The sequence below is a fragment of the Euleptes europaea genome, chromosome 6, assembly GCF_029931775.1.
Source record: "Euleptes europaea isolate rEulEur1 chromosome 6, rEulEur1.hap1, whole genome shotgun sequence".
Lineage (NCBI taxonomy): Eukaryota > Metazoa > Chordata > Lepidosauria > Squamata > Sphaerodactylidae > Euleptes > Euleptes europaea.
In genome coordinates this window covers 34338450-34482628 of record NC_079317.1, presented here as the reverse complement: position 1 = coordinate 34482628, position 144179 = coordinate 34338450, and the positions used below count along the sequence as shown (strand labels likewise).

The following is a 144179-nucleotide window of genomic DNA, read 5'->3' as shown; positions in this document are numbered from 1 at the left end:
GGCGGACACCTTTGTTTATGCCTGTCAAAAAATGAAACGCAGCCCTTGCTCAATAAATAAATCCTCCACTCGCACATAATGCAACCCATGGCCAAACGGGGGAGGGGGGGTCGATATTTACCATGAAGGCTGAAAGTTGCAAGAACAGGCCAGATTCCCTAGCTTGCTTTTCCTTCCAAATCCACCATTCTGTCTTGTTACCAAACCCTGCAGTTGTTTGGAGAACAGAAATGTCGCAATGTTACAGGCAAGTCTCTCAATCTGCAGAAAAGAATCTCTTTATTTTACCCGCAAATTTAAGGCTCACAAGGAAGAAGGATTCTAGCAAAGGCCATGGAGACTGGAAACTGTTCTCTGCCCAGTTGCAGAAGAGTGGGCTAATGGGTGAGTGCAACAGATGGGATCTCTGAACCTGAGGGTTGCCAGGACCCTCTTTGCCACCAGCGGGAGGTTTTTGGGGCAGAGCCTGAGGAGTAGGGTTGCCAACCTCCAGGTTCTAGCTGGCAATCTCCTGCGATTACAACTGATCTTTAGCCAATAGAGATCAGTTCCCATGGAGAAAATGGCAGCTTTGGCAATTGGACTCTATGGCATTGAAGTCCCTCCCCTCCCAAAATCCTGCCCTCCTCAGGCTCCGCCCCAAAAACCTCCAGCCGGTTGCAAAGAAGGACCTGGCAACCCTACTGAGGAGGGCGGGGTTTGGTGAGGGGAAGGACTCCAATGCCATAGAGTCCAATTGCCAAAGTGGCCATCTTCTCCAGGTGAACTGATCTCTATCGACTGGAGATCAGTTGTAATAGTAGGAGATCTCCAGCTAGTACCTGGAGGTTTGTAAACAAAAACTGCAGTAAGGAAGAGAAATACCATATAGTAATGCAATGTTGCTATATTAAGCATAGGTAATTCACCAAGCATATGTGGTAAGTATATAGTCCATACAAAAACAAATACAAACAGTGGTTTTGTATGGACTATATACTTACTACATGTGCTTGGTGAATTACCTATGCTTAATATAGCAATATAGCAACATTGCATTACTCTATGGTATTTCTCTTCCTTACTGCGGTTTTTTGTTTACAAACCCCTGTTACAGCAGGCTAACTTTTCTATTTTTAGTACCTGGAGGTTGGCAACCCTACCAAACCTCTATATTCTCAGAACCTCCATGTTCAGTTCCTTACCACAGAACGTTCCAAGTGAAGCACTGCCCCCCCACCCCCGTGCAAAAGGACTCAGGGCTGCACTGCTGGACCTCCAGAAAGGAGGACAGGGCCATAGACAGTGTCTGCCTTACACAGCAGTCCAAAGGGCCAGTGCAGCGACCCCTGGGCTCTTTGCACAGAGCTGGCTGGATCACTGCAGCATCCAGGGTGTTCTGCACGAGAAAGGAATGTGAAATTCGAGGCGCAGCTAGATGGCACCAGATCCTGCTGCAGTGTGCCAGCTCTAGTCTTTCCTTGCCCTGCAGCAGCTGAAGTGCGGTGACTCTGTTTTCCAACACAGAATTACCAACGGCAAGGGACTGCGTTCAATCCAAACTGAAGCAAGCGCACGCCACCAAAGATAATTTTGGCACTTGGCTTGGCATGAATGGAGTAGTGAGAGAGGTCTTTGTTCCCCGCCCTCTAGAGCCAGCAATCAATATGGAAGATTTACAGACAGGGGTCGGTTTTAGTAATAGTGCTAGGAGTTGGACAGAGAATGAGAGAGAGAGAGAGAGAGAGAGAGAGAGAGAGAGAGAGAGAGAGAGAGAGAGAGAGAGAGAGAGAGAGAGAATCCTGTTTCTAATGCAGGCTCATCTTTTCTTAGTGCTATCTCTGCAAAGCCAAGGCAAGGTTAAGCCAAACATGAAGAGATTTAAGGGGCTTGCAGTTTTATCCTACATTAAACTTTTGGCCTCCCCCCCCCCTTCCAACACCCGATTAGGATTTTGCAATCTAAACTTGTCTATAAGGCCCCGGCATGCCTCTGGGGGAAGACGCAGCTGCTTCTGCAGGGCAGGCTATTTTTTCCGCTCTGCCCTTCCTTCCACCCCTCTGATGCTTTCCAAGGTTTGAGATCGTTCTGTCAGGGGCCAAAGGAAAGGGGAGATAACTCAACCAAGGACGGCCTCCAGGAATTCACCAGATCAAAGCCTTTGACAGCTCAACTTAAAAGAGAAGGCAGACAGACAGACAGAAGGGGATGAACAAGGAGTCCATTGGAGGGGCCCAGCTCAGATTTTGAAGCACTGTGGTGCAGTGGCTGGAGTGCTGAACTTTGATTAGGGAAGCAAAGTTCAAATCCCTGTGCAGCCACAAAGCTGCTAATTTAGATCCTATGGAGGATTTCCACTGACAGTGGGGAAAGGATTTTTTGTTGACTCTTCCCTTCCATGGCATTTTAAGGAGCATTTTGGACTGCTGTGGGAGGGAAAGGCACAAAAGTTGGGTTCTGCTGGCAGAAATCCCTTCCATCGGTGGAAATCACAACCACTGTCTCTTTCCCTTATTGTGAGGACACGTGAACACAGGAAGCTGCCTTATACTGAACCAGACCCTTGGTCCCTCAAAGTCAGTATTGTCTACTCAGACCGGCAGCGGCTCTCCAGGGTCTCAGGCAGAGGTCTTTCACATCGCCTACTTGCCTAGTCCCTTTAACTGGAGATGCCAGGGATTGAACCTGGGACCTTTTGCATGCCAAGCAGATGCTCTACCACTGAGCTATAGCCCCTCCTCTAAATCAGCACCATGAAGTGACTCGGTAGCCTTATACATGGTCTCATTTTGCCACCAGCATTTGTAAAGAGTAGGCCTTGAAGAATAAACATTACATGAATTACAACTAAGGATTCTGTTAGCTTTTCTTTCCCCAGTTGAAAACACCAGAATTGCTTTGCTGTCTGCGCAAACAGATACAGCCACCCTCCACTAAGCAATTTTTGACAGGTAGGCTGTTTGCATTGCCTTGAATAACAGAAAACGTCTCCATGATCCTACATCTGACAGTTAGCACTTTCGGACTCAAAATCAGCATCCTTTCCCACAAGCATCCCAGAAGCAGAAGGTGACGGCGAGGGCTCTTATTCTACTTTGTATCCTCAGCATCCACAATAAGGAGCGTGATGGGCATCCGGTGGTTCCATTTTTACCAACCAGGGCTAATCATGCCTTACAGACTTCTTTTTGGATGCACCAGATCCTTTTTATAAAACCCTCTATTCTATATTTGTGGCGTTGACATCTTGTGTTTCCTAACATCTTGAGTCTCCCTCCCCCCTTTCTCTGACAATTTCCACCTCTTTCCATTGGCATTCAGCGTTGGGGAAATGACTGCACTCACTATGGCTCCCGCCTCTCTCCCTGGCAACCTGCACCTCCCAAACTGCGCTTCCTGTAACCTTCCCTCTCTGATGAGCTTGACACAGATAGCGAGTGTTATGCAGCAACAGCTGCAGACAGTTTCCCATCAGTCTATTTCGAGCGCATTGTTATGTGCGTGTGTGCCAGGCTGTATGTGTGTATGTGTGTGTGTGTGTGTGTGTGTGTGTATATACACACACAAACACACACACACACATATTTAACTTCACATGCATAATCCAAGGGGACGGGGAAATCCGAGCAATGAAGGCTTTTATTGTGGCAGGCCAGAATGTACTGGAATGCCGACATTGTCAGGCAAGGGGCCCTGGGCAATGGAAGGGACTGCTGACCTCACTGTCTCACACTTGTGTTTTGCCTGCTGCGGCAGCCAAAGAATGCGCTGCAGTAACCCTTTCAGGCCCGGGTGCAGGCTGTTTCAGCTTCCCTTGCGTTCTCTCTTTCTCCATCTCTGCCTCTCTCTGAACAGGCATCAGGAATTTTCAAACCATCTTCACTAGTCTGCCGCTCACGTAGCATGAGCCTAGTCATGTTTACTCTAGAGTAGTTCTCACTGTATTTGTCGGGCTTACTCTCAGGTAAGCATTCATAGGATTGCATCCCTAGAGTCATAAAGATTTGCCTTCCCTTCGTAGGAAATTTTCCTTTGTAGGTAAAATGGAGGGGAGGAAAACGACGTCAGCCACTTTGGATCCCCATAGGGGAGAAAGGCAGGGTACAAACGAAGTAAATAAATAAACTACAGACCCGTGAGTAACCGCTGTCAAGTTCTTGTCCTCAGCTCCCCCAAAATTTGGGATTTGGGCTAAAGGACTCAAGAGGCAGAATTGTCAGGCAGGCTTAATTTCCATAACCTCTCTCTTCAGAAAAGAAGACGGTCAAAGGGCTGAGGGGGCATATTATCAAGCAGTCTTAAACCCCACCACCTATCTCTACAGGGAGGGGAAAACAAGGTATTTGGGAGGCCCTAAATAAAACTGAGCCAATAACAGCCCCTGCTCTGAATGCCAAGACTGCAAACACTCCACACAGGTGCATAGTGTTTTACTCCTAAGTAATCAGTAACCGTGCACATCTTCCAACCTGCAATTAAGGGAGGAATTTCCAGGTAGGAGAGAACATTTGCCGGCAGGTGTGATTCTGGAATCTCCCCTTTTAGTAATTAAAGCAATGGTTGATTATCCTCTCTGCAATCCCACAGTTTTGAATCCTCCCCCCCTCCAGCCTTATGGCCTGAAACAGCGCTTGAGAAAACAACTCAGGGACCATGATTAAATCAACAAAAAGGATTCAGAGTCTGATTATAAGAAAATTACTTTTCCCTGGATGCAGTATTGCAGATATGTTATTTTATACTCTCTGTGACTTCACAGCTCTGCGATTCTAAGGACATCAGCTCTCCCACACACTTAATGGTTTCTTCTCTGCATGCCTGTATGTGCTAACTGCTGCATGGATAAATGGGAGACAGGAGGCAATAATCTGGCACTAGCAACTCAACTACATTTTACATTCTAGCACAGATAATTACCACGTTGTTTTATGGTGAACAGCCTGTCTCCAAAGCTACGTGATTGCGATTACACATAATCGCAGACTCCATGTGGTACAATATCTAGGGCATTAGCAGGTCTCACCGAATGACATCACTGAACCCCCCTCCTATGGCACCATCAGGCTCGACCCAATAAATCTCAAAGTTTGGAATGATCAACACCTGGCAATCTCCCCCACCTGTATATCCTTATGCTCCCTTGCCACAAAATGTCGGCCAGTGGGTCTCTCCAGGACCCAGACACTTTGACAGGAGGAGGAGGAGGTCGTGGTGGTTTTTATATGCCAACTTTCTCTACCACTCAAGGCAGAATCAAACTGGCTTACCATCACCTTCCCTTCCCCTCCCCACAACAGACACCCTGTGAGGTAGGTGGGGCTGAAAGAGCTCTTAATAGAACTGTGATTAGCCCAAGGTGACCCAGCAGGCTTCATGTGTAGGAGTGGGGAAACCAACCATCTTAGGAAATAGCCACTCAGGGAGTCCCTTTGCCAGAGATGTCCACCAGCAATGAGGAGGAAGAACCCGTCTGCAGTGCTGATCACTGTTGGAGCAAGAGTCCATGTACCAGGAGGGTCCCCGGCTGAGGCCCGGCCTGGTCCTATCTTGATTTTGGCCCCATAATGTGCTGACCAGGGTGCTGACTTTGCATATTCACTGCCCTGTGCTCTAGAGCTGTACTTCCTGTCTGCTGAGCCCTTCAGTCCATCCCTGGTAGGGACCCAGCCTGCCCTTCTGCTTCCTGCAATGAATCTTTTGTAGGTTGCAGATGTGAACAATGGACTCCTCTTTGATTTTTTTTTTTTTTTTTTTTTTTGCTGCTTCTAGCAAGAAAAAAAAGGCCACATTCATTTAAATTGCCCTAACTTGTCCTCGGCCATATCATGATGCAGCCGAATCTGGGTGCCTATATATTGTGATTCTGCCATGCCAATTGTGTGATCCCTAAATGCGTAAAATCACCACTGTGACTAATTGAGGAAGGGGGGAGAATCAGGAGCCAAGGGGTGAAGGAAACAACAGGAAGGGCACACAAAAAACCCGAACAGTGTGGAAATGAACACAAGTCCTTCACCTTCAATAATTGGACCTTGTGCGGCAGCATCTGAATGAATAGCAGAAGTGGCAGAAAGGGAAAGAGAGCATATCGCAGTCTTTCAGATCAAGGAATGATATGCATGCTTGGCACTCAACATCATGGCTCCTTCTGGGTTCATTCCGTGGTCATACCAGAGCCTCTCGTCACACTTCTGGCTTCCAGTCAGACTGGATTCCCTCCTGCTTGGTTTTGGCTGGCCTGTCTGGTTTCTGAAAGCCCCAGACCTATTACCTACCCCTTAAAGCCTTAAAAGCAATAACCTGAACATTCTGGCACAAATGTATTAACAAATGCTGTAAGCCAGCAAGGAGGGGAGAAATCACAACCTTTTCTTTCCACTGCAGATTAAACGTCTGCCATTGTATGTACTCTCAACATTTGATGGAAGAAAAATATACAGATAATATTGCATTAATTGTTGAAAGCATCCCTTGTACCAAGGAGGAGTAAATAAACCAGGTGAGCATGCCACATCCACATGCGGCAGTATAGTGGTTAGAGTGCCAGATTAGGATCTGGGAGACCCCGGTTTGAATGGAAGCTTGCTGGGTGGCCTTGGGCCAGTCACACACACACCCAGCCTAACCTACTTCACAGGATTGTTGAAGGATCTAATAGAGAGGAGAGGGACAACATAAGCCACTTTGGGTCCCCACTGGGGAGAAAGGCGCAGTATAAATGAAGTAAGTAAATAAATATTTGAGGTAAGTGGCAGGTTCCTTATCAAACTGTGTCCTAAGAGATGCATCCTGAAGACAGGTGTATTTGCTTGTTTGTAACCCATTGGTAGGAAACAAAAGATCCTGCCCTATGGCAGGAATGGAGATAAGATTGTCAGCTCTGGGTTGGGAAATACCTGGAGATTTGGGGGGTGGAGCCTGAGGAGGGCGGGGTTTGGAGAGAGGAGGGACTTCAGTGCCATAGAGTCCAATTGGCAAAGTGGCCATTTTCTCCAGGTGAACTGATCTTTATCGGCTGGAGATCAGTTATAATAACAGGAGAGAGACCACCTGGAGGTTGGCAACCCTAAATGGAGAGCTTCCTCCAAACACAAAGGCCTGGTTTAGAGATGCTCAGGCAGCAGTGAAGGAGGGTGTTCCCCTCCCACCACGTGCAGAACAGTCAATCGATACTATCAGACCTCACAACATTGGAAGAAAGGGTTGTGTTTTTATATATTATTGTATAATTAAATCTATATATCCTGCCATGTGACCTGTACAGCAGCTTGCAGCCTATAATTAAAATGGAAGAACATATCCTTTACATAGATTTCTCAGGTTGCCAGGTTGCCACCCCAAGACTGAAGCAGCTGGAGCTTCTCCCCGCTCCCCCCTCCTTTTCACCCCTTCCTTTTCTACTTGCTGCAACAAGCAAGATTCCAGGTGTGCTATCTGGCAGGCAGGAGATGGGCAGACAGACCAATGGGAGGGGAACAGGCAGGAAGCCATTTTTATCCACCTGTCATTCTTCACCCTGCCACCTTTAAAAGGAGGGAGGTTGATTCAGACCCCAATTTCCCCACAGGTATCATTGTCTGAAAAGAATCAACCGCTCTCCTCCGAGTGGCAAATGAATCCTGAGAAATGGTGTATTTGTTAACTTCTACATCCAGAGGCAGTATATCCCTGAATACCAGTGCCAGGTAGGATTGCCAAACTCCAGGTGGTGGCTGGAGATCTCCTGTGACAGAGATCAGTTCACCTGGAGAAAATGGCTGCTTTGGCAATTGGACTCTATGGCACTGAAGACTCTCCTCTCTCCAAACTCTGCCCTCCTCAGGCTCCGCCCCCAAAATCTCCAGATATTTCCCAACCCAGAGCTGGAAACTCTAGCGCCAGAAGGCAAAATCAAGGGAAGGCCTCAGCCTCTATGCCCACCTGGGCAACTGGCCACTGTGTGAGACAGGTAGGGTTGCCAGCTATGACTTGGGAAATACCTGGAGATTTTTGGGTGGAGCCTGAGGAGCGTGGGGTTTGGGGAGGTGAGGGACCTCAGTAGGGTAAAGTGCCATAGAGTCTGCCTTCTATCGTTTGGAGAGCAGTTGTAATAGCAGGAAATCTCCAGCTACCACCTGAAGGTTGGCAACCCTAGAGACAGGACACTGGACTAGATGAACCACTGTCTGACCTGGCAACGCTCCTCTTGTGTTCTAAGAAGTCTTGTGCTGCACACATATCCATTTCACTGACAAAATGCTTTGGGAGAAAATGGAAGCAAATAGGCCAAAGAGGCACCCTTCCAAGGAATGAGACAGGAATATTCAGAGCTCCTTGAGGGATACCGTATTTGCATCTGTTTGAAGGCAGGAATTTGGAGCTGCAGGTATGAAAAAAGGGAAATCAGGACTCCAGAAGGGAGGGGTGAAGGCAAATAATCCACTCCTGCCCCCATGAGTCAGCAACAATTAGGCTAAGCTCTTTGAAAGCTTCCTGCACCTGAGAGCAAAGCGCCAAAGGACTTCACCAGGTAAATGGACTTCTAAAAAAATTGCCAAGCACTAAGCCAATTTACCTTGCTCTGCAAAGATGTGAACTGTATTAAATGTCTCTTTAAAAGGCTTCCACCTATTTAAATACGTGCTTGTTAGCTAATGAGGATGCAGGAACATGGCCTTTGATGGGAATGATTAAAAGGAATTTGTACTAAATGTTTAGAACTGAAAGCTGGAGAACCTGTACACTTGGCAAAGAACTCAAAGCATATGCTCCTTACCACCAGTCTGCAGTAGCTAATCTGTTAAAAACGCATAAGGCACATTTCAACTGATGGGCTGAGACAGGACAGCATAGTTCTGTCATAAGGGAAAATGACACCACCCTAGAAGTTATTGTTTTTCTGCCTCTGGACTAATGTATCAGGTGGGGCTGTGGCTCAGTGGTGGATCCCATGTTCTGCATGCAGAAAGTCCACTGAATAGATTTCTTTACTTAATTTATACCCTGTCTTTCTCCCCAATGGAGACTAGAGTTTTCAGATTACCCAGAATAGTGGGAGACCTATTGCTGTAGCCTCCCTGACCCCGCCGCTGCTTAAATAAGGGGAAGGATGTAACTGGGGGAGGAAGGAGTTAGGTAATCTGGTAAAAGTGACTTCCTGATGCCCTAGGAAGTTCCTGAAATTGTGGGGTTTTACCATAGAGTTTTGGGGAATTCCTGTAAGTGGTGTGATGCCAAGTGATGCTTTTGCTCCCCATGCTCTGCCCCACCCCAAAGCTTCTAAGAACTGAAGGCAGAGGTTGGGCAACCCTAGGGCACAAAATGGTTTACGTTATTCTCCTATCCTCCATTTTATTCTCACATCCCTGTGAGGAAGGTTAGGTTGAGTATGTGTGACTGGCCTAGGGTTGTCAACCTCCAGGTACTGGCTAGAGATCTCCTGCTATTACAACTGATCTCGAGCTGATAGAGATCAGTTCCCCTGGAGAAAATGGCTGCTTTGGCCACTGGACTGTATGGCATTGAAGTCTCTCCCCAAACCCCGCCCTCCTCAGGCTCCACCCCAAAAACCTCCTGCTGGTGGCGAAAAGGGACCAGGCAACCCTAGACTGGCCCAAGATCACTCATCAAGCTTCCATGGCACAGTGGAGTTTTGAACCTGGGTCTCCCAAATCCTGGTCTGACACTCTAACCACTAGACTACACTGGCTTTCAAGTAGGTATTGGGAAAGACTTTTCTCTATTTGAGACCCAGAGCAACTGCAGCCAGTGAGAACAGACAACACTGACCTTGATGGACCAATGCTCTGACTTATACAACTCACACATTATGGAGTATACAGACTGGGTCTGAGTACCTTGCTAGGGTTGCCAGCTCCAGGTTGGGAAATACCTGGAGATTTCTGTCACCTGGAGATTAGTTGTAACAGCGGGAGATTTCCAGCCACCACCTGAAGGTTGGCAACCCTATACCTTGCCTAATGTAAAAGTCAGATGTGATTTGCAGGTTCTCAAAGCCCACATGTGTGATGCCTGATTTGGGCTGGGACTACGGTATGCATGGAGAAGGGCCTTCAGCCTCTCTGCTCTGGTGCCATTTTCCTGACGTGAAATGTCTGGGAGATGCTATTTGCCATGATGGGGAACAGGTGCAAGATGGGATGGGGGGGGCACAACTCACACCTGTTACAGGGGAGGAGCAGAGCCAATATGTGTACTCCATATTGTGTGAATTGGGCTGCCTTTGGTGGGTGTCTGAGTACTCCAGTCATTTTGGCATACTGAAAGCAGATTCTACTAATGCATCAGCAGCACAGAGGGAGGAGGAGAAGCAAAGACTTTGCAGGCCCTCAGATCACTTACAGCCTGATCCTTTTAACTGGAGATGCTGGGGATTGAACCTGAGGACTTCTGCATGCAAATCATATACTCTGCCAACGAACTATGGGCCTTGAATATCAGGAACCCTGCCAAGAAAATGAACTGTGGCAACCTTATGTAAACAACATTCTATTGTGTTTTTTTGCTGGAGAATTTTTGCTAGGAAGGGGTTAACAAGTCTCCTTGCATTCCAGGGTAAATAGTGTTTTGCAGAGGCTGGTTACCTATGGCAACGGGGAGGGGAATATTGCAGCTGAATCTTCTGAATCACAGGCTTTACAGCCCATATGTTTATTCTGCAGTGAAAACACTTCCAGCTCCCCCACCTCTGATGCAAGAGGGTTTTAACAGAGCCATTTAAAAGTCACTGTGAGTTGGAAGCAAAGTGGCTTTTAATCAGTTATCTGCTTCAGGAAACAGACAAAAGAAAAAAAAAACCTTTGCAGAATTGTATGCCATTTATTCATACCACATCCTGGGCCAGACATGGCATTAGAATACGCCCATCTTTAAAATGGAGAAAACCACGGGTCTGTCTCACAGAATTGTTCTGAGGATCAATTAAAGGCCCAGGGCTCTGTTATTACCTGACTCAGGGGTGGGTCTGGCCATGCATCTAGCATAGATGCGCTGGCATGTTCCTAAGCATTATGTATGACCGTATAATAAGCTAATTTAAAAGGTGGCCAGCTACTCAACACACTCTGGCATTCATTTCAACAAGGCTTTCATGGGTCTTGGGAGACAGTGCTGCCAAAGTGCGGGTGGATATATGAAGAAACCATACAGATGTTTGCGCACAAAGCATACAGGTGCATGTACATAACAGATTTTTCTATTAGAGTGCTATTTGAACTGTTTGCTCATCTGCACCCACAATGGAACCCTATTTATCTAAATGCCTATTTGCATGAATGTGCTTGAAGTCCCCCCAAGTGATGTGGATAAATTAGGTTAGATGGTAGCCATAAGACACCACATGTTTAAAGGCCCCCGACTCTGCACAGGGTTGAAACTGGGATGCCCACGTGGTTTTCCTAAGGCTTCTCCTGGAGATGGCGTCTATAGCTTCAAAAGCTCCAAGGGACTGAAGAAAGGTACAGCCCTTGCGCCTCTTGCTCCATTTCTTATGGAGCAGTTATTATTTCAGAGGGCATTTGGTGCAGGTCTGGCAGATTTAGCAGTGTTTTTATCTTGTTGGTGGACTGTTGTATTGTTTTTCCATACTTGCAAACTTGTTTTTTTTTAATAATTTATTTTTTAAAACAATATAAAATAAAACATACAAAACATACAGCATACACACCTTGTACAAATAATCAGTGCTCCATACCTGCAACAAGACCATCATCTACTGCTATCTGGTACAAATCTAAATCGTTCTGCACCTTCTTGCATTATTCTAGTAGCTTGTCTATAAATCTTTTTTCTAAAATAAACCTTTAACAAAGAGGGAGATAGATAGAGGAATTACAATACTTTATTATTATTATTATTTAGTACTGTTATTGTATACTGAGTCTCTCATTCAACATAGTTAAAAATGATTAGCACATCATTTGTTATTATTACATTTAATAACATATATTTTGTCTATCAAAATAGTATCACATGCAGTATAGTATCTGTATTATATAAAATATAAGCTTCTGAGCATGTATATCTAGTATATTAATCTAAGATAGAAAGGATGCCTATTCTCAGTGCTCTCTATATATTAAATTGCATTAACTTATTTAATGCCTATACTAGCATTTCATTTTAAAAGCTCTTTACACCTATATTATTCCGCCACATAGTCGTAGTACTTGCAACTTGTTGCTTTGTTAGCCACCTTGAGACTAAGGAGATAAGGCGGGATACAAATATTTTAAATAAACTTGGTACTTTTGTAGCAAGTCAGAACATTGGCCCAACAAGCTCAGCATTATTTATTCTGACTGACAGTGGCTCTCCAGGTCCTGAGATTTGTGGATTTGATATGTCAGGGACACTGGTGTGTATCCTACCACTCTTTGTGTGGAACACACGTTGAGTTTTCCTGCATTCTTGTCTTCCTGTAGCCCCTTCCAACTCCTGGAAAGATCACTCACAGGTCACAGGACCTTCCCAGAAGGAATAACCATGCAGTGGGGCCATAGTGACAAAGGACAAAGGGGCGAAATCTTTCCTTCTTCCTCTTCCGCAAATTCAGCTTTACTTTCATCTCCTTGTCCCTCCTGACCCCTACAGCTGTTCCTCTGCATGGATCCTTTTAACCCCATGTATTATCTTTCTGGGGTTCAGGAGCTGCAGGAATGGGGAGGAATGCAGGGGAAACTCTGTGTGCCTTCCATGCATGAATGAACGGACATACACCAGAACCACGAACCTTGTGAATGCAAAGCAGGTACCCTTTCACAAAGCCCATACCGTGTCACTTGTCTCCTTACCTGCCTTCCTCGTGTGTTTGCTGATGGACAGAAGAATTAGAGACCTGCAAGCAAAGAACAAGGTAGGTGAAGGAACTGTTAGAGGAATATGAATAGCTGCTGCATCCTCTCACAGGGCCATAGTACACAAAGATAGAGTGGAAAGATTAACATTATAGTGATTGGGATAGTTATTTTTGATGCAGAATGTACTGAGAAGGACTGTTAATTCCAGACATATGTTCAAATTGCTTTAGAAATGGAAACAAAACATTGTTTGGGCTGCAGCTGGCCAAGACAGCTAGCCTTCTGGAATATAATTTATGGTTATGCTATCAAATTCATATGACCTTGCTTTCTACATCTCGGTACTGAGCAAGAGGTAATGTGTATGATGCAACAATCTTGCTGATTTCAACATTGAAGAAAAGACCTTTCCTAATAGAACAGAGAAGCTGGATCTTATTCAAGAGATTTTCTGCTGGTTCACATTCCAAATCATTTGGAACAGTACTTGTTGTAACCGTAGGGATTTGACTCTGTAGTAAACATTTAAGTCATAAAAGCCTGATCTGTGATGCCATTTTTAGAAACTCTTTGAAAGATGCCATTGTTCACTCCTGCAGATGAACAAAGCATTCTGGGAAAAGAAACCAGCAGAGGCGTAAAATAATAAAATGTTTATTATACTCCCCAAAAGACAGACACACCAAAAGGGACTGACCCAGTTTTGCTAAACTCATCTTAAGTGAAGGGTGGCTATCCGATTATCGTTCTGTATTAGTTTCCTTCTTGGTGTGAAAAAGAGACTGAATTTTACCGATCTCCCTATGACACATTTATCAGGTTTTCCCCCCTGCAGCTGAAAAGGGAAGGTAATACAAATTAGTTAGTGAACAAGAGAGAAATTGTGGAAGAGCTTCGTACCTACCTAAGAAGGTAATAGATCAGAGGCACAAAACGGCCTTTTATGCATGGTCTGTTTCCGCTGGATCTGCTGCTCTCTAACTGCACAGTATTTGCAGTCAAATTCACAAAACATTACGCACAGGGGCTTTTTGCCCCAAAGAAACTCCAGTAGTACCTTGTGATCAGTTATGCATCCCCAGTGAAAATGTGGAGCTTCTGAAACACATGTGAGATCCTCCCCCCCCCCGCCTGAAAACACTGCCTTGTAATTGGCTGTAGTGTGTTTGTTTTTTAATCCGCCAGCCCTGCAGCAGGATTCTTTCATTTGATCTGAACCAGGTCCATTTTACAGCCAAAGCAGGGAGGGTCCGGACAACCCCCCCACACACACACACACACACAGCAATTTGTTTCTGCTTAACTCAACACAGGAGTCATAAGAACATAAAAACACTTGCACAGTCATTTGTGACCATTTCATCATTTCATCAGTAGTCTTGCCCTTGAAAGCAAACAAACAAAAAGGCTTTCATGCCTATGAAAGACACGTATAAGGGGAGGGCGGCAAATCAGCCAGATCGATTCCATCCTGCCAAGAACTGAAACTGACCCACACTCACTGTGAAACTGACCAAATAAGCAGCCACCTAGGTCCTTTGTGATTATTTCAGTGTTCTCTCAACTGTTTGATCTGTAACTGACCAAATCGGCAGCCTCAGGGTATTTCAGCATTATTCTCTCACTAGTGCACTGGCAAATGGCTTCAAGGGAGGGGTTGCATGAGGGGGACAGACACATAGGAGGGAGAAGCAAGAATGGGCATGGGGAGAAAAACACAAAGTGACCAGTATGCCCAGGACTGACACCCTAACCACTACACAATGCTGACTGTTCATTTAATTCCACTGCTGTCGCTTCTCCCTTTACACCCATCTTATCACCCTCCTTCTCCTTTCGGCAAGCAACAAGTGTGCCGTACATCTACCTTTTTTCCTCCCAAGGTTGCCACTGGTCACTTTATTTCCTGGCAAGGCTCCCACCTCTTCATTAGGCACAAAACAGGCCACAATCATGCAGGTGGTGATTTATCCATCATGGCATCTCAGTTCAGGGGAAAGCCATGTTACCAAATGCCACAAAGTAACTGTACACGAGCAAAATTCTGCAAGAAGAAAGCCGGCAATTCTATCCTCTCCTCCACAGTCTGCAAGATGCTGCTAGCCATCATCCCCCAAGTACCAGTTCAGAGGGCTGCTCCCTCTCAGCTGACAACCTCCAGGCACACTGATGTTGCTACTCTATCCTTCTCCTCCTGCACAGAAGAAGAAGAGTTGGTTTTTATATGCTGACTTTCTCTACCACTCAAGGAAGGATCGAACCGCCTTACTATCACCCTCCCTTCCCCTCCCCACAACAGACACCCTGTGAGGTAGGTGGGGCTGAGAGACTGTGACTAGCCCAAAGTCACCCAGCTGGCTTCATGTGTAGGAGTGGAGACACAAATCCAGTTCACCAGATTAGCATCCACCTCTCATGTGGAGGAGTGGGGAATCAAACCCAGTTCTCCAGATCAGAGTCCACCGCTCCAAACCACCACAGTTAACCACTACATCACGGTGGCTCTCAGGCGGCTTTTGACTGGAGAGGCAGTTGAGCAGAAGTAATAGTGTGCCCCTAGTATATCCAGACACACAGAGACACATACAAGATGATGGTGAGCAATTCTTTTCCATCAGGAACACAGTTAGTTGCCAGGTTCTCCCCCAGGGGTGGTGTCTCAGCCTTTAAATTAGGGTTGCCAACCTCCAGATGGTAGCCGGAGATCTCTCGCTATTTCAATGGATCTCCAAGTGACATAGATCAGTTCCCCTGGAGGAAATGGCTGCTGCGGAAGGCAGGGCTCCATGCCATTATACCCCATTGAAGTCCCTCTCCTCCCCAAACCCCACCCTCTCCAGGCTCCCCCCTCAAAATCTCCAGGTATTTCTCAACCCAAAGATGGCAATCCCACTTTAAATACCTCTAGGTATGAGTGTGGCTTCCCAACCTGTTCCTTCACCAGTCTTCTTACTGACTCTCCTGCCTGCTGTCATCAGAAGAACTCTAATTTTACCACATCACAGGCAAGGAAGAAGGATGGGTGAGAACCAGGAGAGGAATGAGGGGTGGGGAAAGAGCAGGAGCAACAACCGTTGCACAGCAGTTCCCGCAACACCTTGAGTGCTATAGGCACAGTCTCCGATGCAAGGGCTCCAAAGAGATTATTTATCATGTAATTGGTTTTATTGACAAGGTTTGTATCTTTTCTGGCTAATGCTGTAATAATAAATACCTACCTACCTGATGCAAGGGCTACCTCCCAGTCTGGGCTTCTCCTGATTCTTTTTGCTTCATGGAGTTGTCCAGGAATGCCCGTGAAAGGCCCAGGAGTTTGTGATTGGCTCCCCTGAGATATGCGTTGATCACCTAGGAAATACAGTTAGGGGGGGAAAGCAGGTTGATAGCTGTGCCTAGAACTGCCCACAGGCAGTATTTTTAACTGGTCAGAATTAATTTTACTGATCCGAGTAACCAGGCAGAAAAGCCAAGGCCTTTCCAGCTTCTTGCAGACTCTACTGCAAACTTGCCAGCCTCCTCCTCAGAAGTTGTTCCCCACCCACAAGATTTTCCCCTAGTGCCCCCCCCAACCACAGGCCAGTTGTGTGTTTGAAGTAAAGGCTGGCATTGGAGGCCGTCTGTCTCTCCGTGAAATTCATAACACGTAGGGTTCTCTAATAAAGATTCAATATAGGTTGTCTGTAAAAGGCTCTGCCCTTCATTGGTCCTTCTGGGCTTCATGACTTCACAAAAGACTTCCTAAAATGTTGGGGTTTCCACCGGGCAACAATGAAAACGAACTAAATATTTTTTTTTGTGCGCTGCTCCTTTTCACTGAGACCCCTCTTTTGTTTGCCCTGTCTTTGCTCACCCGAGATTTTCAAAGTTGCATGGGGAGAGAGAGAGAGAGAGAGAGAGAGAGAGAGAGAGAGAGAGAGAGAGAGAGAGAGAGAGAGAGAGAGAGAGAGAGAGATTGGCTCCAAGGAGGAAATCTGCATGATCTTAAGAGGAATGAGGGTGGGGGAGGTTTTGTTCTGTCGTGTGCGTTCTTTTCTCATTTTCCACCATTTCCTGAAAACAAGGCTTGAGGGAAGAAAAATCACACAGAACATTTTCCATTAGCAGAGCAAGCAGGGAGAAGTAATGGGCTTTGGGGGAGGGGGGCTGTAATAAGAGATCTGCTTAGTCTTCAGAGAAAGAAAAACGCCTGGGCGCCTGCTCTGCCATAAATTGCATCTGGTGGTTGGAGCTACGGCAAGTTATTAAAGTGACTGCATTAAAGTCATAATTCAGCAGGTCAGCAGTGAGCATACTCTGCAATCTCCCCTCCATCATCCCTCCCAAACACATTTTCTGAGCCGACTAAACCCCAGTGGCCTGAATCAGCTCTTACTGCAACGCTTAATGATTTTTCTCCCCCTGAATCGAGGGTGGGGGGAGCAAGGCAGCCGGCAGATGACATCATTTGCGCTCACAAAGCCATAGCGCTGACCGTAGGAGGCCAGCAAGTGGAGAAGAAGGAATCCCCCTTTCCATTTTCACTTTCCCCTTTGCAAGAAATAGCTCACACTGGTCCTGCATGGTTTGGTGGTTAAGAGCGATGGACTCTAATCTGGAGCAACGGGTTTGATTCCCCACTCTTCCACATGAGCCATGGACTCTAATTTGGTGAACCATTTTTCCCCCACTCCTACACATGAAGGCTGCTGGGTGACCTTGGGCTAGTCACAGCTCTCTTAGAGCTCTCTCAGTCCCACCTACCTCACAAGGTGTCTCTTGTGGGGAGGGGGAGGGAAGGCCGGTCTCCTTAAAGGTAGAGAAAACCGGGGTATAAAAACCAACTCTTCTTCTTCAATCTAGGCCCTGAAAATCCAGAAAATGGGGAGGGTCTGTGGCTCAGTGGTAGAGCATCCTCTTGGCCTGCAGAAGATCCCAGGTTCAATCCCCAGCATCTCCAGTTAAAGGGACTAGGCAAGTAGGTGATGTGAAAGACCTCTGCCTGAGACCCTGGAGAGCCACTGCTGGTCTGAGTAGACAATACTGACTTTGATGGACCAAGGGTCTGATTCGGTATAAGGCAGCTTCATGTATTCATGTGTTCAGTTTTATGTGATGCCTGCTGATTGGTCGAAATATGAAAGGGAGGCATAATATTGTGGACTAGCTGATGCAAGCTGCATGGGACATTTTGTATTTGGTCCTGGGGCCAAAGGTTTTCAAAGGTCTTTTATGTGTCACCCCTCCAATGACTTCTGGTCTTTATTGTAATTATGCATGCCATTTCTGACCATCAGAGGTCACCTCGCTTTCCTCCTGCATTTCCTCGCGTTTTGCCCACATTTTGAGGGATCTGTTTTATCTCAAATTTTAAAATGTGGGGGGAAAACATGGGGAATCCTAAGGGAAGAGCGAGTTGACCTCTGATGGTCAGAAATGGCATGCATAATCAAAACAAAGACCTGAAATCACTGGAGGGGTGATGGCAAGGGAGACAGCCATGCATACAAGACTAAACTCATTAAGTCACTTTCCAAGGTTCTTGTGACAGTGAATGATTCTTCATACCTTTGGAGAAGACGCAAATCCACCACCATAGCCTGTGTTCAGGCTCCTCCAGTTCCATCCAGGTTGTTGGTGTAGCTGCCTTTTCTTCTGATGCCTTCTACACTTTTGCTACAGTATGGCTCCTTAGGGGTCAGAGGTTGTTTCCACACTGAACTTTTGCTTCCCGTTGCCTCCCAAATGGCAGCAGTTCTGGAGATTCCCACACAACCTTGTACCTTCATCAAACATTAATTCTTTATTTCTATAACTTTTTTCTCTTCAGTATTTTTACCCTATATGAAAAATACTGGTGTGTCCAATTATCCACAGACTTCATGAGGTGGGACTTTGCTCTCCTATTGAAGCCCACTGCCACCCCCCTCCCTAAAAGTGTTTTTCTCCCTGTGGTCAGACCCTCAGAAATAGCCTAAAGACCAAAGGAGGGGATCTGCAGTGGAAGAAGGGAATTGGCAGAAATCAACACTTCCTTCTTAGGATAGCCAGGTCCCTCTTCACCACCAGCGGGAGGTTTTTGGGGTGGAGCCTGAGGAGGGCAGGGTTTGGGGAGGGGAGGGACTTCAATGCCATAGAGTCCAATTGCCAAAGCAGCCATTTTCTCCAGATGAACTGATATCTATCAGCTGAAGATCAGTTGTAATAGCAGGAGATCTCCAGCTAGTACCTGGAGGCTGGCAACCCTATTCTTTCTATAAATGAAAATGCCAATCCTTCCAAAGAATTAGGTGGTTGGATACAGGCTTATGTGTTTTAAGGAGCTTTTTAAAAGAAAATTTGCATCCCCAGAGTATTGTGGACAATGACAATGATTGAATGGTAAGTTGGAATAGGGTGAGATGTGAATATTGCAGAAGTTATCACCTACGCAGTTTCAATAACATTTCAGTCCACTATATGTTTCTTCATTGTTCTTGGAAGGTGTCTAGCTGTGTCACCATCCTTTCATTTTCATTGCTTTTGACTGACTGTTGTAGGTGTGATTTCTCTCAGAGACTCAGGCATGATATGGAGATTCTGTTTACAGGCCCAGCAAGATTCCAGTAAATTGCCACACGTTTCATTTGCCGTGTGACAACCCCTTTCTCTCATGAGCTCTCAGGGCAAACCAAACGTCTCACTGCCTGCTGGGGTTTATTCCTCTGCTGAGAATTGAATAAGGCCTTGACGTCTCAGGAGACTGAAATCCGCTGGGACTGAAATCTGTGGAAGACATAATATCAGAACGAAATTTCCTGTATCACTGCTCCCTGCTGCTATGACTCAGCCTTGTTGGATAGACTAATCTGTGGGGCAGACAAGCGTGCAATAGGTATGACCCGTTTAGTAATTGCCTTTCCAAACACAGGTTGTAATCACAATTCTAGCTGAAGGTGGTTGGGATGGAATACAAATGCATTACAATAACTAGGAGATTTACTAGATCACAGTTTCTCTCAAGATAGGTAGACCAAGGGATGGAGAGAAAGGAAGAATAGATCAAACAAAATTAAAGAAATTCTAGTGGTTATATATCCAGTTCCAAAAATGAGTGTTAAACTATTACAGTAGTTCAGCATCTCAATTCAACCCCTGAGTGTGAACCTAAGAACAAAAACAAAAGGCCTGTTAGTAGGGTTTCTTCCAACCTCCGGGTACTAGCTGGTAATCTCCTGCTATTACAACTGATTTCCAGCCGATACAGATCAGTTCACCTGGAGAAAATGGCTGCTTTGGCAATTGGGCTCTATGGCATTGAAGACCCGATCCTCTGCCCCGACCCAGTGGATACCAGCCCAAGACATTTTGTGTACTTTTTATTTTTTCTCACCCAATGTGGTGCCCATAGAGCTATGGTGCCCGCAAACACCTTTCCTGGGGCCTGCCAAGTGTTTTTAGGAAGAGGGCAGAACTTTTTCCTGGTAGGGTGTCTAATTAGATTTGATTGGCTGTGCCAGTTTTTTAAAGCCTTGCAGTAAGCCACCACAGCACAAGGATCTTAAATGTGTGACTGAACTATGAACTTAACTGGGACTGAAGATAAGTTATGTGTAAAGAAGAAAATATTTTAAAACAATATGTTCATTTTAAAAGGCAACCTGTCTGGAATGCTGAAAAAGTTGCCATTAAAGTGACGCATAACCTTACTCCCTGACATTTGGTGGTTGGCTCAGCCTCCTATGGCAGCCATTTTGTGGTTAGCTTGGCTCTGCCTCCCATGGCAGCCATTTTGTAGTTGCACCCATGACCCTGTGTCAGAATTCCAAAAGCGCTTGCAGGCTCAAAAAGGTCGGGGACCCCTGCTTTACCCTGTATATGTGTTTTATTAAATTAAATTGTATTGTTTCATGTAAGATGCTTTGGGTCCCCACTGCGGAGAAAAGTGTGATAAAAATATGCTAAAATAAATAAATTCAGCGCAGGAGATGCATGGTCAGAAAAAGGCAAAAGCATCGCTTGTCAGATTGGGAACTGTCATGCAAGCACTGTATGTCTCTGAGTTGTGATTCTCATCCAGGCCTTATTAAACATCCTGGGTGCCCCAATAGATGGGAATAAGGAATGTGCACCCCTATCAGTGGCCACAAATCATGCATGACACTTTATTGGGCCATCAGGTTATTGAATGCCACAGCTTTTATTGTGCGGGACGAGACAGTCTAGCTGTAACACCTTGCTCTACATAATTTCACCAAGGCAACCGAAAATTGAGAAGTCTGAGGGAACAAAACTGCAGGAATTTCTTCCCACATTACAGAAAATGTATTTGAAGCATAGACCAAAAATATAAAGTGTGAATATATCATATAGCCTACAGCAACATTAGGCAATAATAATAATAAAAAAATATGCTCGGTAGGGAGCCATAATTAGCCGTAGCTCCTGGTTAGGAGTTGAGTTGGTGGGAAACACGGGTATGATTCTGCATAATGTGGGGAATGGCCCTCAGGGTCTGCTGGGAAACCAGTATGTTTGCAGCTGCTTACATGTGTGGGGATTATTATAGGTTGAAAAGAACCGCAGAAGATAATGGAATCCTCTATTCAGAGATCTGGCATTCGTTCCCTGTGAAATAAATTATTAGCTTATTCTTTACAGAATATTGAATCATGGACTATAGAAATGATTAGAAAATGTATTGATCAAGCAATAAAAAAAAACACTTCATCCTCCTAGGCCATGCACTGCCTTGAGGTACACCTTGATATTAAAGAATGGTTTGAAATTACTACTCCTCTGAAACGTCATTTCCCCCCATTAATCACAATCTCTGTCTCCTGCAGGAATGGCGAGAGGGAGAGCCTCCTCCTTTCTTCTCCCCGATAGCGGAAGCAGAAGATCAGCACCGCAAAGCGAAATCGAGTCCTGGCCCTGCTGCACAGGCTGGTTGTTCAGGCAGACTGACATTCTAGGCCTGTCCCTGTGGCAATAAAATGAGCATCGCATCCCAGCCCTGACAGCAGAGAGAATCTAGAGCAGCTAAAAATACAGCCCTGGCTGCCTCCGAAGCGTCGCATCGCACGCAGCAGCCTTTTGCCTGTGACCTCCCTGCCCCGTTTCCCCTATGCTTGGTTCAGGCAGCTTGTGAACAGCTTCATCGTCAAGACAAGTGTGAGGGCACACAAAGACTTTCTGTGGCAGTAGATGGGGAAAGACAGCCTAGCTGGCATGCTGAAACCTTTGGGCTGTCAGCTAAAGGAATCCACTCCCAAAAACTCTACAAAATTTGCCTTTTGAAATTTTAATGCTGCATAATCTCTAGCTCTTTCCTTGAGTGCTCAAATGTTCTCTGAACTCTGGATATTGGCTCAGTGATATCTGATTTCAGTATTTCATATCCTGGCCACTGATATTTTGTAGTGTCTGACAGTAGCCATACACTGGTTAGTATTGGGTGATATGCAAAGGTATCTGTTTTTCAGCTGTTGCTTTCACTGATAAACCCCAATGATCTTTGGAAGAACCAAGAAAATAGTGTAAAAATACTGGGTAGGCTAGAGGATTTCCATCCTCCAGGTGGTAGCTGGAGATCTCCAGCCAATAAAAGATCAGTTCACCTGGAGAAAATGGCCACTTTGGCAATTGGACTCTATGGCATTAAAGTCCCTCCCCTCTCCAAACCCCACCCTCCTCAGGCTCTGCCCCCAAAATCTCCAGGTATTTCCAAACCCAGACCTGGCAACCCTAGCAGGCTGTGATAGTGGACACATAAAGAAAATTGTTTTGTTTTAGACAATTTTATAGCTAACATATGTGAAGGACCACCGCTACCTGTATGTTCTCATGTGGTCACTCCACCCTTCCCACCAAGGTCTAGAATCAATTCCTCAGCTGTCTAAGGCACAACCTGCCACAGTCCAGACTTGGCCTTCTTCAGTGGCTGTCCCATACCTCTGGAACAGCCTTCCAGAAGAGGTTAGGGGGATTCCTCCCCTCGGCTTCCCAGTGAGGATGCAAAAGATCTATTCCAGAGAGGTTTTGGGGGAGCCTGATTATCTTCTTGGTTGAGGAAAAAGGTTTTTTTTTTAGTTTTTTTATTTTATTATTATTAAATTGTTTTGTATTATGTTTACATTGTTGTTACCCACCTTGGATGCTAGGATGCCTGGGGGAACGGTGGGTATATAAATACTTTAAATAAATAAACCAAACATGTGTTGACTTTAGACAGTCACTGCATTTGATAAACAAAGTGCAGTGGTAATTAGTATTTGACAGTGGTCTGCTTGGAACCCTGACAAAAAACTGGAGCCTCCAAGAGATGCCAGAGATTCCAAAGTGTTCCTAAATAGGGCTGTAGATTCAGTTCCATCCGCCAAGAAAAACAGCCGGATTTTCCCTGATAGAACCAAAGTCAAAAAAGGCAGGAAAACAATGAACCCAACTTGGCGAGTTTGGGCAGACGCCGGATAAATTCGTACAAGTTCGGCGCCCCCAAAGCAGCATTCTCCCGAGGCCAATCGGTGGCCACGCTGGGTCTTCTTCTGGCCAATCAGTCGTGGATGAGTGCGTGAGCCCGGCCACTGCGCGGCTCGGGGGGGGGGGGAGAGAGAGTGTCTGTTTGTGTGAGAAAGAGATCCTTGTGGGTGGGGGGTGCACATTTGCGGCTTTCCACAGCTCTGGGGGGGGGCATTTTTGGAGGTAGAGGTCCCAAACTTTCAGTGTAGCTTGAGGGGACCCTTCTTGCAAGAACCCCAAGTTTTGTAAAGATTGGGTCAGGGGGTCCCAAGATATGGGGCCTGGAAGGGGTCCCCCCCCCAAAATCGCCAATTGGAATAAAGGCATTAAAAACATATTCAGGGCTTTCCACAGCTCCAGGGGGGGCATTTTTGGAGGTCGAGGTCGCAAACTTTCAGTGTAGCTTGAGGGGACCCTTCTTGCAAGAACCACCAAGTTTTGTAAAGATTGGGTCAGGGGCCCCGAGTTATGCGGTTCCCCCCCCCCAATTGGAATAAAGCCATTAAAAACACATTTGCGGCTTTCCACGGCTCCGGGGGGGGGCATTTTTGGAGGTAGAGGTCCCAAACCTTTTGAATAGCTTGGAAGGACCCTACTTGCAAGAACCCCCAAGTTTTGTAAAGGTTGGGTCAGGGCCCCCCGAGTTATGCGGTCCCCCCCCATCCAGCCATTGGAATGATTGGGAGCAGGCGATCCTTAATGTGCATCTAGAGAGCGGCAAAACCAAGGCAAAACCTCCCGTGCATAAATGGCCAGAGAGAGTCTGACTCTGTGTGTGTGAGTCTGCTAGAATCGTATTGGATTACTCCTGAGTCCTGACTCCCAGTCCCTGCTCCTGATGGAAGAGAAGAAGGTATCCACAGTAAGACCCATTTGGGGGCTTCTCTCTATAACTTTTTTCCTGTGTGTGTGTATGTAAGGGAGGGGAGATTCTGTGTGTGTGTGTGTGTGTGTGTGTGTGTGTGTGTGTGTGTGTGTATGTGTTTGAGGGGGGAAGCCAAAGGGGGGGTTTACCTGTTCTGCTGGGGGGTGGCCTCGATTGCCTCTGTGTGGGACTGTGCTTTCTGCTGTTTTCACCGGTTGCCAACTTCGTCTGGAGTTAACTGTGGGTTAACAGAGTCTCTCTCTGGCTGGCTCCTATTGTTTCCAATGGGCTGTGCAGCCACTCCTGTTGTTTATAATGGGCTAGCCTGTCATTCGTTTTAGTACATCCCATGTCAGTAAGTCTCTGTCTGGCCCGTTCTTCTCCTTCGTTTGGAATTTGCGTCTTCTGGTTCGAGGGGGCTGTTCTGCTGGGGGGGGGGCTTGATTGCCTCTGTGGAGTGTGATTTGGGGAGTTACCTGTCTTGGGGGGGGTTGATCTCTTTGCGAGTGGAAAGCTGTGAATGTGTTTTTAATGGCTTTATTCCAATGGGCAGATTGGGGGACCCCTTCCGGGCCCCATAACTCGGGGGGCCCTAACACAATCGTTACAAAACTTGGGGGTTCTTGCAAGAAGGGTCCCCTCAAGCTACACTGAAAGTTTGGGACCTCTACCTCCAAAAATGCTCCCCCCGGAGCCGTGGAAAGCCGTGAACGTGTTTTTAATGCCTTTAAATGGCCGGATTTATTCGCGAACTCCAAACTTAGTGCCGAATTCCACAAATCCGAATCAGGGTAGTTCAGACTTTGGCATTTCCTGAATAAAAACGGGCCAAGTTTTGCCGAATCCGAATTTTACTGAATTTTTTTTCCAACAGCCCTATTCCTGAACACCACACTTGCTCTGCAAATCCACCTGTTTGGTTTGAAATTTTGCATTTAATAAAATGAGAATGGCCATAATAGAAAGTGTGGCCAAGTTTATATTCACTTCAGTTAATGGGAATGAACTGGCCTTCTCCGTTGATCGCATTCCAGCATTCGGCTAGTCAAGAATGACAGGTGGTCTTTGTCTCTCAGTTGCTTTCTGGAGGCAATAATTTCTTGTTCGGCTTTGCTGCACAGCAAAACACCCCAAAGATCTCTGCTATTAGCATGCATTCTAAATCTCCAGGATGTTGCAGCTGTGATTGGATTATTTATAGCTCCCCTCTTACATTACGATCTCCAAAACATCACACAAAAGAGGAAGGTAATGAAATCTCCACCTCTCCAGCCATCTCTTGCTAATCTGAAATGGCATTTCCAGGAGCTATTTTCACTGAACCAAGGAGCCCAGAAACAAAGATATTTCTTTCCCTTCCACTCAGACGGCATTTAGGTGCATATACAGCCAGAAAGACCTTCTCTTGTGCTTCTCACATGTACGTTGTGTCTGGTACATGGTTGTACATTATTCAAACCCCCTTTTTTCCCCACTCCCACATGTTCTTGGCTGTAATTTATACAGGTACAAGGACAGTCCTCTGGACTTAACATTTCCTTTCATTTAACATAGTTATGAATCTGGAATTATTCCATTCACAGTGCCTGGACATAATCATCTTTCAGATACAAACATTAACAGTCTCATTTGCAGACACATTTGACTGCTGTTCCTTAAGGTTGCTTCCTTCCTCAGTTCTTCTGTTGTTCATAAATCATTCAAAATTTAAATTATCTATCCACTTGCTTGTGAGGGGTTTTGGTGGGTTGTTGTTTTTTGCTTTGTCAATGAAAATTGTTCAGCATTAATTATCAAACTCATTTCCTGCTGAGGTTTTCTTGGCTCCTTTTCATTAGTGGGTGTGTTTATACCCTGTCTTCAAAAATATCCTTTGTCTAGATTTCTGAAAACATGTGTGTGTCTCAGAGAGATTTTGTGAATGTGCATGAAATTGTGAATGTAAAATCTTGTGAATGCTTTACAAGACAAGATTGTAGACAAATGCAATTGCTAAAAAATCATGTACATTGTACATGTGTTGAAGGGAGTGGGATTGTGAACATTAGTCTTGCCTCCCTCCATCATTAACACATGAAGCCAAGAATGAACAGTCATCAATGATAAACAAACTCAATGTGCCTACATACATTTACCATTCCACACTACGAAGAAAGTTGCAAAATGTAGTGTGCGCAAGAGAACCCAGAAAGGTACATTTGCATGGTGCAGAGATGTACAGCTGAACATACCACTATTAGGGAGAAGATTGGTAGGGTGCAGTCATACTCTGTGCAGACATAGAGCGCACATAATGTCTGCACAGGGGTACAGATTATACATGTATGGGAATCTATTAATGTGGGCATAGAGGGACAATCTTTCAAATACAAACGCACAGTCACCCTTACATACACATTATATTGATGTTCCCCAAGATTTTTTCCCTCTTCACCATAAAAGAATAAAAATGTATAAGATATACCAATATGCTCCATAGTGTTCTTCACCATTCTCAGGAGATTCATGCCTCGATTACCACAAATAGTGAAATCTGCAAATACTGGCAGTAGAATTGTCAATGCCGGGTTGGGGAGTTCCTGGAGATTTGGGGACTGACTCTGGGGAGGACAGAGTTTGGGAAGAGGAAGGAGTTCAGTAGGGATGTGATATCAGAGAACCTGCCCTCCAAGGCTGCCATTTTCTCCAGGGGTACTGAATTTTGTAGACTGGAAATCAGTTGCAATTCCAGGATCACTCCAGGCTCCATGTGGAGGAAGGCTACATGAACTGGCAGGAATGGATTGGGAAACCAAATCAGCGTGGAAAAGTCTCTACACCCTCCCCTGCCCCATTTCCTCAGGGCTGCCAGCCCTCCCACTATGATAGGAGGTGTCCCGCCAACAGCCCAGGTTGCCCACCAATGCTCCAAGTGATGGCAGGAGGGGGGGGGAACAGTGATAGCAACTACACTGCTATGTCACTTCTGGGGAAAATGCAGCAGTGACATAGGTAGCTCTAGGAATTGCTAAAAAACCCTATGCTAAAACTCTGTGAGTTTATCACAGAATTTCCAGTGATCCCTAGAGCTACTCCACATCGTTTCTGGGTGAGGTGAGAGGCAACCAGAGACAGGACTTTCTCAATGGTGGCACCCTTTGAAGCTTGCCTGGCATTTTAGTGTAAGCATGACAGAAACATTTCATTTCTCAAGGCTTTCTGATAAGAATGTTTTCTGTCCTCTTCAGCATTTTAACAATAATACCCCTCTTTGATGTTTTATAAGCAGCCGTCTGTTGTGAATTGTTTTATGCTGCTGAGTTTATTGATTATGGTTTTGTCATTGAGATTTTTTTTACTGTTGAAACTTTTGGAATAATTTTTGTTTGAATTAATTTTATTGTTACATTTGTATTGCTTATTCTCTGTCTCCCTGTCTCTCTCTCTGAGTTAGCTGCCTCATGCAAGATTTTAGAGAGGCGGGATATTTCTTGTTGTTGTTGTTGAACAGATTTGAGAAAGAGAGACAAAAAATAGATGCTTATGGAATATGTAAACTCATTAAACAAAAATCCATTATGCTGGCCTTTACGTGTGCTTCTGCAACTATAAGCATCTTGGGCAATTATTTTGAAGCTCAAGTAAAGCGTTCTCATATAGTTATGCTTTTCAGTCCCTTCATTATGGCAGAAGGCTGCATCCTGTATTCAATTTACTGGGAACTGAGGCAATCAAGAAATAATTATTTTCCTGACGACAGGCTGTGTTATTATGCCTGTACAGTGAGGGCCCCAACAGTTGCCAACCATGGCTGAGACAGGAAGAACTCTGGGGGAAACCATCATTTCACAGGGAGAAATCCATCTGAGTCAGGGAACCAAATTAGCAAAAATACTAAGTTAGTGAATTGGCACCAAGGCTTGGAATATTTCCCCTTCTGTTTAACACATGTTCTCATGGGCATGTTCTTTCCTAGTATGGGTGGTTAGGAGGGCATTCCTTGTTCTTTTTTTAAAGGTCTTTATCCTGAAGAAAATTGCTTAGGGGGAGGAGTCTTTAAACCTCAGGGACTCAGACATCAATGCTACCCTGCTGTCAGGGAACAGAGCATGTTGCCATCAGAAAGCTTTTTCTGACCTACACTTGTGAAATAAATGTCACTTCAGTCCAGTTTCAAAGGACAAAAACTTTTATCTCAGTAGGTGATAATTATTCTAAGGCCTGGATTCAGCAGGCCCCAGCTGAAGCAAAAGCACTCTCCAGGGAAATTTCACACTCACCCATCATTTTGTTTAAACGGGGCTACCACCCATGGAAAGCCACAACACATGCTATACAGGCACAACTGCTGTGCAATAGTAGAAGCCCCATTTAAACAAGACAGAGGGTCAGATCCATATTAAACTGGCAATTGCTACTGATTCCCCCTTCCTCCTTCAGACACACACACACACAGGATTCCCTGTCACCCAGGAGTAGCATGTTATGGAGCTCAGTAGGCTACAGTGCAAGGGAAGTGTGGTATTTTAATAGCTGTAGCTCATTTCATTGTTTTCTCACTAGGGAGACTGTAATCTGTTGCTGGGCAGACTATATCCCTACAGATTGAGAGAGAGAAAGCAGAGGAAGAGGAAAACGAAAGATGGAGGAGAAAGTAGAGTCAGGGCTGTAAGAAAGACTGAAGAATAAAACCTTGTGTTAAGAATCCTGCCTTGCGCTGTCTCCTTGCCTTCATCAGACTTTAAATGGGAGAGGCAGGGAAGGGTCCGTTCCACTGACAGAAAATTTAGACCGAGAGCCAACCCACCCACCACATCAGTGCCAGTGTCATAAGTATCACTGGGATGCTCAGACTGATCCTGCATTAAGCAGAGGGTTGGACTACATGGCCTGTAGGACCCCTTCCAACTCTATGATTCTATGTTTCTACTATGCCTTACCACCACCATGTTTAAATCAAGCCTTGTTCTCTTAGCATTGCAAAGAGTAATGTGCTGTTTTGAGATGAGACAACAGCTGCCGCATCCCATTCCAGGCACTTGCAGCAACTGAGAATCAGAGAACTAGACTGTCAAAAATCCTTCTTACTTCATAACCGCCTCGAGCCACAAGGGAAAGGTGGGGCATAAATATTTTAGCAAATAGGGCATCATACCATGCTACGTTTCGCACTCGTGTGTGTCAGCTGTGAAGGGCTTACACATGTGTAGGATGATATTCTTCACTTTTAAGGCAAACAAAGGAAGAAACTGGGAAAGGATCAAACCCTCCTCTTCCATGTATTTGAACAGATTTTAAAAGGGTCAGCGGTTATAGATTCACACAGGTGCCTTTCATAAACCATGAATACATGTGCAGTTCAGGTTCAAGTTTTTGTATGTGAGGTTTCCCCAATAGGGGTTAAAAATGAGGTCATGATTTGTGTTTCTTTGTTTGTGTGTGTGCATGAATGCATGCGTGGGTTTAGATAAACAAGGGTCCTCCTTCCATAATAATCTGCAGGAAATGTAGTAATTCATAGTTATATGAGTGTGGTGTGGATAGCGTATAGTCAGTCAGCGTGGTGTAGTGGTTAAGAGCAGTGGTTAGGAATGGTGGACTCTAATCTGGAGAATCGGGTTTGATTATCCACCCCTCCAGATGAGTGGCAGATGCTAATCTGGTGAACCAGGTTGGTTTCCCCACTCCTACAAATGAAGCCAACTGGATCACAGCTCTCTTAGAGCTCTCTCAACCCCACCTACCTCACATGGTATCTGTTGTGGGGAAGGGGAGGGAAGGTGATTGTAAACCGGTATGATTCTTCCTTAAGTAGTAGAGAAAGTCTGCATATAAAAACAAACTCTTCTTCTTCTTCTACTGTTGCAATGCTCATATAATTTTTCTTTCTTTCTTTTGAGCCTAAAAAGTAAATAGGCTAAGACAGCACAATCAATCAATGGATTTTTCTGTCACGGGAAAAATCAAACCTATAACAACTCATAAAACATTATTAAAATATCAGAAACTCAGTGGATGTTGATGCTTACTGGTAATTCTTAATACTTTAGGAGGTCAGCAGAAAAGTCTGACATTTGTCAGTAAATCTGAAGCTCAGCTGAATGCCCTTGGCCAATGACCATGTTTCATTGTCATTTCCCTCATACCACTTTAGAACAAAATTTACTATGGCAGATTTAACACATTTTTATTCTAGCATAAGATTTCATGGACTGGAGCCCAGTTCATCAGACGCATGAACTAAGCTGATTTTGCACCTGGTGAAGTGGGCTGAAGCCCATGACAGCTTATGCTAGAATAATATTAATCTTTAAGGTGTCTCATATTGTGTCAGAACACTGGTCTATCAAGGTCAGTATTACCCACCTTAACTGCCAGTGACCGACAGTGGATGACTTTTTCATCATCTCCTACCTGATGAAGAAGAAGAGTTGGTTTTTATATGCCAACTTTCTCTACCACTTAAGGAAGAATCAAACTGGCTTACAATCACCTTCCCTTCCCACAACAGACACCCCAGGAGGTAGGTGGGACTAAGAGAGCTCTTATAGAGATGTGACTAGCCCAAGGTCACTCAGCTGGCTTCATGTGTAGGATTGGGGAATCAAACCTGGTTCTCCAGATTAGTCCACCGCTCCAAACCTCCGCTCTTAACCACTACACCACTCTGATCCTTTAAGGAGAGATACCAAGGATTGAACCTGGGACCTTCTACATGCAAAGCAGCTATTCTGTCACTGAGCCACAGACCGTCCCTGCATAATTGTTTGTTTTTGCTGCAACAGGGTAACACAGCTCTCCTCCTGGAATTTATTGTCATGAGTGGTTTCTGTGTGTGTTAAGTGCCATCAAGACCTTTCCGATTCACGGCATCTCTATGAATCTATGTCCTCCAAAATGTCCTATTATTAACAGCCTTGCTGTTCCAAAATAAGCCCACTGAATCATTTTTTATGACATTTGCTATCACTTACTAGCTAAACATGGTCTATTGCCAGATTACATCCTTCATGTTCTGAAGCTTCCACATACTGTCAGACGATTGGTCCATCTATCTAGTATCAGGTACCCTGGCCCGCAACAGCTTTCCTAGGCAGCAAGCAGGCAGCTTTCCCAGCTCTGTTCTCTTGGATCCTTTTCAAAGGAGATCCCGGGGATTGAACCTGGGACCTTCCAAATGCAGAGCACATTTTCCACTAGTGAACTATGGCCCCTCCCTGACAAAAGGGGAAGGACAAAGCTGAAGGGAGATTGCTCAGGATGATATAGTTTAAGGAAGCAGATTTCACTGGCTTATCAATGAGCCACTCAAAATTTTGTCCACAGCTCTTTTGGAATACAGTAAGTATATTTTTCCAAACAGTGGGATCTAGCTTTAATTACAACAGAATATGTATTCTCAATTAGCCTCGCTCCAAATATGTTGTAGCACAAAATTCCTCCTAGTTTTGCTACCCACTCACCATCAAAAAATCCATGCAGTCGATATATAAGCAAGCTATAAAGAGAAGTTTTCACTTCTAGATATATAAAATTGCCTGCCCACTATTCTTGATCATAGAATGATACGGCTGGAAGGAACCTAAAAGCGATGATTTAGGACCTGGAATTTCAGGATCACATTATGGTAAAATATCTAATTTGAAAAGTAAGCTAAAAGGAACACTAGAAAGAATCACAACATGCAATATAGTCTGAAGATTCCAGCAAAGCTTACATGTATTAACTAATGCAATCTCCTAACTGGTTTACTGGGGACTGTGATAAAATCCACACTAGTGACAGGTATTTAAAAAGCTGTACTGTTTGCAGTAGGAACTGGATAATGAAATCTAAACATGAAAGATTTATATCTGGCCCAAAGGAAATCCTATTTTTATTCCACTCTTTATATTTGTCTTTTGAGGAGTTACTGCAGCTGGATGGCAACCCAGCTTCCAGCACTATTTAATTGCCTGTTTTAACATACATACATGTTCATGGAGTGGTGTGTATTAATTAACAGCACTTGGCTTCCAAATCTGCATGACATAAACTTGGAAGTGTTGATCAGTATGTTCCTGTTTTTCCTTCCTCTCAGAGTTCAAAAAAGGAACCAGTGGGAACTGAAGAACAGCAGTAAGTATAATGGACTAGCCCCATTCTTTGATTAATCAGCGTGTCTCAGATAATAACAAAGCTACGGTGTTGAATCATGGAAAATCTTTGCCTTTGAACTGTCATAGGTAGTCATCTGAACACACCCAGCCATCACACAAGAAGGTCATTGTCTATGCCTGTAGTGATGTTATGCCCAAATCTATGCTCTGTAGTAAAGGATTTCCCAGCAAAATCAAACATGTGAGAAGCTGCTCTAAGCATTTCTGGCCTACTCTCTCTGTACCATGCATTATGGAGTCTCACTTCAACTTTATGTGCCTTTTATAATTGAATCACTCATACTTCTAGATTTTTATATAATAATAGGCTTAGTGATGATCATGGAGTCTGAAAGTCTGCGTAGCCTTCCCTGCTCTCAGTTCAGAAACTGCACCTTTCAAAATCCAGAAAAGTGTTGCTAGTTGGGCAGAAAAATAACAGGCTTTGCCTGCTCCTATGCTTTAGCAGAGATTGGATATGTAGCAATCAGCTGCAGAGGAAATTGCCGTTCAAGGGGCAGCTACAGCTCACTCTCCCAATCACAGGATCCCAAGAATCTCTGTTTTATCAAAACGACCATCTTCCTAGCCCTCATGATTGCATTTAGGTAGCTTCTTGGAAACCAATGCCTTTAAACTTTCCGCATTTCCAGTGCTAACAAAAACAAATTACAAATCAGAGTTAAAACTTGACAAAACCCTTAAAGGCAAGCTGCTGACTCAGCAAGCTTGATTGACAGTTGCTCACTCAGCCTTGCTTGCAGTCTGCTGTTTCGGGGTGACTAGACTTAAGAACACAGTCCCCTCATTGGGCTTTGTTCCTCTGGCTGTCCCTCTCGCCTGGGGCCTCAGTAGTTAGCAGGACCTCATCAGTCATCTGTTGTGGTTGCTTTTAACCTTGTGGAGTTTGGGTGTTTTTTAGGGAACACGCAGGAGAGGAGGTGGAGGTGACTCCACTCAGTTGGGATGGCTGGTTACCTGGTATAAAAAGCATATTGGACCTTCTGGGATTTAGGTGGTGCAGGGAAGTATATGTTAGGGGCAAGGTGTGGGGAGATATGCAGTCCACAGGGGAAAATATTAAGCTACTGGCCACGGAAAGCTTCATCAGCTGATATCTGCATATCATACTTCACTGGGCACTGGAGTTGACAAGGCAAGCCTGCCTGGAAAAGAAAACTCCTCCCCAACTATGAGGCCATTTATGCTTGGTAATTAGCAGCGCGTTCCAGGCTGAAGTGCCCTGCATATTTTTTTTAGTTTTTCACGCGTCATTCAGGAAGTGACTGCGAAGCCAGCGCATACCTGCTTCACATTTCTTAAGAGCCCCTTTAACGTGAAATTTTGTGTTTGCTTCACCCCCGCCTCGAAGAATCCCCTCAAGGAAGCATGCAAAAGCACAGCTGCACGTTAGCTATCCAAACGGTTGCTAATGGCTATGCGAACAAAGGGAGGAAGGAGCAGGCGACTGGGGTGGGGTGGAATATCTCCGTTTGCATCAGGACCGTGAATAGGCATTTTAAAGGTCGTATTTTTAAAAAGAGCTTTGAGCGAGCATCAAAACTGACCGTGCATAAATGGCCTCAATGGCCTCTCTGAGTAGGCTAGCTACTAGCCTAGCATTTAATAGGTTAAATGCCCCTAACCATGAAGGAACTAGATCTCAGGCATTCTTTCTGCCTCCTCTATCCTAGCTGACATTCTGGAAGTTCTCACTTTAGCCAGCTCAGGGAGCAATCCTAAGCACAAGGACTGGAGAGTTACGCCCCAGGGGGGCTTATTCCCAAGAAAGTGCTCTTAAGATTGCAATCACAGTATTCCTCCCACCCCAAACAATTTGCATCGTTGGTTCTTGTGGGTTATCCGGGCTGTGTAACCGTGGTCTTGGAATTTTTTTTCCTGACGTTTTGCCAGCAGCTGTGGCAGGCATCTTCAGAGGAATAACACTGAAGGACAGCCCGGATAACCCACAAGAACCAATGAACTCTGACCGTGAAAGCCTTCGACAATAATTTGCATCGTATTTGCATGTATGATTAGGGCTTTTCATCTGTTGATGTGTTTGCCTGTTTATCCACTACCACAGCCAGCTGTTCCTGAAAAATTCCAGTCTACTCTGTGGGCCTAAGGAACAATAATACTTCCATATTTACACACACACTCCTTTCCATGTTCATTGTCTGGTACACTCACTATAAAATTTCTCAAAAATAGGTCAGGTTTCTCTGCCTGTCAAAGACTGACAGGAAAATGAACTAAAATAGCAGCAGGTTTTTTTTTGGTGGGGGGGGGTGCTTTCCATTTCCAACATCAAGCACGATGACCTTTTCCAAATGGGGGAGGGAGAAGTTTCCTTCATTGTTCCTAAGTGAATTTCATGCAGGGGAAAGGTGCTAGACTGACACCCACAAATGAAGCCCTCTCTCAACCATAGTGGTAGATGAAAAGCTGCCATTCACACTGCAAGCTTCTCCTAAAATGGCTTAAAATGTGTGTAAGCTCTGAGGTGGAATATTTGCTGGCAAGTCTATAACATCATGAACTTGTGTGCCATCAAGTCTCAGCCAACCTTTGGCAACGCAGTAGTGTTTTCATGGCAAGAGACTAACAGAGGTGGTTTGTCATTGTCTTCCTCTGCATAGAGACCCTGGTATTCCTTAGTGGTCTCCCATCCAAATACTAACCAGGGCTAACCCTGCTTAGTTTCTGATATCTGATGAGATCAGGCTAGCCTGGGCCATCCAAATCAGGGCTTCCTAAAAGATAGCAGGATATGTTACACACAATTACGATTGCTAGAAGAGTTGGTTTTTATATGCCGACTTTCTCTGCCACTTAAGGCAGAATCAAACCGTCTTACAATCACCTTCCCTTCCCCACAACAGACACCCTGTGAGGTAGGTGAGGCTGAGAGAGAATGACTTGCCCAAGGTCACCCAGCTGGCTTCGTGAGTAGGAGTGGGGAAACAAATCCAGTTCACCAGATCAGACTCCACCGCTCAAAACCACCGTTCTTAACCACTACACCATGCTTCAGATATCCAGGAATGGACTGAAACAATTAAGGAAATACATTTCTTAAATTAATGCATCTACAGAAAGGTAAATGTATAAATGAGCTTGATTCAATATGGTTGCCTTGTATCCAGAAAATAGGTTTCGGTAATTAGTCTTGACCACTCTGTAAATTACTGTATACTGTGTACTTTTGTTATATATGTATGCTTTTCTTTGTTTGAGCTATTCTATCTGTAAAAGTTCTTTTGAGTTTGTTAATACAAATTCTTTAAAAAAAAGAACAAAGAAATAAGAAACTATTAACAGTGTTCCCAGTGCTAACACTGGGATGTTCATCTTGTGTATTAACATCAATGTCCTAAGTAGCGTTATACCCTTCTAAGCTCTTATGTTAGAAGAAACTAACTGGAGATACATCTAGTTGGAAAGCTGCATGTAGTCCTTAATCCAAGTATATTTTATTAGATGTTGTTTCTATGCTTCTAGAATGGAAATGTCCACTCCCCCTCTCACCCCCCATGTTCATTAAATTATTCATGGATTCATTGCACGAGCTCATATCTGTAGACAGCACAAAACTGGGAAAGACAACAGTGCACACAAATTTATCAAACACCAATGCAGAGGCACATGGGAGAGAAGCACAAACACTGTAGCCTGCTGTGAAGTCTCTGTTGTTAATGGTACAAGACAAGCAAATACTAGCCAGCCACATGATGCAGTGGCAAAACAAGGAACAAGTTCTACAGGTACACAACAGCAGAATGATAGGTTGTTGTTGTTAACAACAACAACACTTGTACCCCACTTTCCCTGGCAATGCCAGGCTCAGCATACACATTGTCTTTGAAGACTATGGTGTACAACCAGCCATTACATTTTTATTCCATCCATCCACCAAGGCACTTTTTAATCTCATGCAGTACGTTGACTGAGAGTTTCCCCCCCTCAGCCCTTGGATCCATTGTCTTTGCTTCTGGCACATGTCCATAGTATTCCATTTTGAGGGTGTCCACATTGATGCCTGCCCCAAAAAAGCACATTTTCTTTTCTTGATCTGCTTTCCCCCATCCAGCTGTTTCACTTATGCATTCAAAGAAAGTGAGCAACAAGACAGTGCAAATTTCAAACATGCTTTTATATATAAGCATCAACGAGTAAGAGTATGTGAACCAATGCATTTCAATTAAGGGATTGTTTATGTGCTCAAGGATGCAGTTGAAACTGAGACAATCACCTCTATCCACATAGGTTTGCAGGAAATGCTGTGCACCCATTTCTGCTTAGATGATGCTATATCTATTTTGGGATATGAGAGAACCCTGATTTTTTAAAAAAAGTTTCTTCCCCTTTTTCACATAACTTCAGCTTCTAACCCACCCCTTCAATAGGTCAACAAATTAGAAGTTACATGGTTGGTAATCTAGGCTATCTGATTCCGTAAATAAGCCGTTATAGGAAGACTAGCAGTTTAACAAAAATGTGTAGTGATCTCTCTCAGTGCAAAAGGGAAGGTGTCCTAAATGAAAGTGGGATTTGGGAGGGGGACTCTCAGATACTCCCAGAAAGATGACATCATCAGTGGGGAGACTGACCAGCTCAATCAGGAAGGGTTCATCATTCAAGCCAAGGAACTCAGCCGCTGCTTGACCAGAAGTAACAGGGTCTCTTTCTCCAAACCTAACATCTATTACTTTCATGTTGCAAATGCATTCAGAGAAAGCATAAGGCTGTTAATGGTCAATGACTCAATTTTATAGAAAAATAATTCAGTTTCCCAACCCTACTGTAAAGTCAGTTATCCCCCATTTCACATCTGCCGAGAGTTGAATGTAAGGAAAAAGCTACGTAACTTGTCCAAGACAGCTGTCATCACCACACCATGGGTGGAAATTCAGGAATTTCATTTTCAAAAACACTTTGCTTGTCCCAGATTATTTGGACCTGGTAAAATCCTTGTCTGTCAAAGTTGTCCCTCCACTGGTATTCCATTTGCTTAAGGAACATAATGGAATAGTAGACTGCAACAAAGGGGAAAATTTATTGGCATGCAGCATTTGCAATGCTGATTCTACACCTGCCCTCCTGGACATGTCCAAACTTAACTGTGAATTGTTGTGTATCTCAATTCCAAGGATAAAGGAGGGCTGAGTAGTTCAAAATAACAGAGCTTTCCACTGTGAAACAGTTTCAAGCCCTAACTTGCTAAACTATGTACAACCTACCATCTAAAAAATAATAATAAAATTGCCATCATCAGTGATACAGAGTTTCCGGGAAATTCTGAACTGGATTCAAATTTAAATAAATAATTTAAACATTTAGCAAAATTTAAATAATAAAATTTAAATATAAATTATGTATGAGCCTGGAACATGCATGTGGTCTTCATACTTCATATGCCACATTTAGACCATCTAACATGATTGATTTGCAGCACAATAGCCCTGACAACTATAGATAGACAGATTATATTTACATATGTGGGGGAATTTTTTCCATGGAAAAATACAGCACCAGAAAATTTTCCACCCCACAGCACTGGCCATCATACAAATCAGAACAGAAAGTTTTAGAAGGCCATTTATGCATGGCTGTTTCCTTGCGGTCACCCCACTGACTGCTTCGGGGCTTTGCTTTGATTATGCATAACATTTCCAACCGGCGGGGTGACCGTGAGGAAACAGCCATGCATCATCATAATTGGCTGAAGACTGGAAGTATTGCTCTTTCATGATCACTGAGAGTTGTTGTATGGAGAAAGGAAAGACATGGTCACTGACATCCTTTCCTAGGGTTTACCTGGTATGCTAACAGGACATTGCAGTGTTATATAAGTGGCTGAGAAAGGCTAATGTCAATCTACCTGCAACAGTATCCGATTCATTCTAAGTTGCCTATCAACCAAAAACCCATTATAGAACATTACTACCAAATATTGTGTCAGGTTGCGCCAACATAGCTGGCTCAATCTTAGCCAGAGTGAATCACTGAATTTGCATTTGCATGTAAGTTCTTCAAGAAAGCAGCTGTTTTCTTTGTATGCATAGCAGATTGCACAGTATCAGTACTGAATAAATCATGAAAAGGCTGAAAACAAATGTTTTGATTTATTCCTGGCTAGACTGTTTTAGGGTGTTTATTTCCCATAAGTTTTCATTCAATATTGTGACCTTTTCCACTGTCTCGACATTTTTACCTAGGCATTTTTTAAAAATCTGGCAATGAAAAGGAACTCCTAACCCTGGGGAATTCAGTGGTAAACAGCAAGACATTTGAACCTGGGGGCGAACCATGAATGAAAGATCTGTTCAGTCTAGTACTTTTCATTCATGTTTCCCCCCCCCCAAACAGCCCAACTACAGTTCCATGCAAGTCTGAACATGTTCAAATATACACCCAAAATAAGGGCTGCTTCTCATGTTACAAGCTTCCCGGACAAAAGGCTCTTTTGTATAGGAAATAACCTGTAGCCCACATATTTAATTGTACCTTTCATGTAGAAATTGTGTAACCTGTTAAGCGGCCCTAACATGTTAAGAGGCATATTTAGTCTCCCCACTGCGATCCACAGGATATTTCTTCAAAATCACTCCTCTAATTTAAGTGAGGCATATCCTTTGGCCTGGAATGCTGTGTTTTGTTCCAGGGCTCATCCTTCAACATACATCCCTTGACCCCTGCTCTTGGACATCCTAACAAACGTGACATGAGACAAAGTTGGGATCCATTTGTACTATTTAATTTGCATTCAAATGCTGCAATGAACAGTCTCAAATGTCAATAAAGTACCTACACCCTAATGCATCCAGGTTAATTTATTCATATTTGGATGTATTACTAACCCCCCAGAGGACCCTGTGCTGAAATACAGGGGCCTCTGGGGGTTTAGTCATCTATCATAGAGATGAATAAATTCACCTCCTACTATAAAGCATTTTAAATTTCAGTGTAACTGGAAACACTGCCATAAATTCCACAGTGAGCAAGGCCAGCAGCCTGTCCTTAAAAAGTATCAGGTAATTACCCTTCAGGATCCCCTCCTCTCTTCCCCAATTTGGTTAAGGCCCTTTGAAGGATCATGCACCCGACCTGAGGCATAAAACAGAGGAAACCATGGCTGAGAAGCGATTCGAAAGTGCTCAGCCCAGCTACTCGCTCGTCAGGTTTCTTTCACTCCTGTTACGCCACAGCAAGCAGCCTGTCCCGGTGGGTACCCGTGGAGGGGTCCACTGGCGGGAATCAAGGCCCAGGTTGCATTCCAGCCCCTTGGCAAGCACGCCCTATACCCTTAAACACATGCGCTTGGGGGGGGGGGGAAATGGGTCATTTATGCATGTTTTGGATTCGCCCCTCTCTAGATGTACATTTTTCCCATCTGAATTCTCAAAACTCTGCATGGGGGCTGATTTTTGAGAATCCGGATGAGGAAAATGCGCATCTCGAGAGGGGCGAATCCAAAGCAAACCCTCTCGCGCACAAATGGCCATGGGCCGGGCAAGCGGGTGCGTTTGCGTTTAACGCTGCATTGTGGCGCCCACAAACAGAGGCCCCCGTCTCGTCTGGCGCAGGCGGCACCCCAAGGCCGGTTAGCGCGTGACGCCGGCTGCGGACCAAGCACTCCCCGGCGGGGCTTCGCAAGCCCCGGGCGCAAAACCCCGCGGGAGGCGCGCTCTCCGCCTCAGCCGCCGTCACGTGTGAATCCGGCCTCGCAGCCCGCGTCCCCCACCCCACCCCACCGAGGAAAAGCCCTCCCACGCTGCACCGCGGCCCTGTCCCTCCCCGGCGCGTCTCTGCTCCGCCAGCAGCCAAGCCTGAGTCAGGCTGTTTGGAACGAGCGTCGTAGTAGCCGCGAGCTGCGGGCGGAGGAGGGTGACTGACGGGTTGAAGGCGAGGTGAAGCGCCTCCCCTCCTACTCGCAGCGGGCGACTCTCGCCTCCCCCTTCCCCTACTTTGACAAGGGCAGGCCGCTGCAACCCTTGCCTGCCCGAAAGCTCACATTCAGGGCTCAGGTTCCTCCACCAACACCTCTCCCCACCCCACCCCCGACGCCTTTTCAGCTGAGTATTAATGCGGGCAAGGCTAATAAATCCAAGCATGCCCGGTCGCCTTTACTGCAAGACGGTACAATCGGCCCTTCTTGTCTAGGCAGCCTGAGCGGCGGGGTGCGGGGGGGGGGGGGAAGAGAGATGTTGCTTGCGCTCTCGAAACCGCGCAGGCGCATTGCGCGGCCCCATTCCAATCCTTTTTGGGAAGGGGGGCTGGATGGGGAGAGCGTGACAGTCTAGTCCGAGACCCAGTCAAGGGCCGTTAATTCTCTCCGCGTCCACCGGTCATGGCGACCGGGCTGCCTCTCCCGGGGTTTTTACTTCTGCAAAAGTCCCCAGCTGCTTCTGCAGCCCAGCAAGCCACTGGTTTCCAGCCCCGACCCTTTTTGACAAAAGCAAGGGACGCTTCCTTTAAGTATGGAAACAGACCAGGCAAACCTCAGCAGCTTCAGACAATGGGGAAGAAAAGGGCGTGTGTGTGTTTTTTTTTTGGGGGGGGGGGCGGAATCACCAGCCGGGTTAATTGCTTGGAGGGGTTTTTGTGTGCGAGAGAACGTATAATTTTTTTAAAAGCCCACCCATATCAAGACAGAAATAATTTTCCAGGAAAAGATTGTGCCTTCCAAAATGGAGGGCAGGAGCGAGCGAGCTTGCTTGCTTGCTTGGTTGGAGGACGAGGCATGCACAGTAAACCTACGCGAGGAAGGGAGGGGAGGAAAACACCGCGTGGTTGTGCGGGCTTTTAAAGGGAAAGTGTTCTGATGCGCTGCCAGCTTCTATAAAGGTCGCGTTGGGTATGCAAATCAGCGGCAACAACGCAGCATCGCCTACTCAGCCAAGCCTCAATGAGTGACATGCGCACTGCTCGTTGGCTGTTAGCAACTGGCGTTGGAAAGACCCGAGTTGTGCAAGAGCGGGCCCCTCCCCCTCGGGGAAGCCAGTTTATCCTGTCTGTTAATGTGCCCCGGAGAGCCTCGCGAATATTTTTTCTCCCCTCCCTCTTCCCCCATCGGCGGCTTTCTTCACATCCCTCTCCCTCGGTTACAATAGTCAAGAATTTCTGATGCGGTCGTGCCCGGGTGCCCCTCGGCGGGGCGGAGCGGGGACCCGGCTTGGGGGTCTCAGGAACTCGCATTTAACTCGCCTCGTTACGTCCGTGAGTCACACACGTGAAGGCGAGGAAGGCAATTCCTGTTTGCAATAAGATTAGCCTCGGAGCAGGGGCGCCTCGCTGCAAGAACTCGCACGATCTTTTTTGAAAGGCACGCAACCGGAAATGTTTTTGCCTGGAACTGAGGCCATTTGCACGGGAGGTTGTGCCTTGGATTTGCCACTCCCTAGGTGCACATTTTTCCCATCCGAATTCTCCAAACTCTGCACGGGGGCTTGTTTTTGAGTATCTGGATGGGGAAATGTGCATCTAAAGAGCGGCAAATCCAAGGCAAAACCTCCCGTGCATAAATGGCCTGGGTTTTCCAGACTACAGGCTGATACACACACATAATAAGCTCACACCGCGGAGTATTCATTCACGATTTCCTATCCAGGGGTCGAATTATGCACCGTTCGCCCTGCGAGGTTCTCGGGTGGTCTCAATCCCCAACCTGCTTACTGCACTATAATTCTCTTCCACCCTTCGTTCCATGATCTGTACTACCGGCTCGATGCAGATGCCTTCGATAGACGACCAGGGTGTCAGCAGCGGCCTTGTGCTTTTGTCACGTAATTGAGACAAGGCGATGTGTGGCTCTGATCGGCATTGCACGCTGTAAATGGAGAATCGTGGCCGCCAGCCAAGGGGGAAGCTGCGCTGCTTTGCGAGGCCGGCTTTGTCGGAGTCAGCATAACAGTTGACACTCCAGGCCTCGAATGCAAATCGACAGGATGTGTCGCTTTGGCACAGAGGGAAGAGGGTTGCGGGTGCACAGTGCGAGCGGCCCCGCTATGAATGGAGAAGAGGGGAGGGTGCAGACCGACGGAAAGAAAATGGCTTAAAACAGGACAGTTGCGAACCCAGCTACCGCACGCACGGGATAGCTGCGCCTCTCCAAAAACAAAGCCCTTTGAAAAGAAAAGGGGGGCGGCCTGTTGAGGGGAGAAGAGCCATTAAGAAGAGCAACGGCTGCGGTCGGCTGGCAGGCAGGAGCTCCGAGCATCCAAAGAGCCTGACATTTCGAAATAAGGACACGGCTGCGTTCATTAGGGTGCATAGTGCTGTCATCTAGGATATTGCTTTGCTTCTCCTTTTTCTGAAGCGGGATATCTAACGCCATTTTTTAAAAGTCCATTCGTCTACAGCAGACCTGCGTTTTTCACTGACTCCTCAGTTTTAAAAAAATGTAATAAAAGTGTAGCATCGTCCTCTTTGGCATGCTTGGGTTCTTCAGGACATATCTAGAAACACTGTAGTCTTGGGGGGATGCACTTAAAATAGTTGGGTGTTTTCTTTCTTTTTTTTTTTTTTTCAAGTCAGAGGGGGAAATAACCTTACACTTCAGGGAAAATAACACTGCAATGGAATCCCTGTAATTGACAACCTCCCCCACCCCCACCCCCAAGATTAGGGCTTGTCAGCTGTGAGTTGTCTTTTAAAAAGGCTCTGCAGTGGGATCAAAGAAAGCTGGCTCATATGCCCAGACTAGCTGCTTAATGGGTCAGAGTAAAAGGAAAGGTCACATGGTTACAGAAAACCTCCATACAACAAATGCCCTCAAGCTATGGTTAACTTTAATTAACTACAGTATTACAATTCACTGCAAGCTTGTTTTTCCACACATGCTCAGTGTCTCTCAACAGTCTCCTTGTCAACAGAAATAAGATTTGAGGGGGGGGGGAATGGGACTACCTTGAAAAACAGATTAAAGGGGGGTGAGGAAAACCCTGCAAATTAAGCAAAACTCTCTGGGGACTTTTTCGTTACAATTCCTTTTAATTACATAATTTCACTAGGAAAAAAACCTGTATGTTTTTGGCAGGAGAAAGATAATGACCAGTTATTTTTCCCCCTCTCATCTTTCTAAATCTGACATTAGGATATATTTAAGGACACACCACGTCAATTGACTACTGACACAGATTTGACTCATATAAATTCCTGAGTGCAGATAACAAAATTAAAATCCAACTTTATTTGTTTAAACAACTTGGGAGCCTAATTTTATTCATTTCTCCCAAGTGTCAAAAGCTTATGTGGGTTGTGAGATTGATGTAGTAATGCTATCCTTTACAGGTTAAAAAATATACAAAAGATAGTCATCTTTTAAAATAGTAGAATAGGGAACACGGGTGCACATCAAAGAGGGAAAACACCACAAAGATCAGGGCTGTAGCTCTGAAAATCTTTGTACACATGAAAGCTCTTAGCCCCTGGTCTCCTACTATTTCATTTATCCTGACTGACAGGAACAAAAAAACAAAACTGTAGAACTAGCAGTAACCAAAAACAAGCCTAAAGGCCTAGAGGACTTCTTTAAAATGTCTCTTTGCAGCTGTTTTGTTTTTTTTAATGTAAATACTACTGGCTGCCGGTAACCTCTGGTACAATGAACTCTTCATTCATGCTGCAGAAATCTTGTTGTTGCTATGAGGGAGTTTGTTGTCTACCTTTCCTCCCATTTGTCTCACTGAATAAGACAAAAGTTCATGCTAGGGGTTGTTTGTATTTTCGAGCCAGTCAGAGGGGCCTGTGTGTTTACTCTGCCTGTTGATCACCCAACAGGCATTTGACCACCCCCAGGTATCGGAAAATGGTAACTGTCACTTGCAGAAAAGAACTATAGTATTTGCCTATTACCTAGAGGGATGCTCTTTAATTTATTGTCATTAATAACTTCTTTTACAATGGAGAAAAAATTGGGGTAACTCAGAGTGGAGTTTATCATCCTTCAAAACCAAAGAAAATGTCTTTTCAAGGTCAAAGATACACCAAATGCAGGGCTTCACCAATCCTTTTTGTGCTGAGGTCAGTGAAATAGTGGTGGCTATTACCCCTGCCAAGATTGACTTCCCCCCCTTCCTTTGTGCTGCTTGGTAGGAACCCAACTTTACTTGGAAGTAAGGCCTGCTGATCTCAATGGCACTTTCTCCCAAGTAATGATAGATTGCAGTCTTACAGTCTGGCTGAGGTCAGTAAAACTCTTCCAGAGGACAATGCACATTTGTAACCTTCATTGAGATTCACTCTTGCTCTTTTTGTTGGTTGGTTTGTTTTGTATGAAAAAGGCCTGTAACGCTCTTTATTTCGATTATGCAGTTCTCATACAACAGATGACTCTTGCATAACAGAAAATCCACAGCTGTAAGAGGAAATGGAGGACAGGGACAGTGAATAGAAAATGCTTAGTCAGCAACTGTTCTTGCAATATTAAGAGGTGAAATGTAAATGGGCACAGTGCCAATGGGTAGATAAGATGGCATCATAAGACATATTCTTCCTTATTTGTGTGCAAGTGGCACAATTAGAAGATTTAGACTTCTGGTAGAATGGAGAGAGATTCCAAAGGTATTTTGGTCTCTGTTGTCAAAGTACTGGGCAAAATAAATAAATAAAAATCCCTTACCCATGAACTATTAATATCAATTGAATTTATTACAATTTACTAAGCTCCAAGGCACATTACAGTGTTCTGTTAACTACAGAAATGTATAAAGGACAAACAGAGCATGTTTTCCATGTACAGCAATTTTGCTCTAGTGTTCAAAAGCTTCCGTGCATCAATAAAGCAAAAAGGGAAAAGAAAGAGAGTAAAACGTTCAGAGATCAATAGAAACAAACTGAAACATTTTCTTTACAAAGTTGCAACAAAAAACACCCCCATACCACCCCACCATTTTGCAAACAAACAAAAAAGGAAATTAAAAGAAAACAGGAAAAGGAGGGAAACAAAAGAAAAAACAGACTAACACCTCTGGGCTTGTAAAAACATAAGCTGTCACCATTTTGTAGCATTTTTTTTTCTTTTAGGCATCAACACTGGCCTTGGCAAAAAGAAAAGTTTTTTTAATGTTTTTTTTTTTAATTTTTCTTCTTTTAGAGAAGTGCATACATTTACAAAAATACACACCAGCAGCAAGGAAATCGCTAACGGCTATTAAACTGTGTACCTAGCCAACACACTGCCAAAGAAATGAGAAACAGGTATTTATGTGGTAACCAAACAATATTATATTCTGTTTTAACAAAACAAAAAAAACGGGGAGGGGGGAAAAGAACAGCTCTATCCTTCAAATGAAGAAGGGTACATACCTTTGTTTCAAAATATAGAAACATACGACGAAAATAAGGTCTATACATAAGACTAAACTTTTTGCAGTACTGTTCCTCGTGGGGTTTTTTGTTTTGTTTCCAATATTCACAATTCTACATCTTCAGAAGGCTGAAGGGAGTTGAGTTGGCTGCGCGTGTGTGCCGTCGGGTTTTTTTTTGTTTGTGTGTGTGTGTTGTTCAAGGGTCTCTCTCCTTTTTCACTTTCACGTCGCCGGCTAAAATGGTCGCGATCTCGCCCTGCATGAATGCCCAAGGCACGTTGGAACCGACTAAGGGGCATTTCTCGCCGCTGGGGCAGTAGACCTCGCCCGTGGCCCCCTGGGCCTTGATGCTCTCCCGGGAACAAGGGAAGCAGAACTTGTGGCTGGGCACGGACGGGCACTGCACGAAGTGGGTGTCCTCCAAGCGTTCGTGGCAGATGGTGCAGCACAGGGGCCCGCTGTTGGCCATGGGCGAGTCCGGAATGTTCTGGGGGTGCACTTGGTCCATGCCGGGGTGGGCGCTGGGGGGCGGCGGGGGCGGGGGGGCCACCTGCAGGCCGAGCTCCCCGTTGCGGGAGGCCAGGCGGCGCTGGCCGGGCACGGAGGCCGGCGAGACGGGGCTGCTGCTGTTCCGCCGCGTGGACGTGGTGGAGTGGACCGAGCTGCCGTCCTTGGGCGAGTGGGCATTGCCCAGGGTGTCGGCCACCGACATGAGGGCGGCCATGGGCGACTGCCCGTTCTGGGGGGCCGACTCGGGCGGGGTGGTCCGGTTGGGGTGGGGCCCGAGGGGCGGCGGGGGCACCCCGGCGAAGCCGCCGGCCGACATGGTGAGCTTGAGGGCCTCGCTCTGGCTGGCCAGCCACTGCTGCCGCTGCTGCTCGTCGCTCAGCTTCAGGCCGCCCTCCGACGCCGAGTCCGACGGCTCCGGGGAGGCCTTCCTCTTGCGCAGGCCGCCGCCGCCCCCCGCCCCCCGGCCGCCCCCCGGCCCGCTCGCCCCCCCGCCGGCGGAGGAGGCCCGCGGCAGGCTGACCAGGGCGGTGGGCAGGAGCGGGCAGGAGGCGTCGAGGTAGGGCTGGGGCAGCATGTCGGCGCCCACCAGCTCCTTGAAGAAGCGCACCGACTCGGGCAGCAGGTCGCCCAGCAGGCGCCAGTCCCCGGAGCCGTGCTTCTTCTCGTACTCGAGGTACTTGAAGCCCGACGAGAGGCCGCGGCCGAAGTCCTTCATGCAGTCCTGGTACATCTGCTTGGCCACGCCCGAGGCGCTGGAGAAGACGGTGCCCGAGCCGCTGGGGTACTCGACGAACAGCTTCAGCTCGTAGTCCAGCCCGGGCTTGGCCACGGCGTCGAAGGCGAACACGCGGCCCAGCAGCGCGTGGTCCTTCTTGAAGCGCACCTCGTAGGGCGTGCAGCCGGCCAGCGCCAGCAGCGTGTCGCGCACCAGCTTGGGCTTGCTGGCCCACTCCTCGGCCCGGTTGCGCAGGCTCTCGGCCAGCTCGGCCAGCGCCTCGCCGTTGCGCTGCTTCTCCTTCAGCTCCCGCTCCGCCTCGCCGCCGCCGCCGCCGCTGCTGCTCGACACCGAGCCCGGCCGCTTGCCGCACGCCTCGCCCGACGACGCCGTCGAGGAGGAGGACGACGACGACGAGGAAGAGGACGACGACGAGGAGGCCGGCGGCCCCCGCGGGGGAGCCAGCGCCCCGCCGCCCGGCCCGTTCAGCAGCGTTTGGGGCAGCAGGTTGGGCGGCACGTTGAGTCCCGGCCCGCCGCCCGGGGGGAGGCCGCTCACCAGGCCGCCGTGGGCCCCCCGACGGGAGGAGGACGACGACGAGGAGTTGGGGCTCTGGCGGTTCAGCTCGGGCGGCCCGTCGTCGGGGACCTTGGGGAAGCCGTTGGGGCCGCCCAGGCCGTTGGGCAGGCGTCCGGCGTGGCTGCCCGGCGGGGGCGGGGGCGGGGGGTACTCGAAGCGGCCGCGGGGCTCGCTCAGGCCGTAGCGCTCCAGGCCCGACGGCGCCTTCGACGAGGCGGCGTCCACATGGTTGAGCTGCTGCTGCTGCTGCTGCTGCTGCTGCTGCTGGGCCGCCGCCGCCGCCGCCGCCTCCTTGGCCGAGAGCGCCACGGCTTTGACGCCGACGGGCGGCGGCGGTCCGGGCGAGCGGCCGTCGGGGAAGCAGCCGTGGGCCCGCTTGAGCTGGCGGGCCGTCTCGATGACGAACTCGATGCGGTCGGCGCCCTCGTAGTTGACGCAGCCGCGGCACACGGGCTCGCTGAAGTCCCAGATCATGGCCCACGGCATGCGCGGCAGGTCGCACAGGTAGCACGACTGGCGCCGCGACGACGACACCTGCGCCGACGACATGGCCGCCGCGGGGCCGGCCCGGCCGGCCCGCCGACGCCGCTGCCCGCCGCTGGCCGGGCTGCTGCCGCTGCTGCCGGGCGGCGAGGCGGAGCGGCGACTACCGGGGCCGTCGGGGGGCTGGGCGCGGGCGCTCGGCGGGGCAGGCGCGCCTCAGGGCGGCGGCGGCGGCGGCGGCGGCATCCCGGCCCGCGGCAGCAGCAGCGGCGGCAGCAGCAGCAGCAGCAGCAGCGCCGGCCGGGCGGCCCCCGCTCACATCCTCCGGCGCGGCCGGCTGGGGAGTGGGCTGGGGCGGCCGGAGCGTCACTGCGGGCTGATGGCGCGGCGCCTTGCGAGCGCAGCTCTGCCCCTCCTCCCGGCGCGGCGCTCCGTCCGCCTCTCGCCCGCTCCCCCAGCCCGGCCGCCAGCTGGGTGGGGCGCTCACGTCACCGCCGCCCTCCCCCTCCCCCCCCCCGCCCCCGCCGCCGCCCCCCTTCCCCGCGCAGCCCGCCTTGCCCCGCCGGCCGGCCCGCCGACTGACCAGCTGCCGCCGCCGCCCCCCCTCCCCCCCCCGCTTCCTCTGGGTCTGCGGACGGGGAGGCCGCTGGTTGCGCATGCTCGGCACCCGGCCCGTGTCCTCCTCCTCCTCCTCCCCTTCCCCCCCTCCAGTGTGTGTGTACAACAGCTGAAGCGAGGCGAGTTCCCGTTTGGGAAGCGAGGAGGCTCCCCCCGCTCCCCCCCCCGCCTGGCACGCGCGCGCCCGGGGCGATGTTTGGCAACTGCAACGCCAGGCGCTCCCCCCCCCCTTCTCCTCCACGGCAGCGCCCCCGAAGCGAAGTCGCCGCCAGGGAAGCACAGGCAGCAGGCGCGCCCGGCCCTGGCCCGCCCGCCCGCCCGCCCGCCCGCCCGCCTGCCTGCCTGCCCGCGGCCGGGCTGGGGCTTGGAGCGGCCGGGCTGGGCGCCCCTCGCAGCCTCCCTGGCCCCGGCGCCCTCCCGCCGTCTGCAGGGACGGCGCGGGCGGGGTTGGGCGGCGCTGGCCCGAGCCGCGCTGGCCCTTTCGAGGTAGGGGGCCGCGGTGGCCCCCGCGCCGGTTGCGAGCTCTCCCCGGCCAGTGCGGGGCACCCCACCGGCGGCGCCCCCGCCTCCAGAAGAGCGGCCCGCTTTCCCCGCAGCGGGCTCGCGGGAGGGTCGCGCTGCCTGCCCCCCCGGGGCCACTGCGGAGAAGCCGAGCCGGGTGAGCTTCTGCCCAAAGCGCGGCGGCGGGACAAAGGCTGCCTTCCTGCGGGCCTCTCCGGGAGCCGAGCTGCCCTTTTGCTCCCAGGACGCCGCCCTGCCTGCCTGGGCATCCCCAAGACGCGCACAGGGGTGGCTGGCACGCCCGCGGCCCTTCTGGGCGCTCTCACGCCCACCCCGCGGCCCGGCCGGGGCGGGGAAGGAGGGTTGGCGTGGGCTGGCGCAAGCCCGCCGCCAGTCTGGCCCCAGCCGCTTGCCCTGCCTGCGGAACGAGCCAGGAGCTGCCGCCTGAGCCTCCTAAGCTTTCCCTGCCGGGACCGGGTTGAACGGGGAGAGCAGCGGCCGCGGGCAGGCTGCGATCCTCCTTGCGTCACCGGCTCCATCCCTTGCCCGGTAACTGCCCGGGGTGAGTCATGCTCGGTGGAGAAGGAACCGGGCTGCCCGTGGAGAAATGGCAGGACGCTGCGGCTGGGTCGGGCTGGGCAACCCAGAGCTTTGAGATGATATTTACGCAGCTCTTTCCTCTCTGTTTTTGTTCAGAGTGCCCAGGTACCACCCAGCCTTCAGCGTTAACCCACAAGAAGTGCATCGCTCCCCTTCACACAATCTCTGGGGTTGACTCGAATACACCGATTTCTGCCCTCTAAAGCCCGACTGCCCCCATCCCATGTGTGTTTGCTGAGAAGGAAGTCCCACTGTGATCAATGGGATTTACTTCCAGGAAGAGCCTACATACACAGGAGCCTAACAGCAACGTGGCCTCCCTGGATGAGCGCCAACTGCTCCGTAATAAGCCATCTTGCAGATTTATTCGGAGCCCTGTTCTATTAACATCAGCGCCATTTCCGTTCCATATATAAGATGTGTCTGGAGACAGGAGGCAAGAGAGCTGGGTGGGAAATCTGGCTTGTGTAACATAAGGCTAACCTGCTGAATTTAAGAGGCCTATTGAAGTAGACCAATTGAGGTAAACAGATAGTAGACCTATTTTAGGAAAATAGAAGAAGAGTTGGTTTTTATATGCCGACTTTCTCTACCATTTAAGGGAAACTCAACCTGGCTTACAATCACCTTCCCTTCCCCAAAGCAGACACCCTGTGAGGTAGGTGGGGCTGAGAGAGCTCTAACAGAGCTGTAACTTGCCCAAGGTCACCCAGCTGGCTTCGTCTGCAGGAGTGGGGAAACAAATCCAGTTCACCAGATTAGTGTCTGCCACTCGTGGAGGAGCCGGGAATCAAACCCGGTTCTCCAGATCAGAGCCCCCGCTCCAAACGCCTCCAATATTCCACCCAAAACGGTGGAGGAAACCTTAATCCTTCTCCAAAGCAAGTCCTTCGATTTTATTTATGACTACTATGTCACTAACTTCTGATTTACACTGTTTTGTTAAATGTAGAGGCCTGTAATGCAGCAAAGGCCAACAGTAGCCAGACAAAGGGCCCGGGGTTGCAGGCATAATGTTGAGAGGCCTGATGGAGTCCAGGAATACAACCGTGGTTGCTTTACTCAATGGTTTCTCCAGGGAAATTGCTGCTAGAGGCCTGTGCCAAGCCGGAGTCTCCTTTATGTGCCCGGCACCCATCAAGTCCTCTCAGGGTTGCAAGCCTAGGCTGCGTCTGCACAGCGCTGGCTATGGCGCTAGAGCAATAGTCGCAACTGGATTATCCTGTGGGGATAAAAAGAATTCACCGGCAGCGGATCGCTCAAGCGCCACAATAACTCACTATCTAATGACGCTGTGGATTCAGCCCTAATCACGCATCGCTTGGAAAGAAGCGGAAGCGGACTCCGTGGGAATGTCTTCCGCATACAAACAATCGAGCAAACTAGACTCCCTTCATCCATGACTGCAGATGGGAAAACCGCCGCCCCCCCCCCCCCAAGCTGCTGGCTGAGGCGCCCTTGAAGGTTGCGCATCTCACCGCCGCCGTTTGAAGGCATTCAGCACCGGGGCGCAGAGCGTGACCTGGGCACCAAGCGCAAGGAAAGCCTCCTGGCCTGGCAATGGGCAGGTGACTGGACTTCGGTGGACCGCCGGAGCTGAAGACTCAGGTGCCAGCCGCGGCCCAAGTCCATGGAAACCAACTCGATCTGCGCCAGTTTAGTCCCGTTCTAGCCAGCCAGACCAGACCTGATCACAAGGTGCTTCTCTGGTTCAGGCTGCCTCCTCGTTTTGCCTACTCGGTCTATCGATCTTCCTGCGGAGAAACAGAATTCTGGGGGGGGGGGGGCAGAGATCAGGCCATTGGCCTTCATGCTTCGGGCTGCTTCTTCCTTGCTGGACAGTCCTGGCAACGAGCTGCCATTCCCTTGAATTCTCCTACCTGCCTCTCCACGCCTATGGCTTCCCTACACACGCACTCCGGGCTGCTAAGGCGCTGTGCCTATAGCTCCAGCCAAAGGCTATTCCGGAGAACCACCCGGGCTCAGAGCTGCTCCTCGGCTCCCCTGAGCAGTCTTTCAGGCTCCTGCACCAAATGGACAGACTCCAGTTTCAGATAAGCGCTTTCTATTTAGTGATTGCAGAGAGAGAGGGAGCCCTATTTCAATGCCACCGGGTCAAATTACCTCTCCTTGTACCTGAAGGTGCCCGCTTGGTCCACCCCTCCTTTCGTGACTCATCAGCCTTGATTTTCAACTTCAGGCCATGCCAAGAGCACCGGCTCCGAGGGCCCAGAACCTTTACTTATCTATAGAGAGAGAGAGAGAGAATCCTGAACATGATAAAGAAGGCCTTTGAGCAGATGCAAAGAGCCTTTCCTCACCAGTCTGCCACAGTAGATACGGTGGGACCAGGGAGGTCCTACTCTGCCCTAAAATTAACTGGGTGACCTTGGGCTAGTCATTTTAGTCTGTCTACCCTCCCTCACAGGGTTGTTGTAAGGGTAATTCAAAACTGTTAAAAGGAAGTATTTCTTCACACATCTCAGGAACTCCCTGCCCCAGGATGTGGTGATGGCTGCCAACTTGCAAGGCTTTAAGAGGGGACCTATTCATGGAGGAGAGGGGTATTCATGGCTACTTATCAAAATGGATACTAGTCATGATGCATATCTATTCTCTCCAGGATCAGAGGAGCAGGCCTATTTATTACATTAGGTGCTATGGAGCACAGGCAGGATGGTGCTGCTGCAGTCATCTTGTTTGTGGGCTTCCTAGAGGCACCTGGCTGGCCACCGTGTGAACAGACTGCAGTGCTGGACTTGATGGGCCTGGGTCTGATCCAGCTGGGCCTTTCTTATGTTCTCATGAGGTCGAGGAAGAGACACGATCATGTATGCAGCCCTGAGCTCCTTGGAGGACGGAGCCAACACTATAATAAATAACTAGGGTTCCCTATCCCAAGCCAGGCCTAATATGTGTAAGGGGCAGCACTCGGCGGCTGTGCGTCCTAGGGCGCTTGGGGCTCTGCCCGGCAGAGGTAGCCAATCGCCCCCCATCCGCCAAGCCGAGAGCGGGACTGAGCCGCATGGGGCGTACCCGACCCCGCAGCAGCGCCAGGCCTGGCAAAGCGCCTCCGCGAGAGAGCCGCGCAGGTGGGCTGCAAGGGGCGTCGCCCAAGAGACCGGTCAGGAGAACGAAGATGGCAGGGCTCGTTTGCTGGGAGCCGCGTGTCTTTGGCTTGGTGTCCTGCTGCTGGCTGGGGCAGCCCCCACGGCCCGGCCCACAAGCAGCGAGCCCAGCCCCGTGGGATTATTCTTCAAAAAAGCAACAACACCTCCCTGATGTTTATTTAACATTCCTGCAATCTGGGGATTTAAAAAAAAAAAAAAAGGTTTGGAGGGGTCTTTGAAAGGAGCCCCACAATAGAGCGATTCACCTGCCTGATCTGGCTGACAACAAACAAATAAAGGGGACCTGGGCAGAGAAGAGCTGCGAGCTGCAAGCGGGGCGTCCGCCGCAGAGAGCAGTCGGAGGGGAGGGTGGGTGTGGACTCTGCCTGCCCCCGGAGACTCTCCCTGGTAGCGGCTGCGGCAGTTCGGATTGCCCGGCGATCCCAGGCAGGGCCGGAGCGAGGATCTAGCTTGGGACGCGTCGCCAGCAAAGCAAAACCTGCCGGCTTTTTCCTTGGGTGGAAGGGGGAACAGGTGGCGACACCCCCCCCCGGCACACCCCCAGCTCATCCCCCCACTGAGACGCAGAGCTGCCCGGCTGAGGATAAACGGAACTGGGAAGGGAGGGGCGACGGGACGGCCCCTCTGCCCCCGCCCCGACCGGCAGCCACCTTTCCAACGCAGCGAGCGAGGATAGGAAACGGGGAAAGCACCATGTCCCGTTAAGGAGCCGTAAAACAAATGCAGTGCGATATTGACACAGGTCCACAAATGGGAGGGGGGGTTGGACGCCTGCCTGAGCGGTGAGAACCGGCTGCCAGCCCCTCCGCATTACAGTAAATGTCAAGGTAAAAAGAAAAAAGATTCCTATTCGTTACTTATGCACAACACACACGCAGAGGCATCCTAAGGTGTGGAGCTTCGCGGCGCCTCTCCTGCGGATGCGAATAGCGGTGGATCACACCGCAGGGAATCTCTCCGCGGAGTGGATGACATTCGGTGACTTTTGATTAAACGAGTCCAGTATGGGGAAGTTACACAGCAATCCAACCCCCCCCTTTTTATTAGGGGGAGGAGAGTAATTCAATAGTAAGAAGCCGGAGGCGCCCCTGCCTTTAAGGTGATCGTTGAAGCTCGTCCTGAGGTGGGGGGAGGGGGCAGAGAAGGGAAGGGGCGATTTCCATGCAACTCCCTGCTGTAAATATACCCTGCTGGTTTTGTTTTCCAAGGAAAGGTGTGTTGTGGTTGGGGGGGGGGGAGAACTGCGCGGTGGAGAGGCTAAGCGGCGCATTCCCGGATTCCACAAATGCCTCGGAATGGGTTCCAGATTTTTTGGGGGTCGAGTAAAAAGTTCTCATCTGAGCTGCCACAAGAGGTGTCTGTTAAAACAACGACGTTACCCAGAGGAAGAGAGCCATCGCGCCCTTCTGGGTTTCAATTTCATTTTATCTTAAGGTGTTCTCAGCCGGGCACAGCCCCTCTGACGTGGGGGGGGGGCGGTTGTTTGTTTGCTTGTTAAAACCTCATCCTTTTAATTTAATTTGTTTATTTTGGTCTGCAGAGTTATTTGGTCAAAGGGCATCCAAGCTTTTCTACCGCGTTATCTGGAAGGTTCCTTCCCTCCATAGATTCTCAACAACTGGTCGCTTTTCCTTTTAAATATTAGGCATTATTGTTGCTTTGCTTGTCTACTCGTACCAGATATTTCCATTGGTTTGGCAACACCAAAGATCATGCAGGCGCAGGCACACACCACAGGCTCCCCACCCCCGTTAGACCCCATCCCCCCCCGCACCCACCTTTGACTGGATTTTTGCAGAATCCTTTCCAATTCAATGCACATATTTATTTGTTTGTTTATTTATTGTCCATCTTTCTCACAAAGAACAGAACAGCTGGAGTCTGTGTGTGTGTGTGTGTGTGTGATATTGTTATCCATATTCATAGGGTTTGGCTTCCCCATGTTATCTTCACAACAACCCTGAAAGAAAGAGCAGGCTGAGAGAGACTGACGACCCAAGATCACCCAGGGCGTTTCACTTAGACCTTAGGCGCTCAGCAACATTTTAAAACGGAATAAAAGAAATGGCCGGGGAAATCACGGTTCAAAACTACTCTTGGTCTTATAAAGGGCCAGTCAGTCTCACAGGGCTGTTAAGAACACAAGAAAGGCCCTGCTGGATCAGACCAAGGTGCATCAAGTCCAGCAGTCTTGTCACACAGTGGCCAACCAGGTTGGGAAGATGAAACGGACAAGAGGCTCTCAGCTCCTTGGAGGAAGGGTGGCATACAAGCGGCGAGATGCAGAACTGACACACGAGACGTCTCGAAACGAAACCCTGCCGAAATAACAATAACAACGACGATAACGACGACGACGATGGAAAGGATTCCCACTAACCCCTGGAGTATGTACCTCCTCAACAACCCTGAGAGGTAGGCCCCTTCCTCCCTTCCCTACGTCGCAGGCTGATTTCTGCTGAGTCTTGGGCGAGCGCGGCCCGCGCCGTCCTTCTTCCCCTCCCTCCCCTTCCCCTTCCCCCTTTCTCAGGCTCTCTCCGGCTCTTCTCCTGGGAACATAAACAATCAACACGACTAAATCAACACCATCGGTAATTTTTCTTCCCCAAGGCTATTCCCATCGAGGGACCTCGGCGCGCTCTCGTGATGCTGCAGAATCCGCGGCGCGTTATTAGCTTGGTTACCAGCAGCCAGCCAGCTGCCCGCCCGCCCTCCCTCCCTCCATCCCCCCCTCCATCCCCCCCCTCCAGGGCCAGACGCAGATTGCTCACCAAAACGAGCTGTCTAATAACGACTAAGCATCCAAAAGGGCTGGCCCTTATTCTTGATGAACAGCGATTCCAGGCTGAAATCGCAAGCCCACCCCCCCCCACACACACACCTTTCCTGATCTTTGCTGTGGTCGCCGTTCGTGGGAATAAGGGAGAGAAAAGGGGGGAGGGGGACGGAATGTGTCCGGCGAATTGATTGATCAAGTACGGTTATCTACGCGCTGAAGATGCTGCTGCAGAGAATCGAGTCACTCCACCTATACTCCCCTCCCCAAGCCGTGAATAAATGGTAGATTGCTCATTATAAATGCTCATTTAACAGGGCGCTTGAGAAAGGGGGGGCGCACAAAGAATCTCTGGAATGAGAAAATAGAGTTGGCGGCTTTTTTATTTTTATTTTTTTTTACCTGACGCAAGAGCAGGCAGGGATGAGAGGGGCGGCATCGAGAAGCTTGGTTTTCATGAAAACAGAGAGAGCTAATGGGGAAATTAATCAAGGGGGGGATCCTTGGTTCTCCCCCTTCACCCAGTCTTGTAAATTAAACCGAAGTGGTTGGATTTCATCTGGCTGAATGAAATTGGACTGGGGACGTTGAGGTTTCCTATTTCGGCCTTCCTTTGTTGTCAAGGGCGATGCCAGGCCTTGTTTAATTAGGACCGCGCCTAATCCCGCTGCTCTGAAGGCGGACTTTGCCTGAGCCAAACCAGGTGGTCATACACCTGAGTATACATGCTGGGGGGAGGGCTCTCTGCTTCCTGTCCCTTTGATGAGGGAGGTATCACAGGCAGAAATCTCTGGCACATCCCTGAAACTTCACTGGGAGGACTAGCCTTTCCTTCTTCATGGGGCTGGCCTGAGGGAAGGCCCCATTAATGCTTTCCCTGAGCCCTTTGGAAAAATTCCATGAAATAAATAAACACTCCAATCTGGAGAACTGAAGATGACTCCCCGGAGTGCCAGCAAGGCAAAACCCTGGAGTGCCCGCAAAGCACACTCGGCCTACTGAGTCCAGGAAGGCTCCTTTCCACCACGGCAAAAGTTCCTAGGGAAAGGGGCCTGCTGCATAGTTTGTTTTTTAATTGTTGTGAGTCTTGCTAGACCAGGCAACAAGAGGAGCCTCTTGCCTCCAGCTGCAGTCGCTCAAATGTCCCTGCAAAGATTACAAGTCAGCCATAATGGCCATTGTTGTTTCTCCCCAGCATCTCATTCTCCCAGGTCTACTGCCTCTGAACAAGGAGGCTCCATTTAGCTAGCTCACCTAATGTTGGTAGAGCTGCGCTCCCTTAATTAATGTCACCCTTTTAACAAGTTCTCCATGCCGGAAGAAGGTTGCAGACATTGTGCTAAGCATCACAGCAACTGTTGCTAAGCATCACAGCAACTGGTTGGGTTACCCATTTATTTTCATCCATTTTCCTTACATTGACCCGGAAAATTCTGAAACACACCAGCCTATGATTTTTTTTTAAACTGGGAAATAAGTCCCATTGTGTTCACCAGCACTTACTCATAAGTAATTGTGTAGGGTTGTGGGCTTGATCCTGGCATCATGTCCCCATCTTATTTCCCAACTGGTGCAGTTTTTAATAAAGCAGAGGAGGAATGGAGGTGTGACAGACGAGCTAAAGGGGGAAAATGCACTTAAAAACTAGGAGCATTGGCAGTTTTGCATGGAGATGTTTCAGATATGCGCTGGGGTGGGAATAAAAGCAAAGGGCAATCGAAGTAGCTCTTGAACGGTGAGCTGGAGAGAAGTGGAAACAGTTCATTGGCATTAAGGGAGCTGGGACTGAACCAAACCTCCACTTCGGAAGGAATGCCAGACGGAGCTTTTCCTGAACTCTTTCCAAGCGCCGATTTTCATTCTGTTGTGCTAAATGCTTATGACTAGTGCTGGAAAATACAGTCCTTCCCTCACTGAAGTTTTTTTTTAAAGCAAGCCGTAGAATTGTGCCAATTTGTTTCCACTGCCAACAGAAGCCCTTGAGTAATGCAAAACAATATAAATTTCCCACGAAAACTCGTCATTGAGAAGAAACCCACTCCAGAGCTTCCTCCCCACCCCCCACCCCCCTTCGGCATTCATCACCAGCATGTTCAGAGATTCTCACAATGTCAGCAAAACACAGGAGATCGAGGGGAGGGGGGGAATCTAGTGGCATCAGCCTTGCTGCTTTACAGCGTCCCCCACTCTCTTCCTTTCTGCCTGTTAATCCGTCAGCAATTCTTGGCTCATTGCTTGAAAAGGTCACCGCTGGCCAGATTTCTTTTTGCCTTCAGTGCTGATCTCCCCATTCTGCACGACGAACAGATATCGGATCGTCTGCCCGGTTTGTCACGAGCTAATCCTATTTTTGACGGGGGGACTCAATATTTCACACTTCTAGCTAGCCCAAAGATTTAACTTTGTTTTTCAATGAACTCTGCTACCTCTATCCCGCTGTCTCACGCATACTTGTACATATGACACCCAGTTGGCAAAATCCAGGAAACGTTAGTGAGTTTTTTTAAAGATCCAAGTTTCTAGCTCCTATGAATACAGAAAAAAATTAAGCATTTAACTGTAGTAACAAAAATCCGCCCACTCAAATTGCTGCGCTCCCTCCCCCCATCACAGAATATGCAATTTGTATATGGAAGGATATCCTGTTACACACCGATGCAGCTGGAACTTTCGGTTTTAGCACTACCTCGTGCTTTTGTAGTGTAATATAGAGCTTTATAAATATTTAAATCGCTTCACGTGCATTCGCCTGGTAATCTTGCCAGCTGCCCTGTAAAATCATCCACTTCTAGAGGTGGAAATTGGGGTCAAATCTCAGCCGATTTATGGCGATCCTTGGTGGGGTTTTCAAGGCAAGAGACGTTCAGAGATGGTTTGTCATTGCCTGGCTCTGTCTCGCAGGCCCTGGACTTCCTTGGAGGTCTCCCATCCAAATACTGACCAGGGCGGACCCAGCTTGGCTTCTAGGGTTGCCAACCTCCAGGTAGTAGCTGGAGATCTCCTGCTATTACAACTGATCTCCAGCCGATAAGAGATCAGTTCCCCTGGAGAAAATGGCCGCTTTGGCCATTGGAGTCTATGGCACTGAAGTCCCTCCCCTCCCCAAACCCCGCCCTCCTCAGGCTCCGCCCCCAAAACCTCCTGCCGGTGGCGAAGAGGGACCTGGCAACCCTATTGGCTTCTGAGAGCTGGCGAAAGCAGGCTAGCCTGGGCTATCTAGGTCGGGGGACTGACTATTCCTACTATTTAGCGAGTAGGGGGCAGGGAACTGAGGCAGAAATAAGACTAGTTCCCCAAAAACAACATGGTGGGGGGTTCTTGCTCATTTGACTTCCTGCTTCGCAAGTCGGTTCACATTCTCAGCCTCCACAATACACCAACGTTTACCAACACTCGTCTGACCTCATACTCTTGATAAAGTCGAGGAAATACCTATTTCCCCCTTTTTAAATAAAAGTGTTTCCGGTCCTTGACGTCACAAAGCTTGAACAAGCTTTTAGTCTGAACCGCGCCGACTCTTTTCAGGCGAGGAAAACAATCCCAGAGCAGTAGTTGGGTGCAGCAGAAAGAAACACCAGTCCAGCAGCCTTTTATTCTAGCATAATTAGGAGAGGGGCTGTGGCTCAGTGGCAGAGCATCTGCATGGCATGGAGAAGGTCCCAGGTTCAATCCCTGGCATCTCCACTTAAAGGAGAGTTGCCAACTTCCAGGTACTGTTTGGAAAGCAAAACCAGCACACAATTTCAATGCAATACAACTATAATAAAGTGCAAGGTGACAAGTGAATACTTAGCTTACAAAAGAGACAAATATATACAATATTTACAAAATGTAAAATGCAAAGTACAAAGGTACAAAAAACAATCCAATTGGTTCTTCTGTTCAGGCAAGCATCATTAATATTGTATAGTATTGCATATAGGTGTAGCAATGCTACAGGTAAGTGATTGTAGTCCACGCTTAAACAGCTGAAAAGCGGATACAAGGACATGTCGTCTAAATTGGTATCCACGTTTCGCCGGAGGCTTCATCAGCTGATCAATTTCATTCAGAGAAATGATAATTGCACAGGAATAACATCCTCATATGTACCACGTTCCAATGGCCAAGGCGGCTCCAGGTAAGTTCAAAAATGTACTTTGCATTTTGCAAATATTGTATATGTTTGTCTCTTTTGTAAGCTAAGTATTCACTTGTCACCTTGCACTTTATTATAGTTGTATTGCATTGAAATTGTGTGCTGGTTTTGCTTTCCAAACAATACCCCACAGCACAGAGCCTTTTTGTTTTCTGGAACTTCCAGGTACTAGCAGATCTCCTGCTATTACAACTGATCTCCAGCCCACAGAGATCAGTTCACCTGGAGAAAATGGCCGCTTTGGCCATTGGAATCTATGGCATTGAAGTCCCTCCCCAAACCCCACCCTCCTCAGTCTCCACCCCAAAACCTACCGCTGGTTGCAAAGAGGGACCTGGCAACCCTGACTTAAAGGGACTAGGGAAGTAGGTGCTGTGAAAGGCCTCTACCGGAGACCGGTCTGAGTAGACAATACTGACTTCAATGTCCCTAGGGCCTGGTTCAGTATAAGGCAGCTTCATGAGTTCATGACATTTGTGGGCTAAAGCCCGCTTCTTCGGGTGCACAGGGATGCTGGAATTGTCAGGCACAACAGAATCGGTGCCCCTAGAGTCTACCATAATAAATTATGGTTATTATAAACCCATAATAAATTAATTTTTTCAATTAAAAGTTCTCTATTATAAAAATATATTCAAATATTATTCTAAGTTTAATGTTTAACTAACAGTTATGATTAAATTGGTTCTTGTAGGTTATCCGGGCTGTGTGACCGTGGTCTTGGTATTTTCTTTTCTGACGTTTCGCCAGCAGCTGTGGCCGGCATCTTCAGAGGAGTAACGCTGAAGGACAGTGTCTCTCAGTGTCAAGTGTGTAGGAAGAGTAATATATAGTCAGAAAGGGGTTGGGTTTGAGCTGTGATGCAGAGACACAGGATACTTTTTGCAGGACAATGACTCCGCTCAAACCCAACCCGTTTCTGACTATATATATTACTCTTCCTACACACCTGACACTGAGAGACACTGTCCTTCAGCGTTACTCCTCTGAAGATGCCTGCCACAGCTGCAGGCGAAACGTCAGGAAAGAAAATACCAAGACCACGGTCACACAGCCCGGATAGCCTACAAGAACCGATGAACTCTGACCGTGAAATCCTTCGACAATAGTTATGATTAAAGTTTATTTTCAAATTCTCTGAATTTTTGTCGAGGGCTTTCACGGTCAGAGTTCATTGGCTCTCGAAAGAGGCAGGAAAGAAAATACCAAGACCACGGTTACACAGCCCGGATAACCTAGGAGAATCTCTGAATTTTTATTTTGAACCTTGGGGTCCCTGCACCGAACAAAAAAGTCCTGGTCAAAAAAAAGGTTGGGAACCAGACGCCTGTTCATTCCAGGAGAGAAGAGGGCGAGGCAGGGTGCCTTCCGCGGCCCAGGCCCGTTCCCCCCGGCCAGGAGCTTGCAAGGCATGCCTAGCGGCCGGCTGGCTGCAGCCCTACTACGCGTTAGAGAGAGGCCACCACTCGATCCGCCATTGCCAAACACACGGCAACACCACCAGCAAATCCTCCCTGGCCACGGGTCAAAGCGGCCCCTTCCCCGCCCCAGCACGGGCCAGGAGCCGCGGCGCTTTGCCCTCCTTTGCGACGCGGGGCCCGTGGAAAATCCCTGCGCGCTTGGCCGTGGACGGGCAGCCTGGGCGGGGGGGGGCGGCGCTCTCTTCGCCCCGCTCGCTTCCGCTAAGGCCTTGACGGGCTGCCCGCCGCGGCGCTGGAGGATTCTGGGAAAAAGCCGAGCGGCTCCCCGGCCCGAAGCAGGCCTGACAGCTCCGCGCCTTCCCCACTTGGCAGCGGTTCAAAGTGCTCTTTCATTCGACAGGCTGGAAGGCGGCCATGTGCGACGCAGATTGGCTGTGCCTGCTCGCATAAGGAACTGATAAATGCCGTCGCCGTCGCCATGGCGACGGGAGGCGATCAGAGCGGCCTTGTGATCTGCAGCCTCGCCGCTCTGCAGGGTTTTCTCTCCCCCCCCCCGCCGTCTCTCTCCCTCCGCTTCCTCTCCCTCCTTCTTCCTGAGATGGTAAAATAAAATTAAAAAAAAAATACTCTGCAAAAAAAGGTTAACCCTTTCCGGTGCAGAACGGCAAGGAGGAATCGGCGACGGGCTGCTTGGGAAAGGCCTCTCCAAACCCCATGAACGCGACACGCCGCCAACGCGGGGCTGTTTGGAGAAGGGCTGGGCAGGGTTTTTCTTCTTCTTTTTTTTGCGAGCGAGTGCTGGAAAGGAGGAGAAGGGGAAGCCCTCGTCTGCTCCTCCTCCTCCTCCTCTCCACCCCCCTCCCTGTTCGTTGTGGTCGATTTCAATGGGGTTCCTGCCCCACCCCCGCAATTTCCACCCGTCGCTCACCACAGACCCCTGACCTCGACAAGGCGTTTCCCAAAGCGACAGTCTTTTAAGGCCTGGCTTTAAACCCTGCTTGGATTCCTTGATGTGTAGCCACCAGTGTTGACTTTGCACTCAAACCTGCAGGAAACAGAGATCTTTCTCATTTGTACAGCATTAAGCTTGGTAAGGTGGAAAGATCTGCGTGAAGAATTGGGGGAAAGGGAGTTACGTTTCTCAGCCTTGTGGTTGCAGTAAGAAAAAACGCAACCATCCTATGGGGCCCTAATTGGAAAGCAATGGAAGTCTTGGAGTTTGTAACTCACGACCCCCCTCCCCAACTATAGGCTGCATGAATGTGGTGCCATATATAATAGGCGTGGCTGTGTCCTTCTGCAACATAAATGCTTTGTATTTACTATGTCCCTAACCTGGATAGCCCCTGGATAGCCTGATCTTGTCAGATCAGGCGAAGTAGGGTTGGCCCTGGTTAGTATTTGGATGGGCAACCTCCAAGGAACATCCGAGTTGTGACGTAGAGCCAGGCAATGCAAACCACCTCTTAATGTCTCTTGCCTTGAAAACCTTAAGAGGTTCATGTGTACTCTGGAGGTCACAATACAGTGGTCAGCTGCTGCCTGTGTGTCCACACTTGTAGCTGTGGGGGACCAACAGAAACTAGTGAATAAAACCATTAGGTCAAATTATCAATTGTATTGGGCCACCCAGGCCTGCAAGCTTCTTGAACTCTTTGTAGACCACAGGATTCTGAACCTCTGTGTGCAAGAACACAGGACTTTAGACATAAGACTTTAGGTTGGTATCTCTTTCAACCCAGTCCTATGGACTGCCATGCAAGACACAAACCCAAGAGGTTCAGATAGAAGGATCCTTCCCTTCCCTATAGCTTGCGCTGTTGCAAGCTACAGTGTTGCAACTCAACATAACGGTGCAAAGTCTTGCATAAGTCAGCTAATGGGCAGAGTAAGGGCGTGGCACAAGCAGGAGAGGAGTATCAACACGAAGAATGATCTATGTCAGCATTTCCAGGGCACCCCCTTAACCCACTGCAATCTCAAATCATGAGTCCAGACTCTCAAGGAAATAGTAATGAGTGGCATATGCCCACAACCTTAACAGACCACAGATACAGGCTATGGATAGAAAACTGATCAGCTTGCCCAAGCTTGTATACGTACGTTCAGACTGCCACTATGTTAAAAAGAGATCATCATCTAACCTATTCTATGGATTGTATCATTCACAATGTTTGCTTTTAGCCTAGACAGTCTCAATTGATTGGACCCTGGGAGATTTGTGACCTTTCTAATGTCACATCAATATCTTTCCAGCCAATCAAGAGCAGCTTTTTGGTGGTTCTCTCCACACACCGAGGGCACTAATGCACAATCGTATATTTTCAGAGCTTGCTTGCCCTTCCGGAGAGCTTATGAAATCCAAGGCAAAGGGCTGTTTGGCACATTCCATTTTTGTGCTTGGGAACCAGTTCCTGAATACACATGACCTGCTGGCTGTTGTGTGTAAATGCTAGCTTTTGCCTGCAAAATATACATAAGGTGCAAGCATTCAGTCTGATTCTGAGACACAATACAGTTTGATGCCCAAGCCCCTGGGAGTTTCATCTCAATTTGCTTCCGAATGTGCCACTCTTCTGAATTGCTATTTAACAAGTTCCTGAAAGTTTCCCCTGTGCCAGATTTAAGTCCTGAGAACAAGGCCACTTCCACCCCTGGCTGTTTGGCCTGGCTCTGATGCTAATGGGAAGGCAGAGTGTTTTCCTCCCCTCCACACACCATTGTTGTGCTCTCATGCACCATCCACATTTCCCCCAGCTTTTCTGCAGCCTTTCCTCAACCTGATTTACTACAATCTTTTGGGAAAGATCACAGCAAACCGGAGGATGCTGTCACGTGGTTGAGAAAGTCTGGATCTTTCTCCATCCCGGCCACATTGACCCCATTTCCCCTGCCCTAGTCCCCCAAGGTAGCAATCCCTTCCCCCCAGCAACAGGAAGGCCTTCCAAAAAAAATCGGTAAGAAAAATGTAAAATCAGTACCAACTTTTTACCACCACCACCACCCCCGAACCGTCCTGGTGGTATGGCGGTGGGGGGGTGGCCACTGCAGGGGACTGGGGAAAGGAGAATGTAGAGAAATTGCAATGTGGAGAAACCCCATGGCTATTATACTGAACTGTCAGCTGCACTGGCAATGATGAAACCACAGAGGATTATCATAGTGTGGCAGTCACCTAAATCAGAAAGGAGGACAGAAAACGCAAACACGGTACTTTCAAATAACGGAAGCTGCACCTCAAGATGCTGGGCTGAGAGACATTCTTCACAAATAAATGCTAGAGTGTGATTTGGAATCAGCTTTATCCATGGCCCAAATTATAACATTAAAGGGCTTGTAGCAGCTCCCATTTTATTGGAGATGCACATTGGATATATGAAAACGAAAACGACAATTTATAAAGCCATTTCCATATGGGAAGTGGACGCTCTGTTTTCAAAGGTTTCTCTTCATCCCATTGCACTGAGTCAAAGAAGATGCTTATTCACAACTGCATGGCTTTTTAAGAGCCCCCAAAGGGGGGGAGAATAAAAAGGAAGCTGCAATCCAGATTTTGTGAAGCTGCTTGTATTCAACTGTAATATTGTTACCTGACTCTCTGGGTTCTTGCCTATGGTTGCCATGGCAATTCTGGCCTGCTCTATACAATCTGTCTCACTGGAATTTCCTGATTATTCAAAAACTCTTCCAAAAAAGGGGGGGACAACACCCTCTCCTCTTTTTTTATTCTTGTTACGGCAAGCGATCGCCCACAATTTCTATTAAAAATCAGCTGAAACTAACTTGATTGGCTCCACTCAGCTGGAAAAAGAGATAGTGAGATAAACACAGACTTTGAAACATTCCCCTAAATATCCTTTTGTAGCTTGCCACAGAGCAAACCAGGAATGAAAAAGAGCCACTGGAAAGATTATTGCATGTATACAATTCCTGTACAGTAACAAGAGTCTTACCAGGCGGCTGGCTACTAGTTTGCTCTCCCAGCAATTTTTTCTGAGAACATGAGAAAATAGTTGTTTTTTAAGCTAGTTTGCTTTCCTCTAATATATATATATACATGCATTGGTGTGTGTGAGAGTAAGCGAGAATGTAGCATGCGTAGAAAGCCAGAGTAAAAGTCCATGGTTGTTATTGAGATTGTTCAGTTAAGAGAACACCGATCAGGGTGTCACTTGTAAAAATCATTGTAATAAATTATGTACCATTTGAAGGGAGGCATAGCCAACAACATATGTGAAGCACTGGCAACAAAACACACCCTATGGTATGCACTGTGCGTGCTTGTAAAATAAGTAATTATTCTATGTGCCCATTCCACTTATAAAGTATACACTGGGACTGCCCTTCTCTTCATTCTGTGTAGCATTCTCCCCCTACCCCGCCCCAGCCGGCTCCTTTGCTGCTTCTGTTTCGCTGCCTCTGTTTATTATTCCATAAGAACAGTAAATCTGGGGCTCTTGCAAGGCCATTTTGATTCAGCACCATAGAGTGGGAATCTGTTTAAGCATTCTTGGAGCAAGCCAACGCAACCTTGACATTCTCATCCCAGCAACATATTGCTGCTTTCTATGATCTCATCTTGACAGTTCGGTGACATCATCCCTGTGAACAGCAAGGCCAAAAACATGGGCCGTTTCTCAAGCATAAGGAGGAAAATTGGAATGAAACAAGTCACAAATCTTTTCAATATTTCAACTTTTAATGCTTCTTAAAATGATTGCTTATGCAGCCGGAGCTCACGTAAACAGGCCGAATGCTTTAAAACCCATACATTCTCAGGGTCACCTTATTCTACAGACGGGTGTTTTTTAAAAAATCAATCTTCATAGAAGCCTTCTGTGCTGACTTGCTGGACCCAAGACCTAACTCTCCAGCTGCCCACCCATACCAGGGCAATTCCCATTTTTGGCTTGATTTATATTAATTTTATTTTACTTTAACTTTTATCCTTTTATATACTGCAAATTGTACTATGCCAATAAAGGTATTTGAAATTGAAATTTTTGGCTTCCATCCCAGGAAAACAATACGTCTTTTGCAGATGCCTCATTAAAATGATGCTTGTGTGATTGACTATCATTGTTATTTTTCAAGGTTCACTGCCTTACCTCAGAAAGTCAAAGATCTAAGTGGGTGGGTGGCAACTCTCTGGAGCACATGTATGCACATGAACACTACACAGTGCACTGCCTCCTATTTCACTCATTGCAATTGCTCAGGTATCACTTGAACCATAGATAGCATATTGCATGACTAGTATGTTTTTCGACTATAACTGAAAAGCTCTTGGCTTTTAAATCAGTGGACAACAATGCTATTGAAGGTTAAATGAATACAGGCAGCAATGAAAAGTCTGCAGCAGCGTGTGACAGTGAGGGGCGTGGGCTTGCAACCTGATCCTTGTAATGGGAATGATGACTCCAAGGAGGGGCTCAGTGGAAGAGCCTCTTCTTGGCATGCAAAAGGTTCCAGGTTCAATTCCCTGGCATGTCCAGTTAAAAGGACCAGGCAGTAGGTGATGTGAAAGACCTGTACATGAGACCCTGGAGAGCTGTTGCCAATTTGAGTAGACAATGCTGACCTTGATGGAACAATGATCTGATTCAGTAGAAGGCAACTTCCTGTATATTACAAGCATGGCCCTATTTTCATCTGTGAAATGCTGGAAGGCAACGGAGCTCCAGCTCTTTGTATTGTGGGGGATTCTGGGAAATATTCTTTCAATTCACATCCAATTCATGTGGATCACCGTTTTAGCCTTTGGGGCCTTACTGTTACCCAGAGTGAACCGTAGGTGTGATCTAAGGGTTAAGACAGACAGACATTCTGAATTGTGATGAAAGGGTGGAATGCACATTTGCTGTATTGCATTTCTTTTTAGGGTAGAGACTATGTGCTCAAACCACTTCCCTCACAGCTTAGAATATCTCTCCATCTTCACCATGCATCCAGTGAAGATGCATCCAGTGCTCTCCTGAAGCTGCACATTGCAGAAAGAAATTGGGAGTGATAGACTCACTGACTTTCAGGGGAACTTGTTTGTGACCAATCCCTTATTTCATTGAGGAATCCCAGATATGCTTCTGAGGAACCTCAAGCCTTCCCAGGTCACATTATGGAAGCCATTGCTCTTTAAAGGATTCTAGGAGCTGCAAGTACATCACCCAGACCCTTCACAGATGCTCAAATTCTTGATGTCCCCTAACAGGAACGGGTTCACAGTTATGAAGCTAGTGTTACTCACCTCAAGGTGGGGCCTGGAGTTCTCCCAGAATTACAACTGATCTCCAGGCTACAGAGACCCTTGGAGGAAATGGCATCTTTGGCAGGCAGACTCTATGTCATCACATTCCCACAGAGCTCTACTACTGTGCAGGCTCATTATATGACTGGGCATTCTGCTGTTTGCACAGAGGTTTGCAGCTGCATGCCCTGCCATAACTGAAGCCTTGATGGGACCATTCATTCCTCACCATCTGGCCTTAGAAAGGTGGTCCTCCCCAAGTTTAGTGGCGTGAGTCACGAATATTGCCTTTGTTTTGCATGTCCACCAGTTGTCAAATGTCTTTGGCTAAAATGATGCACCAAAATGTAGATTACGGTATGTTTTTTAGGAGCTGAGTTGTTAAGTCCTTCATTTAACTTCCTCTCAGCTACACAGTCATCACAGTAAAACCATATCAACCTGCCTTACAGGAGTATTGTAAGAAGTACTGAAGTAATGTTTGCAAAACACTTTAGTCCTCAAAGGGTAGAGTCCTGCAGGCGAGTCACACACACAGAGTAGCAACTCTCCCTTCCACAAGTTCTGCCAGGCAAGATGATCTGCCAGGCAAGATGATCTGCCACCATTTTGAAGAAGCCCCCTTCCAAGTCTGCCACAGAAGCTTCCAGACACCCACGCTCCTTCCAGACTCCTCACACAGCATTGCTTGTGCTTTCCTTGGAGGTAACCAGAGGTCTGAGGGAGAATGGGGTTATAGGGCAGGCATGGGAAGGCTGTTTATTTGTTCATTTCTAATATTTACACCCTGCCTTTCTGGTTAAAAAAAAAATCCAGAGAGGGCGAAAATGAACAAAATAGCAAAAAAACAGACACACACACAAACTGTAAAACAAACCTTCCCAGTAAACAATTACAATGGCAAAAACACTAAAAACATAGAAAAACACTTCAAAAATGGTCAAAACATTTGCTGCCTTGGGGGACCCTATTTGGGCACAAAGAAGGCATATAAATATTTAAAATAAATAAATAAAAATCAGCTGCAACAAACAAAACACAGAGTCAACCACTCACCAAAGAAGCAAGAGGCGAAAATTTACCAGGCACCAAGAACAAAATGGATGTCAAGTTACAAATGTCTCTAGGAGGGCCATTCCAGCAGTGGGACACCCCCCACACACACACAGAGAGAGAAAAGGCTTCTGTCCCTAGCCAACCTCCACCTTGCTTTTGAAAGTGGGTAACCTAGTACAGAATCTTAAAAAAAAAAAACCAAAAAACCAAGCTTTAAATCACAAGCTGCTTCCTCGTGGAATACGTGCCTGGCTGTAACTCTGCTTCCATGGCATCAGATAGGCTATCTAGGGAGGAAACAGCCCACTGGAAAAGAGGAAACGCTCTACCGGCTTCTACAGGGCAGCTTAGCTCATGCTCGGGGTGTGCAGACTCTCCCAAGATTTCACCCCAAATCACACCGCATAAATGCTTTGCTGCTCCTGTTGTCTTCATTTTACAGAGCAGGTACATATTGCAGAGCCAGCCAGGTATGCCAGCTGCCTGAAAGCCTCTCTCAAAACTGCCGTTTGGCAGGGCCGCCTGCCTCTGTCTTCACTGCTTGTGGGTAGTACTTTAACAATGCCAGGTGCGGTGTGGAAAAGCTCCTGCATCCTCGGCTCAGAGGAAGAAGTGCTGAGAACAGCTGTTTTTACTGTAAAGAGTAACAAGGCTTCAGCTTTATTGGCAAGCACTCAGAATTTGGGGCCAAAACACACACACACCCCAGTCCTACAGGAAACAGAGCCAGCAGTTTGTGCGTGTGTGTGTATGCAACCCAACAGTAATATCCTTTTTGAATGTTATCAGCATTTTGGCCTGGTAAGGAGATGCCGGAATGAAAGAAGCCATAGAAGAATATGTTTGGCCACACTGAAAACCGCAGGCTTTCTTCCTCACAAATTCTGTTGGGGAGGGGGTTCCTCCTCGACATCCCTACTGTGTGGAAGATTTTGTGTTTTTAAAGCAGCAATCTGTATAAATTTGCTGCCTGCTCACAGCCTGCTGTGCTTTGGCAAATGCATTTGTTGGGCTAGCAAACTGATAAAATGGAGGTCTGCTCTGAAGATACTGGCAGACAGCAGAAGGCACAGGAGAGCCACAAAAAGTAGGCAGCAGCTCTCCATTCTGCCCACAACGGACAGACTATGCTGAGGTGTAGGAATGCACGGATTTAATTCCCAAAACAGGTGCTGCATGAAATACATTCATTCAGTCTTTAAAGACTTCCATGAGGCTAGGTCCCCACCCACAGAGGAGCCTTCCCCTTGTGTCTCTGTGTGATTTACTGTCTGGCCTTCCTATCAGCTTCCTCTGGGAGTGCTTGGAAATTCTCCAGTTTATATACTTTAAGCTCTCTCTTTTTTTCTTTTTGCTGTAAGAGTGAAGAGTGCCTCTCCTTTCAATTCAGAAAACAAAACCAAAAAACCCAACCCTGTACCTCAGCTATCAGAAGCCTGGGGAGCAATGTTCGAATGCTGCCAAGGTCCATTATGAAGGCCAGCCTACATATTAGCCTCCTTGCAAGTGATACATACAGTCTGGGCAGGTGATACATACAGTCTGTTACAATGCTCTGCCTTTTTGGGGACAGGGGACCGGTGGCTGAGTGGCTGAGCATATGCAGATGGTCCCCAGTTCAATGCCTGGAATCACCAGTTTAAAGAAGGATCTTGTAGCGGATGATGTGAAAGACCCCTGCCTGAGACTCTGTAGAGCTGCTGCCAGTCTGAGTAGATATCTCTGATCTTAGCAGACCAGTTGTCTGACTCAGTATAAAGCGGCTTCAAGTGTCAAAAGCAGTCAAGTAGATTCCAGAATATGTACCATTGTTCGGTATTTATTTATTTTATTTATAGCCCACCTTTCTCATAGGGACTCAAGGCGGAGTCCATGTCTGTGTGACATTCTTAAAAAATTCTAGTCCAGAACAGGGACTGTTATTTTATTTGCTTGCTTGCTTGCTTGCTTCAGCCACCAAAATGGCTAAAAACAGAGGCAATATTATTTGATAGGTCCTAAACTAGTGGTTTCTCAGGTTTCCCAAGCAACAGATAGTGTGGATGGCACATGCAAAAACAAGTCTGGACAAAACCCCAAAGAAGAACCTGTACCACTTACCCAACCAGCAGAGAATGGACTGAGAACATATTGTATTGTATTGATAAAGCTAACCAGGTTTCAAAGAGATTAATGCTTTGATGGGAGGCTACGTGGGACATGCAAAACAACCTGGAGGTTCCCAAAGTAAATGCTAGATGTAAATCAAATAGATGGGTTTGGAAGATGGCCAGAAGAACTATCCATATTAATCGTCAAAACACATATATTGGCAATCTAGGATTGGTTAACCCAGGGACGTCGATCTCACTTGTTAGGAGGGCCGGATATGACATAAATGCCACTTGGTCGGGTGAGGCCATGCCTCACCAGTCCAGATCAAGAGTGGGGGGAGGGTGGCTGGCTCGAAGGCCAAATAAGATCTCTCAAGGGACTGGATCCGGCTCTCAGGCCTTACGTTTGACACCCCTGGGTTAACCCATGGTGCTACAGATAGTGTCGCGGTTCGGGCCGTTAAGTGCCTACACTCTTAGAATGTACCATTTACTGAGAAATGGAGTTATCTTATTCAGCGAGACACCACTAGACCGGAATCAACGGTTCCTAGAAACTTGTTATTGCTTCTAGGACATCTCTTGAACACGCCAATAAATTTATAATAATGGACAAGAGTAGAAGTATATATAAAACACATTTATTTACATTATACAATATATGCTTTTTGATTGCAAAGCCTTAAAATATCATATAAGGATAGACATCATTAGTCTTAAACATGTTTATGTAGCAAGTAATCATTCACATTCTCTATGCCTCCATAAAGGAGTATCTTAGTCAGAATATACTCATAAAGTATCCTTAGTGCAATGCACCTTCATTCAGAATATAAGGTTACAGAAATCCTGTCAAAATATGGTTAATTCTTTGGAGAAATATTTGGTTAGAAGCATCCTAACTTAAATCATTCGAAACATCATAACATTTCTGTACAGAAGACACACTATACCTTGCTGTGTCATCTGTGTCACCTGGAGTCCTTTAAAGACTTCTATTAATATTCTTAACTGATCATCATTAAGATCAGGCATTGTGTATGTTCATGCTATGCATGCTCTTTCTAGTTTTAGACAGCAATGCTGAATATATAAATACTATGTGTTAGCTTAAAGCTATTTACAGTCTCTTTGACTGTGCCAATCTGTGTATGTGCATTGTGCATATCTCACAGAGTACAGAGAATTTCCTTTCCCTTCAGGAACTTCTCTGGTCTCTTGCTCTGAGGAGGTTCAGAAGTCCCTCTGTTAAGTAGAGGACGTTCTGACACAATCCCAGAGGTCTAGCTATTATCCCTGTATTCAGGATGCTTCTTAGCATTGGTAAGCCAAATAGGCTTAGTCTGTAAGAATCCATAAATACAATGGACTCTCAGTGTTCCAATACATGGAAAGATCACTGCACTTAGATTCCTATTCAAAGAATAGGAATTCTAAGGGTCTCTATCCTCTTCTAGGAATAGAGCAGTCTCACAAGAAGACTGTAAGTAAGATATGTTGAAATATCCAGATCTTGATATTTCAAGATATCTGAGAACTTCTGTCCACGCAAGGATCAGAGTTTCAATGTTTTACATCTCAAGCCTTTTGAGATGGAGAAGTGCTACATCAGACAGCTGCAGTCTGCCAGTCATAGCATTCTAAAATGCAAGCTGGACTGTGGCTGGTATTTATACTATTTCTAGACCCATTAAGAGTGAAGATTGTTCCTTTCTCCTCTTCCTTAGCCCTCGAAAGGGTACTTTTATTTTCCCTTTCTTATCCAATACCAGGAGCTTAGTGGTTTCTGTCCCTGTCTTATGTCCTTATATGGATTTCCTTTTCTTTCAGTCCTCTGTGCCTAAAGTATAAATACTTATTTCTGAGTTACATGATCACATTACATATTTAATTTCTATACCATCCTCTTCGTTAGGACTATACGCATTAAATGAGACTACTTAGAAATCTGTAGCACAACGTTTAACTATATAACTCATGAAACACAATTATTGTTTACATTTGTCACTTGTAACATCTTTTAGTAACTGACAGCCTTGGGCAGATTACAAAAGGCAAGAAAGCTTGTTACTCTTATCTTTAGAGAACTATAATGTCTTTAGGCTATATTTTAAGCACAATTTCAGCTATTAATGTACTCTTAGTATATTAAGATATCTTGAAAAGGCCATTTAAGATTCTGACATCTGGCAGCTGAGTCAGAAAGGTGACTTTTACACTGCCCCTTCAAGGACAAAGCCAGAGTAACTTTAGTAGTTAGCTTTGATAGAGCTAACTTTGAGAGTAGTCTGTCAGCCTGACACAGAGCTTAGCCTGTCAGCATGACACAGACTTTCATTATACATTACACAAACCTCTGTATGTGTATGATGTGTTTAAGCTCTATATGGAATTAATTCTGCACATGTTCACAAGATACCATGATCATGTCAGAGACTGCTACAATAGTTTTACAACTAAATAAGTGAACTGAACCGCTATACTTCAGAATAGAACTGGACGATAGCATGAAGAGGAGTTCGAAAAACTGTTTATGCAGGGGAAAGCCTTGAAGAGATTACAAACCAAGATGACTTGTGTGTGTGAAATCTGCAGGAGCCCCATTGAAATGCCCTTGCTTGGCTCCTGTTCATTTCAAAAGGCTGTGCAGGAGAATCTTCCAGTTACCATCTACAGGGCACTGCTTAGGGAGAATTCCCATTAACATATTTTTAGTGCAGATTAATGAATCCAGGACAACCCTTGGCTCTGCCCTCGCTATCACTGATGTGGAACAGAATCAGCCTCTCTATAATATTCTCAAAATCCTCAAATTATGCAGATTAGTTACCTTTTAGTAAAAAGATCAATTTTCTCAATTCATCATTCTGACATTGCTAATATTAATATACAGATTCATCAAATTTAATCAAAATAATTTGCTTCCAAGTATGCAAATCTGCCACAAAAAACTCAACAGCCCATACCTGCCAAAGTATTCCATTAACCCAGAGAGGCATTCTCTGTGGAAGGATAATGGCATTTCCCAAGGAACATTTTCTAGAGAGGATGTTGATTTAATCTCTGTTCCCTATTTGTTTACATTCCCCCTCTGTTTCTGCTTCCCCTAATTTTCTTAACTATCTTTTCATACAGTTTGCCATTCCAGGATAGCTTTTGTGAAACATTTCAGTTGTGTGACCTTTTAAGCTTGACCAGAGCATGTGCTGCTGCTTACTTATCCCAGTGACCTCTTCAGTAATCTGGCATTGATTTTATAACTGGTTCACACAAGACCTAAATGCGTAGACTATACATTGATGAGCTGTGGGAGTTCTTGGCTCATGCATCCCCCCAAACTATAGGTAGAACGTGCAAAGGGACTGAGCAAAGGGGACTATGTGTGTGTGGTAGGATTATTCAGGGAACACAGAACTTTCATATGAACCTACCTTGCCACTGAGGTCATCTTCAGGGGTCCTGCTTAGGGTGCCCTGCCATTTGGGGCTAAATGGGGGACAACTCAAGAAAGGGCCTTCTTGGTTAGGACCCAAAATTTATGGGAAATTATGGAATTCCCTGCCCAGGGAGATGCCTCTGGCCCTCTCTATCAATGTCTTTCACTGGTGGGTAAAGACTTTTCTGTTTTGTTTGGTGTGCCTTCACAAACCCTCCTTCCTATTCATGTGTTTTGTTTAATTGATTTTAATTGTTTTATATGTATTTTAAAAATAATTTTAATTATTTTGACTGATCGCCACCTTGGGGTCCCTAAATTGGGAAGGCAGCATAAAAATGTTCTAAATAAATAAAAGAAATACAATGCTTGGCTCAGAGCTCAGGCAGTAAGAAAGGGTCAAAGAGAACCTGCTTTCCTCTTCCTCCCTGGTTCAATTTCTATGCAGGCAGTTGAGCTCTGAGGGAATTCCTTCTTGGCTTTATTGCCTCTAGCCCTTAAATACGCCTGCCAAAGCAATCAGGGTTGGCAATTGTGGGTTGGGAAATTCCTGGAGATTGGGGGCTGGGTGAAGTTTAGTCAATGGGTGGAGCTCTAGGGCACAAAACCCCACTGAGGTCCATCCCCAGACTCCTCCTTCCTCAGGCTCCACACCAAAATCTTCAGGAATTTCTCAACCTGGAGGTAGCGACCCTAAGTGTGAGCCATAAACTGGACCTTGAAAAGTTCCTCATCAACAATTATTTTCTGGGCTGCAGAGAGAACGGGCACTATGGTGAGATATATTTCTACTTAAATAATACTTATGATCTATAAATTTGCATGTGCAAATGTAGCCAGCATGGTGTAGTGGTTAAGAGCGGTGGTTTGGAGCGGTGGAGTCTGATCTGTAGAACCGGGTTTGATTCCCCACTCCTCCACATGAGCGGCGGAGGCTAATCTGGTGAACTGGATTTGTTTCCCCACTCCTACACACAAAGCCAGCTGGGTGACCTTGGGCAAGTTACAGCTCTGTTAGAGCTCTCTCAGCCCCACCTACCTCACAGGGTGTTTGTTGTGGGGAAGGGAAGGTGTTTGTAAGCCAGTTTGAGTCTCCCTTAAGTGGTAGAGAAAGTTGGCATATAAAACCAACTCTTCTTCTTCTTCTTCAGCTTGCAGATTCAAATTTTGGTCTGGGGGCGCTCTTGTACTCTTTCCTGGTCATCCATAGCTGGCCACCCACTGTAGTGCAAGTTCAGGAGTATGTCACATTTACACTCTTCTTTATTTATTTATTTTTAAAATGATGGACCACATGGGTTTAGGGTGCACTTAAATTCCAATCATAAAATATGCTACACATGGGGAGCGTGTATGTATGATCTGTTTGCATGATCTGTGAGCCAACCTTTAGTCTTGATTATCTCCTATTGGAGGCAGGAGGAAGCAAGACACTAGAATTATAAGAATCCCGCTTGGTTTGCTCTGGACCTCTCATGTTCTTTCAGAACCTTTTATTATACTTCCAAGCCACTTTGCTTTTGGCTTCCTTATTTGGAAAGTGTGTGTCTGTTTACTTCCTTAGACCAGGCACCAGGTCTGCTTTTTGCCATTCCTCTGAGATCAGGTTGACATGAACCAGTCTCTTGAGAGTAAATTACCCTTTCTGCACCGAAGCAGGTTTTTAAGGGCTCTGTGAATGCACCGATATTGAGCAATTTGGCAGCCATCGTTCCCAGTAAACAATTTCCTCTGCTCACCAGGACTAAAATGGCCAGGAGCGACTATATGTACAGGGAAGAGTAACTGTATTACTCTTGATTACAGCACTAAATGACATTGTGATGTGGATGCCTCAGAAAGAAAAGTAGCCAGAGAGCCTCTCTGGAGGCCTTTTTGTGCAATCAGGCGACATGAGCCATGACTATTTTTTATCTTCTTTTTTCCCTTTGGCCTGATACACCTGCAAGCTCTAGGCTACAACATTAGTGCAATATCATAGCTGCATGTAACGGATGCATGAGCTGAGGCCAAAAGGTAGCCTTGCAGCTGTTCACATACACACAGATGCATACATGATTCAGTTCCTGGTATCCCTAGTTTTAAAAATGATCCTCTAGGAGGTGAAGCTAAAGAATCCCACATGAGACCTTGGAGAGTCATTGCTAGTCACTGCCTGTGTGTTCAAAGGATCACAAAGTAGTAAATAAATATCAAATACTACAATTAACATCTTACTATATTTATCTATTTATTACTTTGTATTATATGTTTGATCTTTCCAGCCAGCATGGTATAGTGGTTAAGAGCGGCAGGCTCTAATCTGGAGAGCCGGGTTTGATTCTCTGCTTCTCCACATGAGAGCAGACTGTTATCTGGAGACCAGGTTAATTGCCCCACTCCTCCACATGAAGCCTGCTGGATGACCTTGGGCTAGTCACACTTCTTTCAGAACTCTCTCAGCCTCACCTACCTCACAAGGTGCCAGTTGTGAGGGAGGGAAGGCAATTGTAAGCCACTTTGAAGACTCCTTATGGTAGAGAAAACCGGGGTATAAAAACCAGCTCCTCCTCCTCCTCTTCTTCTTCTTCTTCCTCCTGCTCCTAATGTACGAGATGGATGGATAGATAAATAGATAGATAGACAGATATCCATCTTTAAATAAATAAATTGAAAATGAAAGGTTCACAAGACAACAGAGCCTGGGATTAACCTTGCCTCTTTTTGAAATGTCATTGGTTAAAGAATTTTTCAAGGGGGCAAAACTACAGGGAATATCCAGCCAGCACCTATGACAGTTGTGCAACCCGATTTCACCTAACAATAACAACAAACAGGTTATGTGAGGAAAATATTAATCGTTTCCTAAGAACAAACCACTGAAACCCTAGAAAATGTGATAGTGATGCATGAGAAACACAGTTTGCAGACTGTACATTTTTATTGCCTCGGTTGCTTTAAAGCAGCTTTTGATTCTCTACTGCACTTGATCCGCGACTTCCTGCTCATTCCTGGAGCCCTGGCATCCCTTAATACATTCCTAATCAGTTCCTTCTAGAAGGGTGGGAAAAAGCTTTACTGCATTTTTTTATGGCTGAAAAGGGTGCTCATTTAAAAAAAATGTTCATGACAATATTATTCTTGTACAATTATGACAAAAAAAAATACGAGCAATCACATTTGCTGCTATGGGGGAAAGAGTAACTATGCCCAGGTAACAGCCATTCATGAATACTGCGGTGCCTAACTCCAGGCAGCAGAAGGGTCTGGGAACTACATTTATAGGGACAACTGTGAGGGGGTGTAGGAACTTTGCTGAACTGGGCTTTCGTGTGTGAGTATGCCATCAAGTCATAGCTGACTTATGGTGCACCCACAGGATTTTCAAGGCAAGAGACTTTCGGAGGTGGTTTGCCATTGCCTGCCTCCACATGGGCTGAGAGAGTTCTGAGAGGACTGTGACTGGCCCAAGGACACCCAGCAGGCTTCAGGTGGAGGAGTGGGGAATTGAACCCGGTTCTCCAGATTAGAACCCATCGTGCTTTAACCTCTACACCACACTGGCTCCTGAACTGGGCTTAGTTTTCAATAAATGTAAAAGTACGACCTTTCCTTTAAGGATAGGTATTGTCAGATTTTAAGGAGGACACAATGCCATCTTTTGTAGAGTCCCTATTTCAATGCTGCTTGAACCTCAAGGCAGAAAAAGTCACTGTCCTACAGGACAAAATGGGCATGGTGTGGCACCAGTTCGTATAGAGCAACTGCTCATTCATTGCACAAACAGCTGACCCTGGATATCATGATTTGATAATGAGGTGCCCTGGGGATAAATTGCCTTAGAGCAGTCCATCCACCTGCACTGCCCTTTTAAAGCACATGGTTCTGATTCAGGAGTTAGGAAAGGCTGTTTTACGGCATCCACTCCCACAATTCAGACAGACAAGGTTGGTCTCCCTAAGCTTTTCCCTGCCAGTCCCCATGGTTGGTAGAGATTATTACAAGGTCAACATGATTTATAATCTATTGTAGTAACCTTTAATTTTGTTTCTGTTTTCTGCGGGGAAGAAAACCTTTTTCAGGAAACTCCCCAAGTTTCTAGCTGGATATTCTAGGAATATGGGAAGCTGAGGGGGACCCGTTCTTAGAGGCTGGACTGCTTATTGGTAATTTTCCTTTACAGAGAATTTTAGGAAATCCTGAAATAGTTTCATCTTGAAAAACAGGCCTGCATCTGAACTCCAGCTGATGCCAGAGATTTGTACTTGCGTTTGCAACCACGTCATAGAGATGGCAATCACTTAGGTTGTGAATTGGGTCAAGGGGACCAGTTTCAAATAAAAGTCTGATATGAAAGTTTGAGTGAGACCTGCAACAATTGCTGTGATAACTGCTTTGCAGTGGCACATTGTTGTACAAGCTCTGCATCCTAGGTGATTCAATAGTTTCAAACTTGAACTTGATAAGTCTCCTTCTTGGAAATGGGCTGTGTTTGGCTGTTACCGCACTTGTATTCCCAGCGAAGTATTAAGATGTAGTTTCTCAAGGAAGAAACTAATCATCTAAATCACGCACTGCTAGCAAACGGCTACTCCAAGAATGAAATCAGAAGGGCCATTAAACCAAACAAAAATCAGAAAACTCAAGAAAAACAGTCTCCCATAGGAAAGGTATTCTTGCCATTTATTAAAGGAGTCACTGATAGGATGGAGAAACTTTTGAAAAAACATAACCTACAAACAGTGTTTAAACCCACCAAGAAAATACAACAAATGCTACGATCAGCAAAAGACAAAAGAGACCCCCTCACCTCTGCAGGAGTATATCGTATACCTTGCAGCTGTGGAGAAGTTTACATCGGGACCACAAAACGCAGCATACAAACAAAGATAAAAGAACATGAAAGATACTGCAGACTTGGCCAACCTGAGAAATCAGCAGTGGCTGAACATGGACTGACACAAACAGGACACAGGGTCTTATTCCAAGACACTGAAAGACTGGACAATTCTACCAACTATTTTATCAGATTGCACAGAGAAGCCATTGAAATTCATAAACATCAGCACAACTTTAACAGAAAAGAGGAGAGTTTAAGAATGAATAAGGCTTGGCTTCCTGCCCTGAAAAACCTCCAGACAAAGACAACATTCAACAATAGACATACAGATTAGCTTTGGATTACACACATTAACAGATCACTTCAGGATACAATGGTTCCATATTAACATACCATACCCTCATTAGCACATTATCTTGATACTTACAGGACAATACTTTTGCAGGACAATACTCAGCTCAAACCCAACCCCTTTCTGACTATATATTACTCTTCCTACACCCTTGACACTGAGAGACACTGTCCTTCAGTGTTACTACTCTGAAGATGCCTGCCACAGTTGCTGGCGAAACGTCAGGAAAGAAAATTCCAAGACCACGGTTACACAGCCCGGATAACCTACAAGAACCAATGAACTCTGACCGTGAAAGCCTTCGACGATGTATTAAGAGTTTGAAAACGTTATAAAAAATACTGTTCACACTTTGTTTGGCCCCTTTAGCTGTGAAGACGTCTTCCAACCATTTATAAGCCGTGGTATCCAAAAACCCTTTTAAAGCGATGTTTTTTACAACATTTTCAAACTCTTAATACATCGCTGGGAATACAAAGTGTGGTAACCCCCTTTATTTCCCCTTGTGACACTGTAGCCAGTTCCCCGTAGTGCCATCTTTGTGGTGCGGAAGCTGCTCCAGGGAATCTACACGGCAGATGTTGTGCACCACAGAGTCCCTGTTGCATTGCCTGACAGTAGAATCTTGTTAGCAATGGGCCTCCCATTCAACCCATTATTATTTTTCATTCTTCCTACTATGCTGCAAGATCAGCTGCAGAAGGATATGCAAGCAAGCTTCACCGACCTTTCTCTGCAACAGAACTACATGCTCCTTGCTGACTCTTTTTTTAAAACTAGGTTTTCTTTGCAGTTGTTAATACTGGGGGGGGGACACCCCCAAAAAAGGTATGTCACATGTCAGTCCATTTGAAAATACAGAATGAAAAAAAAATGCATTTTAAAAAAAAAATCACTATCTGATCAAAGAAAACGAATCAAATTAGGAGTGGAACCAATTCCATTCCCCAGTCTCCATCAGGAGCATAAAACCATTAAACAGCTGACAGTTTCTTTCTCCTAAATGAGCATGTTAACATGTCACGGCAGTCTGCCTTTGATTAGCACTGACCTGTTTGGCAGCAATTTATTATTTGGGTCAGGGCAAAATGTACTTGTGTGACTAAAGTGGGCAAACCTTTGTTCCTTACTCATTCTGTAAAAAAACCTTCCAAATCCTTGAAGGAGACCCTGGCTCCCACCCTCTCATCCCGTTCCCTTGCTGTCTGTTGCATTCAAAGCCCAAGGCAACAGGAGATGAAGTTCTGGCCTGATAGACTTGCATATCAACAAGAAAGGGGGAAATGTATATCTTTATAAATGTAGTTTCACCAAATAGAAAGTTCACTGAATCTGTTTTTCTCATACTCTTTAAAACAAGTGGTGAATGTAATAGTCACTGGCCCCGATCCATCTCTAGAGAGTCAGAGTGGTATAGTGGTTAAGTGGTGGTTTGGAGCGGTGGACTCTAATCTGGAGAACTGGGTTTGATTCCCCACTCCTCCACATGAACGGCGGAGGCTAATCTGGCGAACTGGATTTCCCACTTCTACACATGAAGCTAGTTGGGTGACATTGGGCTGGTTACACTGTCTCAGCCCCACCTACCTCACAGGGTGTTTGTTGTGGGGAGAGCAAGGGAAGGTGATTGTAAGCCAGTTTGATTCTTCCTTAAGTGGTAGAGAAAGTCGGCATATAAAAACCAACTCTTCTTCTTCTTCTTCTTCTTCAGTGCCATTTTGTCTCATGCAATAATGAGTGGTCCTTGGCAGGGACATACATTCCCACTCATGTCAGCAGATGTGTCCATCCATTTCAAGGAGGAGACTTGAATGCATACCTGCATCAACATCAGCTGAGCACACATAACTATCCTTCTGCACTTGGATTTCCCTTGCTGAAACAGGGTGGCTGTGTTGCCCACCAATCAAATCTTTTTTCTCAAAATAAATAAGCACCAAATCTTAAAATTGTTACTCGTAAATTCTCCCACGTCTCCCCTTACCTCAATCTTCCAATAAAACCTGAAAAGCATCCGCAATATCCTGCTAAAGATGATTCTCATTTAAAAATGAAAAGAAAATCCCTCTGGCCCATGGTTATATAAAGAAGAGCTTCTGTCATAGATGGGCCCAGGGAATTGTTCTGCATCAACAATTTAGAGGCAGCATAAATTCCACCTCCTGGTCAATCAGTCCAACCTTATTCTTGAGCTGTTACCATGAAAAGAATCTGGAGGAGGCAAAAGAATGACTTGCAAGGAGAGATAAAAGAGAAAACAGGAGTGTGAAACAAAGCAGCCAAAGCAGATGTGAGAGGAGATGCTGGGTGTTTGGAGGAAAAAGCCTTCCTGTTTTGTGTCAGGGGAGGCTCCCATCATTCCGCAAAAGGAGAGTGTGCTATGTACCCTGTGGCTCAGAGATTAAAAGAACCGGTGACCCATTTTCTTCATGCGACAAGATTCTCAGCCTGCAGGCTTAACGCATATCTCTTTCTGCAGCACCAACTAATTTCTTAATGGCAAACAAAGTCACTTGCATTCCAAGTGATCATCAAAACCCACCTGCGAGAATGTTTGAAAACACAGACCCAGTTTATACCGTCAAAAGAGAGTCCCTAGTCCACCTACAGTGGAGTGGACATGGAGACTTTTCTGCTGCCACACACTTAATGAGAGAGGCAGGTGCTTCCCACAGAGGTCTGTAGGCACAAATGACTGTGAGTCCTTCCCTAGAGAAGGGGGTTATGTCATGAATGTGGTTTGCACGGAGTGCTGGCTGCCTCAGGCATTATATTATGAAATGAGCATGATAAAAAGTAAAGGCATGCACCCACTCCTCTCTCTCCCAAAGTGGATCATTGACCCACAAAAAATAGGGCAGTAGTGTTGAGAACAGAGAATCCCCTATATAAAGAATATTGGAAAACGAAAGCCGAATGTGTCCTAACATGCATGGATATTTGTTTTTGTTGTAGGAGAGAACTACAGAGATTTTTTAAAATTTCTTAAATTTATATTCTATCTTTATCCCAGCCTAGAGATCAAGGTGTTATTTACTGAGGGGACCCCCAAAACTCTCCCATTCAGGCTCTGTCCAAACTCAGATCTGTTTTGCTTCAGCAAGGTTAATCTTGTAACAGGTGTCTTTCAGCTATACGCCATGTTCTAGTATTTATGAGACCTTGTTCTGCTGTAGTTACTTCCTTGTAACTTGTACTATGAAGCTTGAATCTCAGTGGTTTATGATATCATCTATTAGGCTTGCTATTTGCCCACTATAACTCCCATTGATGCTCCCCTATCCCCACCAGTGCTCAGGTGAGTGGCAGGGAGAAAATGGGGGGGATGGATGTCAGTGATGCATCAACAGCATTTCTGGCTGGAACTCAGAAGTGACATCATTGACTGTCTAGGAATCTTCCCAGTCTCTATTGTTTTTACCATACAGATTGGGCTAAATCTGCAAGTGTCTGTGATGTCACTTCAGGATTCCAGATGGCAGTGATGTCATTGAGGTCTCCTGGAGGTTCCAGGCATATGCCTCGCAACCTCATCATCCATGGGGATGGGGCTGTGGCTCAGTGGCTGAGCATCTGCTTTGCATACAAAAGGTTCCAAGTTCAATCCCTAGCATCTCCAATCAAGAGAAACACGTAGCAGGTAATGTGGAAGACCTCTGTCGGAGAGCCTGAAAAACCGCTGCCAGTCAGAGTAGACAGTACTGACCTTGGTAAACTAATGGTCTGACTCAAAGTAAGACAGCTTCATGTGATGATGCCACATGCTGTGGTGATTATCTACTCCCATTTGTCACCCAAAATGAGATGAAATTCTGTTTCTATGGTGATGTATTTACAACAGCTCATCATAAATCACTTTGAAGTTGAACACTTACACACATTCCTAAATATTATTTTTGATATTTTATCAGAAGATGAGCAAGAGAAGATAAAGAGGAATCCAATCTGAACACATTAAAGATGACAGGGACCAATGACATCCACCAGATTCAGGCTTCTCACAGAACAGGGCATTTGTTGCTTCAGTTAAATAAAGAATGACATGTTCTCTTCAAACCTGTTGCGAAAATAGTAATTCTTTTTTAAAAAATTATTTTGTAGAAGTAAAAAATGGCATAAATTCAAATAAACCACAACACATGTAACAAAGCTGAGACTTTGGACATAATGTCCAATCCTATGCTCATTAGACCAAGCAAGTAAATTACACTAATTCAGGTACTATAAATTGAACAATTATGAAAAAAGAAACCTGAATTTGGAAGGAATTTCCCACCCTATATGAAATTTCATTTCAAATAATAAGTAAAAGGCATCTGTTTGTCCAGAAAGCGAAACAACTTGGAAACAGTAATTCATGCTCATCTAATGTAGTGCTCATCATCATTCTGTAGTATTAAAACAGACAAAATTATGTTGACTACGTATTTATGCGGACCGTAACAAGTGCCCCAGAGAAGCATGGTTCTCCCATGTTTGAGAAATTAATCCCAGCCTGGTCTGGGAGGATCCGTCAAAGCTACATAATCAGCAGACTGACGTGTTGAAGGTGTTTCTTGACTTACCATTTCACATGGTAGGTAGGGAATTTGCAGGGCCATCCTAAGCAGAGTTATACCCTTCAAAGACCATTGACTTCCATGGACTTAGAACGGTATAACTCTGCTTACAATTGCACTGCAAATGTTTGAACCCTTCCCCCTTATTAAAAATCTTGCTTGACATTTTGTGTAGCTCCAGACAGGACGTTTACTGATCCCTTGGACAGTCTGGTTGGAGGCATTCAGGTTGGTGGGTAACAAACTGTGCAGGGCTGCTTTATGGTGTTAAAAAAAAACAATGACTGCCACCCTGCGTTGTGGGGGAAAGCAAAAGAGAGCAGGCCCCAGATCATCCTTAGTCCAGAAAAAGGCCCTGAAATACTACAGTGCTCTAGAAATAGAACCATGGCTGAGGGTCAAGCTACATGTGACCTTAGTGACTGGAACTCCGTATGTGCAATATGACCTGTGTGTGTGTGAGAGAGAGAGAGAGAGAGAGAGAGAGAGATGAAGTTGGGCCTCAGCCCTGGGTAGGGGAAGCCTTAACTGTCCATCTTGTGCTATTTTTCTGATCAGAAATGGATCGGCCCCCTTCTATTGTTGGCTTCCACTAGCAGATTAACACTTTTCTGTTTTGTTTGGCATTCCCCCATTGACCATCCTTCCCTTACATGCATGCGTGTGTGTAATGTTTTTGATTATTTGCTGCCTTGGGGACCCTAAGCTGAGTGGAAAGATGGCATTAAAATGTTTTAAATAAATAAGAAAATTATTAGCCCCGTGATTTTTCATGATATTCTTTTGTACATCTTTACTGGAACCACTTTCTGGTATTTGATTCCCTGGTAGGGTTGCCAACCTCCAGGTACTATCTGGAGATCTCCTGCTATTACAACTGATCTCCAGCCCATAGAGATCAGTTCACCTGGAGAAAATGGCCGCTTTGGCAATTGGACTCTATGGCATTGAAGTCCCTCCCCTCCCAAACCCAGCCCTCCTCAGGCTCTGCCCCAAAAACCTCCTGCCAGTAGCAAAGTGGGACCTGGCAACCCTACTCCCTGGTAAACAGTGACTTTTTAAATGCATACAATTTTTAAAAATATCTTGGGAGACCATTCACAAATACATTAATAAGAAAAGTTCTGCAAAAGTTCTCTTGATTGCGACCATCAAGATCCAATTTATGTGACAGGCCACTGCTCAGAGATCACACTAGGGATCGGCCCCATACTTTATTAAAGCTTTATCCCTTAACCATAGGGACTACAAACTTACATTTTGAAATTAAAAGCTCAAATGTATAGAAAAGCTCAAATTCTGCATTTGTTATCAAATTCTATGCTTGAGCCTACCTGTGATCTATCACACTGAGCCTGTGTGGCTTAGAGATTTCAAAAGCCAAGGTTTGCACCCCAGAGGCTCCATTGTCCTCTCCTGATTAGTGTCCCAGTGACATTTTAATGATAGTGGGAGCTGAGGTAGCCCTAAATGACACACTACTTTAATAAACACTGCTTATTGCTACACAAAGCACTGTGTTATTTCCCCCACCCGGTGTTTGAAAAGGAACAGGCATCCCAATTCAGAGTAATCGCAGGGGCTTGTCGTTTCATTCATTCATAATAGATCTGGCACAAAACAATAGCAAGCGAGAGGAAGGAAGGTTATAGAGGCTGACAAGCAGCACATTGGAGTGATCAGTTCCCATCCCGATCACTACCTTATGCGGACAAAGGCCTCCTTCGCTGTCCACGCCCGTCACACATAAGACACAGATGCTCTATCTCTTGTCAGTTCCTGTCTTGTTGCAGAGCCTCAACCAGTCTGCCTGAAGGAGAAATCTCCTCTCCCGGGACTCAGTCTAGGCCTGAGCCTGCACCGCAGCTGGTTGTGGGTAGCTTTTTTTAATCTTAACATCCCCTCTCTGGCTCCTGGCTATTCTGCCCTTAAGCCTGAGAGTCGAGCATATTATATACCCACATGAAAGTTGCAGTGACACTAACAGCTCCCAGTCTTCTCCAAATACACACACCCAGCTCCAATTTCCGCATTGCCTAGTTGCCTCATGTTGTCTGCTTAAGACTTGTTGGCTTTAAATATATATAGTGGGTTAATATTGGAGGTGGGGGGAGGATGATCTGAAGCGGAGAGTATTTTTAAAAAATACAACGCGCTAGCCATTTTGACATTTTGAAGCTGTTAACACAGACATTTCTGTCAACCCTAAAAATCTCAGTGGTCCAGAACTACATTAAATTTCAGCATGGCTGTTTGATCAGCTCAGCATAAACCGACCAGGCACGGTGGTGAAAGAGGTTTGACTGGAATGCTCCAGAAGGAGGGAAATAAAACGGGGGAAGGAGACTGAGGAAGGAGAGATACATAAAGCAAACATTGCATTGTAAATTGGGGATAAAAGCCAGAGAGAATTGGCTGTCTGATCCCCCCTAGAGAACAAAATCCTCTTTTGTAGTTGTAAATAAATAGGCAGACTGTGTAATGGTCTCTATATATTCAGAAAACATGGACTCCCCTCAACCCCATATTCCATGTTAACAGCAATTTCCCTTCTTTAGTGTTGTTGTTTTGTGACTCAATGGATGAATGTTTTGCTCCTTGACATTTAGTTATTGAAATAATTTCTTCTCTCAATAAATTTCTGTGTGGTTTTAAAATCAGTAATGGGAACTATTTTGACAAGTTTAAGAATTAGGACCAGTCAAAATGACCACGTCTGGTTTATAAGTAGTCAACAGTTTAATCCCAGGAAATCCTCACTCTGACTTCTCAGGCGCCACACTGGTCATGGTTTATGGTGTCACCAGAATCCCTTGATAGAATTACTGCCTTGTACTACATGGCTGATTATCAACTGCTTGTATGTGTGCATAAGAGTCTTTACAAATAATTAAGGATTGTAATTCTGGATTATCATTGATTAATGGACGAGAAAGCCTGGTACCTCCTGTGTCTGGGAAGGCCGCTCCGTTGTTATGTCACATCTGATCTTTAATTGGTCCGTTTGATGACTACCTCCATCTTTAAACGCAAGCATGTCTTCATATAGCACTTTAAATACATTAAATCTAGCTGTTAAATGGTATTTTTCAAAAAATGAATTAATGTTTGCTGGTAAAAAAAAAAAAGTTGAATCCCACACCCCCTTTAAAAAAATAAATATACGCTATTTGAACTCCCATGATTTAAAAAAATATCTTTGGGCCCATTGTAACTTGGCAAGCATTCAACATCCTGAATCTGGTTCCGGGTACAATATTTATTTAAAAGCTCTCAATGATGTAAATGAGAATTCTGGCTCTTAAGTGTGTAAACGCCCCCCAACCCACCCCGTGGCATTTTATATTTTAAGAGTCCCAGAAACTCTCCCACTGTCTTAGCCAAATTCAATACTGGTAAGTCTATTGTTTATGCTCTAATGTTTTGTTTGACAGTTCCTTTATTTTCTCCTTGTTCTAAACTATTGTATGAATTTGTGGGGCATTTTAATCAGCAACCATATTTTATGAGTGTGTTTCAGTAGAGAATCCAAAAGCTATCTCTATAAAACAAGAGTGATAGTGAGAAGTGGGGGCGGGGGGGAATCGCTCACTTGGAACACACCATTGATATTTTCCTGTCCTTCAACATAAAAGGCTACAGCAAACTGTGATTCTTTTTTCCATTTTACCGTTTGCAAAATGAAGAGAAACAATGGCTTATGTTTTCCCTTTCTTCCTAAACAAGGACACACAATAGATTTAGACTTCTCTGACCTTGCTAAGGTGCACTTTGCTCAAAGACAAAAGCTGGAGAACAATGGAAGGTTGTTCTTTGATGGTGTGATTTGCCAAATTCCTTTCTTGGAAAGGTCAGAAGCTGCTTTTTCAGTAATAATATATTCAACAGGTAATTAGTGCAATGAGTTTTATGATTTCTCAGGTGCAAGTCGCTTCTGACCTTTGCCTTAATGTAATTTAAGGAGAGAATGACTGCAGTCAATGGTAATAGGGCACCTGACATCAGATTGTGAATATTTTCAGGCCTATCTTACATTACAAAAAAACAAGACACGAAAACCCTGCAAAGGAATCTTTCTTTTCTATTTCTCACCCTTGCCTGAGCCATATTAATCAGAGAAGTGGATCGCGAGCTGTCGCATAGAGACAGCCTCCTCTTGGTACTTGCCCTGCATACTAATGAAATGCTCCCACCCTGCAGATGGAGACGGGGAGTTGCTTTTTAATGTCAGCTCAAAGCAGAGAAGTTAGAGCGGCAAATCTCACTCAGCAGAACAGAAACTCATAACTGTGGCTAGGAAACTGCACTCCCATGTACCCCATAGAACTGAATGAAGCATTTCCCGGGGGTAGGGGGTTAGGGGGCAGGGTACGGATCTGTTACAGCTCAGGTCATAGAATGCGGAGGTCGGAGAAGATGAAAGCAGATGTACCCACAGGCAGGTATAGTGCTGCAGTGTAGCAATGCCTAGATAAGCCTCCAGAGAGTAAGTGTGCTGTCTTCAATACAAAATGACACAGGTATGGGAAGACTTAGGGCAGTTCCACAAATTATGATCACTGCAATAGAAGCTACGGCTCGCATCTACTGTGGACATAAGAGATTTCAGTCAGCAGAATGTCTCCCCTCTCTCCTCCCACAGCAGCCCGAAATGTCCCCCAAAATGCTGCTCCTGGGGGACACGAGCCCTCCAGGGACTGCATGAGGGGGTAGCTGGAGGTCTATCACAGCAGTTCTAATCCCCTGATTAAAAAAATCTTTCCCAAAATTTCTGTTTTGCACATTCTGCAAAATGATAGAAGTGTGGGGGCTTTCCTGAGCTCCTTAGGTAGGCCTCCAAGGGACTAGAGCATATCTATTCCCTTGTGGAAATTAAAAAATAATAGTGCGAAAAGGACACAATACCGAGACACAATTGGGAAAAAGTAGGTAGTCGAAAGGCTGAATCAGGGAACTTGCAGCCTGCCAAATTTGTGGGGTGCCACTGAACTCCCATAGGACTTTATTATTCCCCCATCCAAGCATAACACAGGCGCATCAGTGCTCAGTGCTTATAGCCTAATGGCTGTGATTCACTGTGCTATGGTGTCAAGATATCCCGCATGCCAGGTTGAGAGGCCGGAACAGGGCGATGGCTTTTGATAGTTAAGCTGCCTGGCGCTCCATAGGCAGTTAGGCATAGCAATTCCTCAGACTGGATCGTTGGGTCCCATTATGAAAGGCACAATGTGCAAGGTATTGCCATCAAAGCCTTCCTGGGGTTTGGTGCAAATTGCAATTCAATTATGATGATCGCTGAACACCAACACAAAGGCGAGGGGGGCCTGATGTTTATTTGCATCAATTGGCAACAACGATGTGGCAAGAGCCCTTAGAAAAGATAAAAGAGGATGATGTATGTTTACCTGAACAGAGTGGCAGAAAACAGCCGGAGTGTAAATGAGACAACTCTGTGCCTGAGTATTTCACTTGCTGAAGATGAGACATCAATTCCTTCTCTTTAATCTACCACCCAATGAGGCTGCTAGTTGCAGGAGACCTTTTGAAGTTCCACAAGGAGCTTTTGGTCCCTGTTTAGTTGTTCCGTTTTTTTGTGTGTGTGTAGTTTAAATAATGTTCTGACAATGAAGCTGATTGAGCTCAAGATATTTTCTCATCCTATTATTTTGAGAAACCGTTCTCCTTTACTGGCTTTGGTGCTTTCCTGTGCAAATATAAAAGATGTACTGTGAGAAAGCTGTAGCCTGGATGATCCAGACTAGTCTGATAAGAGTCAGATCTCAGAAGCTAAGCAGGGTCAGTCCTGGTTAGGACTTGGATGGGAGACCACCAAGGAAGTCCAGGGTCACTATGCAGAGGAAGGCAATGGCAAACCACCTGTGTTTCTCTCTTGTCTTGAAAACCCTACGGGATCACCATAAATCAGCTGTGACTTGATGTCACTTTACACACACACACAATGAAAAAGCATAATATCTCCCCTCACACTATGGATATATTGCATAAACTGTCCTCATACATATTTAGCAGCATACTCTGGATTAATATGAATTCAGTGGAACCTATTCCCTAGGAAGTGCCCATAGGCTTGCAGCCCATATCTGGTAGCTATTCTTCCCTTTCCTCTATTAGTTTTAAAACTAATGTTTATTGATGGTTGAACCTGTAACCATCAAGTAGAAAGTAAATTAAAGAAAGCAACATGTTTGACAAGTATAATTAAAAAGTAACAGGGAAGAAAGGGGGAAAACAATTGTGGCATGTGGTACAGATCATCACATGTCAGAGAGTAATCCTCAACAGGTCTGCTCAGAAGTAAGTCCCATTTATTCAATGGGGCTTACTCCCAGGAACCTAAACTGCAACCTAAACCTCTTAGTAATGAAACAGGTCAAGTATTTTGAATAGCACTCGACGGTAGCTAGGGTTGCCAGCTCCTGGTTTGGAACTACCTGGAGATTTTTGGGGTGGAGCCTGAGAAAGGCAGGGTTTGGAGAGGGGAGGGACTTCAATGCCACAGAGTCAAATTGCCAAAGCATCCATTTTTTCTATTGATTTCTATTGCCTGATTTCTATTGCCTGGAGATCAGTTGTAATACCGGGAGATCTCCAGCCACCACCTGGAGGTTGGCAGCCCTAACGGTAGCTTACATCTCCTTTCTCCTCAGAATGAGAAATGCCCACATTCCAACTTCAGAAGTGACTTCCTTGAGCCGTCCGGATTGATTGTACTATATCAAACAGGCCAGGCATTGGTGTTCATCCTACATGACCTAGAATCTATGTGTCTAAATATCGGTCGCTTCTAAAAGATGAGCTTTTCATATTATCAAATGTGCAGCTGTTGGTTTCCGTTTTCATCTTAGAGCTGGGGGGTGGGCAGTTTTTCATCCTGAAGACCACATTGAGACATTCTCCCCCTTTTGCGGGCTCTGAGTTAGGTGCCACCTCTTCCTGTTTCCAGTCCTGGCACACAAGGACTGGAAACAGGAACAGACAGTATCTAACTTGGAGCCTCCCAAAGCAGGCAGAGAGACCCAGACTCCACTGCACTTCATGGATCTTCATGGCCCTCTAACCGCCCACACCATCAGGCTGGTACTAATTGTTAAGCAGCTGGAAGGCCATTCGCAGTCCCAAGCAGGGTATGATTCTCCCACCTCTACCTTAGAATCTGTAACCTAGACATCCCTCTTCAATGCGCATTTCCCTTTTTTCCTTTCAGCTTTATATGCCCCCTTCCTGCCCTGAGTGCAAAATAGGGTTGCCAACCTCCAGGTACTAGCTGAAGGTCTCCTGCTATTACAACTGATCTCCAGCCGGTAGAGATCAGTTCAGCTGGAGAAAATGGCCGCTTTGGCAATTGGGCTCTATGGCATTGAAGTCCCTCCCCTCCCCAAACCCTGCCCTCCTCAGGTTCCACCCCAAAAGCCTTCTGTTGGTGGCAAAGAGGGACCTGGCAACCCTACTGCGAAAGCAGGAGGAGAACATGCCAGAAAAAAAGAGCCTTCTCCCAGCAAAGAAGTGGACATGCTCTGAAGTTAGGGCTGCCAGCTCCGGGTTGGGAAATACCCTGGAGATTTTTGGGGCGGAGCCTGAGGAGAGTGGGGTTGGGGAGGGGAGGGACTTCAATGCCATAGAATCCAGTTGCCAAAGCAGAAGCATACAAAATGCTTTTTCCCAGCCCACACCTCAACCACTGTCATGTTGTTCCATTCCCTCTCCCCTGCTCCTTCAACAATAATTTACATATATGCAAATGCAGCCCTTTATATTTAATAGCTTTATGTCTCCATTGCACAGGTAGGAATAATTACCCAAGGTGCAAAACAATGACAAATTAGGACCCTTCTCTTTGGGGGGTGGGAGACAAATGTTTGTAGTGATGTTGCAATGGTATAATAGCACACCCAACACGTTGAAAAGGATTCCGCGGGCTTCACGGAGAATGGAAAGAAATCAACACCGGTTGGAAAAGGAAAGTTTCTTTTCACCGCAGTCTCTTTCCTGACACACACAGGGCTTATCTGGGTTCTAGAAAGCAAAGCAGGAATGTCTGATCTCTGTTTCATCCCATCTTGCTCTCAGCCGGACCCAGAGTCTGCAAGAGGAAACCGAGCCAAACAATACAGGAGGCAAGATCCATTTTAATTTTAGCCATACAGCTGCCTCCAAGTTCTTGAAATATATGCCTCTCGAAATGCTTTCATGCGCAAGGCTCTCTGAAGTGCTGCAGGCAGGCTCTTGAGTCTCTTTCTAAAATGAATCTCTTGTTTGGTCTCGTCAAAGAAACCCGACAGGCCGGTCAAATGCCTAGCAGAAGAAAACCGGGACTTTTGGCAAGGGCCTCTGGTCAGGCTGCTTTCAAGTAGTCTGTTAGTATGTCCAGCAGTGCTTTTGAGATTCGAGGCATTTCCCTGAACATGTATGATACATACAGGGAATCACTGCTGCCTCTTTTTGCAATGATGCCGCCATAGGTATTACTACTCCTCTGGGCAGGAGTAATATAAATCAGCATCTTTTTTTCTCCCCTGTCCTGGTCTGGATGCTTCCTGACTGTCTAGAACACAAGCAGAGGATTCTGGGGATCACCAGGAGAAACATGAAATATCCAAATATCCAGTTATAAACACTTGAGCGCTCAAGACCCCTGGAATGTTTCAGAGGGTTTTTACTGCCATCATGTGGACAACTCTCAAAATGCAAATTTTCTTCCCTGTAGCTATCACCTTCCTCTTTTTCATCAAAGTATGTATGTAGCCTTATGCTGAATAATAATGTCTACCCTTGGTCCATCAAAGTCAGTATTGTCTACTCAGACTGGCAGCAGCTCTCCAGGGTCTCAGGCATATATGTATATATGCATGTATTTATGTGTGTGCATATATATGTGAGTACACACTCACACCTTTTTGCACCCAAGACAAAGTAACTTTCCTACCTGCTCCTGACACCCACCCAGAATCAGCTATAAAGCCATTCATGTGAAGTCCAAATGATTGGTAAAATATAAGAACATAAGAAGATCCCTGCTGGGTCAGGCCAGTGGTCCATGCAGTCAAGCATTCTGTCTCACACAGTGGCTCAGGTCTCATTTGGCAGAGTTAGGTCCCACAGGGCCCGCATCTCATTTGACAGAGAGTTCCCCCAGACTGGAGCCAGAGTTAAAAAAAAAAAAAGCTCTGGTCCTGGTTGAGGACAGCCAGATATTTCTCGGGCTGGGGATCATTAATACGTTATTATCTGATGAGCGTAATGCTTTTTGAGGGGTATATCAGGAGAGGTGGTCCTGTAGGTATGAAGGTCCCAGACCGTTTAGGGCTCTGAAGGTCTGTACCAAAATCTTAAACCTGATACAGCAATCAACCTGGAGCCAATGCAGCTGGGGGAGCACGGGTTGGATATGTGCTCTACAAGGGGCCTCCGTAAGAACCCTCATCACTGCATTCTGGACACAATTCCATTTCCCAGTGTCATTGGTGCCAACATACATCATAACTGCTGACTCCTCCCCAGCACTATCAACCAATCTAGACCGTGCATGATGTCCGCAACCTTAACACCAGGAAGGCAAATCACCATGTGGTCAAAACGCCTGTCACACGATCCTACTCTCTATGTTCCTAATAATCGAATCACCCACTACCAAAAGCCCACCTCCCCGCAACCCCAGAGGGTATAGGGTCTGCGGTCCCTTGACCTGACTGTGCCTCTGGCAGTCAGACATCAAGAGCAGGGGAACTTGTTTTTGAAGCTTGAGGGGCCCCATTTGAATCAGGACCATGGCACTGGGAGGTGAAGCTTTATCCTCCCCCCCCCCGTACTGTTTGCCTGACCCAAAACGGTCACCTTCTAAAAAGAACCTGGGATCTACTGACCCAACAAAGCACAACATAGCAGGGCAAAGGTTTGGCAAACTGGATACATTTCAGTCATGTTGCTCCCACCCCCACACCTCTCCCTCCATTGCCTGAAAGATATTCTTTAATCCATTCCCATTGTTCCCCTAAGCTTGTTCAAGTTCAAATGAAACAAAACAGAAAGACATATTAAAACAGAGTTTTCCAGAGGAGAAACTACTGCAAACAGACTAACACGGCTACCCACTGTGAATTATTTCCAGAGGAGAGACAGTCTAAAGACACTATCCAACTTCAGCTTGCATTGCAATACTTTGCTTATATCCAATTATATCTAATTTCTAAAGAAGGTAAGGCTGGGTTTCATTGTTGATGAGATATACTACCCTCTAATTTGGTTGCCTTTCTCTGTAGCTACTCAGTCATGTGAGAAATGAACTCTGCAGCTGATCAGGAGCACTTTCAACTACTGCTTCATATGATCCAGGCCTTGGCCCTAATTAAGCTTAGTTTATATCGACGATCAAGCTATCTCTAGTTGGGTCTTCCTCTTTTTCTGCTGCCTTCAGCTTTTCCTAGCATGATTGTCTTTTCCAGTGACTCTTGTCGTCTCATAATGTGACCGAAGTATGATAGCCTCAGTTTAGTCATTTTAGCTTCTAGGGAGAGTTCAGGCTTGATTTGATCTGGAACCCACTGATTTGTCTTTTTGGCAGTCCACAGTACCCGTAACACTCTCTCCTCCAACACCCCATTTCAAGGAATCAACTTTCTTCCTGTCAGCTTGCTTCACTGTCCAACTTTCACACCCATACATAGTAATGGGGAATACTAGGGCATGAATTAACTTGATCTTGGTCACCAGTGACACATCCTTACACTTATGAATCTTTTCTAGCGCCTTCATGGCTGCCCTTCCCAGTCTCAATCTCCTTCTGATTTCTTGCTTGCACTCTCCCTTTTGGTTGATGATAGTGCCAAGGAACAGAAAGTCTTGAACAAGTTCTTGAACAAGTTCAGCATCTTCATTGTCACTGACTATTGTGCCATTGAATCATTCATTCCTCTGGATTCTCCTGTGCGGACAAGAAAATGCAGGGTCAGCAATTACAACAGTACAATATCCAATCATGCGTGGATCCAGCCCTAGTTAATACTCCCCCCACACACGTAATAAGAGAGCCAGTGAGATGTAGCTGCCAGATTAGGACCTGGGAGACTCTGGTTCAAATCTCTACTCACCCATGAAGTGCAGTAGGTCACCCTGGCCAGTCACTCTTTTACAGCCTAACACACCTCACAGGATTGTTGTGAGGACAAAATGAGGGACGGGAGAACCACTTATGCTGCCTTAAGCTCCTTGGTGTAAGAGTGGGAAAATGCTTAAGAGACAGGTAGGCAGGCAGGTACAATTAAAAGCCATCCCCGTTCAGAGGATTTACTAGAGGGCCCGTTCATCATAGAGGCGAGCATAGATTGACAGAGTGTGTGACTGTGAACTTAAGCTTCCTGTTTGACTCTTGGTAAGCCCAAATACTCCCCTGAAAAGGAACAGGAAGTATGAACATCCCAGTCAGCTAACATTATACAAGAATACAAACAGTAAACAAGCTGACAAAATGCATTTCTTTACTCTTCGTATTAAAAAAAATATCTGTTTATTTGGGGTGGGTGGGTGCCAAAGCCTTCACTGGGCAGAGCTATGGGGGGCTGGGGGAGATGGGTCTCCCTATCTACTATGGTTTAAAAAACACTTCTGTAACTGTACAAAAGTCCTATGTGAAAACTTGTCGTGACTCTGCAAACTACTACAATATTCCCCTTTCTTTGCTTCTCCTTGCTTATTCAGTTTTCCAGCCGAAAGCTACCAACAAGACCATTGTACACACATCACTATATCATCCATCCTGGGCAGGAGAAATGATCACTTAGAGAGAATAAGCGGAGCAGGAAAATCAAGGTTCTTCTCAGTCTCAGTCCTTCATTGCTGGAAAACAAGAGGCAAGTAGCAGGAAGCAGACCCTGGAAGGAACGCTTCCTGCCAGCAGCAGGAAATAGACCCTGAGATCTGCAGTTGGGAGGTCCTTGTTTTCAGGCAGATGTTAATGTCCCTAGAAGACCTGGAAATGATGGATTCCTTTCCTTTTGTTTCGTTTCCCTTTCCTGGAACCATGTATATTGGCTAAAGCAGTAGTGATTGATTTGGTTTTTAGTACCTCTCATATGCCTATGTATGATTACCCAGTACTATATGAGTACCCAGCTTGGTGGGGGTAAAGGGAAGATGACTGGGGAAGGCACTGGCAAACCACCCCACAAACAAAGTCTGCCTAGTAAACGTCGGGATGTGACGTCACCCCATGGGTCAGGAATGACCCGGTGCTTGCACAGGGGACCTTTATCTTTACCTTTACCATATGCCTATATAGTGCCCTGAACTTTTTTTTTTCTGCAGAGCCCACTATACAACTTTTGCATTTATTAATTTTTTTTAAGTTAGTGGCAAGTTATTGGTCATCTCCCCTACAGCTAAATGTCCCCTATCCATTGTGTGGTGGTAGAAAGTGCTGTCAAGTCACAGCTGACTTATGGCAACCCTGTAGGGGTTACAAGGCAAGAGATATTCAGAGGCCGTTTGCCATTGCTTGCCTCTGCATCATGACCTTAGTATTCCTGGGTGGTCTCCCATCCAAATACTGACCAGGGCCAACCCTACTTAGCTTCTGAGATCTGACAAGATCGAGCTAGCTTGGGATATCCAGGTCAGGGCATCTATTGTGTAGGTACCAGATAGGCTTGCCAGGTACCTCTTCGCCACTGGCGAGAGGTTTGGGGGGAAGAGTTTGAGGAGGGCGGAGTTCAAGGAGGGACTTTGATGCCATAGAGTCCAGTTGCCAAAGCAGCCATTTTCTCCAGGTGAACTGATCTCTATCAGCTGGAGATCAGTTATAATAGCAGGAGATCTTCAGCTAGTACTTGGAGGTTGGCAACCCTAGTACCTGACATTGCACTGCCAGTGTTAAGTCAGGGCTAGAATCACTGCAAAAGTAAACAGTGCTATTTTTGTCACATAGAAAAGTTCTGGTGTGCCATTCTCATGATTTTTAGCACAAGGTCAGGTAAAGTTGTTTCATGAGCCTCTTTCTTCCTGTTTTATATACACCTGCTAGAATGAGACTGCGGGCTAGTCAATCGCCGATTAAACTCTTTTTCTATAGTGACAGATGACACCTAGTGTTCAGTAGAGATAAATGTAAATACCAAATAAACCAGCTGTAGAGTGTTAAGCCAAAGGTACTTTACACAAGAGTGTTCACTGCAGTGACCTGGATGGCTCAGGCTAGCCCAATCTCATCAGATCTCAAAAGCTAAGCAGGGTTGGCCCTGGTTAGTATTTGGATGGGAGACCAACAAGGAAGTCCAGAATATGTGATGCAATGGCAAACTGCCTCTGTGAATGCCTCTTGACTTGGAAACCCTGTGGGATCGCCACAAGTTGGCTGCAACTTGAAAGCATTTTCCACCACCACAAGAGTGCTCTCTGTTAACAATCATAGAGTCTTTCCAGACCTGGGACCCACCAGATGGCAGGCATATGACAAGAAAGCATGTTACATCTTCATCAGGTGATAGGAAGAAGGGGGATCAGAATTAGAACTTCCCCAGTCTCAAAGTCAGGTCCCTTGTCAGCAGACCAAGAAAAAAGAAGCATCAGACAAACAACAGGAAGTATCGGTAGTGAGGAAAAAGTCAAGGCTGACAGCCATGGAAGAATTCCACTGACCTTGCCTCAATATATTGCAATGTTTATTTTATGTATTTATTTATTTTATTTAAAACATTTGTATATTGCCTTTCCACCCAAGTTAGGGTCTTCAAGGCAGCAAACAATTAAAAAGATCAGTTCCTCTGGAGAAAATGGATGCTTTGGAGGATGCAACCCTATCAAACACCAAAGTCAATGATGGCATAAGCAGTATAATGGCACACTGGATTACCACAATAGACAGAGGTTGCTTGCAACTGCATTGCTGTAGTTTACCCCTAGGGTTGCCAACCTCCAGATACTAGCTGGAGATCTCCTGCTATTATAACTGATCTCCAGCTGATAGAGGCCAGTTCACCTGGAGAAAATGGCCGCTTTGGCAATTGGACTTTATGGCATCGAAATCCCTCCCAAACCCCACCCTCCTCAGGCTCCACCCCAAAAACCTCCCTCTGGTGGCAAAGAGGGTCCTGGCAACCCTATTTACCCCACTGTTTATTGTATTCATTTCGTTTTCTAATTTCAGTAATCCAGTTTTTGCATTTCTTATGTCATGTCTTACACTGTTCTTATTGCATTGTTTTCCAGTTTTGTATTCCAGTCTTGACACAAGGTGGATTATATGTCTTATACTGTTCCTGTTAAATTTTGTAATCCACCCTGAGTCTCAGCAAGAAATGTAGATTAGAAAGAAAGTGAATAGAATAAATAAATTGCAAGTAACCACGTGACACCTTTAATTAGGATCAACCCAAACGACACAAAACAGCGTACAGTAGTAAATTCTGTAGAACTCTTCCCCGGGCTGGATAGGCATAAGGTATGGCTAGCAGGTATTAAAAAAAAACCCTGTTCCCATAAATATAAATCCACTAAATAAAATGCAGAGACGAGGGAGCTCCCTTTTGAAGCCTAAGGCACAAAACCGTGTTATGCATGAAGCTCCTGCCCCGCCAATGGCGGCGCTCAAATGACAACAGAGACGACGCTTGTGTATCACGTTGGTCCTTTCCTACCTCTATGATTGGTTCATGAAAGAGCGAGAGAGGGGCCACAAACAGCCAAGGCTGGCCTGTGCTTCCTGGTGCGGAAGCGCCTTCTCTAGGCAGTTTGGAGCCTTGTGCTCTATGGTGAGAGGGACGCGCAGGCGCTGGGGGAAGGCTCGGTGGCCGGACGGCCAGCCGGAGAGACCTCCAAGGTAAACAGGGAAGGATACGGCCGGGGTCAGGGGAGAGGGAGCGATGGCCAAGTAGGCGAGACGGCCGTGCGTGGTGAGGGGCGGGTTAGACGCGCGTGGTGATGAAAGCGGGGGCTTGAACTTCGTAACAAGGAGCAACAGTTGCAGGAGAGGGGGCTCAGTAGCCAAGGGGAGTCCAAAGTGGAGAGGGAGTGCAATGAGATGAGGGCGGCCTGGGCATCGCGAGGACGCTCCGATTTATTGGGAGGGGGGTGGATTGCATCGCGGCTGTTGTCTTAAGCGAGAGTGTGCCAGGCGGGTGTGCAAGAGAGAAACTTTCCCCCATCGTTGGTTCTTGTAGGTTATCCGGGCTGTGTGACCGTGGTCTTGGTATTTTCTTTCCTGACGTTTCGCCAGCAACTGTGGCCGGCATCTTCAGAGGAGTAACGCTGAAGGACAGTGTCTCTCAGTGTCAAGTGTGTAGGAAGAGTAATATATATAGTCAGAAAGGGGTTGGGTTTGAGCTGAATCATTGTCCTGCAAAAAAGTATCAAAGGTAATGTGCTAATCATTGCTAATCATTCCCCCATCACTTTGCCTGTTGAATTTCTACCTGCCTTTCAGACGCCTTCATGTTCTCCTGCTCTTGTTCCAGCATCTTCTAGATGAGAGAAGTCAAGACGTAGGTATCTGGTTCTGATGCAATGCAAAAAGACGGGGGGGGGTGGGGAATACCCTTCCAGAGAATGTTCCAGAAGGTTTCATGCCAAACTGAGCAAAGTAATGGAAGCAAAGAGACAGAGCCTTCCTTTTGGCGGGACAACAGCTGAATCGGACAAGGATTCTGGATTCTCAGGTTTGGGATTATGTTTCCTTCCTGGTTTTTCTGTTTGATCTGCTGGTCAAGAAGCATTTCATTGACCTAAGTATTTTGTATTTGAAGGAATTGAGTTCATTTGCAGAATAAACCCTCAAAACCTCAGTGACTTCTTAATTTATTTTACTGCTTTGTTTCTAGTCAGCCTTCATTCTCATGAAGATTCAAATGTTAGCAATGTAGATGGGTAATTTAGGGCTTGGAATAGCAATAAAATTAATTGGAATTGTTTTATTTATTGGGTGTACATTAAATTGGATGTAATTGTACATTTGAAACATTAATCTGGCGCTCCATCAATTCTGCAGAAAGAGGAAGAATGCAAATTTCCCTGTTGCTGTCCTACCCTAGTACATTCCAGAAATTCCATATTTATCCAGCCTTTGGCCCCGCTTTTTTTTACTGTGTAGTACAGATGCCAGTTCTGTGGGCATTTTGTGCATAAAGCAGAAATCATTTTGAAGAGGATGGTGAAGCAGTCCCTTACTTAGACCCTTTTCAAGAGGAGCCCAGAAATCATTCTGAATAGTATTCAGCCCTCTGTCATCAGAGTTTGGAAGCTAAGCATGGTGGGCCACAGTCAGTATGTGGATGGGAGACTACCAAGGAAGACGGGTAGCTATGTAGAGGAAGGCAAGGGCAAAACCATCTTTTACCTCTGCTCATCTCTTGCCTTGAAAACCCCATGGTCTTAGGGTTGCGATGAGTTGGATGCAACTTGAGAGCCTGTTATTATTATTGTGTAAGAAGCTCAATCTAGAGAAGAGAATGGAAGAAGCATTAGCGAAATTGGTACTGCACATGACAGCCAGTAACTGAACTTTCCTTCTACCTAGATGGCAGCTTGCACTACCTGAGTTCAGCAGAAGCAGCCAACTCAGAGGATGCTCTGAGAGCTCCATGGCAGAGCCAAGCAGCTACAAGTAATCCATTGGCTGTGTTTTCTCCTGTGGCGATAATGAAAAACACAGTAGTCAAACGGGTACGATATAAGTTATCCCATTTTATTTTTTAAACGCAGTGTGATTTTTATTTGCTTGATGTGTGATCAGTCGCGTATGTTGCTTTTCTCCTAGAACAATGCAGGAGCAGTAGTTAAAGGAGAAACATTTCAGTGAGTTTATTCTCATCAGTAGGGAAATGGAACAGAAGTCATTATTACATGTGTAAGGTTCCAGAACATTTCTGACCTTTTCCCTTGTTTTCAAAGGGAACAAGGAAGGCAATGATAATCTTTAAAAGAGAATGAAAAAACCCTCAAATGTCATTTAAAAAAACACTAACATGCACACAGGGTTTCAGCACTGAGGGGCTTAATGTTTGGGGATTATTACTTTAGATTGTCAAAACTTCCTTCTAACTTGGCCTGTGGCAGACTTGGCCTGAATTGTCCATCTCCCAACAACATCCAGATTCTACTACCGTAACTTGCTCAGTGCTGTGTGGAAACTTCAACTGGTGTAGAACAGAGCTGCTAGAATCCTGACTGGGGCTTGCCTCAATGGCCACATATAAAGCCAGACCTGGCTCCAGTTACTTCCTGGGCTTAAGGGGATATGTTGGATCTTTAAAGCCCTTAAATTGCCTCTCCCATATCAACTTGGCCAAGCATTAAGATCAGTTGGTTAGGCCTTTCTGCGGGAACCTGAGATTAGGTTGGCAGGGACTTGAAGGAAGGACCTCTGCTAGGAGGTGAGGTTGGCAATGTCTCTTCAGGCCTTCTGGAGCAAATTTTCTTATTTTATTTGTTACTTATATCCCACTTTTTCTATCCTGGAACACAAGGTGGCACATCTGTATTCCAGGAAGTTTCCTATCCAGGGACTGATCAGACCTCCAACCTGGTTAGCATCATCAAGGTGGCTTAACTGTATTCCTTTTTGTGTACTTGGGTTGCTGTTTTGTAATATTTCAATGATGTTACAATTGTATTTTATTTTTGACCTGGAGTGAGGGGTTGATTTGAGCCTGTAAGTCAGCATAAGAATGCATTTAAAAACAAATGTGAAATTTATTACACCATTTGTGACTCGTAGGGGTAGATGACCTGGTCCGAACTTCTAAATCGTGGTCCCATATTGTGGTTTAAAGTTGCCCCAAAGAATCTTGAATCTTATATGTAAAGAAACTTGAATGGATAAGGAGACCTGACCTTTTTCAACATGCTAAAGAGCCTTCTCAATATTGTATCCCTGTGAAAACATTTATGCACCCAAAGTTTGTTTCTAACTGAGGAAAACTTGTTGCTATCATGGGTTGTTTTCCAGATCAACCCAGTGTGTGTGTGTGTGTGTATATCACCAAACTGAATAAACACATTCAATGTTTTTGAAGACACATGAATGGAATCCACCTTCAGGCCACAAAACTATTTTTTAAGTGGGTCCCCTGGTTGATGCACCACACTGGAGCAGGAGCCTGTGATGTGTTCAGGAGGCAAATGTGGAGGAGAGGGAAGATTGAATGGTAAAAACATTTTTACGTGGTCCTTTCAAACTAATGAACCTCTTTGCAGTAGAAACCACTCAATGAAGAGAATCTTCGGGCTACCTGGAAGGCATGTGGGAGTCCAGGGCAGAGTCCCTCAGTCTCTAAACCAAGCGCACATCACCATTCCCCCAACTATGGCTCACATTGTGCAGAGAACAGAAGTAAAGGAGGCTGTGCTGAGCCAGAGGCGCCTAAGGGCAGAGAATAATTTTAAAATAATTGGAAAATTTTCAAAGATTTTATGTCTTGGAGCAAAAGCTCTCACTCTATTCCAGGGTTACTAGTCCAACATCAGGGCAGATTCATTTTTAGTGAAATGGATACCATCCATTAAGGTTCCCCAAAAGAGAATTTGTAATGTATTGCCCTCTCTGGCTTGCCATACTTAATTGTGTGGGAGCTTAGCCCTTTAAATAAAGAGCGTTATGCTCCACGTCTTTATCTTGGTTCCTGTTCTTTTCCTTTTGCCGGTAGCTCTGGCTGTGTTTTATGGAGCTATAATGAACATGTTGTTTTTATTTCCATGGTGCAGTCGTCTTCAGAATTATTATTTGGGTTTTCTATTACAGGATTCCCCCCTCCCCCCGAGCATTGTGACCTTTTGTGGTGCCCATCTTGCAGAGAGTGAAAAAAGCCTCTCCGATGTTGCTGTTATCTTTTTAAAAAATTACATCTTATCTTATATCTATTCTAGGTAGTTCTCTTGAACAGGGAATCTTCTGTACTCAGTAATTAGAATATCAGAAAATCTCTGAATGTGTCAGTGGATTATACCTATTAGTTCTCTATTCCTGTAAACATGGTACTTGTTTTTCTTAGCAGTTGGCTTCAGTTTGAATTTATTTTGGTTGCTCATGGGTGGCATAAGGGAACCCAGAATACTAAATTAGGTTTTGTTGTCTCTGGTTCCACCTCATTAATACTTCCCTGACCTATTGGGGAAAAAACCACACCTTCTAATCCAAGAACTACTTGTGCCGCTTCTGTGGCTGCTTCCAGCTCTGATCCTGCCTATCATAAAAACGTAGTAGTGAACTTTTATTTCTGTCACTGCAAGGGATGTTCATCCCGAATGTTTCTCCAGAACTTTGTCTACAAAGCTTTCTGCAGCAGTGGCTTGCAATGTAAGTTATTGGGAAGATCCCAGCCTCCACTGCTGAGTGCTGCAGAAGATGGTGTGGTGCCTTATTAGGGGGCTGAGGTTGCAGCACTGGGCGGATGCACAGTTCCTGACTGGCTGACACAAGCAGCACAGGTGATGACATCTCTTGCTAGCGCCAGGTTCTAGTAACTAGCCATTCAGTAGCTGTGCATCTTCTCAGTGCTGCAGCTGTGGCAGTAAGGACAAGACACCTCCCTTAGCAGCACTCAGTGATGGGAGCTGGAATTTTCCCAGTGGCTTCTTGACTTACGGGTCCATAGCAAAGTCTATCAGTGTCTTTGGCATCCTTCTCTAGGATCACTAATGATAACAGTACTACTTTGTATGAGCTCTGCTTCGTACTTCTAATTGTTGAAGCTCGAATTTGAGCATAGGCTTTCAGGATTTCCCCCGTAACTGTTTTCGTGCATGTCTTGCCATGTCGATGCTTGTTTTTTCCCAACAATTGAAAGTATGTATGTTGTGTTGCACCAGCTGCTATGTGAAACAGGGGAAATTAGGCAGGCAAAAAGCTAACTTCAAGGTAGCTTAAGATAATTCTATTGGGGGCCCAGGGGGTGATAGGTTAGCCAACCAGATGTAAAGGTGATCTAGCTATGATTTGATCTTGCTTGCTTCCAGATAGACAGCAGCATTGATTTTAAGAGAGATTTCAAACTATTGCAATGCACTGCGCATTGGGCTGCCTCTGAAAATAGTTCAGAAGCATCAACTGGTACAAAATGTGGGGACTAGATTGCCAACAGATTGTGACTTACAGGGATTGTACCTTACTGGGTTTAAAAACTGTACGAGGTGCCAGCTCTCTTCCAGGCAGAAGTCAAAGTGCTGCTTTTGACCTATAAAGCTTTACATGACTGGGGACCAAGGTAGCTGAAGGCTTGCTTTCTCCTGTATGTTCCTAATATGATCCAGCGTGGTGTAGAGAGAGCCAGCGTGGTGTAGTGGAGGACTCTAATCTGGTGAACCGGGTATGTTTCCCTTTTGCACATGAAGCTTGCTGGGTGACCTTGGGCCAGTCACAGTTCTCTCAGAACTCTCTCAGCCTCACCTACCACACAAGGTGTCTGCTGTGGGGAGAGGTAGGGAAGGCAATTGTAAGCTGGTTTAAGAAGAGTTGGGTTTTATACCCTGATTTTCTCTACCTTTAAGGAAAGGTAGAGAAAATCAGGGTATAAAACCCAACTCTTCTAATTCTGCCAGTTGAGGTCATTATTGGAGGCCTAACTCTCTGTGCCCACACATTCAGAAGCGAGGCGATAGGTCTGGATCAGGATCAGGCCCATTTCTGATGCGGGGGAAGCAAGTGTAGAGGACAATGGGCCACAACCCAGAGCATCTGGCTTAGCGACGGAGAGATAGACGTGTGCACAGTTTCTTCAGTTTAGCAAGCCAGTTGAAGTTTAGTGAATACTGGCTTGGAGCCAACTGAGTGTTACTGCAGATGAAAAGATTTCCACCCGCAGGTGTCACTTCCTCACCTCCTTCCTCTCTCTGCAGCCTGGAATGCCCCTCCAAAATTCTGTTCTCGGGGTCCCCCACTCCCCAGGAGCAGCATTTTGGAGGACATTTTCAACTTCAGCAAGATAGGGTGGGGGAGAAATTAGTGTTCCTTGGGTAGAAATCCTTCCATACACAGAAGGGCTCTGTTGGATATGACCATAGAAACATGAGGTCACTTATCCGAGTTGCAGAGGTTTCTGTATTCCCTGAGTTCACTTCTGTTTGTAGTCAACAGGTACTGTCAGGTCTACTCCAGGATATTTAAAGGTCATGTCAGGAAAATAACAGAAGCCTTTCCCCGCTGCTGAGCACCACCCCTTCTATACCACAGGGTGTGGTTAGATTAATTTTATTACAAATTTTTGTCTCTGGAGTTTTGGCACCATTGAGGGGCATTATTGAGCTATTCTTAAATTGTATTTTAAACTATTTTAAAGGGTTATTGTTTTATTGTGTTTTTAGACTGTGTAAGCCACTCTGAGCCTGACCTTTGGGTTGGGGAGAGCGGGGTAGAAATGTAATAAATAATAATAGTAAAGTTATTAGCACAGCTTTTTCAGAGTGTGCTTTGCTATTCCTTTGATTAAATATAAGAGCTTACTCGATAGATTTCTAGAATGTTGTGTCATCTTCTGTTTCTCTCAGCTGTCTTCTATGTGTTGCTAATGACCATTAATTCACTATAATCCAAAATTCAGCAGAGGTTTCAACAAGCTTCAGCGTAACTGTTAATGCATGGCATTTTTTCCCTCTCTTTCTATTTTTTGAGGAAGAAAGATAAATGAAATGGTTTCTAGGTATTGGATGTTTGGCAGTAAAGATGAAATGACCTTTCGGTACTCAAATGTGCCACTCTTCTTCTGAGGAACTCATGGGTTTAGTTGGCAGCTTTCTGCCTGCATTTTAGTGGTGCTGTACTAAATGCTTTTCTGGTCTTCCTTTTTCATCCTCTTTACATTACTCATGGTAATTCAACCCCCCCCCCCTTGCTCTGCCAATATTTATCAGGGAGGAAACTCATCACAGTTTCAGTCTTGGACTGTACAGCCCTCACTGGAGACAATTCCAACTCACCAGCCGCTGGTGGTTCTCCGTCCACCCATTCCGTCTGCTGTAACCCTCCAAGCAGCTGGGGAAAAGAAAGACAGCTCTTCTGATCTCCTGCCCATCATGAACTCCTGTGCAGAGATAGCTCCACAACCCTACAAAAGGGGCCTGGAGGACAGAGGAGAAACCAGCAGGCAGAAGCGCCTTTGTTTCAACGGGACCGATGCGTCCTCAGACCAGGTAATTTCATTGCCTTCTGGTCTTTGCCATCGGGCACCACTGGCTTCGAGACCGCCACGGAACTTCCTTCGGCAGGACGTGCCAGGCAGAAACGCAGCAGTTGCTCATGGATTTCAGCACATCTCCGTCGTTAAGCCAGATGCTCTGGGTTGTGGCCCAGTGTCATCTACACCTGCTTCCCCCGCATCAGAAAGCCGAGCATGGGATGTGGTGCAGTCTGCATCGTACCGCCCGCTTATGGCGGGGAGGGCGCTCAGCAGCTCTTCAGACCTGCCACTGCAGCGGCCGAGCAAGAATAAATGCTTTCAGAACACGTTGGTGGTGCTGCATACCTCCGGGCTGCTGGAGATCATGTTGAAAACCAGGAAGCTGACCAGTCAGAACCTGGTGACCCAGGCGGAGCTGGACCAGCTCAAGGAGCAAACACAGCTGTTCATGGAAGCCCTGGAAGCTCCTCAGGCATGGGCTGAACTGGAGGCCTCTAATGCAATCAGATGAAGCCATGAACAGCGTGCTGACCTCTCCAGACATCTAAGTGCAAATGTTACTTGAAGTGTCTGTTATAATAAGTAATACTAAAAAGCTATTAACTTGAATGCCTCGCATCCTGCTGGGGTTTATGAGCCTGCTCCAAACTTAATTTATGAAGTAAGCTTCTTGTGGGCAAACTTACCCGCATTGTAGGTGATGGGCCTTGATCGAGATCAGGGGAGGAAGCTTCAGCCGACAGTATGTGAATTAGCTGCGTGTGACTATTTGTTCTTGCAGTGCGCACATGTTAATGCCAGAAGGCATCAGTTTTGGTAGTAGAAAAAAGGATTATTTAAATACCTTTCTGTCTCTGCGTGCTTAATTCACAAACAGATGTGTACGGTCTTGGCCCAGTGGAGTCATTTGGAAATGGATAGCAACAAGAGGAAGAGTTTTTGTGCCTGGAAGATGACGGTGTCTGCTCTCGCATCGTTTTGTACATTTCTTTTGAAGCTTGCATTATGACTGGTCCAATTCATCTTCTTGCACGCATTCAGCCTCTCTTTTGTCAATCTCGACTGCCTGCCATCCCCTCCCAGCGGAATGACAGCCTCCTCCACAGCCCTCTTCCTGTACCTTTTAAGCTTCCCTTTCCTGCTTTGTCTCACCCCGCTAACTGCTGCTCTTCCTTAAAGATTCCTGGACTAACTGGCCCTCCAAGTCCTTTACAAGCATCTTATTTATGTTTCAATTTATACACCGTACCTCAATCCCTGGCCGGGCTCAGGGCAGCTAACATCTTGCGTGGCCAGCCAGGGTGAAGGCGGACCATGCCAAAAGTAGCTTCCATCCCTTCTGTACATTGCTGCTGGCCATCCAGAGCTCCCGTGGTAGTCTGATTGCCCCCCTGCTTTACTGTTGCCATGTGCCTGCCACGATGCCGGGAGGTGCATGTCTCACAGTGAAGGGTGTACCCCCACTGTGTTCATGAAGACACTTTTGGTTTCATACTGAGCCCCACTTGGCTACTGAGCTGTAGGTTGCTGACCCCAGCTTTAAGGCTATTATGAGCAATAGGAGAAACACCCATTCTTTTATAAGAGAAACACTGGGGAGATAATGAAAGAGCCAGCGTGGTGTAGTGGTTAAGAGCAGTGGACTCTAATCTGGAGAACCGGATTGGTTTCCCCACTCCTCCACATGAAGCCAGCTGGTTGACCTTGAGCCAGTCACAGTTCTTTCAGAACTCTCTCAGCCAAACCTACCTCACAGGGTGTCTGTTGTGGGAAGGGGAAGGGAAGGCAATTGTAAGCTGGTTTGAGTCTCCCTTAAGTGGTAGAGAAAGTCGGCATATAAAAACCAACTCTTCTTGTTGTTGTAGAACAGATACTGTTGACTTCATGAATTCTTTCTCTTCCTTTGGCCTGTCAAAGAGGGTTTGTTTCATAAACCATATTATCCCTTGCTCCTGCCTGCTCTGCTTGAGTTCTGACCATGCCAACTTTTTTTTCTTTTGAGAACCTTGACGCTGAAAATGTTCCCCATCCTCGGTGGCTAATCTGTTTTCTAGAGATGATGTTGGTCTCTTCAAATTTGCCAACAGTTCCACTTTTTGTGTTGATCCCAGCTCACCCCTCAGCTATATGTAATTAATAGTCTGTATGAAGAGAATTAAACCAGCATCCTCTAGCAACAAGGCATGCAGTTTGGGCTTGTGATGGTGAAATCATAGTTGGTCTTTAAAAAAATTATGTAGAGGAATTTTACAGAGCTGCTAATTGAATGCTGTTTGAGCATTACTGAACACCGTGTGTTGCACTTTCTAAATAACAGGCGTGTCCTCAAGTAAAAAAAACACGTAGATTCCTCTCACCCCAGACGTCTTCATTGTATTTTTCTAATGTGTAAATCGTTAAGGCTGCTACATCATTACAGCCTGTTCTCCAAGCTGTTAGAGCAATTCTGGTTTTTAATGACTTCGAAGGGACCTTTGGGTGGGAGAATGGTTTTTTGTTTTCTACAGGTTACCATTCTCTGCAAAGAACAAAATGTTAAGTGTGCCTTGAAACATCGTTTGTAGGGACACAACTTGTCCAAGCCTGAAATGACCTAAGAGGTGTTGAAGATGTAGGAGAGGAACAAGGCAGGCAAAGACTCTAGCTAGGGCCATGAGAGAGGACATTAGCTATCTCATTTGCTATTAGTTTCTAGTGTCTGTGGCTTGGATTCGACCAAAATTCAGCACAGGCAGTAAGATTTCTTCCTGCAGAACGCAACTTTCTTGGCTCCCACCGCAATGCAGAAGTCCCCCCCAATACTGCTTCTGGGTGACAGAGGTCCCCTAGGAACAGTTTTTGGGGGGAGTTGGAGGGCTGCAGTGGGTGGGTGAGACTGGCAACTTCTCTCCCCTCTTGTGTATATGCGCCTGTTAGACAGGATCAAACCCCCTGTGTGAAATCTCATAAAATAGCCGACTGATTAAAGTCTGCAAGTGATAACCCATGGCGGGGGGTGCCACCTACTGGATTTGTAAGAGATTTCAGTACAAAATGAGTTCAGCTTTTGGATGAATCTATAGATGCGTTGTCCTGACTTGGACAGCTCTGGCTGACCTGATCTTGGAAGCCAAGCAGGGTCAGCCCTGGTTAGTACTTCAATGGGAGACCACCAAGGAAGTCCAGGGTTGCTACACAGAGGAAGGCAATTGCAGACCACCTCTGAATGCCTCTTGCCTTGAAAGCCCTAGAGGGTCACCATAAGTCAGCTGCAACTTGACAGCAAAAAAGTAAGTGGCATTAAGGCCATTTAGAGCTTAGCAGTCAACCTGTTCTGTAGAAAAGAGTGAGCTGTGGATAACGAAAGCCTGCCAGAAATTTTGTTAGTCTTTAAGGTGTTTCTAGACTCTTGTTCATTTCTACTGCTATTGACAAACTAACACGGCTACCCATCGTGATCATCCTTTTCTGTGATTCCCTTAATCTTGCACCAAACGCAGCTTCTGTGGGCTTAAAAATGTAAAAGATGGATGCATATCATTGGGTTCTGATTTAGGTGTACCCCTTAGGATGCATAGGGTAACTGCTCATTCCAGGCCCATTCCAGGCCTTTCTTCTCACAGGTGGACTATATTTGTATGGTTTTTCCCTCAGTGATCAGTGTAGCTTTAGAAAAATCTGCTGGGTTTTAAGTCTGTACTTTAAGCACATGGAAAATGCAGGATGAATATGCTTCAGGAAAACAGGAGGTTACTTCTGTAGTAAAGGGGGACGAATCTCGGTTCTGCCAGAGGGCTTTTTGCATAAGTGTAAGTCACTTAACGTTCACGTTGTCTTAATGAAAGGGAGCACTTGCATGTTGTGAAGTATGGCACACAAGTATTAACTCTCTGTAGTTTAATGCACAGTCAGATTCCTGCTGTTTTGCTGTGGAGGTGACATTTAAACTGCATTTTTTTTAAATTGCACCTATCAAGCAACCACTCTGTAGTGTGACAGTGAAGGAGGGTGAAAAGGCCCTGTAATCACTAATTGATGATAGTATGAAGCCTCAGTTATTTCCCTCCTGTTCCCAGTTGTCATTTTTGGAATTGTTACAGAAACCATATAGAGTGCTTCTGTAATTCAGTGCTACTGAGCATTACTGAAACATCAGTCAACAAGGATGTCTTACCTTAGCAGTAGATTTCCAGAACTGATGTACATGAAGCTGTGAAGGGTACAGAGACTTTATCTAAGGAGTGAATAAGACTAACCTGGGGTTTTAACAGGGGTAAATCTGTAAATGGAAGAAATGCAGATCTAGTTATTAATTTGTAGGTGCACAAGCAAGACTTCACAGATCTTCTGGGTTCAGCAACCCTCTGTATTTTCTGATGAAATTTTAGAAGTCTGGGGAATCTTGATTTAAAAAAAAAGTTTTAAAGAAATGTTGACTTGCTGTGCTGGAGAATGGAAAGGCTTGGACCCTATGACAAGGCACAAGAGTATGAGATATTCTGTGCTTTGGGGTGTGCTTCATCTTCCCCTAAAACTTTCATTATCACAAGACCAATGCTTTTCATTTGGCCCTTGTGCAAACAGAAGCTTTAGTGGAAGAAGAAGCGCCCTCCACAGCAGAGATTATCTGACTCGCACGGAATTTGTTCATAGGATCCAATGCAATATGTTTGTCTTTGTGATGCCTCCGGTATCAACACATTTTATAAAATGAGAACTTTTCCTGAAAAATGCAAGAACACTGGAAATACGGGGTGGGTGGGAATAAAACATTGACCTGCAAAAGCAGCGTAAATTGCGTTAATTCAGGTACAGCTATTATCTTGCTGGGAACATGGTAAACTGCAGTCGTAACTGAATTTGGGGTTCCTCCCGGGGGGGGGTGGCTTTCCTACCTATTCACCTATTTCAGCATCTGCAAACAACTCTGTAGTGGAGATGCAGTCGGACCCCTTCCATTAAGCACATGTTTGATGCTTCTACCAAATGACACCGCTTTTTTTCCCCATCATCCTGCGTAGTGGTAAGATGTAATTACTCCACACTACTGACTGGAAAAAATCACAGGTAGCAGCACCTTTACCCTAATATTAGCTATTTGTTATGGTAGATTATGTGGAGGGAAGGAGCAAGGCACGGCAGGGAGAGGGCAATCAGCTCGCCAAAAAGCAACACTGATACTTGTGCGTCATCAACGGTCATTTAGGCAAGTTAACACACAGGGGTAGTATGTGTGTGTCCTGCCAGCATGTACTCTGGTGTTGCCTGTTATGTTTTTCCTCCTAGCCAATTCTGAGAGGCACCTAGAATAAACTTACCTCTTAGAAGAGCTACCAAGGGACTTGACTGATTCCCCCGACACACACACACTGTCACTCATTTGGACCCCCATAATATTCTAGAGGGTCCACTAACCCACTAAAGAACAGCTTTTGGGGGCGGACAGGAGGTGGGAAAGTTTATGCGGTATGGCAGTGCTTGCAATGCATAGGAAATCATTTCAGAGAATTTGGTATCGAAAATCACGGTGGGGAGAGAAGGAGTCAGAGCAGAGAGGCGTGGCATTTTTTCTCTTCTGGGACATACTGTTGCAGATCTGAGAGTCATCATTCTACCCCCCCCCCCAAAAAAAGAAGTTCAAAGGGAGAATTCGGTGTGAAATTGCAGAGTTAGAATTCATCAAGAAATTAATATTTCACTTTGGACTACACAGAGACTTGGATTTCGTTGCTCACTACAATTTCTGATAGCTCACCAGGTCCCACTTTATATATTTTAATTGGCTGTTCTTAACACGTATTACACTGTAACCAGTGACTGATAGTTAATTTTCTTAGCCTCAGGCATCTTCTTGCTTGATTAGTGGTTTTTTCCTACTTCAACACCCTTTGTTTACTTCCCCCCCCCCCCCATGAGAGGCTGGAATCTCTGACCTCTCTCATCATCCATGATGTGGAACAGCCAAATCCGACAAGATACCCAACAAGCCTCTGCTCTGACTTCTCCCCCCCCCCGTGATTTTTCTTCTAAAATTCTCCAAAGTGATTGCATGCCAATAAGTATCTAAAGAAGTGAGCTCTGACTCATGAAAGTTCATGCTAGAATCAATATTGCTAGTCTTTAAGTTGCCACTGGATTTCTGGTTTTATTTTCCTTCTTACTAAACCATAAAACATGAACCTGTTTAGCAGGGGTCAGACTATTGGTCTTGTCAAGTTCAATCCTATCTGCTTTGACCGGCAGTAGCTCTTCAAAGTCTGGGGAGGGGGCCTTTCACATCACCTACTACTGATCCTTTTAATCAGAGATGCTGGGGCCTGAACTTGGAACCTTCTACACCGCAAAGCAGATGGTGTAAGCACTGAGCCACAGCCCTTCAACTTTTCCTTGAGCTTTCCTTGAGCCAGCGCGGTGTAATGGTTAACAGCTGTGGTTTGGAGCGGAGGACTCTGATCTGGAGAACCGGGTTTGATTCCCCACTCCTCCAAATGAGCGGCAGACTAGGTTGGTTTCCCCACTCCCACACATGAAGCCAGCTGGATGACCTTGGGCTAATCACACTCTCTCAGCCCCACCTACCTCACAAGGGTGTCTGTTGTGGGGAGGGGGAAGAGAAGGGGATTGTAAGCCGGTTTGATTCTTCCTTAAGTGGTAGAGAAAGTCGGCATATAAAAACCAACTCTTCTTCAAAACCAAATACCTTCTAGCAGACTGTGTGAGCCTCTCTCTCTCTCTGCCCCAGAAAAATGTGGAGGAGGAAAACGGAAGGGAGCAGGTCCCGATGTCTTCCCGGTTACTCTCACAAGCTTGCCAGCATCTTCTGTGTTGTGTCCCTGAGTGGTTCCTGAGCCTGCCTGTGCTGGGAGGCTGGTGCAGCATCAAAGCAAACCCCAGAAGCTCTGTGAGGTTTCAGCATTGTTTGTCTTCGTTTTGTTTTTTTAACATCAGCTACTTCAGGGGGCTGACGTCAATGCCAAGGCAGCGCAAAAAGGCCCATTGTTCTCCAGAATGCATTAGCCTTGGGAGGGTTTAAATATAAATTATTGTCCCAGTCTGAGCGGTGTCATAACTATTGTTGGGCTAATTATTTTTTCCACCTATGGACCGTGCTAAATCATTTCAGGACTCTTCTGAGATATGCCATGAGAGCGAAGGGCAGTCTTGGAAATTTGCACAGCTCTGCTTATATCCGGCGCTGCCTAGACTGACTTTTCTGGGCGGCTCGTAAATTTCCCGTTGCAAGTTGCACCTAGTTAAAGCGGTTGTGATAACAAGATTGCAAATAGGGGGCAATTTGCAAAAGGAGCCTATTTTGATTTGCTTCTTAGGGTATGCAGCAATTGGAAGCAGGTAAGCAACGTATTTAAAATCTGTCTCTCTTTGGAAACGGAATGTGGAAACTGGACAGTGGCCCCATCCTAAGCAGAGTTACGCCCTTCTAAGTCCACTGAAGCTTACAAGGGTGCAATTCTACTTAAGATGAGACTGTAAACGTTGGGTTTAAAAAACACTGAAATAGGGGACATTGACAAGGAAAGCCCTTGTTTAGCCCAAGGTGGCAAAAACACTCTTCGAAATAAACACGTTTCTGATTAAATTCCTGGAGAACTGTGTTCTTTCTTAGAATATAAGGTGAAGGTTCCGTTCTAAATGTTTGTTCAGATATCCTGTAACTGTTAACTAAAATAAGAGCATGTCTATGAGTAGGGTTGCCAGCTCTGGGTTGAGAAATACCTGGAGATATTGTGGGTGGAGCCTGAGGGGGGGTTTGGGGAGGGGAGGGATGCCATAGAGTCCAATAGCCATAGAGTCCAATAGCCAAAGCAGCCATTTTCTCCAGGTGAACTGATCTCTATCAGCTAGAGATCAGTTGTGATAGCGGGAGATCTCCAGCTACTACTTGGATTTTGACAACCCTATCTATGAGTCCGAAGGCCTGGCTTTACAGGATGGTATCTTCCTGATGGCTGGAGAAATACATTGTAAATGAGTACTCAATACTCTTTCTTAGTCTTTGGTGAGACTTCGGAGAGACCAGAGGGCATTCGAGTGCATGCCTTCAACCTCTGACCTACAGGCGGCAACTCAGGGCTGGATTGAGACATGACAAGGCCCTAAACTTTTTAATGTATTTTGGTATTTTGAGGTACTTCCCTTTTTCTCCAGACTAAAATCTGGTTGCATCCAAATATGTTTCCTTTTTTTTTTTTTCATTTTCCTCCCATAAATCTTGGGGGAGAAGGGTTTGTTCTTCTTTCATACACACTCTGCATCTGTAGTTTATACATGGTTTAGAAAATACCTGTAATCTTATTTCAATCACATTTATCCATATGAAATATGTCCTTGCGATACATACATTCTCCCACCACTGTGTATCCTATTCTCAATGCACCTGGAATATTCCCCCTCTGCCACATTTTAAACAATAAATTTAGCTAGGAAAGTAGAGAACTTGGTAAGAGAAACCAGTAGCCATATGGCTCATGTTAAAAATCGCAGCTATTTGAGAAGATGAAAATGGGGGGGGGGGATGAAAACTACCACAAAGCTAATACTGTGAGTGGGTGGCAAGTGTTAGCAAACAGAGAGGAAACAAAGGGGGGGAGGAGCTGAATATGGAGCACCCAGAATAATGTAGTGGGGCTGGTGGTGGTCTTTGAAAATCTGTTCTTGGTTTTGTTTTTTGTTAAAAGAAATTCTTCTTAAGTAAACAATTTTCCACAAACAGATACAAGGGAAAAGGAAGGCAACGTTTTGTTCTATGTAGGAAGGTCAGAGGGGGAAGAACATCTTTGCTACCAGCTGCAACACTGAAATTGTGCTTTTCTCTTGATCTTCCTGTCTCCAAGTGTAATCTGGGGCGTGGCTGGAGATGGAAGTTGAAGGGCGAGACCCAAAGGGATCTAGGCCTTGGTTTATGCCCTTGAACGAGGTGGACTATTGAACTCATGACCAGCTCAATTTATAGTTGGCGTCTTTCTGTTTATTTAAATTGTATGCATTCCCTATTCCATTTTAGCTGTATTTATTAATGCTGTAAGCTGCTTGGGGTCCCTTCACAGAGAAAAGCAGCAAATAAAATAGTTCTACCTCTATTTCAAATAGGGTTGCCAGGTCTCTTGCCCCCCACTAGCAACCTCGGCATCCTGCCGCCACTCTGTCTGCTGACAGGAGAAATATAAGCTAAAAGACTGCTATCACCCTGACAGTGTTACGTCATTTCCAGGGTAAACCTGGAAATGATATCATGCCTCTTTAAGAATCGCCAGAAACGCCATGGTTTTACCCGTTTACCAATTTCTAGAGAAGTGTGGCATCACTTCCAGGTTTCCCCCCAAAGTGGCATAATGCCATTGCACTAACAGCTCCCCTCCATGCCCCACCCCTCCTGCCAGTTACCAGCCACTAGTTGCAACTCTACCCTTTACCAGTTCAATCTTCTGACCATTTCATTACAAGACAGTCCTATCTAACCTGTGCAAAAAGCCCTCTTGAATAATCTTGTTTTGCAGTTTTTGGAAAGCCAAGAGAGCGAGAGCCTTCCTAACCTCATCAGGAGGCCATTCCATAAGGCGGGGGCCACAACTAAGAATGCACAAGCACCAATTTTGCCCATTGGCAGGTTGGTACCAGCAGAAGGTTCTGCTGGGATGAGCAAAGTTGTTGTGGAGCTTAGGGAGGGAGGTGATCCTGCAGATATGAGGGACCAAGGCAAAGAAGGGCTTTGTATGTAATAGTCAATACCTTGAATTGAGCCTGGAAATTGATGGGCAGCCAATGGAGGGACTGAAGAATGGGAGTTATATGCATGTTCTGCCTAACTCCTGATATTAACCAAGCTGCAGCATTTTGAACTAACTGGAGTCTCTGAATAGGCTTTGAGGAGAGGCCTACATACAGTACATTGCCGTAGTCTACTCTTTATCTTACCGTGGCATAGATCCAGGTTGCCAGATTGGCCAAGGCAAAGCAGGGGGCCATCTTGCGAGCTACACTGAGTTGGAAGGAAGCATTTTTCGCAACGGTATTAACTTCTCCAGCAGCAATGCTGGATCCAGTATAACCCAACGACCCTTAACTGAGTTCCCAAGTGTTATCTGAACCCCATCGAAAGGGGGAAGCACAATGCCCATCAAGACACCTGCCTTCCCAGCAAGCATTACTTCTATCTAGTCTGGGTTCAGTTTCAATTTATTTGACCACAGCAGTCAGGAAGTGGCTCAGGACCTCTATTGCGTCACCAGGGGATTTGGGCGGAGAGTTGTAAAGCTTGGCGTCATCCACTTATTGATTACATCCAATTCCAAAGCTACAAATGATTGCTCCTAAGGCTTTATGTAGAGGTTATATAACATGGGGGATAAGATTGCACCCTACGGAACTCCACAAGATAACTCCCAAACAGAAGACAGCTGATCGCCAGTGGCAATTCTTTGAGTCCAAATCATGAGGAACAATTTAAACCAGTCCAAGGCACATCCCCTGATACCCACTTCTGCCACTGAACACCCCTATAGGATAATATGTATTGTACCTTTAAAAAAAAAAACTCTTAAAATCTCCTTCAGGTTTTTCTCAGTGTTAAGAAGCCAACAGCTGTTCTGGTCCTCTCTCAGTCCTCAACCAGCCATTAACCGTTAGTTACTCTAAAGTGATTGTCCATCAGTTTCTCCTAGTCTCTGTGATGTAGCATAATAATGCCCTTATGGTATACCACAGAAGAAATGAAAGTTCTAAAGCACCCACTTCTATAGCCTCCCTAGGACTTCCATTTCTCCTGGACTCTATGGTTCCTTCAGGTTAAACTGATTTCTGTAGACTGGAGATCAACTGTAATTCTGGGAGAATTCCAGGCCCTACCTGAAGGTTGGATCTCCCTAACTGCAAAGCAATTCCTGTGGTGATGCCATTTGTTGAAGTGCTTAATTTGTGGTGCCCTTAATAAATCTTTCTACACTTAGATCACAACATGATGTCAGGGTAGTTTTGTATGATTAGCTTTGATAAAGAATCTATCTCTGTAAGGTGCCCTTCTCTGTTGCCCCCTAAAGAATGCCTTGATGTAGTGAACTGAAACTTGACTGTACGAAGTGCAAGGCATCAAAACAAAAGTTGCCCATTATATAGGAGGAATCTGTTTCAGCACATGAGGATGCATTGGTAACACTCGGGAATTGGTACATCGGGAAATGGCTGCAGAGTTGGGCTTCCTGGTGTGTATACAGCAGAATGAAGAAATCTAGTGGGATGACCCCCACATATTACCAAATACATCCTGACATCTGAGTGTGGGCCTACATGTAATACAGGAATTGGTTCAGATCTGCAGTCACAATGCTGAATAGTACAAGCCTATATATTAGTATCTTTGACAATTCCTTCCAAAACACATAAAACATACCTGGGAGAAACCCCTTTCTTTTCTAAATTTCTTCTAGGAATTTTTCAGTAACCTCTTACATGGATTTCGCCCTGGTTTTTTTCCTCTGCAGCAACACCATCTTTGCATCTTGATTCAGATCAGCCCTCCAATTCAAGTATTGATTGAAACTATACAGAGAAATGCCTTGCTTTTTTATTACTCCTAGGGTTTTGCTTAAATGGGCCAGGAAAAGAGACAAGCTTTTGCACTTCTACATTTAGTAATAACATAGTAGAAGGAGTTGCCTTTCTAACATAGCCAAGAAGGTTGGAGTAGTATTGTCAGAGGAGAATGGCTTAAGAAGTTGGGACCTCTGTTTTAGCCAAGAAAAAGACAGAAGGGCATGTTGCTGAATTATATACAGCATAGAAATTATTCTCTCTGCATTTTGGACTCTGGGCACTTTCACACGTACTGAATAATGCACTTTCAATCCACTTTCAATGCAACTTTAATGATGGTTTGCAAGTGGATTTTGCAGTTTCACACAGTAAAATCCAGCTGCAAAGTGCATTGAAAAGGGATTGAAAGTGCATTATTCGGCATGGCTAGCAGTAAATTCAGGAAAAGCTCAGAGGACTTTGTTCTTTGTGCAAGTCATATGGAATTTATTCTCATGGCCAGGATATAATGGTGGCCCCCAGCTCAGACAACCTCATGAATGTGGGGAGGTGTCATGGCTATTGGTGATGATAGCTAACCTTGGGACTGCCATAGTTAGGGACAGTCTACCCATGGGTGCCATGTACTGATGACAAATCAGAATGTTGAATGTTCACCTGTGTTTGTTTTAAAAACTCCCTGTAAGCAGAAACAAACACAGAAACAAACCCTCAGTGTCTCTGACATGCTAGCTTTTAAAGTGGCAAATTTTAACGTAACTAATCATGATGCATTCATAATGGCTTTCCACAACTGCCCCCTGGTGTGGTCCACCCTGCCATGGCAGGCCTCTCTGCTGCACCCCTAAGCCTACCTGAGCCCCAGTTCATGCACTGAAAAATTCCCCAGATAAAGCAGATCTGTGTGTTGCAGCTAGCTGCTATTACAACTGATCTCCAGCCGATAGAGATCAGTTCACCTGGAGAAAATGGCTGCTTTGGCAATTGGACTCTATGGCATTGAAGTCCCTCCCCTGGGCAGAACCTGATGGGGTAGGTAAGAGTAGGTAATTCACCTCAAGTGATATTGAATCTGTGCCATTCCCATTGAATTTTTCAAAATATTTAATGGTGAGCTTTAAAAAAAACTTTCCTGCACTTTCTAGGACTTCCTGATGAAGTCAACATGAGTGTGGTATTAGAGGTGATTTGCTGGGTGCAGAAGGTATCTTCTGCTCATGGAAGGAAACATTTTGTACTTCTTGTTAGAGCACAGTGGGAGAAAATGGAAGATGAACTCCAACAATGTTCTGCTCCTTGCACAAGCAGGAGAGCGGCCACTGCCCATCCCTGTTATGTAACATGTGCTGGCCTAGTACAAGGGTTGCCAACCTCCAGGTGGGACCTGGAGATCTCCCAGAATTACAACTGATCTCCAGTTTACAGAGGTCAGTTCCCCTGGAGAAAGTGATTGCTTTGGTCAGTGGACTCTGTTGTATTGTAGGCTGCTGAGGTCACTCCCCTCCCCAAACATTCCCCTCCTCAGGCTCCACCCACAAACCTCCAGGAATTTCCCAACCCAGAGCTGGCAACCCTACCTGGCACAAGCATCTGAGTACAGCTCAAGCAGCTTCTTTCTTTCCTCTCCTAGTACTTAAGTAGCAGCCTCAAGTATTTCAGTGCTGAGTTTTGCCATCCAAGAATAAAGAAGGAACCAGACCTCTCCGTGTCTTGGAGGCAGGCCTAGATAGAAACTAGTTGCAAACTCATTTTTCAAATCCTTGTTAGAAGAGCTAGGACAGTGCAGGTGGGCCCCCTGCTGGTTGTATTGGGATGCTGAATATTGTTGCCATCTGGCAGACCTGAAAATCAGATCTATGAAGCATAGACCAGTGCTGTTTCCCCCCCTCCAAATGTGCAATGCTCTTTTCACACATTCAGCGTGAGTTTAGTGAAGGTACATGTTGGTAGGGAGGGGGAGCCTATTTTTACTAGCAGCTCCTGCTCTTAACCTACATGCAGGACTAGACTATATCGCTCTTTGAAAACAATTGATCTGTGTGTCCAAATGCTGGGGTGGAGATCAGAGCAAGAGGTCCTGTCACAACCTACGAGCATTCAGTAGGCTGTGAGAACAGACTCTATATGCCTACAACCTGTTCTCATAGAGGCCTGTCCGCATGAGCCGCACGTCCAGTTATGCACACTTAAGATCCATTCAGATAGGCCAAGTGTGTAGGTGGGCCTGCCATCTTCATCCTGCTCTCTCCAGCTGTTCACTTCATACAGGTCAAAAGGGCTGCACATTCCCAGTTGTGCATAAAGAGCCTGCATATATCAGGATTTCCCCCACACACACTTTAATGAATGCCTGTAGGTAGGAATGGGATCTGCAGCTGTGATCTCACCCCACCACACACCCACACACAAATACACATCCAATAAACCCATATTGATAGGTTTAAATGGGTTCATTATGTTTCAATTGTGTCACACAGTTTGGCCGAAAGAGTGGCTATATATAGAGAGAAAGTCTGTCTCTTATTTCTCCATGTTCTGCACTGTGCTGATGGAATTAATACAGAATAACAGTCCAGATTCAGGGATGGTATGTCCTCCTCTGGTCTCTAGAAAATCAAATAACCCAACCATTCCCTGATACAGAATATTTATATTTGCATCTCCCTGGCCATTAGGATTTGCTAAGTCCTTTCATCATTAGCTTCAGTGTTTCCCTTCCAGTCCTATTATTTTTGCAACATCACCAATTCCCTCTGTTCATTTACGTGGACACCACTGGCCTTTGTGTCAATAGAAAACGATCGCATTGCTCCAAATCCTTTGTATGTTACAAAATTAGTTCCTTTTGTATTTTCTCATAAATCTTGCCTGAGCCTCCCCCTCCCCCTTTTCTTATCTAATTTTGTTGCTGTTGTTTTCATCTGCGTCTTCCCTGAAGTCTGGAAACTAGAGTTGCAAGAAAGACCCTGAGGACCAATGCAAATTTTGATGAAATCTTTTGTTTTGAATAAGATTATTCATACTGATGCGCAGGAAACACAACTCTGGTTAGTTTGCTTATGCAAAATGAAGAGGCTCTGAGCATCCTTGCTCACATTTTAAATCTACACTTCTTGAAGCAGAGCGATTGCATTTTCAGAATTCGTGGGAGGGTTGTCTTGAAGGCTTGTGACTTTGTGTAGACACTGCTTGGGAAGATGAATAAGGGAGTGAAGGTTTCAAGTACTTACCTCTTTAGGGGACCCAGATGCCGTGCTGTTGCCACCCACCTGCTCTGTGCACACAAGAAATTCTTGGAGGATGGGAGCTGTCTGACAGGGGGGACCTCCAGAACATCAGGGGACCGGGCCTGGGGATGGAGTTTGGTTGCTGCTGCCAAAACCAAAAGGGAATTCAGGCTGATATCAGCCCAATGGGACAGGAGGAGAGAGAAGTTCCTGCCTGCCAGACATTGCTGGCTCTTCCACACTCCAGGGAAGGGAAGTGCTGGGGAATACTTCCATTTCCTACAGTCCTTCATCTCAGGGTCTGACTTCAATGTTATCAGTCAAGAAGGGGACAACCCCCCAAAAAAAAAAATTCTGAAAATGCAATAGCTTGTTTTGTTGTCATGTATCCAACAAACCATGAATGGCACAAATAGGACTTTCCCAGTCAACACACTGACCCCCTCCCCACACTCTACTACTGGGGAGCTCAGGGAACCCTCACAAGTAGAATGGAATGCAAAGAGGAAGTCACTTTGGAGGGGGGGGAAATGAGCACATATCCTGTCCACACAAAATGGCAAGAGGATACAAATTGATGTCTCCCTTATGGCAGGTTTTAGACTGTAATCTCCTGGGGCAGGGACCTGTCTTTCTCTACTGTTTTCTTGTATTGATGGTACTATACATATTAATAGTAATTAATAATAAGGGTGATGAGAACCTGCTCAAATGGTACACTTTATAAGCAAAGTAGTCCCATGTGGTGAACTTTACAAATGCATTTTGTACAGAATTTCCTGCACAGAACTACCTCACTGATAGGACGGGGCTCATTGGCCAGCATTCTGGCCAGGAGAAAAGGTTGCATTTGAAACTAATAGATAGTGACTTTGTTTTCTTGCGAGGTATATTTGTGACTGGGCCCAGATACATTTTATATATCTAGCCGAGAGCTGGGAGCAGACAGCTTCAGGAAATGAGGAGCTCTGACAGTTATATCTCCGGTGGGGCTTGATTTACCGTCCATTGAGCTGACCAAGTGTCAGAGAAATAAATGAGCACAGTGTCATCAGAAATAAGAATGTTATCATTCTAAATAGTTGGGCTGGGCTATAGAAGGTGAAAAGGCAGGGGGAGAGCGCTGTCTGAGACTCTGGAAAGCTGCCGCCAATTGAACCGGATGAATCACTGGTCTGACTTGGAATAAGGCAGCTTTATATATACATCAGAAGGAAGATCTTGCAGAGCTGTATAAACAGAAGTCACTTCATTGACACCAAAGTGAAATGACCTTGAGGAGGAACATGGAACTGCCGAGTCATAATGTATTATTTAGACAGTGCTTTCAATTTGCAGGCTACTTCAGGGTCTTGGCTGTGCTGGAATTTGTGACAAAGAATAAGAATAGTCAGCCACTGCCATTCCCATTTTACAAATGAGAGGTTGGGAGATCGTAGCTTGCCCAAGGTCGATTCTCAAGTCTGCTTACAGGATTCAAACACAGACCTCCTGGATCTAACACTATCAGTTAACTAGGGCTAAGTGCAGACAAAAAGTTCTAGAGCAGGGGTAACTCGTTTGTTACAAGGGCCGGATATTACAAATGTCACTGGACCGGGCTGGGCCATGCCTGGCCAGACCAAATCGGGAGCAGGGGAGCGGGGGCTGCCTCGGCTGGCTCGCAGGGTGGATACGAGCTTTCAAGGGGCCAGATCCGGCCCATAGGCCAAATGTTTGACACCCCTGATCTAGAGGAAATTAGCAGAGGGATTTCTTTAAAGTAACTGAATCATATTCATGTAGGCTGAAGCATGATATACCAGTTTTGTATTTTTAAGGACAACAAATTATCAGGACTGTGACCAGATATAAACCCTCCTGAATCAGCACAAGAATCCTTGCACAATTGTTATCTCTGATATGTGGTGCTCTTAGAAATTTCTTGCGGGGGGAGCTGTCAAGTTGCAGCTGAAGTATGGTGACCCCATAAAGTTTTCAAAGCAAGAAGCATTCAGAAGTGGCTTGCCATTGCCTGCCTCTGCATAGCAACCATGGACTTCCTTAGTGGTCTCCTATCCAAAACATAATGAGGGCTGACCATGCTTAGCTTCCACAGCTTGAGGAGACTGGGCTAGCCTGGGTTGTCTAGATCAGGAGGCTCTTAGAGTTAGTGGCTAAAAACAACACAATTTAAAGTGCTGTCTGCTGGAAGATGTAGTATAGTAGGACCAGAAACAGGAAGTAGAAGGGAGGAGGTTTGGTCTGGGCTTAGGGTTGCCAACCTCCATGTACTAGCTGGAGGTCTGCTATTATGACTGATCTCCAGCCGATCGTAATCAGTTCACCTGGAGAAAATGGCCGCTTTGGCAATTGGAATCTATGGCATTGAAGTCCCTCACCAAACCCTGCCCTCCTCAGGCTCTGCCCCAGAAACCTCCCGCCGGTGGTGAAGAGGGACCTGGCAGCCCTATCTGGGCTTATGCTGACTTAGTGAGTCAGCAGTGGTTCTGCCTGTTTGGAACTTAAGTTGTATTTGGTTGTTTGATACAACAATTAGGTTGCCAGCCTCCAGGCATGGGCTGGAGATTTCTCAGGATTACAACTGATCTCCAGTTGACAAAGATCAGTTCCCCTGGAGATAGGGAAATCCCTGGAGATTTGGGGTGTGGAGTCTGAGGAGGGTGGGGTTTGAGGAGGGGAGGGACTTCAATGGGATATAATGCCTTAGAGTCTACCTTCCAAAGTGACCATTTTTTTCCAGGTGAACTGATCTCTATTGCCTGGAGATCAGTTGTAATAGCGGGAGATCTCCAGCCACCACCTGGAGGTTGGCAACCCTACCTGGAGAAAATTGGTGCCTTGGAGGGTGGACTCTATGGCATTATACCATGCTGAGGTCCCTCCCCTCTCCAAACCCCACCCTCCCTGGACTCCACCCCCACATCGCCAGGTATTTCCCAAGAGGGAGATGGCAACCCTACACATTGTGGTGGCAAAGATGTCTCTTCTGCCTGTAAACTGGCTACATCCTTTCTTCCAAGCCCAGGTGAGCCCAGAATTGCCTTCAGTGTTTGATGAATACTAGCTAGCAGCTTTAATTCCTCTCTTAAACAGATTAACAAGAGATCATTAACAATAACCTTCTCTCTTAAGTGAGAGGCAGTGTGGTATAGTAGTTAAGAGTGTCAGAGTAGGATCTGGGTGATCCAGGTTCAAATATCCAATCTGCTAGGAAGCTTGCTGGACCATCACTCGGTCTCAGCCAGACCTACATCACAGAGTTATGAGGATACTCTTGAGGAGGAGAGGATACTTTTCACTGCCCTAAAGAAGTGCACCAAAATAGACAGATCGCTAAGTCAACAGTTGAATTCAATTCTGCCTCCTACTGGAACTATCCTAACATTAAAGAGAGCCCAGCAAGTCTATGCTACCTTCCTCCAGCTGTCACTTCCTGCCTCACTTGCACGCCCTTGGGAAAGTTCAAAAAGCCACTCATGACAACTCGGATGCGTTGACATTTTATTTTCCAGAGTGCTTTCAATGTACCAACTATTGTGTGGTTCGCATCCTGGTTGTTCAATAAACACACTGTGAGAGAGAATGACTTACCCCAGGCCACCCAGTGAGAAATAGTGGTCAGTGGACAAAGCACCATGCTGGGTTCAGATCCTGCCTCCTGTCCATTCATTCTCTCTGAGTTCACCCTCCTTCACATGGTTGCTGTGTGGATAAAATGAGATTGTTTTTCAGCAGAGGCAGCATCATACAGTGGTTAGCAAGTTGGACTTGGGTTGGGCAAACCCAAGTTCAAACCTTCCTTTAGCCAGAAAGCTCAGTGGATGATGTTGAGGTGCCTCTGATGTCTTTCTGTCTGTCTCTTTCATAGGGCTGGGATTTGAGGCTGACAGTCAGCCCTTGAGGTTCCATTTGAAAGAGGAAGGATAACCTCTTTCTTGGATCAAACCAGAATATTGACAGTGCATAGTGTGTGTGTGTGTGTGTGTGTGTATGCATGCATACACACATGTGCTTTCCTTCTTGGAGGATCCTCACCAAAAGATGGAGCTGCCCCCCTTCAGTCAGAAATGCGTGAGCCCTCATGAGAACTCCGCATGTGGCATTTTGCTTATTGGCCGTCAGCAGAATACCCTGCTCACCACTGCTAATTCAATCAGAGCCAAAGGGCAAAGGACAAGAATCCTGTCATTTAATTTGTGTTGCTGCAGGAAAGCTGGAGGCTTGAGTGCCTGTCCCTTTTAGGAATGAAGAAAGAGAGAGACAAATTAGAACTCTGGGACTATATCCAAGGTCAAGAATCACAGGGCAAAGAGCCGATCCACTCTCCTGTAATGGGGTGACCACTCTTGAGCTCAAGATGTGTGAATGGAAAGGAGACTATGGACATTTCCACACAAATCACAACGGAGTATCCTTGTAGTCAATCTGCGAGGTTTGGCACCACATTCAAGTTTTTTGTCCGCAGGTCCCCTCTTTCACTGTTGTATTCTTTCTTGCCAAGAATGTTTTACTCTGTCCACACTCTCCTAAAAAAGAACGATATGTTCCCCTGGAGAGCATGGCATCATTCATGACATTGCAGGTGCACAGGACACTCCCCCCTTTTTGTTTTTGCGCATGCGCTCTTGCAATGGTGCAATGTGATTGGCCACCGTCTGAGTTCCTTTTTAAAATTGGTTCCTTCACTGTTTTTGTGAGATTCTTGTGTCTGAACACCATTTTGAGTGCACGTAGGAGAATGGGTGGAGCAAGAACAACAGAACAGAACACTAAACGGCAAACACAGTTAGAATGAACGGCGTGCTGAACTTTCTCCCTATTGCCTAATAAAAAAGTAAAACCTTCCTACGGTTCTGTTCCCCGCGAAATGCAACAAGCAACTATATGCCCACATAGGAAAAAGAAGCATCTGAACCCCGCACTAATAACCCAGTGGGGAGGGTTAACTCCAATGCTCCAACATTCCTTCGCTAGTCTAAATGTGTGAAATAAAAAACTCAAAAAAATTAAAAATTAAGTGCCGGGAAATGGGTGGCTGGAGGGGAGGGGGAAGGGAGATGGGCAACACAGTGGGTATGGTCAACTGAGGGGACAACCAAGGGGCGGAGAAATGAAGAACATTTCAGAAATGTCCACACCTCAAGGGAAGTCATCTTTAAAACAGAGAAAAAGGAAGCATCATGGTATAAGTGGTTGTAGAGAACATGGAGATTAAACAATTGCGAAACCTATTCAGCACCAAATGGAAGGAAAACTGTGTGGACAAGAAAAAATAAAACATTGCATGAAACACTGCAAAACAATTTGTGTGGAAATGGACAATGTCAGAACAAACTATCCCATAAGGAACATGATTGCACTCCAACATGGCCTTTGAATGCTAAGCATATTCTGAAAACCAATCTCTACATTTTAAGACTAGTAGACCAACAATTGCCAGGGAGCAAGAAACAGGAGAAGCCTGAAAAGAAACTGAGGATGAGAGAACCCTTTAAAAAAAATAATAATAGTAACCTCACCCAAGACCTGGCGATCTGAGCTTGTCTTCACCAGGCTCTTGAAACTCAATAGGGAAGTCACCAGGCAAACAGATGAAGAGAAGAAGGCGATAGGCAAAGGATTTGTGACGAGTTTCTTTTCTTAAGATAGTCCAAAGGCATAGAAAGGGAATGTGGTTGTTGTTTATTTCCCTGTTTCATGTATGTATTAACTTAGAAACATAGATCTGGAAATGACACCAAGGGTCATCTAGTCCAGCCCCCTGCACAATGCAGGCAATCCATAGCTTCTCCCCTCCCCACTCGCTCACTGATTCCTGCTCCATGTCCACAGGAAGGCAAAAAACCTCCAGGATCCCTGTGATGGTCTGGCCCAGAGGAAGTTCCTTCCTGACCCCAAGTGATGATCAGCATCAACCCTGGCCATATAAGACAGGGCCACAAGGGCAGTGGTGGTGATTATTCACGGGTGAAGGAAATGCACTCTGCCCAGGCTTTAGAAAGGTATATTCTGGGTTGATCCCTGCAGCATGGAAAATGTAGTGCCCTGTAAGGCTCTTTCTGTGTGCTTCTGTATCTTGAGTAAAAGATAAAGGAAGCAAAAAGTACTCAAGAACAACATGCTGGAGAACCAGACAGGGGGGAAATCGATAAGGTTCACTCCCTGCTTCTTCTTGTGTGCAATATTAAAGGATGCCCAAGCACACCTTTGCTTTCCCCCACACTCATGTAGTAGTTAAAGATCACAGCATAGAAGAGACAATGGTAAAAAAAAAAATCAACACACTTTATTATCTGTTAGTGAAAATGCAGCATATTAGATAGGTAGAGAAATAAATAAAGGTGTTTCCATGCAAGTACATGTCTCATATAGAAGGCCTGCTTTCTATGGTGTGCTACTGTCTATCTACCCCACTGGTGATTTCTTGAAGAGGATGTCATAGTAAAAACACCTCTTTGTCAAAGGTTATACTAATGTGTTTCCTGCGTGTACATCTGAAGCTGCATGAGAGGGCCATGGCCGAAGCCTCTTGTAAATAGAAACACTAAACTCCTGTGTGAGAAATGTGACTTGGGCAACACCTGGAACCACATCCCACCAACAAACATGGGCTGAGCATCTTGTGCAAGGAAAGAATTCATTGCCCCCAGTTCTTCCAGCCAACTGGAGAACCATGACAAGATTGCACTATGTTGGTTAATACAAATGTTGCTGTCCTATCAACTTTTCTCCTAACACTAAACCACTTGGGAAAGCCAAAATAGATCATGGGAATATTATGAATCTGGGTTCTAAAATGTGTTGTTTGCACACCAGAATGGCAAAATGGAATTTGATGTGTGTTGCACATGGGTTCACTCAGCCTTCAGTTTTGTTGATATGAGGCCCAGATTCTACCCCACTCTCACCCCCATGGGGTTGGAATAGAGTTGCCTACTCTGAGGTGGGAAATCCCTGGAGATTTGAGAGTGGATCCTAGGGAGGGCGAGGTTTAGGAGGGGAGGGACCACAGCTGTGTATAATGTCATTGAGCCCACCCTCCAAAGCAGCCTTTTTCTCCAGGGAAACTGGTCTCTGTAGTTCAATGATAGGTTGTAATTTCTGGAAAACTCCAGGCTAGGGTTGCCAGCCTCCAGGTGGTGGCTGGAGATCTCCCACTATTACAACTGATCTCCAGCTGATAGAGATCAGTCCACCTGGGGAAAATGGCCGCTTTGACCATTGGACCATTGAAGCCCCCCCTCCAAACCCCACCCTCCTCAGGCTCCACCCCCAAAATCTCCAGGTATTTCCCAACCCAGAGCTGGCAACTCTACTCCAGGCCCCACCTGGAGTTAAGCAACCCTGTGTTGGGAACCAATTTTTGGAAATGTGATGGAGTCTGAGTTCATGCAAGACCCTATGCCAGCTCTAGAATGAAACATGAAACAGTGACAGCTTAAAAAATAAGGCACCTACTACAGAGAAAATGGGAATGCATCTGCTGTGGTCTATGTCTCACACTTTTATTTTATCACACCCTTCCGCTAAGGAGCTGTGCTGGAGCAGACAGGGAAGTTACAATGGCCCAGGAGTAAGCCAAACTGAGCGATCCCTATGACTCTACAAGCCAGTGTTTCGGGGGCCACTCAGCTGAGACCTGACCAGCGGCACCCACAATGTGCATCGGCTCCCCCCCGTTGCCACCTCCCACACAGCTGCCAACTGGAGACAGTGCAGGGAGGTGATGAGCTGAAACTGGTTATTGTTACAGCTGCAGAGCCTGATGAACCATTTGGCCAGGGAGGGTTTGGCAGCGTTATTGGGGCTGGCCTTTGCTTGTGACTGGTTGTTAGTGCCCCGCCGGGGCTGCAGCCCACCAGGATATTTTCCTGTGAGTTAAATGACCAGTCTGCCTTTGCAGCTCAAGAGAACATAATAGGTAGTTCTCTGTTTTATCCTTGCAAGTTATTTCTTGAAAAATGCTAATTTGAGGCCCTATATTCAAGTGCTGCTTCTTACAGCTTCCCCTCAATAATTTTCACTTTCTCACTTGGGTGCTCTCTGTCCCATGCATAATTGCATATTATTCTAATCTACTCTTAAGCTGGAGACAGATGGTAGCTTTTAAGACAATTGGAGGAAAGAAGCAGGGACAATAAAGGGGGGAACGTTCAGGAGGGCCTGGGTCTCAAAGTGTAGTTTGGGGGCGGGGACATGAAGTGTTTGATGTCGGTTCAGTGACGTCAATATGTCATTTCTGACGTAAACTCAGAAGTGATGTATGGTAGCTCTAGGAATCACCAGAAACTCTATGGTACAACATGGAGTTTCCAGCGATTCCTAGAGCTACCCTACATCACTGCTGTGTTTTCCCTGGAAGTGATGTAGCAATGTCACTGTTTTTAAAAAAAAATTCCCACCACATCTCTGAGTGGCGTTGGGGGAAAAGGGCCTCCAGTGGGAGACCTCCACCATATCTAGGGTTTCCAACCTCCAGGTACTAGCTGGAGATCTCCTGCTGTTACAACTGATCTCCAGCTGATAGAGATCAGTTCACCTGGAGAAAATGGCCACTTTGGCAATTGAAGCCCTGCCCCTCCTCAGGCTCCGCCCCAAAAACCTCCTGCCGGTGGCAAAGAGGGACCTGGCAGCTCTATCAAAGGGAGCCTCAGATTTAAACACTTGTTAATTTTGTTGACATTTGACAAGTTTCACAACTTGTTTTAATGTGCATCATGTGTTGTCATTTTTTATTTTTATTATGGCCTTAAAAGCTGAAAGTGACCCAGGCATTTCTGGACTTCTGCGAGGGCCGAGTGGAATGATACATGTACTGTTGCCCTTGATGCTGCCATACACTTCTTTTGTCCAGAGAAGGACTGGCCCTTTAAACTTTCTAGGGACATTCCTGAAGGGTTCCTTCCTAGCCAGGAGGGCTGCTGTCAGCCAGCTGCAAGCCAAGCCTTGGGGGCTTCTTGGCATGCATCCAGCTGGGGGGAACTACAATGGGTGGAGACTCTTCCACTGCCTCCTCCCACACCGCTTGTGGCCAGGATCTGCCACAGTTCAGATGCTGGCCATTGGCGTCACAGGAGGAGTCAGCAGGAAAGCTGCCCTTGGTGGGGGCCACAAATGTTCCTGGTCCATTTTAATAGCCCGATTCTCCCTTTTAAAAAAAATCTCCATGTTGTTTCTGGCCATGCTGGTCTTGCAGATTTTTAAAATGCTACAAACCCCTCTTAAAACCTGTGTGGGATGAGTATCCACCTTGAGCAGTGACGTTTCTCATGTGCCGTTTTTAGCATGGGGGGGATACTCTCCTTGCCTGTCTCGAGCCCATCTCCCAGACACATCTCTCTCCCAGCTTGGCATTTTCACAGCTCTGCTCATTCACTCCTCTCCAATCACACACACACACACACTCTAACGCACCCCTGCCTGTGTACTCCCCAGGCCCTCTAACGTTAGCACACTCTCCAGTGCAACCTTTCCATTCACAGCCCCTTTCTCTCCCAGCTCAGTATCACTGTGCTCCACCCCAATAATCCTGGTTGTTGATCCTTGGAACCAGATGGGCTTGGAGTGCTGCTGTTAGGCAGAGATCAGGGCAGGAGGCATGAAAATGAGCCTAATTCTATGAGTGCATGCACACGAACAAAAACACAGCTCATCAGCCGGCAGATCCGCTACTCTAACAGGCCACATGGTCAAGCTATTAACTACTCTCCCTGCACATTGGAATGGAGGGAGGTGATTAGGAAGTGGGCAGATAAGTGCTTTCCATTTCAGAGGCAGGCAGGCAGCCTCCATCTGCCTTCCTGGCCGTTTACATTCCTTGTGCTGAAGAGGGCTTGACTGACCATACGAGGCTGTTCTAGTGACACTGGCTTCTTGCTACATTGGGGGCACTTCTTGCTATATTGGGAGTTGCAAAAAGCCTCAACGAAGACAGTGGGCAAATCCCACAGGAGCCCTCGGCTATACTTACAACCTACTCACAGCAACCCAGGCTGCTGTTTTAGATGGCGGGAGATGCCACTCCGGCGCCTAAGCATGAAAGACAAGGTGGGAGTGGGATGATGAAGATGGGATGGAGGGAGGGAAGTGTGAGAATGATTCAGAGGCTCAAGGGAAGGCCTAGTGAATACTTTTAGCAACCTGGAGATTATTGCCATCTGCCTGGTCGGTGACCCTGGTGGTCCCTTCCAACTCTGTGATTCTATGACCAGCCTCTTCTAAAACAGGCACAAACCCAGCTTGTTTGCTAATTGCCTTCCGCTCTGATAGGTTGCAAGGCTGGGAGATGGGAGAAAAGTACAAGTACCCCAAGTTAAGCATTCCCTTACGGACAGCCAATATGTGTGTGTGTGCGCGCGCGCACGCCCATGTGTCCGTGCATGCGCAAGTGCATTTATGTGCGCTGGGAAGCATCACTTCTCCTTCTGCCTGTGGTAGTCACTCCCGACATTGAGCACGGGGATGAGAAGTCCGAGCAGCCACCTCTTCCCAAAGACCTCCTGCAGGTTCTTCCTCCAGGGCCGGGATCGCGCCACTGTCCCCTTCCGCATTTGGTATCGAGTTTGTCCTCGCAAGATCAACAGCATTTGGTGGCAACAGAAGCCAGCGCAGGCGAGTCCAATTCCCAGCCAGAGGTACAGCATGAGGATGACAAACATTTCTGAGCTAAGAAGAGCTCCTGCCGCACCGCACCAAGGGAGGGGGAAAGAGAGGAGAAAAATGTTTTATCAGTGTCCTCACACCATTGTCCACATGCATCCAGGAACAACCAAGCTATCAATTCTTGGAATGAAGGGGTGTGCACACAATACATTTTAAACATATCGAAATGGCAGTTTTCTGCACTCCAGGATAAGCGTGAGCCAGGAGCATAGTAAATGTTCATAAAAGCAGGTGCAATTGCTTCCTATATCCCAGTTATACAGAATAGCCTGAAGAGGCACCAATCCCTGACAGCAATACTGATTTGCAAGGGGTTGTCTGAAGTTACCCACATAGCTGGACTAAACTAATGAGATGATGCGCTCGATTCTTGATATTAGAGCCCCTCTGGATATGCGCTTTATGAGCTTTATTTGAAACAGTTGACACCAGTCTCCACGTTATACTAGAGGATGGTGGAGTAACCCATGAGAGAGATTTTGACTTCCCTTTAGGAACTGACCTGTACCTGCTGCTTTATTATTTATTTATTTACTTACTTACTTCATTTATACCCCGCTTTTCTCCCCAACGGGGACCCAAACACCTTACATCATTCTCCTCTTTTCTATTTTATCCTCACAGGTAGGTTAGGATGTAAGAGAGTGATTGTCCCAAAGTGTTCTAGCAACGTTCTATGACAGAGTGGGGATTTGAACCTGGGTTTCCAGATCCTACTCTGATATCCTAACCACTACACCGCACTGGCTCTCTCTGCTTAGATTTAAAGCAGTGGTCTCCATAGGCACCACGGCACCTGCTGATGTGTTTCCTGGCATCCACTTGCTTCTTCACCAAAGCATCTGCTTCCCAAAGCCAAGAGCCAATCTTGGCTTTCCTCCATTTCATGGGAGTAGGAGATACTACAAAAAAGTTCAGGAGGTATTACCTGTGTTTGCATATATTTTTTCTTCTAGGAAAGAGCCAACATCTATTCACTTTACAAATGATACTGGAAACTAGTACCTGGATAAATATGGGGTTTAAATCACAGATTTGGCTGTAACATGAGAATTACTCAATTGACATATAAAGAAAAATCAAGTGTACTCTGTACACAGATTGTATGTGCATTCATTTTAACATGTATGGGGCTACTGTAACTTGTGAACAGGGTGTCATTGTATGATCTGAGGGACAAACCTCTATCCTGGTTTAAGGGTATGAGAAAGCAGGAGGCTTTCATCATGGTTATATTTAATTCCTCTCTTTGGGACTCAGCCCATTTTCAGAGATGCCGGACTATGACAGTTTGAGGTTGAGATTTTAATTCCACTGTAAGAGCATGTGGGCTAGAGATTACTGCCAGGACTGGATCTAGAAACATTTGGCACATATATAATTGAACTATGAATTGGTTCAGTAGGCAAAATGAAATAGACCTTTGCTGTCTGCTCTGGCTGTGGTTGCCTAATTCCACTGATCTTTCATCTGAGCATATGCTTTCTGCATTTCTGCACAGGGCCCTCAATGGCAGACCTCCACTAAGATCCATCATATGTTGCATTGGCCTCATTTAGCCTGCATGACCATCCTTGTGTCTTGTATTCTGCTTACTCTACACACAGGTTTCCTTCTCCTATGATAACCTCTTGCTTCTTCTTTAATGGATTTCAGTTTTTTTAAAAACGGTACTATATTTGCGCAAAACAAATCACATGCTCTTTTTTATATATTGTACTAAATTTGTAGAGAGGAGGGGTGTGAAAACTGGGAGAGGACCTTGAAAAGACATTCCTCTGTAAAACAGGTGGCTGCATGAAAAAGCAGATGTAAGATCAAGCTGAAGGAAACTTCTGTTTCTCAGAGGCAAGCAGGAAGGCATGCACGGGTTTATTTTTAAAAGCTAGATGACCCTGCAAAACACTGAGAAGATGGAGCAGGAAAAAAATAGGATGGAAACCACTGAGAAGTTATTGCCAACAATGCTACCGATACAGGATATCACAATAAAGCCATTACTTCTTTGGGAAGGTACTAACATCTCTATTCAGAAATCCAGAAACAGGACCAATCTCAGCTGCTTTTTGTTCAAGCTATTCACAGTGTTTATTGGAACAGCGGGAAATCAACCTGGGCAGATGTGCCACTAGATTTAATTGTGGGGGGGTTTCCTCCTGAAAATAAAACTGTTCATGGATTCTCAGGTGGTATAATCTGTAGCTGGAGGCACATATTTCTTCTTACAATTTATACAGTGGGCTGAAATACTTCTCACTGAACGTAAGTCATATTTCTTTCATTTATTCTAATTAATTGGGTATTCCTTTTACACAATGTAAATCAACTGTGATGAAAGCTGTGTACTAATTTAGAATGATCAAATCACAGAGGACTTTTTCAGTTTCACCTGATTTTAGACAAGTCTTGTACAGGAACTCACACAGACTGGAATCCATCACCCAGCTAAATACATGCTAAGGTCTGGGGCTTGTGGTTCTCATACAGCAGCCACCGATGCTACATGGAACCATCTTTGAAATGAAGGGAACTTTCAAAAGCAGATCAAGGTATGGTCCCTTTTGACTCCTAAGTTTTGAATTTTTGTAGCCTATTTCTCAAAGGCCCCAAAGGGGTAAAATCCAATAGGGCATGCCCAAGTTCTCAAGCACACCTCAAGCAGACATTTGGACCGCAGACTATTTTATAGTATTCCTTTTATTAGGACCTTTCAAATAAATGATTTTTCCTTGCTTTCAGAGAAACATTCACTAATATGAAATTTTCATTTATTTATTGATGGATAACAGAACGGTTGTAATGGAGACAAGGCTAATTTATACCCCTTTTCCAAATGGTGCTAGATCTTGAATACTGATATCTTAATTTAGAGAAATATGCACCTTGCTCAAAGAAGCGCACACACACAGATCTGCTACTTCTGTGAGGATGAGCAGGGCAGCCACTACAGGTAAAAAAATTCTTTGCATGTTGGAGCTTCCTCACTGGTAAGCAAATGCTAGCCTAGGGCAATGGAGAGGAGAAGGAGAGGAAGAAGGAGAAGAAGAAGAATGGATTTTATATGTTGACTTTCTCTACCACTTAAGGAAGAATTGAACCAGCTTACAACCCTTCCCCTCCCCACAATAGACTCCCTGTGAAGTAGGTGGGGTTGAGAGAGTGTGACTAGCCCAATGTCACCCAGCTGGCTTCATGTGTAGGAGTGGGGAAACAAATCCAGTTCACCAGATTAGCCTCCACCACTCATACAGAGGAGTGGGGAATCAAACCTGGTTCTCCAGATCTGAGTCCACTGCTCCAAACCACTGCTCTTAACCACTCCACCACGCTGGCTCCCAGCATGGATTGCCTGTTTGATTTTGATCAGATTTCTATGGAGCACTGTAGCTTAACTGTGACCACACTCTAAACTGGTCGCCATCCTGTGCCTGACCTGATGTTCTTCTATACAGTGTGAGTCAAGTGTTGGGTTCAGGGGTTGCAGTGACAGTGAGAAGTGTGGGAGGGGCACCAATGAAGATTTAGAGAAATGAGATTTAGATACTGAGGGTTCTGCTACAGAGCAGTGGATGCTATTTAAAGAGTTTCCAATGATGTTCATCACAGTACTTACATAACTACCAAACCCTGCGTAGATAAGTCCTTCAGGGTTTTTGAGAGACCTTTTGTAATGTTACTATTTTAACCTGAAGATGATGTTGCCAAGAGGATGTTGATAAGAAAGGTCAGAGTTATTTCTCATCCAAAGTTCTGTCAATAAAAGCCCTTGGAGAATTATACTAAGAAAACCAGTTCCACACCTCCTGTTTCAGCAGGGACACTAGAGAGTTCCTCCCCACTCCGCAGGATCTACCTATAAGATATTCAATAAATCCTTCAGTTGGCATCACCCGCCTATAAAGACTCCAAATTCAATGGCTTCCTCAAATTCAGGTTCAGTTCAGTTCCTAGTCTTGGCTCAATGAGAAAATCAACACAATATAAGAAGAGCAGACCAACATCTCATTTCCGACAGAGGACCATTAACCAATGCTTTCAAGCAGACCACCAGCAGGGCAGCAATAGCTTTCCTTCACTGTTCCCTCCAGCTACTGGTATTCAGAGCTATATTGGAACAGGCTTCCTTGGAAGGTGGTTGAGCTCTCCTTCCCTGGAGGTTTTTAAGCAGAGGCTAGATGGTCATCTGTCAGCAATGCTGATTTTATGACTTTAGGCAGATCATGAGAGGGAGGGCATCTTGGCCATCTTCTGGGCATGGAGTAGGGGTCACTGGGGGTGTGGGGGAGGGAGGTAGTTGTGAATTTCCTGCATTGTGCAGGGGGTTGGACTAGATGGACCTGGTAGTCCCTTCCAACTGTGATTCTATGATTGTTGCTGATCATGGTGGTTCCATTTAGTGAGCCTGGCTAATAACAGTGGTATTCCATTAAATTTTAAAATCCCTTTGAAAAAACCATTTAAATTAGTGGCCGTCCACAACAGCTTCATATAATGCAGGCAGCTGTTTATTCCATGATTCTCCAGTAAGCTTGAACAAGTCATTCTGGGGAGCCGTTCACCATAGCTTTCTAAATTCAGTATCATTCTTCTCTCCATGACAGGTCCCATTAGTTTCAGCAGGCATCATGAACTCAAAAGAGTGGGGAACACATCTGGCTCCTTTGGAAAGCAAGGAACAGGCATACCTAATTTCTCTCCTGCGAGATGGACTTGAAAGAGTGGATTGGACATCTGGAGAGAAACATTAATTGGAAGCCTTTTCAGCGCTTAGGCTCTGGTGGCAGATGCAAACAGACATTTTGCCAGGAAAGGCTGTGAGCTTAATAACAGTCACCAGCAAGAAAGAGTTGAACCCTTTGTTTCCTCTTTCCAAGCGTAACATCTTTCCTTGAAAATACTTTACTTGAAAATACATACCGTTTCTTAATCTCTTGTTTAAGGTAAGCAAATAAACAGCCGAATTTTTAATGTCACTGATTTATTCTGAACAAAGTTGGCAATGGCTGAATATAAGGCAGCTCTCTCTCTCCCCCTGCCCTCCCTCTCTCTCTCACACACACACAGCTCCCACACTGATTAGTCTCTGAATCTGCTTTTCTTCCAGATGGACATGAGGCAATGTCATGATTATAACAGTACTATAATAGCCCAGTTTTTGTCAGAAATGTTGTGTCATGCTGGCAATGTTTGGGGATACTAGCATGGATTTGAAATCTACTCCAGCCTACCTAAACTATAATTCCTCGGGCCATAAGAAATCAGTTCCGGTAGCACATGCTGTGATGGATGGACTAACATAAAAGAAAGCCATTTCATCTCTCTCCCTTTCAGGCCATTACTTATCTTAAATATAATAGGAGAAAGTGTCAAGTGGGAAAGAAGATGGTCCATGGTGAAATCCTGCTACTCTTTCCCATGTCATTAGACACAGTCTTAAATTTAAGGAGCCTCTAAAATCATGCCAGTGGGTCGATGGGAAACTGAATTAATGCCAGGACTTCCCAGATATTAGAACAAATGTGGGGCAGTTCTGTTACCACCCCACACAGACAGACTGTCATTGTGATCAAGGGTTAGCTCATGGGAGGGCTGATGAAGAAAGAACCCTAGAATCATAGGAGTCATAGCCAAGATCCCTGATAAGAACTGCCACTACAGCTAGTAATACTACTTCTCCTTTTCCTCCTTCTCCACCATTTTGTAATGCTGAACACTGTCCAAACGTCAGAATGAACCTGGCAAGCTGTTAGTTTAAGAAATCAATCCAACTTAAAAAAACAAAACAAAACTCTCCTTGGAGTAAAAAACATCCTAAAAATAATATTGCAGGAGGGAAGCTGTCTTTACATAACTGTCCAAGTATATTGATGTTTGTGTGCTTACCACCTCTACAAATTGACCCTGCTATTTAAAACCAAGCTGGATTCATTTGGCTTTAGTCATTACAAACAATAAAGATTTTTTTAAAAAAATGAAAACAGATTACACTCAACTACCCTGTGGAACATCTAAATCCCCATGTATAGACCATTATCTTTGTCCAATTCTTCCTTGGCTGTTCAGGGCTAACAGCAGTTCCCTTTAAAGTATTTTAGTCAGTAAATTGAGGGAAACACAATGTGTTTTCAGTGGCCCTCATTTTGACCATCTTGTCTGATAGGTTCTTGAATTTGGATATAAGCAACAACAGTGGGATTATTTGAACTGTGGTAAGGAGAAACTAGAAGCTGAGCACATGCTGGGGGGCAATGCAGGAAGAAGGCTGAAAGTGTGGCAATAAAGCAGCATGGTAGCTGGGGCCACTGGTTTGTGGCCAGAAAGGTCAGAGTTGGGATTTCTTTCAAACTTGCTCCACGGAGCCCTCGCTAGCCTTGCTTTGTTGGGCACATCACATTGATTTTGCTTCTCTCCCTCTGCTGGGAGGCACAAACTAATCGAAGCTTAAAACGATTGTTTACTGATATTGATTTTCTGTAGATGTTGTTCCTGCATTTGCTGTAGGAAGAGATGCGATGCTTGGAATGGGGAGGCAACTAAAGTCCAGGCCAATGGAAAGAAGCCAACGGGAAGCCATCTCTGTGCAGGAAATAATTTTTTAAAAAAACCCTTCCACTGTCTTTTATTGTGCACCAAACCTTTTGCATAAATGACAGCCTTGGACTGGTTCTCCTTGACTCACCCTCACAAACTGCTTTTCTTAGAACCTAATAAATTATAAATAGGCAGCACTGGCTGTAGCCTGGAGTAGGTCTTAACCTCCATCTCAAGATGGCCTTGGTTCAGCACGCTGATTTAAGATGGCTCAGTCAAAGCATGGACCCTTTACAATAAAAACTCCATGAAGAAATGTTAGAGGCACCCTCATGTCCACATAAGGTTTCCCTCCCTTCCACCCATAGCAATACTGGCTGGAAATTTTTTACAAAGGTCGTTTATACATGGGTACTTTCACTCACATTTGCCCCCAGTTTGTCTCAGTTGTTCCTTGGAGTTATGCATGAGTTTTCTGTCCATTAGAGATGACCTCACAGCTAGCCCTCACAAATCCTGGGACTTCCTGTTCCTCTGTTAACCCAATTCTTACCTCTCCCCTGAGTTCAGCCCGGGTGAAATCCCCATACATAAGGCAAAGTGTGGGACGTGCAAGCTTGGTTTCTCTCACAGCCAATTACAAAGCAGCATGTCCAGAGGCAGGGATTAAAATACTTCCTGCTTCCTGGGAGCTCTTTCTGAGCAGAAGAAAAGCTTTTTAAAACCGAGGCTTGGATTTCTCTCCCCCCCCCCCCCTTCATTTCAGATTGCTCCATTTTTTTATGTTGTTGTTCTTTTTATGTGGCGATTGGGTTGGGGGGATTTTCTCTCACAGTAAGCACTACAAGTAAGCCAGTTACAAAACAGCATTTAAAGGGGCAGGACTTGATTTGAGCTTGGAGACTGCTGGTGCAGAGATTCCCAACAGGAAAGTATGGTCCAGCCAGCAATGAACCTCAGGTAAAACTCCCATGCATAAATGACCAAAGAGAGATCAGGGGAAAGGGAAATGGAGGGGTTGAAGCCAGAACATTTCTTTAAAGGGGGGGGAGGGTACTTACCTGAGAAGAACTGGCTGATGGAATGAGGCAGAAGAGTAAGGAAAGCCAACGGGTTGGCAAATGATGTAGAGAGCACTGTTGAAATGTAAGCCACCCCAGTCACGAGGGAGTCAAGGCAGGCCAAAGAGGTGTACAGGCAGAACATGACAAAGTTCCGCATGTTCCTGCCACCAATGCAGTTCCCTGTGAAGAAACAGTGATGGTCGTGCCTTTGAGTGACCCTGGCGCACAGTCTGCAGAAGTGGGAGGCGGGGAAAGCTGCGCCAGGGGTCCTGCCCCTGTCCAGCCAGTCGGCCCCTGCTTCGCCTCCAGGGCCCAAGTTCAGGCCTTTGCTGAGATCCTCTGGCGAGTTCTGTATCACCAGGATGTAGTTGCCCAGGGCATTGGCCGAGAGGAAGAGGAAGAGGGCTCCGTGCAGTAGAGCAGAGGAGAAGAGCGGGGTGGTGGTGGGGTCTTTGAACATGCTGGGGATGAAGAGAAAGAGCTGGAGGGCGAAGGTCACGGCAGAAATGAAGAGGAAATAGGCTGGAGCCACCACATTGAGGAACCGGAGAACTAGCATGGTAGGTTACATTCCTGCAGGGGAGAAGAGCAAGGAGAAAGAGGCATCACCGGCTACCCCCTGGAGACGGGCTCCTTCCAGTTCCCACCCAGAGGATCCCCCCCCCCAGTCTGCTCCTGTCTCTCAGTGTCTGGCCCCTCCCTGGCAGCTTCACTCACCCCCACCCCATGCAAACCCCACCCCCACTTCGCTGCTGGAGACAAACTCCGAGGGGAAGGCTGGCTCTTCCCTCTCCCAGCTTCGGGTCTGGCTCTCGGGAACCGGCCGGCAAGGCTTCCCCACCCCCCGGTATGCTTGGGGCTGCAGGCTCCGGAGGGAGTCTCTCTTGGGCTGGCCGGCCTGCCGGAACCAGGCTGGCCCTGCTGCTGCTCAGCCTAGGCTCTCCTAGCAGATGTGGGATCCATTGATGATGATGATGATTATGTTCTTCCTTGATAGATTGGGACGGGGGGGGAGTAGGGGGGGAGTAGGGTGGCAGTTCTAATCCACCGCAATACGGATCCGAAGCAACACTCTCATTTCGCCTTTCAAGCCACACATCGGCAGATTACCTCCGCGGCCGTTGTCCTGATATGCACTTCGTTGGGAAATACACAGCCCAGCGGCTTAAGCGCTGCCCAGCTCCAGCAGCGCGTAAGGAACTCTGCAACGGAGCTCGTGTGTGTGTGTGTGTCTGCCACTGGGTCTGTTTCTCTCCGCCTGCCTCTCTCTGTGCGTCTGTCTGGCATCCCTGCACAGCCAATACCCATTTATCAAATAAAGCAGTCAAACATTCACTCCCCCCCACCCCCGCCGCCCCCCCGCCAAGGCTGGGGCGCTCACAGACACCCAAACATGGAGGTGTTTCTGCAAAGCGACTACCCCCCCTCCCTCCCCCCCCCCACCTTTCAGCACAGCCTCTCTACGCTCTACCCCTTCCGAAACAAATCCATGTACGACACATCTTGCAAAAGGATCTGGGGTTTTTTGCTTTGAATGACTGAAAAGCACCACAAACGGAGCCGCGGTCGGCTCCCGCAGCCGTGGCTCGCCCTCCGCCTTGCCCCCCTCTCGGCTGCCCACGGGGAAAGGCAAACTTAAGAGCTGGGTTCTTGCGGGCAGGCGAGGAGCCCCCGGCACTCCCGCCCTCTGGGAGCCGCTGGGAACTTTTCCGCGCCCGCGCTTCGGTCCTGCTGGCAGGGGGCTTCGGGAGAGACCTGCCGGGGGCCGCCGCTTCCCGGCTCGCTCGGTCCCTTCCCCCAGACTGGCCCGCAAGACCCTTTCCATAACCTTGGGATCCCCTTGCCCGCTGCCTCGGGGGCGCGCCCCGTCCCCCACTTACCTGGATCTTGGGGAGGGGGGGACGGGAAGAAGCCGCTGTCCCTTCAGCCCCGGCCGGAGCCTCCGGCCGGCTGCTACCCTCTTTCTCCCCCCACCCTTTTCAGCAACAGCGGCAATGTGAGCAGCAGAGGCGCTGAACGAGCTCCGGTGAGCAGCCCCGCTCTGCCACCACCAGCCGCCCGGGGCTCAGCGGGCAGCCCTCCCTGCCTCGGCCCGCCAGGACCCGCCTTCGCCTTCCCAGGGGAGCTGTCCGCCCCTTCAGCACCTCCGAGGGGGAGCCGCCTGGGGAGCGCCGCCGGGAGCTGTCCCTTCAGCACCACCGAGGGCAGCTCCCTGCATCGCGAGGGCGTAAGAGCCGCCCCGGCGCCTTCTCGGGAGCTGCACCTTTACCTGGCGTCCCTCCAGCCAGCCTCACCTGCAGGAGCCCCGGCCGCCTCTTTCTGAAAGCGCCAGAAAGTAACGATGCTTCGAGTGCGCAAGGAGAAAACGGATCACCCGCCCATTCTCAGCGATCTCTTGCTCCCTTCTGGCACAGCAATCGGGAGCTCTCCAGCAGCTGCTAGAATGAATCCGCCGCCCGCCCGCCCACCCCCACCGCGCCCAGTCCCCAGTAACTCAAAGGATGGGCCACAAAGTAAAGATGAGGAAGTCTGAAGGTGTGTTATTATGTCCTTTAGATACAGCGCTGATTCTAACACGTCCTGGGAAAATAAATTGTGAACTAAGTTTTTGTGCGCCTGGGGTTTTAACAACGTGCTGGGTTCTTTCTTAACAAGAAATAAATGAAGAAAAAAGAAGACAAGGGACAACAAAATGAAGATAAATGCTGTTTCCTTTCCATCTTCATAACCTCACACTAATAGTGTATTCTGGGACTGACTACTTGATTGGCCAAAGGTTTCCACAGACGCCTACTGCACATTGCTTAAACAGTATATATAGAACAGTAACATCACAGTACAAACACAGAAGAGGGCATGGTTGTGATGCATACCTCTTCTCCCATTTTACTGGACATATCAACATTTCTTTTGTCTCAAAGTGGCCAAAGCAGCATTGCCTGGGGCTAGGTTTGCATGCCACTGAGAAAACTTCCAGGATGTGGTGAGGGCTACCAACTTGGAAGGCTTTAAGAGGGGAGTGGACATGTTCATGGAGGATGGGGGTATCTATGGCTACTAGTAAAAATGGATACTAGTCATGATGCATACCTATTCTCTCCAGGATCAGAGGAGCATGCCTATTATATTAGGTGCTTTGGAACACAGGCAGGATAATGCTGCTGAAGTGGTCTTGTTTGTGGGCTTCCTAGAGCCACCTGGTTGGCCACTGTGTGAACAGACTGCTGGACTTGATGGACCTTGGTCTGATCCAGCAGGGCCTTTCTTATGCTCTTATGTTCCTTGTTTTGGTTCAGGATTTTTGCCCTAGGATCCTAATCAAAGAGTGGTGGCATCTTGTGATGCTTGTTTTAGGTGATAGGTTTCAATACAGCCCTGGGGCTGATGATGTCAGTGCTATGAGGCTTAATGGGGGGAATGGGTGTCAGCTCCTAGTTACACATTTTTAGGGGGAGACTGAAATATAGGCTTATTACCCTGAGCTCAGTTTGGAATTGGATCCAGGAAAACAGACCTGTTTTAAGAAAAGAAAAAACTCCAGCAACCATTATTTTCTAAACAGCTTGGAATTGTGTGCTTGAGAAGCTCATGGTGTTCCCAATGACATTATCAATAACATACTTTCCAAAAGCCGCTGTCATCAATTCATCCTCTCTTTCTCCTCCTCCTTTCCCTAACCCACTTACCTTGCTGGTTACCACAGCTTCATCAGGCTGGTGGTGGCTGCTGCCTGCTAGCCAGTTGGCAGACAGAAAGTATCTGCTTCCTCCCACCCTGCCCTTCCTTTCCCCCTTGGCACTAATCCAAAGTGTGCCTTGGGAAATGTAGTCCTCAGGGTAGCAAATGTCTTAAAGCATGTGCAAGCATTGCAGTAAATGGGGTTGTGGGAAGAAGTGGCTCAGATATACAATCAGATCTCAGGGCTCTAATGCTCATCTTCTTGCTTAAGTCAAACATTACAAGATGCCAAGACTTGCCCATGGAATACGAGTCCATAACTGTAGTAAAGGGAAGACAGAGAACCTCATTTCCAAATAAATTTGAGGTGAAAGAGTTTCTGTTTACTCCCTCATTTATTGCAAAGCACTCCATCTAGGAAGGTGGTGAGCTCCCCCTCACTGGCAGTCTGTAAGCAGAGGCTGGACAAGCACTTGTCAGGGATGCTCTTGGCTGATCCTGCATTAAGCAGGGGGTTGGACTAGATGGCCTGTATGGCCACTTTCCAATTCTATAATTCTATCTTCCCTTCTTCTCTATTTTTCTCTCTCTGTCATTTTCCTTTCCTTCTGTACAAAAAGTTGTAATTTAGGTGCCTGTAGATTGGGGGAGGGGTGCTGGTTGCATGCGCAGTAGGGAAAGATGTGAACCTATCTGGATGTGGAGGTCATCTGATGCTTTGTATGCCAACACTGACAGAGGTCCTACACGATTGTGAAATGGCCTGCCCTGGGAGGTGTGACCAGTACCTTCCCTTATGGTCTTTAAGAGAATAGTAAAGACATATCTTTCCCACTGGGGCTTTGATTTGGTTTAGACTGGCTGGGGTCACAGTTTGATATGATCCCTTGGGTTAGAGGTTGTTCCCTTTTTACATTGAAAACTGTTTATTTGAAAAATTTATATCCTGCCCTTTCAACCCTGAAGGGCTCAACTCTATTTTATTGTATTCAGTATTCTTTATCATTGGTTGTATGGTGACTTCTATATTTCTGTGGGCTGCCTTGGGGACAAAAAATGAGATAACCATATCTGAACTATTAAATAAATAAAGTACAGAAGAAACCCTAATGTCTGAGAAGCAGGAGGCTTGCTACACATTATCTGAAGTGCATAGGAATGTATCTGATGACGTGAGTCCTTAGGATTGTCACAATAAATCTGTCAGTTTTTTTACTGTGCCACATGAGTCCCTTTTCCTTCCATATTCCTATGTCTCCTCCCTTGCCTTGTTGTGGTCTTCAGCATCAACCCAATGTGTTTGTGTGCAGCAGTTTTTCCATGAATTGCTTATACAATGAAGCCATCTAAACAGATATGCCTGACCCAGCTGATTCATAGGTTTTTTTGTGCTCCAATCAAGCATGAACATCCCAAGCACGACCATCTTCTCACTCAATGACTCACAGATAAATAGATGAAAACCTGCCTCCAGTGTTGTATTTAAGACAAAGCCAGGTGATAGCAAAGCTCTGTTGTTGTATCTGTGTTGGCTGCTTCACTTGTTTAAGTCTCAAAGTTGCAGTCATCAGACTATCAATATGCATGTATGAACTCCTCCATAGTAGCTAGCATTGAGACAGGGCTGGAATTTACAGGAATTTGTATGAGTTTCTAATCAGATGTGTTGTACTTGTAATGCATCTGTTCATTTTCCAACCCACGGAAATCTGTTCTGAGCCTTTGAGATAAAGAGGAATTGTAAAAGTTCAGATCAATAGATAAAAGGACAGCATGTTCCGAGCACAAAACCTGGTAA

The 144179-nt window shown here is 46.1% G+C and overlaps 3 protein-coding genes across 3 annotated transcripts; 1 reads left to right on the top strand and 2 right to left on the bottom strand.

Moving 5' to 3' along the window:
* Window positions 1-45742: 45742 nt before the first annotated feature.
* IRF2BPL (interferon regulatory factor 2 binding protein like) lies at window positions 45743-47900 on the bottom strand. The gene has a single exon (XM_056851541.1). The coding sequence runs from the start codon at window positions 47898-47900 to the stop codon at window positions 45744-45746; it is 2157 nt and encodes a 718-aa protein (XP_056707519.1). The 3' UTR covers window position 45743.
* Window positions 47901-59561: 11661 nt separating this feature from the next.
* Window positions 59562-106201, top strand: CIPC (CLOCK interacting pacemaker). The gene is made up of 3 exons (XM_056851845.1): window positions 59562-59580; window positions 100098-100243; window positions 105425-106201. Exons 1-3 carry the CDS (start codon window positions 59562-59564, stop codon window positions 106199-106201), a joined length of 942 nt encoding a protein of 313 aa, XP_056707823.1.
* A 24616-nt stretch (window positions 106202-130817) lies between these two features.
* On the bottom strand, window positions 130818-139262 carry ZDHHC22 (zinc finger DHHC-type palmitoyltransferase 22). The gene is made up of 2 exons (XM_056852063.1): window positions 138701-139262; window positions 130818-131124 (listed from the first exon to the last, which is right to left on the bottom strand). Exons 1-2 carry the CDS (start codon window positions 139260-139262, stop codon window positions 130859-130861), a joined length of 828 nt encoding a protein of 275 aa, XP_056708041.1. The 3' UTR covers window positions 130818-130858.
* Window positions 139263-144179: the final 4917 nt, after the last annotated feature.

What these genes read in the sequence shown, in the direction of transcription:
- ZDHHC22 (XM_056852063.1), bottom strand. Translation starts at nt 139,262, where the DNA reads ATGCTAGTTCTCCGGTTCCTCAATGTGGTGGCTCCAGCCTATTTCCTC. An exon ending in CATCAGCCAGTTCTTCTCAG is followed by an intron (nt 131,125 to 138,700) that starts GTAAGTACCCTC and finishes GCGGTGCGGCAG; the next exon opens with GAGCTCTTCTTAGCTCAGAA.
- CIPC (XM_056851845.1), top strand. An exon ending in AAAACACAGTAGTCAAACGG is followed by an intron (nt 100,244 to 105,424) that starts GTACGATATAAG and finishes AATATTTATCAG; the next exon opens with GGAGGAAACTCATCACAGTT.
- IRF2BPL (XM_056851541.1), bottom strand. Translation starts at nt 47,900, where the DNA reads ATGTCGTCGGCGCAGGTGTCGTCGTCGCGGCGCCAGTCGTGCTACCTG.